The following is a 127,222-nucleotide window of genomic DNA, read 5'->3' on the forward strand; positions in this document are numbered from 1 at the left end:
GACAGGTAAATGAGAAGTGGGATAACCATGGCAGGAGCTGCTGGGAGCCGTGTGCCAGGTGGGGAAAACACCAATCACTCGTTTTTAGAATGTTAAAAGTTTAATAGTAATAAATGGTTATAAAAATAGAAATATAATTAGAGTCATAAAAATTTGGACAATCAGGACAACACGAGGCAATAAAAACAAAGGGTTACAGACAGTCCGGGTTCCTCCTTCTGGCCAAAATCAGCCCAGAAAGGCTCCACGTGCACAGAGGGTTAACCCTTAACAGCCACAGCCTGTTGCACACTCGCACAGCCCATCCCTGGTGCATCAGTTCCAGTCCCACCCAGGATTCTGTCTGGGCAGGGTCAGCTCCTGCCTCTGGATCCTGGCGGCGCCTCCAGGGCTGAGCAGGCAGGGAGAAGTTCGTTTGTTCTGATCGTGGGGCAATAAATTCTCTTTCTCTGAAAGATTCAGGTGTCCTGTGGCTGCTCTCTGTGCGAGTCCTCTCTTAAAAAAGCATCTTACACAGCATAGTTTCTATTTTAACATTTTGTTATAACCTAAAACTGTATTTAACACACTACTTAAGGAAATTAACACAGCATCACTTTCTAACATAACACATATAACATTATTTTAATATTTGCCAAAAGCCAATCATAAACAATGCATTTTTCACACCCAGAGGCGGTGCGGTCAGATCCGCTGTGCCCAGAGCCGGGTCCCGCTCGGCTTCCCAGGACTCTGGTTCCCGTTTCTCAGGACTCCGTTTCCCGGGACTCCATTTCCCAGCATTCCACTTCCCAGGACTCCATTTCTCATTTCCCAGGATTCCATTTCCCATTTCCCGGACTCCAGTTCCCGTTTCCCGGACTCCATTTCCCGGCATTCCCCTTCCCAGCACTCCATTTCCCGTTTCCCGGACTCCATTTCCCGGCATTCCCTTTCCCAGCACTCCATTTCCCGTTTCCCGGACTCCATTTCCCGGCATTCCCCTTCCCAGCACTCCATTTCCCGTTTCCCGGACTCCATTTCCCGGCATTCCCATTTCCCAGCACTCCATTTCCCGTTTCCCGGACTCCATTTCCCGGCATTCCCTTTCCCAGCACTCCATTTCCCGTTTCCCGGACTCCGTTTCCCAGGCGCACCCGCGGAGGGCGGCGCGGCCCGGGAGCGGCGGGGAGCGGCGGCAGGCCAGGGCGGAGGAGCGGAGCGGGGCGGGGGCGCTGCCGCAGCCGCAGCTGGAGCAGCCCTGCCCGGCCCGGCCCGGCCCGGCGCGGCCCCCGCACATCCGGGCGCTGCTGCAGGCCCGGCCCGTGCTGTGGCGGCGCGGCCCGGGCGCTCCCGGCCGGCCCGGCCCGGCGCGGCGCGGCGCGGCCCGGCGCGATGCTGCGCTGCATGCCGCCGCTCTGGCGCTGCAACCGGCACGTGGAGGCGCTGGACCGGCGGCACTGCTCGCTGCAGGCCGTGCCCGAGGAGATCTACCGCTACAGCCGCTCGCTCGAGGAGCTGCTGCTGGACGCCAACCAGCTCCGCGAGCTGCCCAAGGTGAGCCCCGCCGCGCCGGCCCCGCCGCGCCCGAGCGCTGCCCCGGCCTGCGCCGCCCCCTGAGCCCCGCTGGGCCCGGCCGAGCCCTGCCCGTGCTCCGCGGCCGGCGCCGAGCGCTTCGGGGGGCCTGGGGCTCCGTGTGGCCATTCCGGGCCGGGGAGGAGCCCCTCGGCGGGGAGCGGCACCGCGGCTGCCGGCCGGCGGGATAAAGGGGTCCCCTGCCCTCCGGGGGGCGATCCTGTACTCGGCTGATCGGGATAAAGGGGTCCCCTGCCCGCCGGGGGGCGATCCTGTACTCGGCTGATCGGGATAAAGGGGTCCCCTGCCCGCCGGGGGGAGATCCTGTACCCGGGTCACCGGGATAAAGGGGTCCCCTGCCTGCTGGGACATCCTGTACCCGTGTTATGGGGATAAAGGGTTCCCCTGCCTGCCAGGGAGATCCTGTACCCAGGGCACTGGGATAAAGGGGTCCCCTGCCCACCAAGGAGATCCTGTACCGGGGCACTGGGATAAAGGGATCCCCTGCCCGCCAGGGAGATCCTATACCTGGCTGATCGGGATAAAGGGGTCCCCTGCCCTCTGGGGAGATCCTGTACCCGGGTCATGGGGATAAAGGGGTCCCCTGCCTGCTGGGACATTCTGTACCCGGGGCACTGGGATAAAGGGTCCCCTGCTCGCCAGGGAGATCCTGTACCCGGGGCACTGGGATAAAGGGGTCCCTTGCTAGCCAGGGAGATCCTGTACCCGGGAGATCGGGATAAAGGGGTCCCCTGCTCGCCAGGAGATCGGGATAAAGGGGTCCCCTGCCCACCAGGAGGTCCTGTACCCGGGCCATCAGCCCTGTGACAGTCACAGCTGCTGCCAAGCCAAGCACAGCATTAATTAAAAAACCCTGGTCTGGGCAGTAAGTTAAGTTAGTGAAAAGCAATAGAATTGCGTTATAGTTCTGATCATAACTGTGATGCTGGAGCATCTCTGCCATGCTGACAGGCTGGGGGCGTTTGGCCTCAAGAAGAGAAGTTCTGGGGAGGCCTCAGAGTCCCTTGCAGTGCCCAAAGGCGCTCCAGGAGAGATGGAGGGGAACTTGGGACAAGGGGGAATGGTTTCCCACTGACAGAGGACAGGGTTAAAGGCGTTATTGGGAAAAGATTATTTCCTGGAGGGTGGTGAGGCCCTGGCACAGGCTGCCCAGAGCAGCTGTGCCTGCCCCGTTGTTGGCAGTGCCCAAGGCCAGGTTGGACAGGGCTTGGAGCAGCCTGGGACAGTGGAAGGTGGCCCTGCCCGTGGCCAGGAGCACCTGTCCATGTGCACTTCCCCCTGTGGAAAGGGGTGGGACTGGGTGGTCTTTCAGGTCCCTTCCATCCCAAACCATTTTGTGATCTGGGGCTGCAGCCTGCACTTACAGCTTCTGTTCTGTTCTGTTCAGCACAGAGCTCTGCCCACAGGAGCACCAGGATCAGCTCCCTGTGTGCTGCTCCATGCCTCCATGGTCCCTGCAGGGCACAGGATGGAGATCTGCCCTGCTGCCAGCATCTCGTGCCTCCCCAGGGTTTGCTCTGCAGGGCAGGGTGCTGGGACAGGGGAGCTCTCGTGGTTGGTCCTGGAGCACCATCCAGCAGGAGCCCAGCCGTGGTGTTCCCACTCTGCCTGGGATGCTGCAGGTGGGAATTTGAGCCTGCCTCTGGGGAAGGAAAAGGCCTCCAGACAGTAACTGGGCTGTGGGATACTCCAGGAAGTTTTATTGTGTATCCCCTTTGGAAGCTGAGTGATTTTTAAAAGTTATTGACGTTCTGCCTGTGCCAGAGAGAGAAGGTGTTTGGCTGCCCTGTGTTTGGAGAGATGCTCTCCAGGGAATACTGACTGAGTTGTGTGTTTATTAAAAAATTGAGAAGTGGGTCATTAGCTATCAAGGTTTTTGTTGAGTACTGTCATGTTATGGAATTTGCCATCAATTCTAGATAAAATAAACCCTTACAAAGCAGAAACTCAGTTTTGATTCAGGCCAGAGTGGTTTGGTTCAGTTTTGTTTAAACATACAAACATCCACACCTGAGCAGGTTCTCTTGTGTGGAAGCAGCAGTTCCTGCTCTGGTGTTTTTGGGTTCTGTTTGTCTTCCCTGCTTGTCTCTTCCTGGTGAGCTGGGCTGTCTGTGGGATGAGGTTGTTCAGGTGTGGGGACACCAGTGAGAGACTCTGAGCTCTTCTCTCAGCATCTCGTTGTACTTTAGGCAGGGAGATTTCCCAGACTGCTGGAAAATGTGTGTTGTGGGCAGGCTGGGGCTGGGCGTGGGTGTGAGTCTGTCTGCAGAGGAGGTGACTGTGACACACCCACGGAGCAGAACCTGCTGGGCCCTGTGCTCTCATCTCTGTGTGCCCTGCTGAGCAGCCACAGCCTGGCCTCGTGCTGCACTGGACCCCTGGAACTGGGACAGACGGGGGATCATGAGCTTGGAAGAGCATCTTTTGGATTGGAAAGGCAGAATTTATACTGGATTTTTGCTGAGCCTGTACTCGTGTGGGTGCAATCCTGCCTGTGATGGCAGGTGCTGTGTGCATGCCCTCAGTGCCCTCCTGAGCCACCCAGAAAGCTTCTGTGTCACTGAGCTGTGGCATCTGTTCAGCCTGGAGCATCAGAGCTCCTGCCATGGCCTGTCCTGGGCCCACGGGCTCCTCTCTGGCCTGTCAGTTCCCCTTCTGGAGCCTCCTGGCAAAGGATTGTGAGAGGAACAAATGGAACAGAGCAATGAGATCCTGGTCCCCTGGTCTCAGGAGAGGGACAGAGGATGGGGAGCAGCAAGGGGTGTGACCAGACCCAGTGCACAACAGCTTTGCACAAGGGAGCTGAAGGCTCTCAGGGTGCCTCCATCTGTCTGGGGAAGGTGGTGAAACGTGGAGCCATTCCCCCTCCCATGGCAGGGACCTGGAGGGTGAGTGATGGCCCAGAGGAGGGGACAGGGACTGCTGCTGCTGCTGCTTGCAGGAGAGCGCTGAGTGAGACCAAAGAGAGCTCAGTTCAGAGCTAGTGAAATCATTCTTCGTGCAAAGTGTAGTTTATCTGAGCTGCAGAACCACTTGGCATTACAGTGCTGTGGGTTTGAATGAGCTCAGGAGAGAGCTGGAGCAGTTCAGGAAGGAGAAAACAACCAAACATGAGGCTCTGCAGAGACACCACTGTGTGTTTGCACTCTCTCCTGGGAGAGGCTTGGAGGGAGTTTGGCTTTGCTGTACTCGCACTCTTCCTTCCCAGCCCCTGTCTGGAGCTGCCCAGGGCTCTCTGTGGCCATGCCAGGTGTCAGCCACCCCCAGCCAGGCCTAAGTGCCCTCACGAGGCAGGTGAGCATCAGGTGCCCTGAAGGGAGACAAGTAGAGCAGCCCCAAATGCTGCTGCTCCTGAGAGCAGCCAGGGAGGTTGGGGAGGCCAGAGGTTGGAGACACGCTGGGCAGGGAGAGCAGAGTCCCCCCTGTCCCTCCCCTTGCCAGCCCCTCCAGGTTCCCTGTGGCTGCTCCAGAGGCAGGTGAGGAGGAGATCTGCAGGTGGTGGAACTAGGAAGCAGGTTTGAGGTGTGACCCAGTGTGTGTCCTGAAGGTTCCCTGAGCTGTGCCAAGGTGCCTTTGGTCCCAGGCACACAGGTCACTGCAGGAAGGGTGTTTTTTGAGGATATTCCTGTTGGCAGGGACAGACACCTAAGGCAGGGGTAGGAATCTGTGTGGTATGAGGTGAATATGGCGATGAAAATTGAACATAAATTCCCCTTCCACCAGGAGGAGGAGGGAAGGTGGGAGCACTGGGTTTAGGCACACGCTGTCCCTGCAGGATGGTGGTGGGAGAGCTCTTTGGCTGGGTCAGGGGGATGATGTCCAGGTGAGGAGCCTTCATGGAAACAAGGCTTTTTTTGGGAAGGAGACCCTGGGAGGACGGTTTGTGCTTGTCATGAGGTGGAGAAAGGGCAGTGTGCTTGTTTCAAAGGAGGGGCTGCACATGCCCATTCCCTGGGAGAAGGTCTGAAGGACACAGGGATGTCCCTGTGAAGATCTGTCAGAAAAGTGGGAATGAGAGAGCAGGCACAGCCCTGGGCAGCAAGGTTGTGTTTGGGGGCTCAGGCAGGGCTTTTAGGGAAAGACTTCCCTGTGGAGGTGATTTTTGAGGTGAAAGGATTGGAGGGGTGGCTTTTGGGAAGGTGAAGCAGCTCTCTTGAAAATCCCTGAGTTTATGTGGTTTATCTGAGTTGAATGGTTCCTCTTCCGAGGGTTTCTTACCCAGCACCAGCTGGGTGCTTCAGACAGGCTTTTCTGTGTCCTTACTTCACCTGTTTCAGAAGCATCTCCTGCTCTTTCTGTGGCACTGGTTTCCTCTGCAGGATTTCCAGCGCCCTTTGTGCTGCTGCTCCAGATCCCATGGGATGCTCTGCCCATCTCCTGGGATTTCTCAGGCACTCCTGTGCCCTCCTCACTTCTCCCTTCCCAGCTGCAGGACTCAGCTTCTGTTTCTCTCCATGCTGCAGTGCCAAGTCCTCTCCTGGCTGCTCTTGCTTCTTTGCCACCTGTTCCTTGTGGAAACTTTGCCTGTTTTGAGCCTAAATTTCCCCTCAGGGTGGCTGTGCTTGGGCAGTTTGGAGGGATAGATTAAATCTGTGTGGGAGCATCTGCTGCCCCATTGCAGAGATTTGCTGCCAGGGCGATACCACATGATTTAATGGAAAATTATCAATTCCCTGTGATAAGTTGCCTGTGCTTTCCACGAGGGTGTCTCAATTCCAGAGGTGGAAACGACTGGCTCCGTGCTGACTTCTGCCGTGCCCTTCTTGCAGAGGGTGGTGTCTGCAGGGTCTCTGCAGGAGCAGGGTGGAGAGCAGTTTTGGTGGTGAGGGTTTTGGGAGTACAGCTGGCTAAATCCCTGCGTTGGAGCTGTGTAACACCTCAGTCATCCAGGCCACTCCTGAGCACTTGCAAAGCACAGGTCCCACTCACCAGGAAGGAATGAACACATTCCATGGAATTTGGAGCACTCGGGGGTGGCAAAGGGAGCTGGTCACAACCCAGAAGGATCCGGGGACTCTTGGTGTGCTCTTGGAGGAGTGCTCCAGTTTGGAGTGTGGGGAGGGAGGCTGGAGGAAGCCTGGGTGGAGCAGAGCTGGTTGGACCTGGTGTAGGACGAGAGGGTGGAGCTGAGTAGGAACTGAAATCCTGAACAAGTCTGTGCAGAGGGAGGAGACCAAGGAGCTCTGGTGTGTCAGCACGAGTGTGCCCAGGGACAGGCTGCTGGACACCTCCCGGGGGAGTGCTGGGCTGGAAGTGTCTGAGGCTGTGGGCTGTGCAGAGGGGGAACCCCAGGGCTGGCTGTGGCCCCAGGGCTTTCAGCAGTGCTGGTGCTGAAGAGGAAAGCCCCAGGCTTTTCTCATGTAGGGGCTGCAGTTCCCTGCTGCAGCTCCCATGCTGAGCTGAGCCCAGTGCAGAAAACACTCTTCTCACTGCCCAGTGGGCTGATAGCCACTTGCACTGGAAGCTGTGGGAGACACTGGGGAGAGGAGCCCATTTCTGTCCAGGGCAGGTCCTGCCCTGTTTGGGCTTGCTGCCCTTTGCATCCTGGCAAGGCCCTTTGAAGCTGGCCGGGTTTCAGCAGTTCCTCCTGTTTGGCTGCCGTGGCCTGGGGTGAGAGCATCCCTGTGCTGTGTCCACAGCCTGGATCCCACTGGGAGCTAGGATCTTCCTGGGACCCAGGATCCCACTGGGGGCTGGGATCCCACTGGGAATCAGGATCCCACCCAGGGCCAGGATCCCACTGCACCTGAGAGCTGGGATCCTACTGCCAGCCAGGATCCCACCAGAAATCAGGATCCCACTGCACCCAGGGTCCAGGATCCCACTGGGAACCAGGATCCCACTGCACCTGGGAGCTGGGATCCTACTGCCAGCCAGGATCCCACCAGGCATCAGGATCCCACTGCACCTGGGGTCCAGGATCCCGCTGGGAACCAGGATCCCACTGCACCTGGGACCTGGGATCCCACCGGGAATCAGGATCCCACTGCACCCAGGAGCCAGGATCCCATTGGGAGCAGGATCCCAGCAGGAATCAGGATCCCACTGCACCTGGGAGCCAGGATCCCATTGGGAGCAGGATCCCAGCAGGAATCGGGATCCCACTGCACCTGGGAGCCAGGATCCCATTGGGAGCAGGATCCCAGCAGGAATCAGGATCCCACTGCACCCGGGAGCCAGGATCCCATTGGGAGCAGGATCCCAGCAGGAATCAGGATCCCACTGCACCCGGGAGCCAGGATCCCATTGGGAGCAGGATCCCAGCAGGAATCAGGATCCCACTGCACCCGGGAGCCAGGATCCCATTGGGAGCAGGATCCCAGCAGGAATCAGGATCCCACTGCACCCGGGAGCCAGGATCCCATTGGGAGCAGGATCCCACCAGAAATCAGGATCCCACTGCACCCAGGAGCAGGATCCCAGCAGGAATCAGGATCCCACTGCACCTGGGAGCCAGGATCCCATTGGGAGCAGGATCCCAGCAGGAATCAGGATCCCACTGCACCCGGGAGAAGCTCGAGGCCACGCTTGCCACTCTCCCAAAGCAAAAAGGGGCCTCGCAGAGCTAATTAAGAGCAGCTTTTAATTTCCTGGCATGTGAAGGCTGTAAGGAGGATCTTGGGGTTTATTTACTTCCATGGAAGAGTAAAGCTTCTCCTTCTAATCTCTGTGTTAATAGCCCTTCCCTGAGAAAGTCAGGGAGCCAGGAATGCTCCGTGGAGCCAGCCTTGGTGCCTGCCAAGGCTTGATGTGGGGTGGGCACCTCCTCTTGCTCTGGATGTGGCTCTTTCCATCCCAGGCTGTGTCAGAGCTGCAGCTGCATTTGTTTAACAAAACCAGCCAACAAACTGGTTTCACTTGCTGGTTGTGAGACTGGTGTGTGGAGCCAGCACAGCTCTCAGTGCTTTGCAGGAGCTCAGGAGCCCTGTGGGTTCCTGGGACAGCTGGATGTGTGTTTGTCTCTCCAAAAGCCATGTATTCTGCATTGCTGCTGCAGAAGGTAGAGTAAGTGCAGGCCATCTCCCCTGCACCCTCCCCTGGTGACAGCAGAGGTGTAGGATCTGTGCTGGGGTGGCAGCAGCCAAACACCAGCTCAGTCATGGATAAAATAGCTGATAAAACTCTTGGACATGCACTTCTTGGGTATGCAAACAGGGAACAGGGAAGAGGCACACAGGTGGATTTTATGCTTGAGGTCTGTGAAGGGGAAGTGACTGTTAGCATTCAGTTCTCTGAGGTGTGTTCAGCTCTGTGGGACAGGTGTGGGTGTGCTGCCAGCCTGTGTCTCCCCACCAGCTCAGGCCTTGGAGGGGGTTCAGGTGTGTGGAATAGGAGGTGCAGAGGCAGCTGGGCAGTAGAGAGGTTTAGTGGAGTAAAAAATGATGAAAATTCAGTGGCCGTGGTTGGGATGGCTCTGCCTCTCACCAGCCCCTCCTTGGCACTGGTTTGGTACCTGCAGGGAGGCCAGAGGTGGAAGCACCTGCTCAGTCCTCCCTGGGTTGTTCTGAAGCTCCCTGTAGGTCTGTGCTGGGTGATTAACACCTGCCCCGTGTGTGTTGCTGCCAGCTGGGTTTGCTGTGCCCCTCTGGGGTTCCTGGGGCTCTGTCAGGTCCCCAGCCCCAGCTGCTGTTCCCAGGGCTGTCTCTGGGTGTGGCATTGCAGAGGCCCTGCCTGCTCCTCCCAGGTGTCTCGGGTTCCCTTTGCTCCTGCTGAGGATCTGCCAGGGAGAATTAGTTCATTGATGGCTGGAGGTAGGGGCAGGGCTGGGTTAACCTCTTCAGCTCTCCTCTGACCTGTTCTTTGTGTTTCCTGCATTTTGGGGCCCTGTTTTGGCATCTCCCTGGCAGGAGCTTGGCTGAGGCAGGGGTGGGAGCATGGTGGATGAAAGGATGGATGCTCAGCTGTGTGCTGAGCAGGGAGATGTGGCATCACAGCACCTCTGTGGGCTCTGGCTCCTCATTCCATTCAGGGCATTTACTGGTGTACCTGTGAGCTGTTCCCCTGGGAGCTCTCCAGCACCTTCTTCATTGTTCTCTTCCTGCTCAGGGGAGGGGTTTGGCTACTCTTAACTCTTCCTCAGGACTTCTCCAGTCCCCCAGATGTGCTTTCCTGCACCCCAAGGGTACAGGCTGCCGTTGAGTCCCCCACTTTGCACCAGTTACTGGGCTTGGATTCCTAGTTTCAGGGTTAGACCTGGTTTGTTGGGGGTTTTTTTGTGGTTTTAAGGTGCCTCACTGTGCTGGAAATGTATCTGTTGGATAAATCCACTTATGATTTCTGCCCCTGGAAAACACAATCTGATTGGAAACAATTGCAACAGGTTGTTGTATAATACAATTTCTGGCATTTTTCCTTCTGCCAGTAGCTGTGGCATTACAGATCAGTCAATTGCTTTTTGTAGTTGCAAGTTGACCCTTCTGTGCTGAGAGGGTGGTGTAGGAGTAGGTGGTGTCCCTTGGCTGAATGGAGGAGGTGATTCCTGAGGTGCAGGGGTGCCAGGGAGCGGCCTGGCTGGGAAAACCTAAATGCTCAGGCAAATCAGAAAGGGGCAGAGGTGCTTGGGTAGAAGCTGGGGTGTGCTGTGTTTGGCTGCTTCTTCCACACCCAGGATGCTCTCCCTGAAATGATCTCCACAGCTCTCTCCAGAGTAATGATTTGCAGTAGTGACAGAATCACTGAGGCTGCAAAGACCTTCAGGTCCTACCTTTGACTGAACACCGTTTTGTCAGCTAAACCACAGCACTAAGTGATTATTTCATATATTCCAGTGTATTTATATAAATACACTGGAATATGAAATATAGTCATATATTTACAGTATATTATTCCATATATTTCAATGGAAAGGGCCCCTGAGTGCCCTGTGCCTGCCACAGGCAGTTCTGGTCCTTCCTTTCTTGCCCCATCCCACTGCACAGACCAAGGTGGAGGCTGTGAGTGCTGGGCTTGTGCTCAGGGCCCCTCTTCACCCAGCCAGGCTCTGCTGCTGCCTTGTGTGGAAGATCAGCGTGGGAGCATCGATCACTCCCCAGCCTCTGCAGCAGTGGGGTGCTGATTGTGGTGTCTGGGTTTAATCCTGGCTCAGGACTGCCCTTTTGGGGTCGGTTTGTTGTTTCACCTGGAGCAGGGGCTGCTCCCAGCTCCTGGCTGTGTGCTCTGTGCCCAGCAGCTGCTGCCCTGGCCCCTCTGAAGGGGACAGCATTCCTCAGGCCTGCTGCAGTGCCTGAGCAGCAGCAGCTGCCGAGGCTTGGCTCCCAGACAGCTCGCTTTGTCTTTGCTGGAATGTATTCCCAGCCCTTGAGTACTTTTAGATATTCGAGTGCATTCCTCAGGGCCCGATAGGGGTTAAATAGTCGGAAATCCGCCGGGCTGCAGGGGAGGGCTGTGTGGGGCTGGCAGGGAGCAGCCTGCTGCGGCTGCCCTGCTCCTCTGCTGCCTCCAGTGTGGGCAGGAGCATGTGGGGCCACTCCTGTGGCTGCCCCCAGCGCCCCTGCCCCACCTCGCTGGCCCCTCCGTGCCTCTCCTGCTGGGGCACACAAGGAGTGTCCTCTGTCCTCTCCTGCATGCCCTCTGCAATGTCCCTGACTGCAGAGCTGAGCGTGGCTGGCATGCCAGCAGTGTCTCTTTGGGACTGAACTGCCTGAATTGCCACCTTTCAGGTGTTGGTGACCATGTGCCTGCAGCCAGAGAAGTTCACTGGCCTGGAGGTGGTTCAGGATCTGGCTGTAGATACTGTGAGGAGGGGAGAAGGAAGCACTGGTGGGGTGGGAGCACATGGGAGGATGTGGTGTTGGGGGGCAGGTGGTCTGTGTCCACTGCCTGAGGTGGCTCAGACCAAGTCCCCAGGTAAAGGACACCTGGATGGTGGCTGTGGTGCCCTCCCTGTGGCACCAGGGTGCCCCTGGGGCTGGGTAGTGGCTGCTCTGCTGGAGCTCCACGCTGATGTTCCCACCTCTCAGCAGTGTGATAGCTTGTTTGACCTCAGCTGGTGTTAACTCAGTTATCCTCCTCAGATTTCAGTGATTCTTCCTGAACTGAGCTATTCTGGGAATAACCATTTCCTTCCTGGTTTCTGTCTGTAGGGAGAGGTGTCTCTTGGGTTTGCTGCACTGCTGCTACCTGCAGGCACGGGGCTGTGCTGGAAGTGAGTCCTGCCCTGCTGAGGCAGCTGAGCAGCCTCTGGAGCTGGGCCTGGGCTGCCCTGCCATGGCACACAGGTCTGGCTGGTTCTGTGGCCTCACCTGTGCCATGCTGCCTTTGAGCACTGGGAAGTGCTGGGTTTAACCTGAGAGCTGATCAGCTCCTGGCTGTTTTGCTTTGCAGTTGCTGCTTCCAGCTCCTCCTGACTGTTCCAGGCTGGATTCCCCCAGAGACAAGCCACTGGCACAGGTGTGAGATCTCTCAGCACACCTGTGGAAGGAGGGGCCCCAGGTCTCTTCACACTTCACCTCTAGGTGTCTGAGGCAGGCTGGGTGTCCCGGTGGCCAGCTGTGGAGCATGCAGCAGCTCTGCTTCCTCCAGGGACAGGAGAAGATGTCAAGCCCTTGTTTAAGCAGGAAAATGGGAATGGAACTCCAGGCTCAGGTACATGAGCTGGTTTTGCTGCCAGCATTTGAGGGGCTGCTGTGTTGGACTGCTGACAGATGGATGGACAGACGCCTCCTGCCTGCAGTGCAGGGCCCCATGCATTCATCCAGCCTGGAGACAAACTCAGAGCTCATCTAGGAGCCCAGCCCTTGGTGGCATGGGAAGCAGGCCCTCCTGCTCGTGAATCACAAGGAGCATTGTAATTATTTTCCTGCTGCACAGTCTGATCCTGCCTTTAATTAAATATGTGCTGTCCTGCTGGAGGCAGGGACTGCTCTAGCAGGGCTGGACAGGTGGACTCGGAATTCTCTGAAGAGAAATGAGAGGTGAGGAGACTGAGGAGCACCTTAGCAGGGTACCTCCAGGGCTGGAAGGGCTGCACAACCTCTGCCTTGGAGCCCCTTAGCTCATGGTGGAGGAGTGGTCACACAACAGGCGCTGCTGGGGTGCGTGGTCCCTGAGGAAAATCACCTGCTACCAGCCCTGCTGGCCCAGGGCAGGTGTGTGGGGCAGCCTGGCTTGTCACAGGTTGTTTTTGAGGAAGAGGAGTGTGGGAGAGCAGGTAGTAAAAGAATAGAGATGGCGCTGAAGGCAATCTCACCCCTGTGAATTGCAGCTGTACTAATTACCAAGGAGTGGGAGCAGCCTTGCCCTTAAGAGGTCACAGCTGTGTCCAATAAGCATGGCTGTTATAAAAGAGGGGGTTAGCTGGTCGAGAGTCCTTCAGAGCCAGAGTTTGCTGGCTGTGCTGTGAGGAGGAAGGGTCAGGATGCGCTGTAAGGGACAGATGGGGTCAGGTGGCTGTGCAAGGGACAGGAAGGAGTTGGCTGGTCCTGCAGAGGGAAGAGGGAAGGAGAGGAGGAGGCAGTGTTGTGTGGAGCTGCCCAGGAAGTTTACAGAGAAGGTAGGAGAGTTTTTTTCACTCTAAGATAATAAACTGATGGTGCCAGTCAGTTTGAGTCCACTGTTGGTGCCAAGTACCAGCACTGATAAATGGTGCCCTGTGTGAGGAGAGAACACCTGCAAGAGAGGAGGTGTCTGAGCCCTGCTGTTTGGGCAGCAGAGCTGGGAGCACCATGGTGGTTTGGCTGCAGGAGCAGAGTCTCTGTCCCATTCCAGAGCTGAGACTGTGCTTGTGGTGTAGAGCCTGTTCCTGATTCCAGCTGTGTAAATTGTCACCACCTGGTTCCAGAGCCCTTGGCCTGAGTGTGACATTGTTGTGGCTCTGTGGTTAAGCTGTTGCTTGACTCCTCTTCCCCTGACACGTGTCCTGCTCTGCTCCAGTAGTGCTGCTGTTGGTTACCTGGAGAGGGTCTCAGGTGCTGCACTGGAACCTGCCTAAAGCCTGCTTGGCTGAAGGAGGGATGTGCCCACAGCTTGTGGGGGCACTGGGCAGCCCCCTCTTCCTGCCTGCTGTTGGCAGGAGGGTCCCAGGGCCAAGACAGCTCCAAGAGCTGTCTGTGCTGAGGACAGCATGGCTCCTTCTCCATGGAAACTGGTGGAGGAGCACAGGTGTCTGTCTGTCTGTCTGTCCTCCTCTCTTGGCAGATGGGGATGGCTCTGGTACACGGGGAGCACGAGGTGATGCTGGGGAACAAAGGCCCCCCCATGTCCTGGCTCCCCTCCCATGGCATTATGAGAGTAGGCACCAGGTGAAGGGAGAGCTGGAGCTTAGCCTGGGTTAGGCCACAAACCCTTTTTTTGTAGCCTCAGGAAAACAAAGGTTTGGGAAAGAGTGGTGGTGCTGACCTGGAGGGGGATCAGCCTGCATGCAGACACCTTTGGTGTTTTCCAGGTGCCAGGCTCAGCAGCCAGACACTTTCTCTGTTTCCCTGGCAGTGCAGATGCATCTCCTGCAGGGGTGCAGGAGCACCCAGGGCTGGTGTTGCCATTGTGTGCCCAGGGGATGGGCACAGGGCTCCGTGCTTGCTGCTGACCCCAGCAGGCTGCCAGGGGAGCTCAGTGGCTCTGTCCCTGACCCTGCCATGCTCCATCAGTCTGCCCAGGGTGATCCAGGGCTGCACCCCGTTCCCCCCACTGCCTGAGCAGCTACAGCAGCCCTCTGGGCCAGCGTGGGGGTGGCTGTGGTGGCCCAGCACTGTCACCCCAGAGCCAGGCTGCCTCTCTGTCCCTAATCCTCATGGCTGGCTTTCCAGGCCTGCCTTGGGATTTTGCTGTTTCTGGGAAACGGCATAGCTGAGTGGTGGCTCACAGGGTTTGTCCTGAGCCTTTTATCCATTGTCCTTTCTACTTTTTTCATGTTCCACCTCTTGGTCTGACTGAATGAGTGAGTGGGGGGCGGACCAGGCTCTGCCAAGCATCAGCTGCAGCAGGAGGGAGACGTGGGGGTGGTGTCTGAATTCCTGGCATCACTGGACACTGTGGTTCTCTTAGATCACCTAACAGCTCCAGCAGCCCTTTGTTCACGTCCTGGGGCTCTGCTGCAGCCTCAGCACTCTTGCTGGGAGCTTCACAGACATGTCACATCAGCTGGAGAAACACAACGTGAAGGCTTGGTCATGGCAGAGGGGATGGAACCTGCTCCAGATGGTTCCTGAAGGACAGAGAATGGGCTTAGAAGGCCCTTTGAGACTCTGCTCTGTGTGTGCATGTCACATGTGACTGCTGTGTGTCTCTGTGTGTGTGACTGCTGTGTGTGTGCATGCCACATGTGACTCTGCTGTGTGTCTGTGTGTGACTGCTGTGTGTGTGCATGTCACATGTGACCCTGCTCTGTGTGTGCATGTCACATGTGACTGCTGTGTGTGTGCATGTCACATGCGACTCTGCTCTGTGTGTGCATGTCACATGTGACCCTGCTGTGTGTCTCTGTGTGTGTGACTGCTGTGTGTGCATGTGACAAGGCATCGCTGTGTGTGCACATCCTGCCCCAGGTGCTGTAGCTGACCTTTTTCTGAACAGAGCTCGGACTACCTGGGACAGCAGGTCCCTTCCAGCCTCACCCCTGTGTGGGTCTGCATGGATCTGTGATGCAGGTTGCCTTTTGGAGTGAGCTGCTGTCCCTGACAGCCTGTCCCTCCACCTGCACCCGTGCAGTTCTGGAGCTGTTGGCTCTCCAGAACATCCCCTGCTGTCTGGACATGCCCTGCAGCTCTGTTCTGGAATCTGCAGGGCCTGGGACGCCTGCCTGCTGCTGCTCCAGGCTGTGAGGGCAGGTTCAGCCTCTGGGGCAGGGCAGGAGGTGGCTGGTGCAGGTTTGGAGCAGGACAGTTGTTTCCCCATGCAGGGAATGAGAAAGGGGCGCAGGGGTCCTGTTGTCCCTGCTCAGGAGTGGCTCATCTCACCCTGATGCTGGCCAGTGCCTCCTCCAGTGCCACCCATCCGTGCTGCTGCTGGCCCATTGTGCCACGCTGGGGTTGTGAGGGCACAGCATTGTTCCTGGCTCAGGTGGGCATCTCCTTCCTTCTGGGAGCACTCTGCTTCCCTGTGGACCTGGGGCCGTGCCCTGCCCTGGCTGAGGTACAGGCACACCTCGTGATTCCCCAGGGGCAGGGTCTCTGGTGCTTGTGCCTCCTGCTGGCTGCAGAGCTCTGCCAGTGGGTGTTGGGCATCCTGGTGTTGTCAGGGAGAGCCATGTGCAGGGTCAGCCTGGGGCTGCCCGGGTGTTCCCCTGCTCAGCAGGAGCCAAGGGTGAGTCTGCCAGGGGAGCCTGTGTGTGCTGCTACCAGTGTGTCTGGTTTCCCAAACCGGCTGAGCCTGTTCCTGTTTCTGTGGGTAACCCCAGTCCAGCCCAGTGTGGGGTGTGGGAATGTTCCTGGGGCAGGACTGGCCTCCCCACTGAGGGTGAGCTGGGCTGGCTCTGCTTCACAGAATCACAGAATAATGAGGTTGGAAGAGACCTCCAAGATCAGCAAGTCCAACCTGTGCCCTAACACCTCGACTGTAGCACCAAGTGCCATGTCCAGCCTTTTTTTAAACACATCCCGAGATGGTGATTCCACCACCTCCCTGGGAAGAGCATTCCAGTACTTTATTATTCTTTCAGTGACAAATTTCTTCCTAATGTCCAACCTGTACCCTCCCTGCCATAGCTGAAGACTGTGTCTTCTGGTTCTGTCAGTGCTGCCCGGTGGGAGAGACTGATTCCCACCTGGCTACAACCTCCCTGCAGGAAGGTGTAGAGAGCAATAAGAGCACCTCTGAGCCTCCTCTTCTCCAGGCTGAACAGCCCCAGCTCCTTCAAACATTCCTCACAGGGTTTGTGTTCCCAGCCCCTCTCCAGCCTTGTTGCCTCCTCTGGACACGCTCAAACATCTCAACAGCCTTCCCAACCTGAGGGCCCAGAACTGGACACAGGGCTTGGCTGCTGCAGGGCTGACCTGGAAGGGCTCATTTTGGGCACAGCTTTGGCTGTCACCATGTGACCCTGCTGTCACCACTGGGTATTCATAAACTCATCCTCTTTCATAAAGTGATCCAAATGCAGTGCTCTGGAGCAAGAGGCTCACTAATGATTGTGTGGGGCTTCATCCTGTCTCTCTCCTGCATAGATCAGCCAGTTGGAACGGGCCCAGGGGAGGCCACAGAGATGATTAGAGGGCTGGAGCACCTCTCCAGTCATGAAAGGCTGGGAGGCTTGGCATTGTTCAGCTGGGAGAAGAGAGGGCTCTGGGAGGCCTTAGTGCAGGCTTTCAGTACCTACAGGGGCTGCAGGAAAGCTGGAGAGGGACTTTGCACAAGGACTTGGAGGGACAGCGCAGGGGAATGGCTTCCCACTTCCCAGAGGGTAGGGCTGGATGGGATATTGGGCAGGAATTGCTCCCTGGGAGGGTGGGGAGGCCCTGGCACAGGGTGCCCAGAGCAGCTGTGGCTGCCCCATCCCTGGAAGTGTCCAAGGCCAGGTTGGATGGGGTTTGGAGCAGCCTGGGTTGGTGGAAGGTGTCCCTGCCCATGGCAGTGAGTGGCACTGGGTGGTCTTGAAGGTCCCTTTCTACCCAAACCTTTCTATGGGTTGGCACCCCAAAGCTGCCATCACATAACTTCCAGTCAAAACAGAGTTCAGCACTGAAAACCCAGCACCAGATGTCTCCATTCTCCAGTTAAGGGGGGAAAAACCCACCCTGTGACGAGGACAGGATGCAGAAAGGAAGAGGCAGGTCTGCAGAGGGGAGCTGTGGGTGTGTAGGGATTGTGGGGTGTCACTGGGCAGGGTTTGGCTCGTGAGGGGCCCCCCAAATTCTGCTGGTTCTGTCTCATGGGTGATGTTGACCACACTCAGTATGTGACTGGCAGCAGCAGCGAGGGATCTGAGGGGGTTTATTGCTTTCACAGAGGCCTGTGAACCACTGGAGCCAAGAGGCTGCCCTGGGAGGATCATTATTTGGTGAAGCTGGGGGCCCAGAGGAGTTTTGGGCCATCCCCCATGGCTGAAGGTTTGAGCAGCCTGCTCTGGCCTCATCCTGATCCTGTCCTGGCACTGGAGATCTCCTGGTACCTTCCAACACGAATTATTTCATGGGTCTGTGATCAGGGTCTGTCATATACAAAGGATTGGGAGGATATTGTGTCAGGTTATAGCTCAGTCCCTTTTGACTGAAAAATCCATCGGTCTAGGTTGCCTTTTTTTGTCTTTTTTAAAGATTGAAGTACCTGAATTTAGTTTCAGAACTCAGCGAAAACGCTTGGAAGTGTTTGCATACATTTGGCTCTCAAGGGGCTGTTGAGGGAGGATGCTACATCTGAAAACCTGCTGCAGAGCCTGGATTTCACAGTTTTCTGCCTTTTTTTGCAATGTTGTCATTTTGTGGAGCATTTCTTATCTTTTGGCATATGGTTCTTTACAAACTCTTTATACCTGTCCCATATTAATGACTTTTCAATATATTTCCAGCTGGCTGCACTGTGGCTGCTCTGGGCATTGTAAGAGCTTATGTCCCTGAATTTGAATTGTAGGACAGTTTTGTAGCTGTTTTCTGCCTTATCTACCCTGTGAATACTCCCATGCTGCAACAGAGAATATCTTTGTAATGCACCCTGCTTTGCAAAGGCTTTTCCCCCCAGTTACACCCAGCTGCTATTACGCTGGTACCCCCTAATCTTTAGCTTTTTTTTGTTAGTGATAACTTCCATGACACTCTGAGCTGCTGGAATATTCCTGTGCTGATTCTGGATTCCTGTGTGCTGGAATATTCCTGTGCTGGCCCTTGTGGGCTTTGGGCTGCCAGGAAACAGGGAGAGATTGGGCTTACCTTTTTTTATCTTCTTCAAACTTCTATTTTTAATCCACTCTGAGTCCAGTTTGGACATTGAGGGATCTGGTTGGGCAGATTTTTTGGTGTTTTATTTTATAAATCAGAGAATGTTGAAGCTGGGGGAGTTTCCCTTTATTGGAGATGTTAAGTGTGGTGCCAAGTCCAGGGGTTTGCTTTGTCAGCTCTGGGAATTGGGGTAAGCTTTGATTAGCAAAAGGGATAATTGCCAGTCTGCAGAGACGTGTAATCAAGGTTTCACTCTTAGCCCTAGTAAGAATTTTTAAATCAGTTTGTTCTCACTTTCAAGTGTCACAAGTGAATCTCCTGTGCAGCCTTTGCTTTGAGTTGTTGGGCTGAGCTGAAGTCTTCTGCTCCCAGAATACTGAGCTGGAATGACGTGGAAATTCCTGTCAGAGGCAGCCTTTGCAGCTCGTGGTCACATCCTCTTGCCATCTTTCTTTGGCAAATATAAAACCTGCATTCAGGCATGAAAACATGTAATTCTCACGTTTGTTTTTCTGGCTACCACTGATGGCTGTTGGCTGTTTTACTTTTTGTCACATCTAAGTGTTTTATTCAGGTCCAGTGTAAGTGATTCTGCCAAGTGGGACGCAGCTCCTGCAGCTCTGCACGTGGGCTGTGCCCAGCTCTGGCAGTGCCAGGGCTTTAGAAACCTTTTCATTTTCTTTCTAAGAAAAAAGAAGGAGCTGGGAGCTGCTGCACCACACACAGCCTGGGTTTATTTGTTTAATAAACCTAATGTCATTTAAAAGTGTGGACACGTGTTCTGAGGCTACCTGTGCCCTGGGCAGCAGTGCTGCAGCCTGGGCCGTGGGTGCTCAGCCCCTGTGGTTATTTTCCAGTGTGCAGACTCTGGCAGGCCAGCACCATGTCTTGTCTGGAATTTCCTTGCATTCTAAAATTAGGAGAAGGCTCTAGGAAACAATGGCAAATCAAGTCTCTAAGCTCCTGCTCTGCTGGACCTTTGTTGTCATTGAGACTTTCACCCACTTCCTTTTCACCACACTGGTCTGCAGCAGATAAACAGAGTTGAACAGGGCCACTGATGAGCTGGTGAGAGGGGTTCTTTCTAAATTTATTTACTCACTGCATCATTATTATGGCTCTTTAGGACATCAGAGGTGTGAATTTCCCATCAGTGCTGTTCATCCCTGATCACTTCCCCTGTGCAGAGTGGAAGCAGGACAGCAGCAGGGGCTGTGCTGGGGTTTGTGCCCCTCAGACACACACCTGTGGCCAGCAGTGTGTCCTGGCAGAGCCTTGGCTCTGTGCAGAGCTGCTCCAGGTACACCTGCAGAGCTCGTGGTTGTCACTGCAGGAGGGGGAGCAGCTCGCTTGTGCCCTGTGCATCTTCTCAGGGTTGTGTTTGCTCCTCCCTTGTCTGCCCTGTGCTCGTTTCCCGTGGTGTTGGGGGGTCCTGGGGGTGCCCCACACCTGAAGGTACCTGCAGGTGTTCCTGGGGAGGTGTGCCCAGCAGCTCTCGTGCAGGTGGGCACCTGGAAAGGCACCAGGAGTTCCTGGGGAGGTGTGCCCAGCAGCTCCTGTGCAGGTGGGCACCTGGAAAGGCACCAGGAGTTCCTGGGATGGTGTGCCCAGCAGCTCTCGTGCAGGTGGGCACCTGGAAAGGCACCAGGAGTTCCTGGGGAGGTGTGCCCAGCAGCTCTCGTGCAGGTGGGCACCTGGAAAGGCACCAGGAGTTCCTGGGGAGGTGTGCCCAGCAGCTCCTGTGCAGGTGGGCACCTGGAAAGGCACCAGGAGTTCCTGGGGAGGTGTGCCCAGCAGCTCCTGTGCAGGTGGGCACCTGGAAATGCACCAGGAGTTCCTGGGGAGGTGTGCCCAGCAGCTCTCGTGCAGGTGGGCACATGGAAAGGCACCAGGAGTTCCTGGGGAGGTGTGCCCAGCAGCTCCTGTGCAGGTGGGCACCTGGAAAGGCACCAGGAGTTCCTGGGGAAGTGTGCCCAGCAGCTCCTGTGCAGGTGGGCACCTGGAAAGGCACCAGGAGTTCCTGGGGAGGTGTGCCCAGCAGCTCCTGTGCAGGTGGGCACCTGGAAAGGCACCAGGAGTTCCTGGGGAGGTGTGCCCAGCAGCTCTCGTGCAGGTGGGCACCTGGAAAGGCACCAGGAGTTCCTGGGGAGGTGTGCCCAGCAGCTCCTGTGCAGGTGGGCACCTGGAAAGGCACCAGGAGTTCCTGGGGAGGTGTGCCCAGCAGCTCCTGTGCAGGTGGGCACCTGGAAAGGCACCAGGAGTTCCTGGGGAGGTGTGCCCAGCAGCTCCTGTGCAGGTGGGCACCTGGAAAGGCAGCTGAGGAGGGAGGCTCTGGTTTGGTCCCTGTCGTTGTGGGCTGCAGGAGGAGCCCCGACTCTGGCCGTGCTTTGGGACCTCGGGATGACCCCAGGGTTGCCTCTCCTGTGCTGCTGTGACCCCTCCCTGCCTCTGCTGAGGACAAACGGGGGTGATGTAATTTAGACATGGCCTGTGCATGTCCCTGCACAGACCTGAGTTCGTCCTCGGTCACTGCGAGCGTTTTCTGCAGTGGCCCCACGTTGTTGTTTGTTATTCCCAGTGCTCTGAAACAATCCAGGAAATGCAGCAAACACCCCAGCCCTGGTTCCCATCCTGTCCAGGAGCTGACCTCTGGCAGTGGTTACAATCAGCTGCAGCATGTGGTCGGTTGATAATTGCAGTACATTGTGTTTGCTGAACTCGCCGGGGCTGTGGTGACTTGGAGGAGTGGTTGGTGGATCCTGAAATTTGCCATTTGCAGCTGAAGGACTTCTGGGAGCCCCAAGGGGTGTGTGGAAAAGTCAGATGTTGTGAGGGCCCTTCCAGCCACCATTCCTATGGCCGTGGTGTTTCTAGAAAGGAGTTCTTGTGTCTTGTCCAGTTCAGTGTTGCCTGGGGCCATGCTGACAGCTCACCTGTGCCTTTTCCACCTGGCACAGGGGGCACAAGCCTGCCCCTGATGGTGTGGGGACCTGCCCCTGAGGTCCTGACCAGCGTGTGGCACAGCAGGGACAGCTCTCTGGGCTGCTGCTCTCCTTGTGTTTCTCCTTTGTTGGCCCTTCTGGACCTGCCTCACTAACCCGAGTGTCTGCTGCAAGCTGCTCTAGAGTGACTTCCCTGTGGTGCTGGGCTTCAGAGCCTGAGGGGAACTGTTCTTGTAGGAAAGTCTGGTCTGTGTCCTGTGCAGGAGGGAGGAGAGCAGTGGGGTACTAGATGCTAAATGAGTGATCAACCTAAACTCATTCATGCTTTTTTTCTTGTACCCTCATCCCTTGTCGCCATCACATTTTCTGAAAAATCCCCTTGCCCAGGATTCTTCTCCTGGGAAGCTGAGAAGTCTCAGAGAAAAATGAGAACAATAATTATCTGATTTGCTTCTGCTGTGTTTTGCTGCTTTGGAATGAGTTTGGACATGGTTTACCAGCAGGTGATTGTTTAGTTGGTTTCATGTGAATTGTTTTACCTTACTGGCCAATCAGGGCCAAGCTGTGTCCAGGCTCTGGAGAGAGTAACACTATCTTTTAGCCTTCTGTCTGTATCCTTTCTGTGTTCTTTCGTATAGTTTAGTATAGTATTCTTTAATATAATATAGAGCATAAAATAATAAATTAGCCTTCTGAGAAGATGGAGTCAGAGTCCTCATTACTCACCTTTGTCGGGGCACCCTGCAAATACAGGAATCCCTCGTAGCCCTTCGTGGGGGTTCTGATCCATGCAGTGACTGCCCCTGGCTGGGCTGGGGTGGTGGGAGCAGGCAGGGGTCTCAGGGGGATGCTCAGGCTTCTCCTGAGATGAGGAGCTCCCCAGAGCTGCTGCTGACCCCGTTGTGTCGCTTTGTCTCAGCCTTTCTTCAGGCTCCTGAACCTGCGCAAGCTGGGCCTGAGCGACAATGAGATCCAGAGGCTGCCCCCCGAGGTGGCCAACTTCATGCAGCTGGTGGAGCTGGACATCTCCCGCAACGGTGAGGCCAGAGCTGGGCAGGAGCAGTGCCCAGGCCCACAGCGCTCCCGTGCCCTCCTGCTGGGGAGGAGCTGTGCTTCCCTCGCCCTCGGCGCTCCTCAGCTCTGACGTGGGCCTGTGCTGCCATGTCTCAGGCTGCCACCACTGCCTGCTGTCCCATTGTCTCAAGCCTCTTTTGTTCTTTCACCTGTTTTTTGCAGACATTCCAGAAATTCCTGAAAGCATCAAATTCTGCAAATCCCTGGAAATCGCAGACTTCAGTGGGAATCCTCTCTCCAGGTAGGAAGGCACATGCAGCCCGTTAGTCCAGCTGAGAAGGAGATCTGGAATTGTGCCTGGCTTTCTCTGATCTTCATCTTGTAATTGTCTCCCCGTGAAGCCAAGGCCTGGGGTTGTCCTGCCTCTTCCAAAGCTGCAGTGTCTGCTCTCCTGGCACTGGAGAGGTTCCTGGCACTCTCCTGACTTGGTGCTGGAGGAGCTGGGCTGAGCTCCATCCTCGGGGCCTGGGGCTCTGGGTGATGAGCTGCTGTTGTACTGCTGTCAGCAGTGAGAGCTTCTGTCCTCTTGCAATGAGTTTATTGCTCCCTTTGCACTGCTCACAAACCTGAATAAATATGGGCTTTTGCTGCAGAGCAGAAAAAGTCTGCATGCCATCCTCTGCACCCCAGGGCCCCTTTTGGGCCTCGCTCTCAGCCCTTTTTGCCCCCTCTTAGCCACTTTTCCACCTTTCTGTTATTCAGAACTGAGGACAGCCATGCTTTGTACCCCATGTTTGGTTGTGTCCCTCTTACCTCAGTGCCCAGAGCTGTGCCCAAGCAGGAACCTCTGATTTGTCTTTCAGTGCTCTGTCTCTGGAGCTTTTAATACATAAAGTTGGTATTCAGTGGGGCTCCCCTGCCTTGGTGAGCCACGTTTCCAGGCACTGGTGTCTTGCTGCAGGGGTCTCTGCAGGTGCCAGTGTGGCCCCAGGTGTGCCTTTGTGCTCAGGGCAGGTGCTGCCCAGGTTTGAGGCACATTAATTGCTCCCTCTCCGGGTCCCAGGCCCTGCTGGAGTGGGACATTTCCCTGTTGGGGACAGTCCCTGTACCACAGGAGTGACCAGCACTTCGCACCAGGTGTCACTTGTCAGAGCTTTCTCTGCTCAGGGTGCAGATGAGTTGGGGGTGGGTGCTGAGGGGGCTCTACGAGCTGCCTGTGGAAGCAGAGGACTTTCCTCCAGGAATTTCCTTCCAGGGCTTTTCCCTGTTCTGTCACACCTTGGGTGTGTTGTGATGGTGCTTGGCCCTGGGGAATGCTGCAGTGTCATCTGCAGGGAGATCCTTTGTTTTGGGCACTTGGAGTGCTTGGGAGCCCTCCTTTCTTCCAGTGTAAATGCTCCCATGGCATGGTTTAGTCTGGGATTTGTGCTCAAGTACTGCAGGGCTGAGTTTGCCAGCCTGGACAGGTAATGTCTGGTGCAAGTGGGTTTTGTGGTCTGGGAAGCAGAACTTGTCCTGGATCAGCAGCCAGGGTTGGTGATGGTTCCTGTTCTTCTCCTTTCCACACGTTGATGCCAACTGGGATGAGATTGGCTTTGGGGGATCTAAGCACTTTGGGGGATTCTGTGCTGTGTACCCAGGATTAATGGAGTCTGTTGATGTTCTCACAGGCTGCCCGAGGGCTTCACCCAGCTCCGGAGCTTGGGCCACTTGGCCCTGAACGATGTGTCCCTGCAGAGCCTCCCCACTGACATTGGGAAGTGAGTATGGCCTGTTCTGGCAGCCCTGGGGAGGGGGCTGGGCTGGGGACACCTTGCTGCTGGCACGAGGGCAGTGGCAGGACCTGGAGGGACAAGCCAGGTGCAGCTTTGCCCTGGTGCTGACAGAGAGCACCTCTGAGCCTTGGGTTGTTAAAAGACCTTCCTACTGAGGTTCCTGTCCTGCTCCCTGCTGTGGTTTGTGGCACAGCAAGGATGGATCCAGTCTTCTCAGGTCCAGTTTTTCCCTGTGTTCTGAGTGCCCATTTGCCCCTTTCCAAGCAGGTGTGGGCTGCCTGATGGTGTTTGATTCAGATTTATGCTGCTGGCCACTGGCCTCCTGGGCTGCAGTGCCTCTCCCATGGGGTTTGCCTTTCCTCATGTGAGGGCTTTGACCTTTTTGGGCAGACAGTCCTGTGTGTTCCTTGTCCTGAGTGTGGGCACAGTGTTGTTCCTTGTGGCTGCAGCCAGCACCGTGTCCACCAGAGCCATTTCCATCGTGTTTCTGTTGCCCATCTCCATCCACGTGTGCACATCCATGCATTGCACAGGACACCAGGGGTGGTTCCAAGGGAAGGGAGATGAGCAGCCCCTTGTATCCCTGAGCCCTGTCCAGTGAACCTGGCTTTCTTGCTCCCTTTTCTCTTGCAGTTTGGCAAACCTGGTGACTTTGGAGCTGCGTGAGAACCTGCTAAAGACTCTCCCCACGTGAGTGTCTGTCTGGGGGCTGTAGGAGTCTCCTGTCTGGTCCTTCTTGCTGCTTCCTCAGGGACCAGTGCAGGCACCATCACTTGGCTTGGGAGGGCTCAGGCTGGGCACAAAGAGGCTGCCTCTTGCAGGATTTCCATAAACTTGGGGTCAGGAGGGAGAGGATGGTGCAGGGCTGGAGAGCAGCAAAGGATGTTCAGAGCCTGTACTCAGCCTGGGTAAGGATTGGTTTAGAATAGGCAGGGTTCCCAAAAACAGCTGCTGGAAATAGTGAGAACCCCATTTTTCCTGAAGAGGTGGAGCAGGCGATGGATTCTTTTGGAAAGAAAAAGAAAACTGTGGATGGGGGTGTAGGAGGAGCTCTGTGCACAGTGAGGTTCAGGATCTGAGGAGCAACAGGATACAGCTGAAGGGTCCATTTTGCTCATGACATCTGTTCTGTTGGATATCCCTCCTGGTTGTTCTGGAGGGGATAACTGCCTCCCTGCAGCAGACAAAGCTAAGCCAGCAAGGGAGGAGAGGTAAGTGTTGTTCCACGTGCTGGAGTCAGGGTAGGGATGAGTTCCTGGCAGGGAACGTGGAGAACTGCCTAGTTGCTACTTCAGTCTTTGCTCTGGCCCATCAGAGTTTATTGAGTTTTCTGCCCTCCAGCAGCTCTGTCAGCTCATTTCCTGCCTGCTTATGCATCCCACTGATGATTCCCCAGCTTTCCTTGGATGTCACTGAAAGGATTCTGCTGACTCCTTTTTGAGCAGCAGCTGTTTTGGGGCCACCTGAACTCCTCAGGGAAGGTGTGATGTGTGCTGCTGTTGTCACCTGTCCTCAGAGCTCCCTTACAGTTGCTGGCAGGAGCTCAGTTTGTCTGCTGGCACTTCCCCCTGTGGTTACAGCCCGTGGGAGCACAGGTCAGAATCACAGATGGCCTGGTCTGGTGCCAGTCAGCAGGTCCCTTGTGCCCAGCAGTGACCCTGTCACAGAAAGGTGACAGGAGGGGGCAGCTGAGATGGTCCCACATGGGGTATCACCACAGAGGACAATCTGGGTTAGAGCTCCTTATCCTGGAGCCCCAGGATGGTTTGGGTTGGAAGGGACCTCAAGGCCCAGCATGTTCCAGCCCATTGCCCTGGGCAGGGACACCTTCCACTAGAGCAGGGTGCTCCAAGCCTCGTCCAGCTGGCCTTGGACACTTATTCTGGGCTGAGAACTGGCAGGAAGAGGAGTTGGGGTCCTGGTGTGGGGCTGCTCTTCTGTCTGCTCCTGTCCTGGGTGCTCACACAGGCAGGTACCACAGCTGGCTTGCACCATGTCAGCAGAGAGGTGCAGCAGCTTCATCCAAGGCTGGGCTTCCAAACTGCAGTGTCACTGTGGTCTTTTCTGAAAAATCCCTTCGCCAGGATTTCTTCTGGGAAGTTGAGAAGCCTCGTAGAAAAATATAAATAATAATTATCTGATTGCTTCTCCTTGTGTTTTGCTGCTTTAGAATGTGGTAGGTAATTCTTTTATTGGTTCCATGTGAATTGTGTTTTCTTAATAACCAATCACAGCCAGCTCTGTCAGACTCTGAGGAGTCACGAGTTTTTATTATTCATTCTTGGCTAGCCTTCTGTCTGCATCCTTTCTCTTTATTTAGTATAGTTTTAGTATATCATTTCTTTTAATACAATATAATAAAATAATGAATCAACCTGCTGAGAACCTGGAGTCAAATTCTCATCTCTCACCTCGTCCTACAACCCATCAATGCCACAGCAGAGAAGTTAGTCCCAATAGCTTTTGGCCATTTCAGAGCCACCAAGTCTCTGGAGTCTTGAGAGTTCAGGCTGTGGCCACAGCCCTAGGGTTTTTGGGAGATCTCTCCTGCCCAGTGCTGCCCTTTGTCATTCTGGGTGCCATCCAGCAGGATGCTGGTAGTGTGCTGTGAGGTTTTGGTGGTTTTCACTGGAAGGTAAATCCAGGCTTGATACTCATTCTGTAATGCAAATTCAGCTTCTTTTCATCTTTCCCCACTTCCCCAAATTCTGTTTGGGGTGATTTCTGGAAGTAGAGCGTGGATCTTGAAGGCTGGGGTGGTTCTGATCAGAGGATGGCAGTCCATGGCCAGACCCATTTCAGTGATGCTCTGGGGTTCTCTGGCTGCACACTGTGCCTAAGAACAGCTCTAAATGAGATCAGGGGGCCTTGCCAAAAACGAGGATGACTTGAGCAAGAAATGGCTGGTGCTCTGTTCCCAGGGTTCCTGAGCCCCGTGGATAGATAGGTGAGCTTCAGTGCTGAGAGTTTGGGGCAGCATAATGCATCAGGGTCCTTTTGGTGTTTTGTTGTTGTAGAGCTTCTTGAAAGGTCCAGCTTGCAGTGACCTTTGCCAAAATTGGTCAGTGTTGTGATACTGAGTTCTGGAATGGTTCAGCTTGTGCAGCTGGTGATCACCCCTCATTTCTCCCATGCAGCTGGGGTGCAGCCAGAGACTTGGGAAGGGCAGCTCTCCTGGATCCTTGTGGAATAGTGGGGGTGGTCTGTACTGAGACCTCTTGCCAGATGTGATCAGTGTGGATTCCCCAGCTCACTCCTGTTTTGGGAATTCAGGCAGTGAAGGTGCAGAGGGACAGTCGGGGCTGCGTCACCTCCAGAGGAGCTAGAGCTGGTGTACGTTCACGGGGAAGGAGTGCTGTGCAGCAGGATCCTCTGGGTGAAACTGTTGATAAACCTTTGCTGGAGTTTATCTCAAAATCCACTCTGCATGCAGCAGGAAATTAATTTTCCTGCATAGCCCAGATGTTTTTACAGCCTGGCCCAGGCAAGACAGCTCCCTTTTATTGCACCCCCAACAGGCTTGGATTGGGTGGCCTTGAGAGGTGGGCCTGTTTCCAGAGAAATGTGGGGATTTCTCTATTGGAGCAGTTCCTGAAGAAGAGAATAAAGCTGTTCCCTGCTGGGGAGTGGGCAGGGCTGGCAGCTGCACCCTGGCACACAGTGAGGGGCAGCAGCCCTCTGGGGAGGTGGAGCTGGAGTGGATGGGTCAGACTCAGCTGTGAGGACAAATGAGCACCTGGACTGTGTCGTGAGAACCCCCCATGGGTTTGTGGGACTGCAGGGCTTGCCCACCCCAGGTGTGGTGTGTGGGGTGCTCAGGGCTGCTGCTGTGGGTGTGGACAGGTCCTGTGCAGTGCCTTCATCGTGAGCTTCTGTCTGTACACGCCCCCCTCACCCGAGACATCAGGCCGCTGCTGTCTTCCCTTCCTCTTCAGTGGCATGAGCATCCTGTTGGGGGAAGCTGAGGCTGTGGAAGTTGTCATTCCTCCCTGTCCCTGCAGCTGTGTGCTCCCCTGCCCCCCACACGTGTCCTGTCCTCTGCTGAGCACCTCCTGTTGCCTGTCAGTCCGTGCCCAGGTCCCTGTCCTTGCTGTGCAGCAGGCAGCCGTGGGAAGGTGTGGCTGCTCACCTGCTGGGCTTGTAATCAAAGGGTGTGTTGTGGTGGGAAGGGCAGAAGGCAAACCGGGACCAGTGGGGCTGCTGGAGCCTCTGACCCAGTTCCCTGGGGTGAATGGTCTGGCCTGGGGAAGGGAGCAGCTCCACGAAGTGCTGGGCTCAGAGGGACCGTGAGAAAGGCCAGGATTGCCCCACCTGCTGTAGGAGTCATGGAGATCATGTGATTTGTGCAATGTGTGTCCCAGATGCTAACCTTCCGCTCTTTATTTCTTGTTTTATCTCTCTGTCCCTGTGCCTCGCAGCTCCCTCTCCTTCCTTGTCAAGTTAGAGCAGTTGGATCTCGGTGGCAATGACCTGGAAGTGCTGGTAGGTGAGGGCTGCTGGGGAGGGGTTTGGGTGGTTGGCAGGGGTTTCCACCTGGCCTGCAAAGAGATAGGCCCTCAGGTTATTTGGGGAGATTGTGATCTGCCCAGCGTGGCCCAGTCACCATTCCCAGATGAATTTTCTCTTCATGTGTCAGCCCTTGTGTCTCGTGTCCTGCTGGCCTCACTCACGGCCTGCCCTGTCCTTTCCAGGCTCTGGGATGGTGATTCTTCCTGTCTGGCTGCCAAGGATCTTTCCTTGCCAGCAAGGCTCTGGTGCTTCCCTTCTCTGTCCTGCACTGCCCCCAGCTGTTTTTCTTCTCATCCAGCTTCCTGCCTCTCTGCTGTCTGATATGATTTCTGCCCCACAGAGTGCTGGGCCATTCCATGTGGTGCATGGCAGTGAGGGTAGCCCAGTGTGGGGGCTCTCTCCCTGGAGGGCTCAGCATGTGGAGAGCAAGGGCACAGCCTCAGAGTTGAGGTTATCTGGGCATTTGGGGCCACCCAGTGACATTCTGTAATTTGCAGCTGTGGATTAAGCTATGACTGGATCTTCCCCTTTGTGATCTGGAATGGGTTTTGGCACAAACCCTTCAAAGCTGGGAGGCAAAGGGGCTCGTGCAGCTTAGCTGTGCACAGGCTGAGCTCACCTGCAAGAACAGGTGTGTGACACTTGAGCCATGCTCCAGTGGGGCAGACGCCAAACTCTGATTGCTTGGGGGCTGTGGGATGTGAACACGTGTCTGTCACAGCTGATGGTGCCACTGGGTCATCTTGAGCTGGCCAGTGGTACCCAAATGTTCATTTTCATGTCTGAGAGGGGGAAGATGCATTTCTTCTGTAAGGCCAGAATTTCCAACCCCCTGGAATCATGGAATCATTTAGGTTGGAAAAACCTCTGAGACCACTGAGTTCAAGCACTCTCCCAGCATTGCCAAGGCCACCACTAACCCATGTCCCCAAGTGCCACATCCACACAGCTGTTAAGTCACCCCAGGGGTGAGGATTCCACCTCTGCCCTGGCAGCCTGTGCAAGGGCTGGACAGTCCTTTCCAGGAGGAATTTTCCCAATATCCAACCTGAACCTCCCCTGGCACAACTTGAGACCATTTGCCTTTGTCCTGTCCCTTGTTCCCTGGGAGCAGGGCCTGACCCCCACCTGGCTCCATCCTCCTGCCAGGGAGCTGCAGAAAGCAAGATCTCCCTGGAGCCCCTTGTGCCCCAGCTCCCTGAGCTGCTCTCCATCAGAGCTGTGCTGCAGGCTCAGTTCTGCCTTGGCTGCTGACACAGTCCTGCTGCTGCTGTCAGTGTTTGCCACTGGAGCTCCTGCAGCCATCCCAGACATTCCCAGACAGACATTCCCAGTGTGCTGCTCTCTTGTAACGATCCCTGGACGGTGCTGGGAGGGGTGCGAGGCAGGGCAGTGCCTGGCTTTGCAGAGTGGTGTATTTGCAGCCTCCCCTGTCCCTGGAAGGGGCTGGTGTCCTGGCTGATGTCCTCACTGTCCTGTCCCTGCAGCCGGACACTCTGGGCGCGCTCCCGAACCTGCGTGAGCTGTGGCTGGACCGGAACCAGCTCTCAGCCCTGCCACCGGTGAGTGTCTGCTCAGCACACGCCTCCCTTCCCAAACCAAACCTTCCTGAACCTTCCTGAACGCTCCCTTCCCTTTCCAGAACCTTCCCTGCGCTGCCCCTCCCTGAGCACACCCCTGCCCTGCCCTGCTGCTCCCTGAGCCACGGGCTCTCCTCTCTCTCCAGGAGCTGGGTAACCTGCGCCGCCTGGTGTGCCTGGACGTGTCTGAGAACAAGCTGGAGCAGCTGCCCAACGAGGTCAGCGGGCTGGTGGCACTGACGGACCTGCTGCTGTCACAGAACCTGCTGGAATGCATTCCCGACGGCATCGGTGAGTGCTGTCAGCTGGGGGTGCTGCAGGGCTTCCTTGGCCAGAGTCTGTGCCAGGGAATCAGGGATTTGGGGACACAGCCACGCAGGGCAGGAGCAGTGGGTGGGACAGGTGAGCAGAGCTCTGCAGGACAGAGCAGGTGCTTCACCTGTGACCAGGCCTGGTGGGAGGAAAAGCAGAGCCTGCCTGGTTGGGTTGTGTCATCCTGGATGGGATCACAGCCAGGTGGGCGTAGAGCAGCATCCTTCTCTCTGGCACAGCTCACACCTAACTTGTCGCCCTGGCCAGGTCAGCTGAAGCAGCTCTCCATCCTCAAGGTGGACCAGAACAGGCTGACAGACATGACAGAGTCGATTGGGGACTGTGAAAACCTGTCTGAGCTCATCCTGACTGAGAACATGCTGACGGTGAGTGCACAGAATCACTGTGGAAGAGACCTTCAAGATCAAGTCTAACCCAGCCCCACCACCTCAATTAAACCCTGGCACCCAGTGCCACATCCAGGCTTGTTTTAAACACATCCAGGGATGGTGATTCCCCCACCTACCTGGGCAGGCCATTCCAGAACTTTATCACCCTTTCCATAAAAAAGTTTTTCCCAATATCCAACCTGTATTTCCCTTGGTCTCAGCTTGGGACTGTGTGCTCTGGTTCTGTCAGTTCCTGGAGAGAGAGACCAACCCCTCCTGAGCACAGCCATCTTTCAGGAGCTGTAGAGAGTGATAAGCCTCTCCCATGCTGTTCTCTGCAGCCAGCTGCAGGGATCCCTTCCCATCTTCTGCCCTCTGAGCTGAATTCCTGAGCATGCTCCAGCTGCTTCTACAGTTTCACCAAATTCACACAAGTTTGGGAGCTGCTTTCTCTGGCTGATTTTTTCCCCCCAAGTCATTCTCTGGGTTGGCAGGGATGCTGGGATTGCCCATCCCAAAGACCATCCCAGGCTGCATTGCTGAGGGGTTTGGGATGATGTGATTGAGAATGGCCCTGCTCCAAACTGCCTGTGATTTGACTGGTAAAACATGAGGATTGGGAACGGGCAGATGAACAGAAGGGAAGCCTTGGCCAGCAGTGCTTTGTGTGTGCTGTGTTGAGGGGAAGAGTTGGCATGGATCAGGCAATGAGCTGGAGGGAAAACCCATTCCAAAGATGTCCCAAGAGCATTTTCTCAAATGTGTCTGTTGGGATGGAAGGCAGCTTGTTCCCCAGGCTGAGGGCTCTGTGCCTTTGCCTGTGTGCATTTACCCTTTCCTCTCCTGAGACAGTAGAAATTTTCCAGAGTAGAAACCTATTTTGATTTAGGTGAAATGTACATCTTTGAGTTAAGTCTGTAGCTTGCTGTTTAGTCTGACTGCCTGTTCTCACAAAAAACCTATGCTCAGAGAAACTGCTTCAGCCAAAAGACAAGAGATAAAGGAGGAGGAGAGGGGCAGACAGAGCAAGGCAATGTGACCCAGGAGTTCTTTCTGATAAAGAAAAATTAGCAGCAAATGTCACAGGAAATCAGTGGAATGAATATGTGTGAACCTATTGTGAAATTGCATGCATATGTGTTTGAGAGAGAGAAAAAAAAATCAGGAGTTCCCAAAGGTTCCCATGTCGTGTGAGGAGAACGGTTCCCACGTGCGTGCAGCGCTGTCACAAACACACCAGTGTTATTGTGTCCTCCTGAGCCAGGTCTAATGAGCTCCAGGAGGCCTACAATGCACACAAGATAGCTCAGCTACCCTTGGAGCCACAATAATCAGCAGGATGGCTTCTGTTGCAGTGTTGGAAACAAAAAGGCTTAATAAAAGGCAAAAAACAGAAAAAACGAGCCAAGTGCTAGACGCTCCTGCACCTGGTAAAAACACCTCGCAAAAGCAAGTGGTTTCTTTGTTCACATCCTTTTCTAGTGGGACTTTTTGGCTTCTGTCCAATTAGCTATCCTTAAGTTTGAGGTCAACCCCCTGGGTCCTATGAGGTCTCTTTTCACTTAATCTAGGAGAGAAACTTCTGGGCTTCTTTCCTTTTAAGGGGACAAAGGATAGTTTTGTCACTCCATCAACAGACAGCGCACTCCTACATACCAGCTTCACAGCTCCCACAAAATTTGTGGGGTTTGTTTGTTTGCAAGCACTGACTGGGCTCCTTCGCAGGCCTTGCCCAGGTCCCTGGGCAAGCTGGCCAAGCTGACCAACCTGAACGTGGACCGGAACCGGCTGACGGCGCTGCCCGCGGAGATCGGCGGCTGTGCCAACCTCAGCGTGCTGTCCCTGCGCGACAACCGCCTGGCACTGCTGCCCCCCGAGCTGGCCAACACCACCGAGCTCCACGTGCTCGACGTGGCTGGCAACAGGTGAGGCTGCTGCTTGCCTTTGGGGCTCTGCGTTTGGACAGACGGTGTCTGCTGAGGGAGGCGGGAGCCTCCCCTGAAAGGGAAACTGTAAAACCCCTCCCTCCTGGAAACTGTCAACACCCTCCCTCCGAATTGTCATAAATTTGAAATTAAAAGGGGCTCTCAGACAAAGATATGGGAGCGGGAATAACAGTTCATTACTGGGGAAGAAAATTAAAAGGCAAAATAAACAATGCAGTAAATCAAAACAACACTGACAGAATCAGAACACAGCCTGACACCCTGTGGGTCAGGGTGTTGGTGGCAGTCCAGTTGGAATTGTGGCTGCAGCCCTCCTGCAGTGTCAGGTGTGGTTCTGCTGGAGCAGGGATCCTGCAGCAGTCCCATTGGAATTGTGGCTCAGCCCTCCTGGAGAGGCAGGGGTGGTTCTGCTGGAGCAGGGATCCTGTAGAAATCCAGTTGGAATTGTGGCTGCAGCCCTCCTGGAGAGGCAGGTGTGGTTCTGCTGGAGCAGGGATCCTGCAGCAGTCCCATTGGAATTGTGGCTGCAGCCCTCCTGGAGAGGCAGGGGTGGTTCTGCTGGATCAGGGATCCTGTAGCAGTCCCAGTTGGAATTGTGGCTGCAGCCCTCCTGCAGTGGCAGGTGTGGTTCTGTAGGATCAGGGATCCTGCAGCAGTCCCAGTTGGAATTGTGGCTCAGCCCTCCTGGAGAGGCAGGTGTGGTTCTGTTGGAGCAGGGATCCTGTAGCAGTCCCATTGGAATTGTGGCTGCAGCCCTCCTGGAGAGGCAGGGGTGGTTCTGTTGGATCAGGGATCCTGCAGCAGTCCCATTGGAATTGTGGCTGCAGCCCTCCTGGAGAGGCAGGGGTGGTTCTGTAGGATCAGGGATCCTGTAGCAGTCCCATTGGAATTGTGGCTGCAGCCCTCCTACAGTGTCAGGTGTGGTTCTGTAGGATCAGGGATCCTGTATCAGTCCCATTGGAATTGTGGCTCAGCCCTCCTGCAGTGACAGGGGTGGTTATTAATTGTTGTTGTGGTGGTGTTGTGAGGGTCCCCAGGATGAGGTGAGACATGAGAATTGACTCTTAAGTTCTCAGAAGGCTGATTTATTATTTTATGATATTATATTATATTAAAAGAAAATTATATACTAAAGCTATACTAAAGAAAGAAAAAAAACTAGCAAAGAATGAATAATAAAAACTCGTGACAGTCTGATACAGCTAGCTGTAATTAGCCATTAATTAAAAATAATTCACATGCTAAGTAAACAATTTTCCAAATCACGTTCCAAAACAACAAAACGTGGAGAAGCTGAAGCTTCTCAAGAAAAAGAATCCTAGCAAAGGGATTTTTTATAAAATATCCCAGTGACAGGCAGGGGTGGTTCTGTTGGAGCAGGGATCCTGTAGAAATCCAGTTGGAATTGTGGCTGCAGCCCTCCTGGAGTGTCAGGAGTGGTTCTGCTGGAGCAGGGATCCTGTAGAAGGGTGGAGATTTCCTCTGAAGATCCAGTGGAGGAGGCAGCTGTTCCTCTGGGAATCCAGTGGCGATGCTGTTCTGCTGTCCCAGGATCTCAGGTTCTATCCAGTTGGGAATGCTTGGCCCCTCCCTCTGGGCAGAGCCCTCACAGTGGGATTATCAGTTATTTTTATCAGTCCTGCTGTGACACTCAGTGGCCCATGAACAGCAGGTGTCTCTTGGAGGGGGATTGGTTTGTGCAAGGGATAAAGAAAACTGCCCAATTAACATAAAATAGCTGCCACACCGCTGGCAGAGGGCAAAGAGAATACACATTGCCTCACAATCTAGGACATTGGGGGTTTTTAATTTCTCTTAAAGTCGGGATTGAAATGTTGGAGATCATATTTTGTGCTTAGGTTTAGATCTTTATTATTTTTATTTGTATTATAAATTGTGAGTTCTGTAGTATTTTACTAACAAGTTACAAAATGGTTAATTATTTTTCTATATAAGGTCTTTTAAGGTTAAATTATCTAATTAAGAAATTATATTTTAATAATTTTACTTTTAATAACTAATTACCTAAAGTTTGTAATGTGGGGTTTTTGTTTAATTATAAAATATTACTTAAACTCAGGAAGAAAAAGGTGAAGAAGGACTAGTTGCTGTTTTAAAACTTCTATTTTAGCTTTATATATATTACAATATTCTAAAATTTTTTTTAAATTTTAATAAAACTATCATATTTTTATTTTGAAATATATAATTATTATTAAATTATATATTTATATCTAAAATATATAAATTATAAAGTTTATATAATAAAAATAGTAAATAAGACTAAATTCTAAATTTTCTACTTTGTGATGTTATATACTTTAAATCAACTATATACTTGTAATCTCAGTGTTATCAATTAATTTTGGAAGTCTTTTCTATGGCCTCAGGTCAAATGTAGTGTTCTCTTGGGAGCTGGAGATTGTTGGTGTAGAAAGTTTAAACCCCTTGGTATTTAGGGCTCAGGGAGCTGCTGGAGCTGTGTGGATCCCGGGATCCACGGGGTGGGAGAGCCCAGGCTGGGGTCTGAGGGCTTGAGCTGTGAACCCCTGCTCTGAGTCACTAAATCCCAGGGTGGCACAAGTGGGAGGGCATTGTGCCCTGTGTGGAACAGAGACCAGGGGAGATCCCTCCTCTTTCTCCTTTCTCCTTTCTCCTCTCCTCCTTCCTCCCCTCCCCAGATTTTGTGGGTTTGTGTCATCAGTGCTCAGCTGGTCGGTGCCAGAGCCTCGTCCATGGCACGTGGGTGCCTGGAGCTGCTCTCAGGGGTCCTGTGGTTCTGTCTGTGGGCTCCGTGGTTTTGGGAGCAGCTGGATGCTGACCAGAGGTTCTGTGGGGAGCATTCTCTACACTGCTCTGTGAGAGCATTGCTTTTCTGGTGTTACACCCCAGCCCACTCCACAGCCAGGCACAAAACTGGGAACAGGACTGGGGCATCCACAGCAGCTTGGCTCTGTCCCTCTCTGCTCAGGTGAAGCTCCTTCCTGACCAGGGGAGTTTAACAAGCAGTTGCTCTTCTCTTTTGCAGGCTGCAGAACTTGCCCTTTGCCTTGACAAACCTTAATCTGAAAGCCCTGTGGCTGGCAGAAAACCAGTCCCAGCCCATGCTCAAGTTCCAGACCGAGGATGATGAGAAGACAGGAGAAAAGGTTCTCACTTGCTACCTGCTCCCCCAGCAGCCCTCTCCCAGCCTGGGTAAGAATCTGCAGCACAAGCCCTGCCTGCAGAGCCTTGTGCTCTGGAGGGTGCTTGAACCTTCTCTGCCTGGCTGGGCTGTCCTTGCTGTGATTCCTGTGGCAGATCCAGGCTCTTGGATGGATGGATGGATCTGGGGCACCTTTCCCAGGCACTGACTGTTAAAACTGAGGAATTGCTTTCTGACAGGTGACAAGGCCCTGTAGCCTCATCTTTGAGTGTTCTGCTTGGATCTGCTGACCAAGCAGTCAATTTTCATTGTCCTGTCAGCAGGGTATTCCTGCCTGAATTCTGCCTTTTCCTGCACTCCTTGGTAAGGAGTGCTAGAGCTGCAGCATCAGACATGGTATTCCTGCCTGAATTCTGCCTTCTCCTGCACTCCTTGGTAAGGAGTGCTAGAGCTGCAGCATCAGACATGGTATTCCTGCCTGAATTCTGCCTTTTCCTGCACTCCTTGGTAAGGAGTGCTAGAGCTGCAGCATCAGACATGGTATTCCTGCCTGAATTCTGCCTTTTCCTGCACTCCTTGGTAAGGAGTGCTAGAGCTGCAGCATCAGACGCTGCTGGAGGCTGCTGGAGGCCTGGTGGGAGATGTCCAGAGGGTGACAGGATGGTGAGGCCACAGCCTTTGTCCTCAAGGCCTCTGATGCCATGGGCAGATCCAGCAGAGTCCTAATGGGATAAGAACTGACCTCCATCCACATCTACAGCCCTGCTCTTCCCAAAAGGAGCTCCCACTGTGTTCTCTTCCTCCCCAGAGAACCTGCTGCAGAACAGCGTGGATGAGAGCTGGACAGACAGCAACTTGAACAGAGTCAGTGTGATCCAGTTCCTGGATGAGCCCAAAGGAGATGAGGATGAGGAGTCTGGAGCTGAGAGGCGGGTAAGGCATTCCTGGAGCTTGTTGGCTCCTGTGGGAGCTCAGGGACAAGCTGAGTTTCCAGAGATGGGGCCACTGTGGTGTCCATGTTTTACACTGCTGTAGGTGTGTGATTTCCACAGTCTGAAGGCTCTTTGGTGCCCTGAGGACCCAAGCAGGAGGGGAAGGGAAGGCATTCCCTGGGAGCCATGGTGCACAGTCATATTTTGAGGCTCTTCTATGGGAGTGGAGCACTCCAAATGTCCGGAGATCCCAGCAGAGCACTGTCAGGGTAGGGTTTCAGCTCACCCCACCATGGGGAAAGGCTGTCCAGCCAAACCCAGGCCATCCCCATCCTTCCAGCCATGCAGGCAGTGCAGCCCATTGTCAGGATTAAATGTGTGAGATGGGATTTCTTGTCGGGACTCCGATGTTTATTAGTTCTTATCCATGTTACAGTCTCACAAACCCTGAGTTCTACAGCACTTCACTCTAACAAACTAAACAATGGAGCTGTATCTCACTCTCTACAAGGCCTTTTAAGGATAAACTGTCCAATTAAGAAATGACACACAAATTATTTTTACTTTTCACCCACTAACCAACCACCCATGGCCCACAGTGTGGACTTTTTTATCCAGTTACACAAAACCACCCAAACCCATGGAGAAGGTGAAGAAGAAGGACCAGCCTCTGCCCTAAAACCTCCATCTTGCTCTCTGCATATTACTGTATTCTAAAACCTTAAACTCTGAGTTTTCCACCATGTGGTATTGCACACTTCTATTCAAACTCCACACCCACAATCCCAGTTCTGTCATTCAATTTTGGAAGCCCTCTCCACAGCCTCAGGTCAATGCAGTGTTCTCTTGGGGTCAGAGTCTGTCAGCACAGAAAGTCTGAAATTCCAGCAGCCCATGCTGTGGGGTGTCCTGTTAGTAAATACTAAACACTGCCTCAAAACCTGCAAGAGATGGTTGTGCTTCCAGGGCAGATGCAAAGGCCAGGGCAGCAGTTCTCAGCAAGTGCTCTGAGGGTTTCAGTCTCCTGCAGGACTTTATTCCCTTTTAGTTTCTGGGAAGCCATCCTTGAGGTCTGAAACCTCCTAATGAATGGTGTTGGCAGCTGTCCTGGCAGTGCGTGTGTGCTGCTGGCCTTGGGAGCTTTGGGCTTTCTTGGAGTTGTTCTCAGCATTGTGGCTAGTGTGAGGATGCTGGTTTTCTTGGCTCTCTGCCTCACTAAGCAGCACCAACTCTGCTGCCTTGGGCTGGGCAGACCTGTTAAGTCCAGAGGAGTTAGGAGGACATCCCCAGATTTCTCACCTGTGTTCTAGAGGAGTCTCTGTGTCAAGAGTTTTTCATTTACTAAGCCTGAAACACCACTTTAAACTTCCCAGCTCCATCATTCTTCCCAAAGCCCCTGTCAGCTGGAGAGCAGGATGATCGAGCTCTTGGGGCTCCCTGCCTCTGTTCTTTCCCCATTCCAGCTGCAGGCTGGGGAAGGCCTGGAGCAGGCCCTGCAGCAGGAGCTGTTGGTGGTGTCCCCTTGGGGCTCTGGCTCTGATAAAGGTGTTGGTCACCTGCCGAGGGTCACGGTCTGGTGTCTGGGTTTGAACAGACAGGTGTGTGCTAAGGAAGGCAGGAGCCTCCCCCGAAATGGAAAATGGAAACCCCCTCCCTCCCTATTATTGCAATTTTGAAATTAGGAGGCTCAGGCAAAGATACGGGAATAGGAATTACAGTTCTTTACTAGGAAAATTAAAAATGCAAATGCAATAGTACAAAAAAACCCAAACAAGTGCCAGAGTCAGAGCAGGCCCTGTCCCCCTGTGGGTCAGGGTGGTGGCACAGTCCCATCCCAGGGGGGCTCAGGGTGGTGGCACAGTCCCATCCCAGGGGGGCTCAGGGTGGTGGCACAGTCCCATCCCAAGGGGGCTCAGGGTGGTGGCACAGTCCCATCCCAGGGGGGCTCAGGGTGGTGGCACAGTCCCATCCCAGGGGGGCTCAGGGTGGTGGCACAGTCCCATCCCAAGGGGGCTCAGGGTGGTGGCACAGTCCCATCCCAGGGGGGCTCAGGGTGGTGGCACAGTCCCATCCCAAGGGGGCTCAGGGTGGTGGCACAGTCCCATCCCAGGGTGGCTCAGGGTGGTGGCACAGTCCCATCCCAGGGGGCTCAGGGTGGTGGCACAGTCCCATCCCAGGGGGGCTCAGGGTGGTGGCACAGTCCCATCCCAGGGGGCTCAGGGTGGTGGCACAGCCCCATCCCAGGGGGGCTCAGGGTGGTGGCACAGTCCCAGTCCAGGGGGGCTCAGGGTGGTGGCACAGTCCCAGTCCAGGGGGGCTCAGGGTGGTGGCACAGTCCCATCCCAGGGGGGCTCAGCCCTCCTGCAGTGCCAGCTGTGGTTCTGCTGGAGCAGGGATCCTGCACAAGGGGGGAGTTTTCCTCTGGAGCTCCAGGGCTGCTGGAGATGGGCCTGCTCTCCCTCTGGGAATGCAGGGCAGCAGAAAGCTGCTCCTCTGGGAATGCAGTGGGCAAAGGCTGCTGGGCTGTTCCCAGCACCTCAGATTGGATCCAGGTAGGAATGCTTGGCTCCTCCCCTGGGCGGAGCATCTCCCCATGGGATGGTGGAATTTGATCAGCACTGCAGGGACACTCAGTGGCCATGGACAGAAGATAATTAATAATTAATAGCCCATGAACAGAAGCTATCTCCTGGAAGGAGGGTTGGTTGTGGAAGAGATAAACTCCCCAATGAACAGCAGGTCACTGCCCCACCTCTGACAGGTGGGAAATACACACCCCCATTTCCAGCCTAAGACATGGTGACAGGAGCTGAGTGCCTGTTTAGCCCTAAGAGGGCCCCTGTGGTGCAGATTTCCCACTGCTCCTCTGGGAATGCAGTGGGCAAAGGCTGCTGTGCTGTTCTCAGGTCAGATTGGATCCAGGTAGGAATGCTTGGCTCCTCCCCTGGGCGGAGCATCTCCCCATGGGATGGTGGAATTTGATCAGCCCTGCAGGGACACTCACTGGCCATGGACAGAAGATAATTAATAAGGAATGGTCCATGAACAGGAGCTATCTCCTGGAGGGAGGATTGGTTGTGAAAGAGATAAAGAAAACTGCCCAATGAACAGCAGATACCTGCCCCACCTCTGACAGGTGGGAAATACACACCCCCATTTCCAGCCTAAGACATGGTGACAGGAGCTGAGTGCCTGTTTAGCCCTAAGAGGGTCCCTGTGGTGCACATTTCCCACTGTTCCTCTGGGAATGCAGGGGAGCAGAAAGCTGCTCCTCTGGGAATGCAGTGGGCAGAGGCTGCTGTGCTGTTCCCAGGTCAGATTGTATCCAGGTAGGAATGCTTGGCTCCTCCCCTGGGCAGAGCATCTCCCCATGGGATGGTGGAATTTGATCAGCCCTGCAGGGACACTCAGTGGCCATGGACAGAAGATAATTAATAATTAATAGCCCATGAACAGGAGCTATCTCCTGGAGGGAGGATTGGTTGTGGAAGAGATAAACTCCCCAATGAACAGCAGATACCTGCCCCACCTCTGACAGGTGGGAAATACACACCCCCATCTCAACCTAAGACATGGTGACAGGAGCTGAGTGCCTCTTTAGCCGTAAGAGGGCCCCTGTGGTGCACATTTCCCACTGCTCCTCTGGGAATGCAGGGGAGCAGAAAGCTGCTCCTCTGGGAATGCAGTGGGCAGAGGCTGCTGTGCTGTTCCCAGGGCAGATTGGATCCAGGTAGGAATGCTTGGCTCCTCCCCTGGGCAGAGCATCTCCCCATGGGATGGTGGAATTTGATCAGCCCTGCAGGGACACTCAGTGGCCATGGACAGAAGATAATTAATAATGAATGGTCCATGAACAGGAGCTATCTCCTGGAGGGAGGATTGGTTGTGGAAGAGATAAACTCCCAATGAACAGCAGATAGATAACAGCCCCACCTCTGGCAGACTGCGATAGAATACACACACATCTCACAAGCCAGGACCCTGGCAGTGCTGCCAGGCTGGAATCCCCTCCTGAGGGTTTCTCCTTGGCAGGGCCTGCAGCGCAGAGCCACCCCTCACCCCAGCGAGCTGAAGGTGATGAAGAAGGTGATCGAGGTGCGGCGCAGCGAGGTGAACGCTGCCAAGGCTGATGCCAACCCCAGCTCTCCCAACTCAGAGGTGAGTGCTGGTCCTGGGGAGTGGATAACAGAGAACGTTGGGTCATGGAGTGGTTTGGGTTGGGAGGAATCTTACACATCACCAGGGTCCACCTCTGTGCCATGGGCAGAGACACCTTCCACTGGGAACATCCAGCATATAAAAGGACTGACTTTTGGGAAAGATTGGGAATGGATTGCCTGGGAAGGTTGGGAATCTGCCTTGAGATGTCATGGGGGGCCTGTGAAACAGAGCAGGAGATAGAACCAGGAGGCAGAGAACAGTGGAAGGGGAGTTGTGTGTGTTGGTACACAATTTTACAGCACAGGGAGAGGAAGAGAAGGCTCTGATATTCCCAGTAAAGAGTGGTGGGAATGGAGCAGTTGCAGGAGGCACCTTGCTGCCACGGTGGGAGCTGGGAATAAATCCCCCCACAGGAGGTGGAGCAGGGTGCACCCAGTCACATGGAGGGAGCTCAGGAGGGGAAGCTGGTTCTGTTGGTGTGCATTCCCACCTCACACCAGTCCCACTGCACGGCTGCTCTGGTTCCATCCTGACCAGCACAACCCTCCCTTTTCCCAGGAGAAGAGGCTGAGTGCCACGTCCAACCGCAGCGAGGACTCTCACCTGTCCACCAGCACGGCCTCTGTGGAGGGCAGGGCAGAGGACAGGGAGCGGGGCTGGCCCAACGGGCAGCTGCCCGACCTGCACAGGGAGCTGCACAAGGAGGGCAAGCCCCGGGCCCAGGAGGAGCACAAGGAGGCTGCTGACCACGAGGAGGAGGATGTGGAAGTGGAATACAATGAGGTAGGAGCCTGGGAACTGCAGCAGGGTCATGAGAAAAGTGAAAGGAGCTGGAAGTTTCAGAGGAAGTGGGAAATAGAGGTGTACAGGGGAATGGATGTGGGATTTGGGCACCGTGGAGGCAGATCCAGGCCACGTAAGGCAGTGCAAGCAGAGGCTGAGGCTGCCTGTGGGAGCCTGGCAGGCTGTGGGAAAGCTGGGGTGACTGAGGAGTTTGAATGCCCTCTATCCCTGGAGCTGACAGAAGTGTGCCTGGGGAAGGGGTGGGTGTGGAAAAAGGCAAGGATTGGGAGATGGGAATACATTCCTGCCTTGTGCTGGGCACAGCAGCAGTGCCACCGGCCCTGCCTGTGTGGGACAGGGCTCCCAGGGACAGCAGGCTCTGTGCTGCCAGCCCTGTGTCCCCTGAGGCTCACGCTGTGTCCGGGCTTTGCTGTCACAGCCCACCGTGCACTTCGCCGAGGACACGCTGATCCGCAGCGAGGATGAGGATGAGGACGAAGAGCGGCCGTTCCCAGTGGAGAAGCAGAGGCTCATCCGCAAGGACACGCCCCATTATAAGAAACACTTCAAGATCACGAAGCTGCCCAAGCCAGAGGCAGTGGTGGCACTTCTGCAGGGGCTGAACAGCGACGGGGTCCCCAAAGAGGAAGAGGAGTTGGGAGGCTGCAATAATGACACGGAGCCCAGGGATCAGGAGGAAGCGTGGGATGAGGATGACAGAAAGAACGGAGCTCTGTCTGCTCAGCCATCCGTGAAGGTAAGGTCTTGTGGGGAGGGGGAGCTCACAGGGGTGCAGACCTGCCCCCTGCTCCTGTGGCCCAGCAGCCAGGTTGATGTGGTGCTGAGGAAAGCACTGGCAGGAGGCTGCAGCACTTGGGATGTGCTGAGGGCGGCAGAGCAGGAGGTCCCTGGGGCTCGTGGGACTGTCCTAGAGCTGTGCTGTGTGGCTGTGTCTGACACCTCCCCTGAATCCAGGTCCTGGCACCAGCCCCATGCACGTGCTGCAGGGACAGTTCTGTCTCATCACTGGTGGGTTCTGCTGTTCCTTCCAGCCCCCTCCTCACTGCTGCTCCACAGGAGGATGAGCTCTGTCCCTGTGTGGAGTCAGTCTTAGACTGGCACTTGTTGGCACAGTGCTTCCTGGAGCATGTCAGTGCAGCCAGGAGTGTGCCCTTCCCTGTGCTTGTACCCAGACACAGCCTGAAGGAGGCTGCACTGGGATTTAGGGCAGCTTGTGCTCTGAAGTTTTGGCCTTACTGGTTATACTGGGGCTTAAGAGATGGGGGAGCTGGGCTCTCTTCAGCTGAACCACCACGCTTGGTTAGGGACACACAGAGGCTCCTGCCTGAGGAGGTTCCTCACAGTGGAATGGGGGTAATGGGTGAGGGACACCTCAGGAGATCAGTTCTCCCAGTTCTCACCCAAGGGCTTGAGGATTCTGAGTTGTGTTTGGTGGGCAGAGGTCAGGACGTGGCCGAGTCTCCACCACAGTCTGACACCAGCAGATCTCAGGGGTGAGACGTGGGTCTCTGGGAGGTGCTGGAGTTACCTGCTTCTGCTGTAACTGCACATGCTCCAGGTGCTGGGCTCATTCCCATCCCTGCTGAAGCTCAGGTTGCCCAGGGAAAGGTCCTTTCCCTCACTGTCCCTCAGTGGGTGCTTGCCTTGCTCTGTTTGAGCCAATGCAGCTCATCTCATGCTCCCTAGAGGTGAGGCCACTTTTCCCACTGCTGGTGAAGTTCCTCAGAAGGAATGTTTAAACTGTCCCAGGTCCCCTTCATCCAAGACCTGTCATCCTTGGGAACAGCCTCACCTGAAAAGGTTATTTTAGCTGGGGGCTGAGCTGAGGAGGCACTGACCCACTGCAGAGCCTGTGGTGCCTGTCAGAAATTACCCTGGCTGCCAGCTAAGCCTCTGCCTGGGGCTCAGCTCTCCTCCCTGTGGGGTGGGATGGATGCCTGCTCCTGAGGACATTTATGGGCTGTGTGCCAGCAGTGGGCTGGATGCAGGGAGCAGTGTCCCTGGGCAGGGAGGCTTGTGCAGGAGGTGCACTAAGGAGGAGGCAGCACAGCTGTGCAGGAGGCTGAAGCCTAAGCCAGAGGGTTTTATTGCAAGGACAGTTGGTTTTCAGAAGAAATCCTGAGGTTTCCTACGCTTGAGAACAGGATCCCAGGTGCCTGTCAGGGTGTGCTTTTTCACCAGAGAAAGGGATTGGTGCAGTTGTGTTTGGGACTGCTTTTTGGATTTCCTGCAGTTGTGTTTGGGACTGCAGCTGTGTTTGGGACTGCTTTTTGGATTTTCTGCAGTTGTGTTTGGGACTGCAGCTGTGTTTGGGACTGCTTTTTGGATTTCCTGCAGTTGTGTTTGGGACTGCAGCTGTGTTTGGGACTGCTTTTTGGATTTCCTGCAGTTGTGTTTGGGACTGCAGCTGTGTTTGGGACTGCTTTTTGGATTTTCTGCAGTTGTGTTTGGGACTGCAGCTGTGTTTGGGACTGCTCGTTCCTGTGCAGCAGCTTGTGGCACCACAGGCTCCTTGGTGCTTCCTCCTGTGTTTAACCCTTCCTCTTCCCAGAGTGACCTGGTGTGGAGGGGCTGAGGTCAGCTAGTGGTGACCCTCAGGGTGCCATGGACACAGCCTGGCCTTAGGGGTGCTCCTTGGCAGGATGTGCTGGCACTTGGCACTCTGGGAGCCCATGAGCAGCCCTGCTGGGCGCTGAGCAGGGCTGGGGGCTGCTCTGGGGCTGAGGGGTCAGCCCTGGAGCTGTGCTGTGAGGGGGCTTGGCTGTGGAGCTCTGGAGCTCAGCAGTGCCCCCAGAGCTCTGGAGCTGAGCAGTGACTCTGGGAGCTGGATCAGCTCCCTAGCTGTGGAGCTGAGCAGTGACTCTGGGAGCTCTGGAGCTCAGCAGTGACCCCAGGAACCTGGTCAGCTCCAGAGCTCAGCCGTGCTGCCAGGAACTCTGGAGTAAGCAGTGACCCCAGGAGCTGGATCAGCTCATGGCTCTGGAGCTGAGCAGTGACCCCAGGAGCTCCTGAGCTCAGCAGTGCCCCCAGGAGCTGGATCAGCTCCATGGCTCTGGAGCTCAGCAGTGACCCCAGGAACTCTGGAGCTCAGCAGTGACCCCAGGAGCTGGATCAGCTCCATGGCTCTGGAGCTGAGCAGTGACCCCAGGAGCTCTGGAGCTGAGCAGTGACCCCAGGAGCTCTGGAGCTCAGCAGTGACCCCAGAGCTCTGGAGCTCAGCAGTGACCCCAGAGCTCTTCAGCTCAGCAGTGACCCCAGGAGCTGGATCAGCTCCATGGCTCTGGAGCTCAGCAGTCACCCCAGGAGCTGGATCAGCTCCCTAGCTCTGGAGCTCAGCAGTGCCCCCAGAGCTCTGGAGCTCAGCAGTGACCCCAGGAGCTCGATCAGCTCCATGGCTCTGGAGCTCAGCAGTGCCCCCAGAGCTCTGGAGCTCAGCAGTGACCCCAGGAGCTGGATCAGCTCCATGGCTCTGGAGCTCAGCAGTGACCCCAGGAGCTCTGGAGCTCAGCAGTGACCCCAGGAGCTGGATTAGCTCATGGCTCTGGAGCTCAGCAGTGACCCCAGGAGCTCTGGAGCTCAGCAGTGCCCCCAGAGCTCTGGAGCTCAGCAGTGCCCCCAGGAGCTGGATCAGCTCCCTAGCTCTGGAGCTCAGCAGTGACCCCAGGAGCTCTGGAGCTCAGCAGTGACCCCAGGAGCTGGATCAGCTCCATGGCTCTGGAGCTCAGCAGTCACCCCAGGAGCTGGATCAGCTCCATGGCTCTGGAGCTCAGCAGTGCCCCCCGAGCTCCTGAGCTCGGCAGCGCCTCGGGAGCCGGCCCAGCTCCGGCCCAGTGCGTGTGTTGGGTGGTGGTGGTGGTCGTGGTGGTGGGTTTGGTTGATGCTCCACTAATCCGCATGCCTCTTTGCTGGTTCCTGTCCTAACAGGGGGTGTCGTTTGATCAAGCCAATAATCTGCTGATTGAACCTGCTCGCATTGAGGAGGAAGAGGTCTGTACCACTCCTACTGTTCTCTCTCTGCCAAAAATCATCCGGCCTGCTTGATTTGCTTCCCAGCCTCACCCGTTGTTGTAGGGGGACTCTGATCTCTCTGGGTCAAGTGGCTTCTGGACCTGGCTGATCACAAACACGATGATTGTTTCCTCCTTGCTTTCCCCTTTTCCTCCTTTCCCGTCCTTGAGGTGAGAGTGGCTGCTGCAGAGCAGGAGTGAGCTGGAAATGATGTAAAAACCAAAGGGGCTGATGTGGGAAGTTCAGTTCCTATTTGCTGTGTGTTGGTGGAGAAGTGGGGTTGAACAAATGGATATTTCTGCACGTGTGGGTAACCCTGGTGGAGCACAGATACCAAGAGTCATCTGATTCTGCTGTGTCCTGACCCTTTGATAAAAGGAGGAGGATCTCACTCAGGGCACTGTGCCCCTGCCTGGGGAAAGGACTGGAGCCAATTTGTGCATCTCCTGCAGCCTCCCCCAAATCCTTTCAAGGCTTAGCATGCAGCACCTCGAGGTGTCAGGGGCAGGTGGGACCTGACGTGGGGATGGTGGGTGTGCTCAGGGTTAAAACCCTGTGGCTGCCTGCCTGCTCATCCTCTGGCTGTGTGTCCAGGTTTTCAGTGCCTGACCAGTGCCTGACCCATGGTCAGCACCTTTCTGCAGGCAGGTTTCCCAGGAGCTGCTGGAAGCAGAGTGCTGCTGCCACTGAGGAGAGGCAGGAACAGCATCCCTGCTGACAGCTTGCACGGGGATTTCTCCCCTAGGACAGGCAGTACAGGGCCCCAGAGCCGTGTGCTGCCTGGGAGTGCTGGCCAGGGTGTCTCTGAGAACTTGGCTCTGCTGTGTCCTCGGGTGTGAAGCAGGGATTTTTCTTGGTTTTGGAGTAAGGCTTTCCAGGAGCGAGGTGACAAATCCTTTCCACCACGCAGAACATGAGCTGGCTCAGGTGTGGTCCCCTCTTAGTGGAGCCTGAAGATTTCTCCATCTCTAGGTCCCTGAAAACCACACTAGTATTTCTTGCATTTCTCCTCTGCACAATCTTGTGATCCTGGAGGTCTTTTCCAGCCTCAGTGATTCTGTGATTCCGAGGTGTGGCTGGTGTGAGGCCCCAGGCTGGCTCTGGAGTCCCCTCAGCACAGTCCCCTTTGCACAGATGTGTTCCCACTCGGAGGAGAACGTGGCTGTGCAGCTCACAAGGAGCTGGAGGTCTCCCAGACTGGTGGTGGTAGCTGGAGTCACCCAGGAGCAGACCAGCTTTGGGAGGTTCATTGGGAATACTTGATTGTCCTGCAGCTCTGGGGAGGGCTCAGCAAGGAACTTTGCACGAGACCAAGTTGCTCCAAGCCTGACCAGCCTGTCCTTGAACACTTCCAAAGGGCATCTTCCTGCTGCTTCAGGGATGATTCCTTGAGGAGAATCATGGGATGATGGAGCTGAGCTGAGCAGAGAGCCTGGAGCTCTTGAGCAGCAGGGTTTGAAGTTCATGGTTCTGCAGTCACATTCCTCAGGTCATGTAATACAGCCCTGGGAGAAGATGGACTGCTGGTTCCTGACTGTGTTCCTTATCCCTGAACCGTGGTTGTGAGCTGGAGACTGATCTTGTTGGAGCAGAACTGGAGAGACACACCCAGCTTGTGCCAGCCCCAGCGTGGGTGGGGCACACCCAGAGCTGCTCTTGGTGCCAAGGGGGCTCTGCTGCAGCAGAGGAATAACTTTGTCAGAGTCTGGGATACCCTGTGCTGCAGCAGAGGAATAACTTTGTCAGAGTCTGGGATACCTGTGCTGCAGCAGAGAAATAACTTTGTCAGAGTGTGGGATACCTGTGCTGCAGCAGAGGAATAACTTTGTCAGAGTGTGGGATACCTGTGCTGCAGCAGAGGAATAACTTTGTCAGAGTGTGGGATACCCTCTGGAGCAGTGAAGAATAACTTTGGCAGAGTCTGGGATACCTGTGCTGCAGTGAAGAATAACTTGGTCAGAGTGTGGGATGCCCTGTGTTGGATGTCTGGGTTGCAGGGCTGGCTCTCCCAGGGTTTGGTCTCCATCCCCCCCTGCCTGGCAGAGTGGCTGTGCTGGGGTGTAGAGAGGCTCTGAGAGGAGGAAAGAAGCGTGTTGAGCACCTGTTTGAGGTTAGACCTGAGCTCTGTTTTCAGGTGGTTCTGATGGAATGGCCTGGAAAGCTGCTGGGCAGGTTGCAGAAGGGTGGAAGGGGGGTCCTGAGGTTGCAGAACAGTGGAAGGGGGGTCCCAAGGTTACAGAACAGTGGAAGGGGGGTCCCGAGGTTGCAGAAGGGTGGAAGGGGGGTCCCAAGGTTGCAGGAACAGTGGAAGGGGGGTCCCAAGGTTGCAGGAACAGTGGAAGGGGGGTCCCAAGGTTGCAGGAACAGTGGAAGGGGGGTCCCGAGGTTGCAGAACAGTGGAAGGGGGGTCCCGAGGTTGCAGAAGGGTGGAAGGGGGGGTCCCAAGGTTGCAGGAGCAGTGGAAGGGGGGTCCCAAACTGTGTTTCAGTGCCCGAGGCTGCTCTGCTGTAGCAAAGGCTGGTGCCATCCACATCCTTGGGTGTGCCCAGCCTTAACCCTGTCCTGCAGAGCCCCTGCAGGTGCAGGAGCTGCAGAGGGCTCTGTGCTGCCAGAGCTTCTGCTGCAGGGACAGGATTTTGTCTCTCCCTCTGCCCAGGGACAGAAGGAGCTGCCATTCCACTCCCTGGGAAGGAGAGGGGGTTTCCAAAGGTGCTGGATGTCCTCTTTGCTGCTGCTCAGGTGTCACATCCTTTTGCTCTGCAGGCAGGGAAGGAGCCTGATCCTGTGGAATCTGCTCAGGAATGTCACCACTTGTGTTGGAATGCCAGCCTAAAGCCTGGCACCAGCTAGGATTTGCCAGCAGCAGATGTGACAGCACAGCCTGGTCCTGGAGCATCCTGTGCTCAAAGGGTTCCGTTTTGGAAAGGCTCCACAGGGACTGGGACACACTGGGATGTGCTGGGAGCCATCCTGAGGGCAGGACTCAGCTGTGGGAAGGCCAGCACAGGGACTGGGGAGCACTGGGATGTGCTGGGAGCCATCCTGAGCTCAGGACTCAGCTGTGGGAAGGGCAGCACAGGGACTGGGGAGCACTGGGATGTGCTGGGAGCCATCCTGAGGGCAGGACTCAGCTGTGGGAAGGGCAGCACAGGGACTGGGACACGCTGGGATGTGCTGGGAGCCACCCTGAGCTCAGGACTCAGCTGTGGGAAGGGCAGCACAGGGACTGGGACACACTGGGATGTGCTGGGAGCCATCCTGAGGGCAGGACTCAGCTGTGGGAAGGGCAGCACAGGGACTGGGGAGCACTGGGATGTGCTGGGAGCCATCCTGAGCTCAGGACTCAGCTGTGGGAAGGCCAGCACAGGGACTGGGGAGCACTGGGATGTGCTGGGAGCCATCCTGAGGGCAGGACTCAGCTGTGGGAAGGGCAGCACAGGGACTGGGACACACTGGAATGTGCTGGGAGCCATCCTGAGGGCAGGACTCAGCTGTGGGAAGGGCAGCAAAGGGACTGGGACACACTGGGATGTGCTGGGAGCCATCCTGAGCTCAGGACTCAGCTGTGGGAAGGGCAGCACAGGGACTGGGGAGCACTGGGATGTACTGGGAGCCATCCTGAGCTCAGGACTCAGCTGTGGGAAGGCCAGCACAGGGACTGGGGAGCACTGGGATGTACTGGGAGCCATCCTGAGGGCAGGACTCAGCTGTGGAAAAGTTGAATAAACCTCTGTGTAGTGCAGGAGAGGTGACATCACCTGTGTTTGCTCACCTGGCTTTACTGGAATATTACAGTGGACAGACTCTTTTTGATCTTAAAAAAAAAAAAAAGACACAACACTCCCATTTCTCTTGTTTAGGATGATCAAAGTTCATGTTGAGCAGAGAAAAATGTGCCATATTTTCTCCTTTAATTTGTCTGGCTTTTAATTTATTGCCATCAAAAAGTTTTTGTGACCTTTTCCTACTGGGCTGAAGGGTCCTCAGTGTTTTTTATGGAATCATAGAATGGATTAGAAGGGACCTTTTAAATGCCACACAGTGCCACCCCCTGCCATGGCCTGGGGCACCTTCCACTATCCCAGCTTGGTCCCTGCCCTGTCCAACCTGGCCTTAAACAGGGATGGGGCAGCCACAGCTTCCCTGGGCACCTGGGGCAGGTGTGCCACCTCTCCAGGCTGTGGCCCCCTGGGTTGGAGGTGGGTTTGTGACATTGGGGTGGGTTTGTGACATTGGGGTGGGTGTGTGACCCTCAGGTGGGTGTGTGACCCTCAGGTGGCTTTGTGACCTGGGGTGGGTGTGTGACCCCCAGGGTGGGTTTGTGACCTCAGGGTGGCTTTGTGACCCTCAGGGTGGGTTTGTGACTCTCAGGGTGGGTTTGTGACCCTCAGGGTGGGTTTGTGACCTCAGGGTGGGTTTGTGACCTGAGGTTCCTTTGTGACCTCAGGGTGGCTTTGTGACCTGAGGTGCCTTTGTGACCTCAAGGTGGGTTTGTGACCCTCAGGGTGGGTTTGTGACCTCAGGGTTGGTTTGTGACCCTCAGGTGGGTTTGTGACCCTCAGGTGGGTTTGTGGTCTCTTCCTGTAAGTGTACAACCTCACCCATGGACCTGTGTCAAGGCACAGGTGGGACACGAGTCACCCACAGTGTCAGAGGCTGAGGACTGATTATGTGGCTGCTGCTTGTTCCTCATCACTGATCCCTGCTAGCTGCAGGTTTTGTCTGATGCAGAGTTCTCTGGGGACCAAAGTGAAGTGTGCAGTGATTCCCACACCAACCCTGCTCCCTTTGCCTGCTCAGGAGTGGGGCAGGATCATTTTGGTTCTGCTCTGCCACGCAATCCTCTCGTTGGCCTTCACAGAGGGAGCAGAGAGCAGCAGAAAGGCACTGGTGCAGTGAAAGTTGCACGTTCAAACACAGTGCTGCAGCAAATCCTGCTCCCCTTCTGCACTAGGCAGGTGCCTGTGTGTGACAGACAGCAGCTTTGCTGCTCGGGGCCAGGTTATGTACAAGACATCACAATAACCCCACAGAAATCACAGGGGCTGAGGCACTTCCCTGCCCCAAAACCGGGCCCTGCAGCGTGCTCTGAGTGTCCCTGGGGAGAGCAGGAGCTCCCAGCCAGGTCCGGGACCCCACTGTAGTGGGAAGCAGTCCCCAGCTGGGCACTGGGCAGACTGGGACAGGCTGGAAGAGAGAGTGTAGCTGGAGAAGGGCTGTGCTCAGCTCAGGAGCAGCACAGCTCAGTTTGCAGGGAAGAGAACAGGGTTTAGGAGGAAGTGCTGAAGTCAAATCTCCTCCCAGGACTGGCAACCCAACCCCTTGCCCTGGTTAATAAGTCAGTCAAACTTTTTATTAAATACAGCTTGTTTCATCCTGTTAGCAGTGTGTGCACACACACAGACCCCTCCTCCAGGGAGAGCCCCAAAACTTCTCCATATTCTGCTGCTGGAGGGATGTGAAAACTTACTTTACTCTGTCATTTGTTAGGGCATTGTTTTCTTTGTAGTTTATCTGGTGCAATCTCTTCCCTGCTGGCTGACCCGTTGCCTGCTTGTCTTTGGTGTAATTCTGTGGACCCCAGTCCTGACTTCTTCCAGCCTTCTTTTGCTGGATGAGAGGAACCACATTTCTCTGGTAAGAGGGATTTCCATTTATTCCCTGCCTTCTCTTTCACCTGATCTGCCTGAGCTCAGGTTTGGTGACTATAGACAACATGAGAGAGTGTATCCAGACCTTGGTCCACTGAATTCCATACTTCTTTTTCCATTTCAGACGTGGCAGTTCCTGCTCCTGCATGGGAATTTCTCCTTGTTCTTACCTTTATTACACCTTCAGCTTTTCTTCCTGTATCCTTCAGGACTCGGGGAGGCTTGGCCTCCAAACAAGGTGCACTCAGAGGTGTCTCTGTTTGTTCTGAGGCAGGTGATGCCAGGTTTAATGGAAGTTCTCCATGTATTCCACTGCTCCTTGGATAACTGCTCTCCTCCTGCAAGGCCTGCCCTTAGCAGCACAGTGTTGAAGGAGGTTTTAGGAGAGCTGTAAACTGTCCAGTCTTTATAGCCTTGGAATTGTGTATTAAATGATGGCTAAAAGGGCTTCAGAACAGTCTGAAACTGCTGGGCTGAGAAGAGTCTCCAGCTGAATTTTATAGGGGAAAATACAGTGGAGAAAAATGACTGCTCCAAGGATTTCCCCACCCAAGAAGGGTCAGTAAGAACAGAATAAAAATTCTGTGCTGCTAAAGAGATGAAATGGAATGTTGTTACCTGTTCCAGCTGAACTCGGGTGTAGGTTTTTGTCCTGTTTCTGGTTCTGAAATGGTTTGAGGATTGGTAGCTTTGGACAGTGCTTTTTGCTTCTCTTTAAGCATTTGAGTGTTTTCATTTCAGGGAGACCCTGTCCTGCTGCATTCCATAGTTTGGCCAGGCCAGATCCTTGCAGGATTCCCTTCTTTTTCTATCCCTGTGCCTGTGACAAAGCTGGCTCCCAACTGTGATGAGAAGGAAGTGCCAGCTTCCTAAGTCCTGCTCTGTGTAGTTCCTTAATGAAATAACTCATCCTGGAGTCCCACTCTGTGTAGTTCATTAATGAAATAGCTCATCCTGGAGTCCCACTCTGTGTAGTTCATAATGAAATAACTCATCCTGGAGTCCCTCTCTGTGTAGTTCATCAATGAAATAGCTCATCCTGGAGTCCCTCTCTGTGTAGTTCATCAATGAAATAGCTCATCCTGGAGTCCCTTTCTGTGTAGTTCATAATGAAATAGCTCATCCTGGAGTCCCTCTCTGTGTAGTTCATAATGAAATAGCTCATCCTGGAGTCCCATTTTGTGTAGTTCATTAATGAAATAGCTCATCCTGGAGTCCCATTTTGTGTAGTTCATAATGAAATAGCTCATCCTGGAGTCCCTCTCTGTGTAGTTCATAATGAAATAGCTCATCCTGGAGTCCCATTTTGTGTAGTTCATCAATGAAATAACTCATCCTGGAGTCCCTCTCTGTGTAGTTCATAATGAAATAGCTCATCCTGGAGTCCCACTCTGTGTAGTTCATCAATGAAATAGCTCATCCTGGAGTCCCTCTCTGTGTAGTTCATCAATGAAATAGCTCATCCTGGAGTCCCTCTCTGTGTAGTTCATCAATGAAATAGCTCATCCTGGAGTCCCTCTCTGTGTAGTTCATCAATGAAATAGCTCATCCTGGAGTCCCATTTTGTGTAGTTCATCAATGAAATAGCTCATCCTGGAATCACAGAGCAGCCCAGGGGCCTCGACAGGCCCAGGGCTTTGAGGGGAGGAGCCCTGGTGAGGCTCTCAGCCCCCAGCCTGTCCCAGCCAGGGCTGTGACTCAGCACCCCACTGTGGAGTTGGTCCCAGTGGAGGATTGTTGTCACTGCAGGCATTTCTTGCGTGCCCCAGGGTGAAATCAGACCCTTACATAGACACACAGCAGCACTCAGGTCTGGGTGTGTGTCTGCAGCCCTGGCACACAGCTGTCCCTGGGGGTCTCACATGCTCTGTGAGTGTTCACGTAGCTGCAGGAGCCCTGGGGTTCAGGATGCTGCAAAGGGGACCATGTTCCATGGTTTGGAAAGGCATGCTGGCTTCCTTCTCCCCTTGGGAAGCGTGCTCACTGTCCTCACGTGTCCTGGGGAAGGGATGTGCAGGAGCAGAGCAGCACCCTGAGAATGGCAGCTCCCTGTCCCTGTCCCCAGTGGGGCTGTGGCAGTCCCTGTCCCCAGTGGGGCTGTCCCCAGTGGGGCTGTGGCAGGTCCCTGTCCCCAGTGGGGCTGTGGCAGTCCCTGTCCCCAGTGGGGCTGTGGCAGGTCCCTGTCCCCAGTGCTGCTGTCACCAGTCCCATCTGTCCCCAGTGCTGCTGTCAAAGGTCTCATTTTGGGTTCTGTGCTTTGCACTGGTTTTGCTTTGCAGTGGTTTTGTGGAGGTGCTCAGTGGGAAGTCAGTGAAGTGCTCAAACTCCTCTGCCCTCCTGATAGCCTTTCCTTTGAGAACTGAGCCCACTGGAACAGAGGAAGGAATCATATCAGAGCCAGGAAACCTCCAGCCCATGTCCAGGGGCTGCTCTCCTGCCAGGGCTGCTTTTCCTTTGTGTTCCTTTCCCACTGTCTGGGGTTAATTTAGCTCTCAGCAGTCAATCCCATCTCCCTTTTGCTCACTGTTATTTTCAGCCTGTCTCCTTGTCCCCATGAGCTGTCACTGGCCAAAGCCAGACAGATTTAGCTCTTCTCATCTTTCCTGGCGAATCAGTGCTCCAGCTCCTGCTCTTCCCTGTCCCAGCTCTGTGCACCCAAGGTGAGCAGAATCCCAGACTTACTTCGGTTAGAAAAGACCTCCAAGACCATCAAGTTCAACCTCTGGCTGGTCCACACCTTGTCACCAGCCCAGAGCCCTGAGTGCCACATCCAGTCATTCCTTGAGCACCTCCAGGGATGGCATGGTTGGTGTCTGCCATGCCTCTGGCAGGCTGCAGGAGTCCTCAGTGATGAGGTGCACAGCAGCAAATTCAGAGTGCCCCAAATCTGCTGGGCAGCCCCCAGCTGTCCCTGGCTGCTGCCTGAAAGGGAGTCTGTGCAGGTGTGCAGCAGCTCTGGTGTGTGCAGCTGCAGCTGAAAGCTGGGAATTCTGGCAGGAGCACGGGAGTCTGTTAACAGAGAAGGGTGGGTGGGTGAGCTCAAGGTCCCTTCCACCCAAACCATTCCATGGTTCCATGGTAAAAGACAGTTCACCAAAAGCCATATGAGAGCTGGGTTGAGGTGGCCCTGGGTGGTGTTTGGTGTCCCCAAAGAGGCACAGCCAGGACTGAGGGGAAGGGTGGAACTGCTTCCCTGGGTGGTGTTTGGTGTGTCCCCAAAGAGGGACAGGCAGGAGTGAGGGCACAAGGTGGAACTGCTTCCCTGGGTGGTGTTTGGTGTCCCCAAAGAGGCACAGCCAGGACTGAGGGGAGGGGTGGAACTGCTTCCCTGGGTGGTGTTTGGTGTCCCCAAAGAGGCACAGGCAGGGCTGAGGGGAAGGGTGGAACTGCTTCCCTGGGTGGTGTTTGGTGTCCCCAAAGAGGCACAGGCAGGGCTGAGGGCACAAGGTGGAACTGCTTCCCTGGGTGGTGTTTGGTGTCCCCAAAGAGGCACAGGCAGGGCTGAGGGCACAAGGTGGAACTGCTTCCCTGGGTGGTGTTTGGTGTCCCCAAAGAGGCACAGGCAGGACTGAGGGGAAGGGGTGGAACTGCTTCCCTGGGTGGTGTTTGGTGTCCCCAAAGAGGCACAGGCAGGACTGAGGGCACAAGGTGGAACTGCTTCCCTGGGTGGTGTTTGGTGTCCCCAAAGAGACACAGGCAGGACTGAGGGCACAAGGTGGAACTGCTTCCCTGGGTGGTGTTTGGTGTGTCCCCAAAGAGGCACAGCCAGGACTCAGGGCACAAGGTGGAACTGCTTCCCTGGGTGGTGTTTGGGGTGTCCCCAAAGAGGCACAGCCAGGACTGAGGGCACAAGGTGGAACTGCTTCCCTGGGTGGTGTTTGGTGCCCCTGATGGTGAATGGGTTCCCAGTGGGATCCCAGGGGGAAGGATGGCAGCTCCAAGTGTGGCAGCTTTTCCAGTTCCCCACTTTCCCCTGGCACTGCAGCACTTTTCCTGCAGGGCTGTTCCCTGCTGAGGAACTGGGAGCTTGGTATGCTCTCTGTGAAGGTTTGTGCTTTGTGCAGAGGGAGAAGCAGCCCAGATCATCTGAGAGGGGCCCTGGGTGGATCCCTGCCTTTGGGGAAAATACACAAAGGGTAAAATACCCAGTGAAGCCCATGGCAGGAGCAGTGGCAAGGAGGGAGCTGAGCTGTCCCTGCTGGGGCAGCTCTGTGCTCTGGTTTCAGTGCTTTCAGTGTGGTTTTGTGGCAGTCCAGGCAGCCCAAGAGCAGCCTTAGGAAGGAGGAGCTTGGGGGAACAAACAGCTTCAGGGTTTAGTGCCAGAAACAGCCTGAGCTGCAATGTGAAGGGCCATTCCAGGCTGCTGGATCCAGATCCTTCTTCTTGAGGTTCCTGTTTGGTTACTGTTCACACAGACCTCAAACAGACATCCACCAATCTCACCACACTGGTCTTTGTGTGATTTTCTTGGGAGTTTGAAATCTTTTCAGCCTACGTGTAATTATACCTAATTCAAACTCCTTTGCTGCAGTTGTCTCAGTATTTTTAATCTGGCCTGTTTTCTCCTTGGTGTTTTGCTTTTCACATTGATGGACAGAAGGTTCCTCCCCCTCAGGCCAGTTGGCTTTTCTGGCAGGTTTCCCCACATTTTTAGACTGGTTTGCTGAATTTGTGAAATCCAGGGGGCTTGTGGCATACCTTTCTGTTCTGTTAGCATCAGCTGCCCATGTAGCTGGAAGTGACTTTCTGTGACCAGTGACATCAGACAGTCCTCAGTTGTTGTCCAAAATCATAACCCTGTCCAATGGATCTGGGCACTGAGCAGACCTGGGAAACACCAGGATCCTGCTCTTAGACCAGTCTGTAATCCCTGCCTGAAGCCCTGGTTTGCTGTCATTCCTGCAATCCCTGCCTGGAGCCCTGGTTTGCTGTCATTCCTGCAATCCCTGGTTTGCTGTCATTCCTGCAATCCCTGCCTGAAGCCCTGGTTTGCTATAATTCCTGTAATCTTTGCCTGGAGCCCTGGTTTGCTATAATTCCTGTAATCCTTGCCTGGAGCCCTGGTTTGCTATAATTCCTGCAATCCCTGGTTTGCTATAATTCCTGCAATCCCTGCCTGAAGCCCTGGTTTGCTATAATTCCTGCAATCCCTGGTTTGCTGTCATTCCTGCAATCCCTGGTTTGCTGTCATTCCTGCAATCCCTGCCTGGAGCTCTGGTTTGCTATAATTCCTGCAATCCCAGGTTTGCTATAATTCCTGCAATCCCTGCCTGGAGCTCTGGTTTGCTATAATTCCTGTAATCCCTGGTTTGCTATAATTCCTGTAATCCTTGCCTGAAGCCCTGGTTTGCTATAATTCCTGCAATCCCTGCCTGAAGCCCTGGTTTGCTGTCATTCCTGCAATCCCTGGTTTGCTATAATTCCTGTAACCCCTGGTTTGCTATAATTCCTGCAATCCCTGCCTGGAGCCCTGGTTTGCTATAATTCCTGCAATCCCTGGTTTGCTATAATTCCTGCAATCCCTGGTTTGCTATAATTCCTGCAATCCCTGCCTGGAGCCCTGGTTTGCTGTCATTCCTGCAATCCCTGCCTGGAGCCCTGGTTTGCTATAATTCCTGTAATCCCTGCCTGGAGCCCTGGTTTGCTATAATTCCTGCAATCCCTGCCTGGAGCCCTGGTTTGCTATAATTCCTGCAATCCCTGCCTGGAGCCCTGGTTTGCTGTCATTCCTGCAATCCCTGGTTTGCTGTCATTCCTGCAATCCCTGCCTGGAGCCCTGGTTTGCTATAATTCCTGCAATCCCTGCCTGGAGCCCTGGTTTGCTGTCATTCTTAGAAACTTCTGTGTTGAACGTAGAATTACACAATTTCCTGATCACCAGGATCATCAAGTCCAGCTTCTGGCCCTGCACAGAGCAGCCCCAAAAATCCTCCCTAGTGCCTGAGAGCGTGGTCTGAGCACTCCTTGGACAGTGAGATGAGAGTCTTCAGAGCACTTCTGGAGTGCAGTGAGTCTGGATGGGAAAACCTGGGGTTTGTAGTTAGTTCCTAATAGACATGGCCATGCAGGAAGCGTTGTCTGGTCAGGAGCTGGTTTGAGTTGGGCTGTCTACCCCATTTCTGTCTTACTTGGGTATTCATAACTTGGAATTTTACTCAGTTTCTGGCTCCTGCCCCAGAGACAGTGAGCTGATGGCAGGTCTGGAAGCAGGGATTTCCCTGGGGAGATCCCTGAGCGTTCTGCTGTGCTGTTAGCTGGGCACCAGAGGAACTGGCAGAGCACAGCACCTCAGCTGGTTCCACATCTCCTGCAGGGGGTTTTTGGCTTGGTTTTGTTTGAACTTTAGCAGAATATGGAGCTCCATGAGACATTGGTTCTGTCATTGCAGAAGTGAATGAGGGTTGGAAGTGTTAAGGAAGGTGATCTCCTGCTTCCTTTGCTGCCCATGCTGTGGCCATGTGCAGCTGACACACCTGAGATCTCTGCAGCAGCCTCTCTCCATCCTGGGCTTTGTTTCCAAAGAGGTGACATGGAGGACAGCCAGTTTGGTTCTCTAGAGGAGTCTGTGCTCATTTCTGTCACTTAACTCCTTGGTCCTTGGCCCTGAGAGAGTCCTGTCTGTCCTGTTCCTCTCCCTGTGTCCTACCACGTGCTCCCTGTCTTCCTTCTCCTGACTGTGGCATTGGGAAGGGCTCGTGCCGGTGTCCCTAAAAGAAACAGCTTCAGCCTGAGTCACATCAGCTGGTGGCAGTGGGCACGGCTGGGTGTGTGGAGGTGGGAGGTAGGAAGGAGAAGACTTGTGGATTGCTCAGCTGTGATCCTGAGCAGCTGGGGCGGAGGGGAGCAGAGCATCTGGGCAGAGCAGACGGGGGTTTTGGAGTTGTGTGTTGATTTCCATCAATACAACAAAGCCAAGTGTCCATCCAGAGTCTTCTGGACAAGGTGCCATCCTTGCCACTGCACACTGCTCTGGGGTGACCTGGAATGCCCCAGGGGCTGCTGCCATTACACTCAGAGGGAGCCCCATGGCAGAGCCAGGCTGTGGTGGGAGCGCTGTCCCTGTCCTGTGATCCAGTTCCAGTCCAAACTGGCTGCCCAGGTTGCCTTGTGGTGCAATCCCCTCTGCTGGCTCCACCGTGGGCAAGCTGACTGTTGGGTCAGGGCTCACTGTGGGAAGGGATCGGTGTGTTCCCTGCACTGGGGGGGTGCTGCCTCTGAGGCATGAGTGCCACAGCCCCCCACAGGTGCCACGGCTCCCCCACAGGTGCCACAGCTCCTCCACAGGTGGCACAGCCCCCCACAGGTGCCACAGCCCCCCACAGGTGCCACAGCCCCCCCACAGGTGCCACGGCTCCCCCACAGGTGCCACAGCCCCCCACAGGTGCCACAGCCCCCCCACAGGTGCCACGGCTCCCCCACAGGTGCCACAGCCCCCCCAGTGCCCAGAGATGACCCAGAGTTGCTGTTTTTCACGAGAAGAGCCGTCCCTTGCTCTGGGTGCCCTGACCCATGCCCTGTCCCTGCCATGGCTCCCCCAGTGTGTCCTACAGGTGCCATGGCTCCCCCACAGGTGTCACAGGTCCCTCAGTGTGTCCCACAGGTGCCACAGCCCCCCCAGAGGTGGCACAGCCCCCCCAGTGCCAGGAGGTGACCCAGAGGTGCTGTTTTCCCTGAAAAGGAGCCGTGCCTGACTCTGGGTGCCCTGACCCACGCCCCGTCCCTGCCACAGCCCCCCAGTGTGTCCCACAGGTGCCATGGCTTGCCCACAGGTGGCACAGCCCCCCACAGGTGTCACAGCCCCCCCAGTGCCAGGAGGTGACCCAGAGTTGCTGTTTTCCCTGAAAAGGAGCCGTGCCTGGCTCTGGGGGCCCTGACCCCTGTCCCTTCTGTTGCAGCTGACCCTGACCATCGTGCGGCAGACGGGGGGGCTGGGCATCAGCATCGCGGGGGGCAAGGGCTCCACACCCTACAAGGGGGACGACGAGGTAAGGCCTGTCCCTGTCCCTGTCCCTGCTGAGCCAGCTCCTGCTGGGGACGGGGTGTCCCTCGTGGGAGCTTTGGGGTGGGTGGGAGCAGCCCTGGATGCCCCCAAGGGGGGTGGTGGGGTGGAGCAGACCCCACCAGGATGGGGATGAGCCATGGTGGTGGGGTGGAGCAGACCCCACCAGGATGGGGATGAGCCATGGTGGTGGGGTGGAGCAGACCCCACCAGGATGGGGATGAGCCATGGTGGTGGGGTGGAGCAGACCCCACCAGGATGGGGATGAGCCATGGTGGTGGGGTGGAGCAGAATCCTGCCCCTGAGCCCGTTGGGTCTGAGCTGGAGCCATGGGAGCAGGGGGTTCCTCCCCAGCTGTGGGGCCCAGGGTGTGGGGTGTTCCCCACCTGGTGGCATCAGCTGTGTCATGTGATGCCAGTTCCACTGGAAGAGGGTTAAGGTGTCATTCCCTGGTCTTGTGGCTCACCTGGGGCAGCCCTGCCGTGGGGCTCCTGTCCCCCTCTTGTCACCCTGGGGTGGCCCTGCAATGGGGTTCCTGTCCCTCTTGTCACCTTGGGTGGCCCTGCAATGGGGTTCTTGTCCCTCTTGTCACCCTGGGGTGGCCCTGCAATGGGGTTCTTGTCCCTCTTGTCACCTGGGGTGGCCCTGCAATGGGGTTCCTGTCCCTCTTGTCACCTTGGGTGGCCCTGCAATGGGGTTCTTGTCCCTCTTGTCACCTTGGGTGGCCCTGCAATGGGGTTCCTGTCCCTCTTGTCACCTTGGGTGGCCCTGCAGTGGGGTTCTTGTCCCTCTTGTCACCCTGGGGTGGCCCTGCAATGGGGTTCTTGTCCCTCTTGTCACCTTTGGTGGCCCTGCAATGGGGTTTCTGTTCCCTCTTCCCAGCTCCTGAGCTGCCATGTCCCCTCATTGTGGTTCAGGACTGGCCAGGGGCTGGGGCTGAGGGGTCTCTGCACTCTGGAGGGGTAAGGAATGGGCTCTCCAGAGAACAGAGGGTTTTGTTTCCAGGGCATCTTCATTTCCCGCGTGTCCGAGGAGGGTCCTGCAGCTCGGGCAGGGGTCCGTGTTGGTGACAAGCTCCTGGAGGTAAGGACTGACTCCTGACAAAGCAAATGCTTCTGATAGCTTGGAGGGGAGGTGTGAGGTGATTGGAAATGGATTTGCATCACACGTGTTTTAGACCAAGATGTTAAGAGCTAAACAAAATCCCTTTGGCTCGGAGATGGTTCTTTAATTTACGTTACCATGAATCTTTTGTTGCTTTAGAAGCTCCTGCATTTGCTCTGGCCCAGGTGGGAATAAATACAATACAAGAATACTGGGCAGAGCAAAAGTGAACCCTGTAAAATAACTTCCTACCTAGGGAGCCAGCCATGGGGATTGTTTGGGTGGGAAGGGCCCTTAAAGCTCCTCTCATTTCACCCCTGCCATGGGCAGGAGCACCTTCCACCAGCCCAGGCTGCTCCAAGCCCCATCCAGCCCAGGCTGCCTGGGCTGAGGCCCTGGTTCTCCCTGTCTTGCCCCCCTCGGGATGATCTGCTCTGTGACATCCCCCACACCCAGGGACTGTCCCACTGACAGCTCCAGGTGCTCCAGGGATGTGGGCAGCTGCATGTCCCTCCTGGAAGATGAACAGGGGTCCCCTGAGTTGTGTTGGATTGTGCTGAATTTTGTCGGTGGAGATGGTTCTCCGTGGGGGGATTACCTGTCTGGGATGTTACCTGTAGGGGTGATACAGGTGTAGGGAACTCCCTATGGGGAAGGAATTCCTCTGAAAGGGCCTTTCCTTGCTTGGCCTGGCCTGGGACAGGTAGCAGGTGCTGTGGGAAGGCAGGAAAACTTCACAGCGGTCTGGGCACACCTGTGGGAACAGGGCCCAGGTGTGGGTGTGAGGGGCTGAGCCAGTTCCCACAGGCAGCAGTGGCTGGGGTTGGGATTGGGATGTGAGATTGGGGCTGGTGTGAGGGAGCAATGGGTGTGAGATGGGGCTGGGTGTGAGAGGACACTGGGTGTGAGGCTGGGCTCTGTGTTTGTTGGGCTCTGTTTGCTGGGCCCTGTCTCACAGCAGGCTGTCACTGTCCCTGCCCAGGTGAACAGTGTGTCCCTGCTCTGTGTGTGAGGTCAGGGCTCTGTCTCATGGCACACTGTCTCTCTCCCTGCCCAGGTGAACAGCGTGTCCCTGCTCTGTGTGTGAGGTCAGGGCTCTGTCTCATGGCACACTGTCTCTCCCTGCCCAGGTGAACAGTGTGTCCCTGCTCTGTGTGTGAGGTCAGGGCTCTGTCTCAAAGCACACTGTCTCTCTCCCTGCCCAGGTGAACAGTGTGTCCCTGCTCTGTGTGCCAGGTCAGGGCTCTGTCTCATGGCACACTGTCTCTCTCCCTGCCCAGGTGAACAGTGTGTCCCTGCTCTGTGTGCCAGGTCAGGGCTCTGTCTCATGGCACACTGTCTCTCCCTGCCCAGGTGAACGGCGTGTCCCTGCTCTGTGTGCCAGGTCAGGGCTCTGTGTCATGGCACGCTGTCTCTCCCTGCCCAGGTGAACAGTGTGTCCCTGCTCTGTGTGCCAGGTCAGGGCTCTGTGTCATGGCACACTGTCTCTCCCTGCCCAGGTGAACAGTGTGTCCCTGCTCTGTGTGCCAGGTCAGGGCTCTGTCTCATGGCACACTGTCTCTCCCTGCCCAGGTGAACAGCGTGTCCCTGCTCTGTGTGCCAGGTCAGGGCTCTGTGTCATGGCACACTGTCTCTCTCCCTGCCCAGGTGGACAGTGTGTCCCTGCACTGTGTGTGAGGTCAGGGCTCTGTCTCATGGCACGCTGTCTCTCCCTGCCCAGGTGAACGGCGTGTCCCTGCTCTGTGTGCCAGGTCAGGGCTCTGTGTCATGGCACACTGTCTCTCCCTGCCCAGGTGAACGGCGTGTCCCTGCACTGTGCCGAGCACCACGTGGCCGTGGAGGCGCTGCGGGGCTCGGGCAGCTCGGTGTCCATGACGGTGCTGCGGGAGCGGATGGTGGAGCCCGAGAACGCCATCACCGTCACCCCGCTGCGGCCCGAGGACGACTACAGCCCCCGGGAGCGGCGCGGGGGGCTGCGCTTCCCCGAGGGCCCCGAGGCAGCCCCGGCCACCGAGCGCTTCTCCACCTGCCTCATGCGCAACGAGAAGGGGCTGGGCTTCAGCATCGCCGGGGGCAAGGGCTCCACTCCCTACCGGGCTGGGGACACGGTCAGTCTGACCCCTGGCACTCATCCTCCTCATCCCCGGGCGTGCAGCAGGGCAGCCTGGCCCTGGGCTGGCAGGCAGGGTGCTCTAAAGTCAGGGAATCACGGAGTTCTAGGATGGTTTGTGTTTGGAGGGACCTTAAACCTCACCTTGTGCTGGGCAGGTTCCACCGTCCCAGGTTGCTCCAAGTCCTGCCCACTGTGGCCTTCAACGCTTGCAGGGATCCAGGGGCAGCCACAGCTGCTCGGGCACCCTGTGCCAGGGCCAAACCACCCTTAGAGGGAACAGGTCCTGCCCAATGTCCCATCCATCCCTGCCCTCTGGCACTGGGAAGCCATTCCCCCTTGTGCTGTCACTCCAGGCCCCTGTCCAAGTCCCTCTCCTTATTTTTTTATAGGAGGGTGGCTGGGGCTCCCGATCCCTGCCAGTGACATCTAATCCCACCGCTGCCCTCTTGGCACAGCTTCCAGGCTCTGGGCCACCGGAGGACTCTGCTGCCAGGGGCTCTGGGAGCACAGGGAGGGGCAGGGCAGGGGAGAGGACCGAGACCTGCCTGGGTTTGGGGAGCCAGGCTCGGGTGGGGACAGCCCGGGCTGCTCTGACCCTCCTGCCTGTGCTGCAGGGCATCTTCATCTCGCGGATTGCAGAGGGTGGGGCAGCCCACCGGGACGGGATCCTGCGCGTGGGAGACAGAGTCATCTCGGTGAGTGCAGGGGAGGGGCTGGCTGAGCCCCCTGCCCCCTCTTGCAGGGGCTGCTTCTCTGCTACTGGAGCTGCATTTTGGGGGTCCTTTCTTCGGCTCCTGAGCCTTCTGGGGGAGTGTTTAATTTGGGTGGTTCTCCCCTGTCTGGGGTGGGTGCAGGTACACCTGCCCTTTCCCCAAATGCTTTATGTAAGGAACAGCATGGAGGGAGGGGACACGGCAGCACTGCCCAGGCTGGGGTCCCTCTGGAGCCTGGGGGGCTCAGCCACGGGGAGAGGGAGCCCCTTGGGGCACAGTGGGGTGGGCTGCAGCAGAGGGAGCTGCCCAGGGGTGCTGTGGAGCAGGGCAGGGGTACCCCAGTGCTTCCCTGCTTCACGTGGAGCTCTGGCCTCAGCCTGCCGTGCTGTCCCTGCGGATCTCGCTGCTCTCACCTGTGTCTCTGCCTCCTGGTCCTCACTCCCCTCCTGTGGAAGCCTCTCCTCAGCCTCCTGACCCTCCTCCCACGCTGCATGCTGCCTCTGGGAACCTCCAGCTCCTGGTGCTGGTGGTGGGTTTCTGCCCAGCTGCTGTGGTGAGAGCACGTGTTACCACGGCGCTGGCGTGAGTAAGCACTGATACAGCCTCGTCAGTGCTGGCTTCTGTCTGCTCTATCCCTGGGCTGGGGCTGGCTTGGATTTGCTCAGGCACAACACTTTAGTGCAGCTTGGGCCCAGGTCTGACACTGGGCAGGAAGCTTGAACTGGTCTGGCATCTCTCACTCCCTTCTAGTGCTCCCCGCTGCCCAAAGTCGAGCCCTGACCCTGATTAATGCCAGACAGACTGGATTGGTTTGGATTTGCTCAGGTTTTGGTGCTCCATGGTACAGAGGCAGTACTGAGGGCCATCATTTGGGGTTGGTTTCCTCAACCTGTGGAAAAAGGAGACACAAAACCTTAGAACAGATTCAAAAGTCAAACCTGCCTCCACCCTGCTTCAGCAGCTCTATTTATATCCATGGGCAGCTTTGTAGGAAAAGCAGATCTAAGTCCCTAGTAATAGCTTGCAGTGGATACCTTATGGGATGTGTGAGCTCAGGGCTTACAGAGCTGGGGCCTCTGCTGGATTTTGATGTGGCTGAGGCGTTGCTGTCATTATTCCTGACACCCCCAGCAGGGTCCTCTCAGTTCCCTGTGTGAGGGGAAGGTGGTTATATAGGAATGAGGTTTGGTCACTGTTCTGACACCCCTCAGTGCCCTGTGTGAGCTGTGTGTGACCATGGAGGTTTGGTCACTGTTCCTGACACCCCTCAGTGCCCTGTGTGAGCTGTGTGTGACTGTCACAGAGGTTTGGTCACTGTTCTGACACCCCTCAGTGCCCTGTGTGAGCTGTGTGTGTGACCATGGAGGTTTGGTCACTGTTCCTGACACCCCTCAGTGCCCTGTGTGAGCTGTGTGTGACCATGGAGGTTTGGTCACTGTTCCTGACACCCCTCAGTGCCCTGTGTGAGCTGTGTGTGTGACCATGGAGGTTTGGTCACTGTTCCTGACACCCCTCAGTGCCCTGTGTGAGCTGTGTGTGACCATGGAGGTTTGGTCACTGTTCTGACACCCCTCAGTTCCCTGTGTGAGCTGTGTGTGACTGTCACAGAGGTTTGGTCACTGTTCCTGACACCCCTCAGTGCTGGGGTGTGTGTGACTGTCACAGGTTTGGTGCTGAGCACCAGCTGAAGCTCAGATCCCATGCTCACCTCTGAGGAGGGCAGGAGCATGTCACCTTTCAGGAGAACATTTCCAGGATTACTGCCAGGACTTGCAAGCCTGCTTCCCACGCTCTTTGGAAGCAGCCATTGCCCATTTTTACTGGAAGTCCTCCACGATGCCGTGGTTTCTGGGGTGTGGGTGCAGGTTGCCTGTATCTGCATGGGAAGGGGAGGACCCTGCTGGGGACAGGGCCCATTGCCAAAGCTGTGCTCTCCTGGTCATGCTCAGCTCTCACTTTGCCAGAGAATTCTGTTTTCTTAACAAATACAGCACAGCTTCCTGCTCTTCCCCTGTGCTCTAAATCCTCCTGGACTTCTCCTCAGGAGAAGAACTGGGATTGCTCCTTTGATTTTCTTAGGGAGCTTTGAGCACAGGGATTGAAGAGCCCAGCTGGGTCTCCCTGAGCTAACATCCCTCAACATGCCCCAGGGACTGTCACTCATTCCCTGTGTTCCTGTGTCTCTTGGGACATTCTGGGGGGGAAGACATTGGACAGGGACCTGCTGGGGGGGTGCTGGAGCTCTGGAGCTGTGGGGTGGGATCCCAGCAGGGAGGGGAGGGTGCAGGTCTGGGAGCAGTTGCTAAGGGCAGCTGATTTTTATGGGATGGGATTGGGAAGAAAACTGACTGTGGGGAGATGTGGGATAGTGGTGGGTGACACGTGGAGTCCTGGTGATGCAGTGTGACTGCTTAGGGATTGGCCAGGATGAGATAATTCCCTGGCACACAGAGAGACATGTGGAGCAGGGAAAGGGCAGGCACTGTCCCTTCCCCATGGCACTCGGAGAGCCGTGCTGCATGGCTGGCCTTGCTCTCTAGCTAGAAAATGGAAAATTAGCTGCCCCAAAAGCTGGGTACCCACCAGGTTCCAGGCAGGGGAGAGTTACTGGTGACATGCTCCAGGGGCTGTTACAGTTGAGACAGCCCTGACTCCTGGAGTCCTGTGCCCTTCTGGTCTGACCCTGTCTGAGCACTCTCCTCCTCTCAGGGGCAGGAAAACAGCAGAGGGGATGTGAGGAATGAGAGTGCTGCAGCAGCTCTGTGTGTGCAGTGTCCTACAGTCAGATCAAGCCTTGGCTTGGAAGGGACCTCAAAGATCACCTTGTTCCCTCTCAAAGAGCGTGTTTGGCCTTGATGTGGTGATAGCACCACAGAGCCAAGTCTCTCCTGGCTGTTGCCTTTGTCAACCATCAGAGGACCCCAGGAATCCTCCCCTCCCAGTCCCCTGCACACACAGCTGCTGCTTTCCCTGCTCCAGCTGCAGCCATCAGCAGGGAAAGTGCAGGCTCCAGCTGTGGAGCACGGTGCAGACACAGCTGGTCCCAGACCAGGGGGCAGGACAGGGCAGTACCCTACAGGTGCACACCTGAGCACAGGTGGTGCTTGCAGGGCAGCAGCACAGCCTGGTGCTGCCCTCTGGCCCCTCAGGGCTCAGCTTGCTGGGGGATGGCACACGTCCTCCCTCCCTCCTGCCTGCAGCTCTCCAGCTCCAGCAGCCAGGGCTTCCAGGCTCCTTGGTCGGACCCAAGCCTTTCATCCAGCCTCTGGGCCACCTCTTGAGTCTTCCCACGTTTTGGATTCCTACTTGCTGGCTAGTCCAGCTTGAGTTTGACCAGCAGCTCTCCACATGTACCCAGAGCAGAGTGAGCTGGCCCAGTAAATACAGAGTGTGGGGAGAAGGCAGAGCAGATGTGCCCTCAGGGCTTGGCCAGACCAGCACTGACCAGCAGCCTCTTGCTCTCCCCTGTATTTCCCCGTGCTTGTTCCTCACCTCCAGTCCTCTTTCTGTTCTGCTAAACGTCCCATAACAAGTGCTGCATATTCCACAACACCTCCTTCAAGCTTCCTGCAGCCACTTGGCCTTTTCCTACGAGGGATGTGCTGAGACAGCCCCTCCCAATCTCCATTCCTTCTGCAGACTGGTTGCCAGGTTTGGTCACGCTCCTCCACTGTGATTGCTTTGTGTGATTGCTTTGGGTGACTTTGAGGATCCCTCTGGGTGTCTGAGCTGTGTGTCTGTTACCTTGGGGATGTGCACCTGTGTGGTTAATTTGTCACCTTTCCTGCTTGGTGCCCTGTCCTGTGCTCAGCAGGCACTGCCCAGGTCCCTCTCATCCTTCCTCTTCCTGTGGGCACGTGCCAGCTGCTGCCCTGGCATCCTCCTGGTCTGTGCCAGGGGTGTCCTCTGGGGACAGTGCTCTCGGCAGAGGTGACACTGGGCAGTTCCCAGACAGCACAGGGCTGTCCTAAGGAGAGCAGGGTGGGACAGGGCAGGTGGGGGCTGGGAGGGCCAGGGGGGGTGTGGACAAAGCCCTGAACGCCAGCTTAGTGCAGAAACTGTTCTCTGGGAAGGAGCTGGGGAGTTAGAAGAATATTTCTGGGAATCAGGCCCTGGGGAGTTGGCCTGCAAAGCCCTGTTGCTGTGACTGTTACAGTCATGTTGTGATCTCATGAGCTGATCAAAGCCCATCTTGGCAGCTCCTTTTTTCATGTCCTCTGTGTTCATTTTGGAAGGCTTTTCCAGAACCTAATGACTAGAAACCTTTTAATTTTCAGCTTCACCTTTTTCCAGTCTAGTTTTGTTGTTCTGGCTGTGTTCTCTCAGCTCAGCTCTCCTCAGGTTTCTGCCCCTTGTACATCCATGGAAAGCAGTCATGTCCTTTGGGTTTATAGGGAGGCAGTTTTAAATCTTAGTTTTGCAGGAAAGGCTCTCTGTTCTTTCACATCTCCCTGTACCTGGGGTCACTTCTAATGCCTTAGAGCTGGCTACCATGGCCTTGCCCAGCACGGGCAGCCAGTGGGGCAGTGACCAGCGCCAGGTCCTGTCAGCCACCAGGTCCTGTCAGCCACCAGGTCCTGCCAGCCACCAGGTCCTGTCAGCCACCAGGTCCTGTCAGCCACCAGGTCCTGTCAGCCACCAGGTCCTGCCCTCAGGGTCTGTCTGGGGGCTCTGGGTGTCTGCTGAGGGCACGTGGCTCAGTGACACGGCAGCAGCTGCTTCTGCCGTGCCTGGGTCGTGGCCCTGCTGCTGGAAATTACTGTTTTGCTTCTCCCACGTGGAGGAATTTGGCTGTGGGAGGTGGAACATCACCCCTGGCCCGCGTGGTCCCCTGGAGCACCGTGTCCGCTGTGCAGGGAACGGGGAAAGGGGCAGGAGAGCTGAGTAGGAAGGGAGCTGGGATCAGTGGGAATTCCCAGGGGCCTGTGCCCCTCTGGCAGGTCGGAGGGAGCTGGGAGCCCTCGAGGTGCTTTGGGGCACAGGGGCCAGCAGGACAGGGCTCGCCAGGGCTCGGCCGAGCGCCGCTCTGACGCCGCCTTTGTTCTAGATCAATGGGGTAGACATGACAGAAGCCAGGCATGATCAGGCCGTAGCGCTGCTTACCGCGGCCTCCCCCACCATCGTGCTGCTGGTGGAGAGAGAGGGCAGGGCAGAGGAGCAGCCCGGCGAGGGAGGCTCGCCCCGCGCCCGCATGCACTCCCCGCCGCCGGGCCCCGGGGCCAGCCCGCCCGAGGAGACACCGGCAGCGCCCCGGAACCACCTGTCCCCAGGGCTGGAGGATCAGTACCCTGTCGAGGTGAGCTTGGCCTGGGGGCACCGTGCAGTCCTGAAAGATGGGTCTTGGCATGGGGACCGGCCTGCGGGTTATTGGGGGCTGGAGGTGTCATCGTAGAAAGGCTCGGGGTGCAGGGACCTGGAAGCCAGACCCACCCCCTGCCATGGGCAGGGGCACCTTCCACTGGCCCAGCTTGCTTCAAGCCCTGTCTAACCTGGCCTTGAAAATTTCCAGGGATGGGGCAGCCACACCTTCTCGGGGCACCCTGTGCCAGGCCTCCCCACCCGCACAGGGAAGGATTTCTCCCCAGGATCCCATCTAACCCTGCCCACTCTCAGGGAGAACCTGTTCCCCCTCGGGTCACTCCAGGCCCTTGTCCAGAGCCCCTCTCCAGCTCTCTTGGAGCCCCATTTTAGCTCTTCTCCAGGTTGTAGAGTCCCACGTGGGGAGCCCCCATGTCCCATGAGTGTTCACCTTGTTCTTACCCATCCCTGCAGAACACTCCTGACTCCGTGTTTGTCAGCATTTGGGGTCTGTAGGTGATATCCTTCATTGCCTTTGACACTGCTTCTTGTTCCCTTAAGGAAATCCACCTGGTGAAAGCAGGGGGTCCCCTGGGCCTCAGCATCGTCGGGGGCAGTGACCACTCCAGCCATCCCTTTGGCATTCATGAGCCAGGTGTCTTCATCTCCAAGGTAGAGTCCCAGCAGAGCTGCTCTGGGTGTGCTGAGCTGGTGGTTATTGGCATTAAAGGGAAGGATTTTGATGTGAGTCCAGCTGTACAGGATGGGTCTGTGAAATAAGGGACAGGGATGTGTGAAGTTTGTACTGCCTGTGCTGCAGCTGGAGCCATCTGAGAGCATGTAAAAGCCTCAGACCTTTATAATCCATGCTGGACCCTTTGGAGGGATCCCAGTCAGCTCTTGAGACTGCTGGGTTCCTGTGGGCTTTAGTGAGTCCTGGCAAGATGCTGGCATTGCCTGAAGGCAGCCATTACTGGGAAGGTGCTGGTGGGACAGTGTGTGGCTGCTGGGGCACCCAGGGCTGCTCTGCTGCCCTCAGGCCAGTGTCCTTTGATCCCACGTTCCCATCCCAGTGGTGATGCCATGCAGGGGTAGCACACACCTGGCCACTGGCTGCAGCCCATTCCCTCACAGTCCTGCACATCCACACTCATGGGAGTAGGATGCTGGAGAGGACATCCCTGTGGAGCCCCTTCTGCTTCCTGACTGCTCTTATCACTTGGAGGTGCTGAACCTGACTCCTCTGACACCTGTGGCTGGGTTCACACCTTGTTAAGGGCTGTTTGGAGTTCCAGGAGTGATGCCTGCCAGGCCTCCTCCTTGGTGTGCCCATGGTTTTCCTTTCAGTGCACCAGCAGGTCACTGAGGCAGGATCTGCTCTTCTCAAAGCCTAACTGCCTCTTTCCCACCATCCCTGCTTCCCATGTGCTGACAGATTTCCCTGCTGACTCCTCTGTTTCCCCAGGAGCACAGGCTTGGTGGAATGCCCAGCTCTCAGGAGCCCCTGCAGAGCACTGGGTGAGGCCTGGAGCAGTACTGGTGCTGTCAGTCCTGCTTACACTCACAGGCAAAGTAACAGCAGCACTGGCACAGGACTGGTTCAGATTAAATGGGGAGCATGAGAATAACGTGTGGAATAGCACTTGAAAGCACACCCCACTTGGTTCTTTGCCAGTGCTCCCAGATGTGTGTGGGGGGAGGTTTGTCTGCAGAGAGAGGGGTCAGAACAGGCCTGCAGGGTGCTGGAGGGTGCCTGGGGCCACAATCACATCTCCAAGGAGAGAGAGGGACTGTTGTGGTGGAGATGGAGACAATACAAAGCAACACACTCCATTCTCAGAAGGCTTCAAACTGTTTTTATTACAGCATCCATGCTTTTTATACATTCTGTCAGGGTCCCAGCTGTGGGTTTCTCTGGGTCTGGACTGAAGGCGCTTGAGACAGGAATTCATGTTCAGACTCAGGTGTTAATTATTTCCTAGCAGTAAAACAGTCTCACTGCTGTCAGTTGGGCAGCCTTTCATTAGAAGGCACAAAATGGCCAACAATCTCTTGGTACAGGGTGTTTTAAGGCTAAACTATCCCATTAAGAGCTGACACCTGGATTATTTTCCCTTTTAACCCAATGACTGATCCCACAGAGCTGCAATGGGGACTTTTCTGCCCAATTACAAAATGCCACCCAAACCCAAGGAGAAGGAGGAAGAAGAAGGTGAAGAAGAAACCCAGGACAACACCCTGTGCTCTCCATCTCCTTCCATCCACAACACACTAAAAACCCCAAACCCTCAATTTCTCACCCAGTGACACACCCACACTGCTCTCTATAATCTATTGCACACTTTTGTGGGTTCCAGTCTGTCTGGAAGTCTGGGAAACTTTCTCCAGGAGTGAGGGTCAGAGTCAGAGCTGCCCTGGGATCAGGGCACCCCAGAGCAGACAGAATGTGCTGTGGTGCACTGGGTGTTCAGGGTTTCAACAGCATTCTTACAAAACTCATAAATTCACACTTTACTCACTGATCACAAGAGGCAGACAGAGTGCTCATTGGAATAGGCAGTTGCAGGTTTCTTTATTTATCCTTCTTTCCTTCGTGCTCTCTGTGTCAGCGACCTTGGCAGGAAATTCTCCCAGGGGTACCCATGGGTGCTGTTATCAGACTTCTCTCTGGCTCACAGAAGTGGCTGTAAAGCCCCTCCCGAGAGGACTGCCCTTCTCTGGAGGTGCTGGTGTGCCCGCAGGTGATCCCGCGGGGGCTGGCGTCGCGCAGCGGGCTCCGCGTCGGGGACAGGATCCTGGAGGTGAACGGCACCGACCTGCGCCACGCCACGCACCAGGAGGCCGTCAGCGCCCTGCTCTGCAACGCCCAGGAGCTCAGCATGCTGGTCCGCAGAGACCCCCCTCCTCCTGGCATGCAGGTGGGCTCTGGGGCAGGGGCTGGGGCTGGGGAGGGCTGGGATAGGATACAGCCAGAGTCCTGGCTGGGATATCCTGCTCCTGATGCCTTAGGCAGGGCACTGGGGCAGTCACAGCCAGGCTCTGGGGCAGTTCTTACCTGGGGAGGGCTGGGATAGGATACAGCCAGTCCTGGCTGGGATTTCCTGCTCCTGACGCCTTAGGCAGGGCACTGGGGCAGTCACAGCGGGGCTCTGGGGCAGTTCTTACCTGGGGAGGGCTGGGATAGGATACAGCCAGTCCTGGCTGGGATTTCCTGCTCCTGACGCCTTAGGCAGAGCACTGGGGCAGTCACAGCCAGGCTCTGGGGCAGTTCTTACCTGGGGAGGGCTGGGATAGGATACAGCCAGTCCTGGCTGGGATTTCCTGCTCCTTACGCCTTAGGCAGGGCACTGGGGCAGTCCCAGCCAGGCTCTGGGGCAGTTCTTACCTGGGGAGGGCTGGGATAGGATACAGCCAGAGTCCTGGCTGGGATTTCCTGATCCTGACGCCTTAGGCAGGGCGCTGGGGCAGTCCCAGTGGGGCTCTGGGGCAGGGGCTGGGGCTGGGGAGGGCTGGGATAGGATACAGCCAGAGTCCTGGCTGGGATTTCCTGCTCCTGACGCCTTAGGCAGGGCACTGGGGCAGTCCCAGTGGGGCTCTGGGGCAGTTCTTACCTGGGGAGGGCTGGGATAGGATACAGCCAGAGTCCTGGCTGGGATTTCCTGCTCCTGATGCCTTAGGCAGGGCACTGGGGCAGTCCCAGCGGGGCTCTGGGGCAGTTCTTACCTGGGGAGGGCTGGGATAGGATACAGCCAGTCCTGGCTGGGATTTCCTGCTCCTGACGCCTTAGGCAGGGCTCTGGGGCAGTTCTTACCTGGGGAGGGCTGGGATAGGATACAGCCAGTCCTGGCTGGGATTTCCTGCTCCTGACGCCTTAGGCAGGGCTCTGGGGCAGTCACAGCCAGGCTCTGGGGCAGTTCTTACCTGGGGAGGGCTGGGATAGGATACAGCCAGTCCTGGCTGGGATTTCCTGCTCCTGACGCCTTAGGCAGGGCACTGGGGCAGTCACAGCGGGGCTCTGGGGCAGTTCTTACCTGGGGAGGGCTGGGATAGGATACAGCCAGTCCTGGCTGGGATTTCCTGCTCCTGATGCCTTAGGCAGGGCACTGGGGCAGTCCCAGTGGGGCTCTGGGGCAGTTCTTACCTGGGGAGGGCTGGGATAGGATACAGCCAGTCCTGGCTGGGATTTCCTGCTCCTGATGCCTTAGGCAGGGCACTGGGGCAGTTCTTACCTGGGGAGGGCTGGGATAGGATACAGCCAGAGTCCTGGCTGGGATTTCCTGCTCCTGACGCCTTAGGCAGGGCACTGGGGCAGTTCTTACCTGGGGAGGGCTGGGATAGGATACAGCCAGAGTCCTGGCTGGGATTTCCTGCTCCTGACGCCTTGGAAAGGCTGACCAAAACAGAGGCTGGATGGAGCTGAAGAATAAAGTGGGGATTTATTAGGAGACCTCAGCAGATCCACCTTGGGCAGCACAGGAGCCCAGCCAGGGCTACACCCAAAATGGTTACAAAAAATGAATGACAGGTCGTCACACTTCTATAAGTTTTGGTCTATTTGCATATTGGATCTAGTTGTCCAATTCCAGCTTTAGCCCATGCAGTCCCATCCTGCTTGTTTTCCTCTCTTCATTCCACATTGTTTGTGCTCTTGGGCTGAGATTTGGATCAGTTGTCCTTGGTTCCCAGCTGGAGCAGGAATTGTTCTGTCTCCCTGCTCTGTGCAGAGAGCTCACCATCCCCTCCTATGAGGCCCAGACCCACACACTAAAGCAGCACAGAATGTGAAAAACACAAAATCTAAAACCTGAGACACCGCTCCTTTGGCAGAATCCAGTCACTTCAGGTGTGTCTCCATCTGGGGCATGCTGAGGATCCCTTGCCGTGCCTGTGGTGACTCTGTCATCAGGGAACAGAAAAGGGCAGGTCCTCCCCAACAGGAATAAACTGCCAGATGAGGGAGGGGGCTAATTCAGGCCCTTTTCAGGGCATTTAGGGCTGTGGTCACTCCAAGGAGTGTTCCCTCAGCTGAACTTGGCCCAAAACTAGGAGACTCTTCTGTGTTTCCAGGAAATATGCATTGAAAAGGCTCCGGGGGAGAAGCTGGGCATCAGCATCCGGGGTGGAGCCAAGGGCCACGCTGGCAATCCGTTTGATCCCACTGATGAAGGCATCTTCATCTCCAAGGTACCCGGGCACCACCTCTGCAGGCTCTGCCAGGGAGGAGGGTGAACCCTGGGGGAGCTGCTGGAATGTGCTCCCAGTTCTGGAGAGTCTCCCTCCAGCAAAGGAGACAAGTCCTTGTCCTTGCAGCAGCTTCACAGTTTCTCGTTCTATCTCCTGCTTGCCTTTATTTTGCTTTGTGTTTCTTCTCTCTTGTTTTTTCCTATAATGCAAACCCACACATCTTTCCTTGTACCCACATTTCCGTTGGTCCCCCGTGCCTGTCCCTTCCTGCCCACTTAAACATGCAACCTCTTTCCTCCTTCCATGGAAAGCACCAGGAATTCCTAACCTTTTCTCCTGTGCCATGCACCGTTTGTGTGACTTTGTTCCTTTTTTAGGTGACTGCTTGTGTCACACAAAATTCTCACCTCAGTTTTCCTCCAGAAATTACACTTTTTCTTGTTTAACTTATACTTATCATTTTATGCTCCTCCCAACCCTTTCCAAAAAGTTTTATTGCTTCTTCTTTGCTGGCAGCAGAGCACAGCAATGAGTGGTGTCATTTTAGTCTGGCTGCTGACAAAGAGGACTCTAGGCGTTGAATTCATTGTCACTGTTTCCCTCTTGAGCTGTTTTTTTGGGGGTAGAAACTGGTGTGAGTTATCCTCATTGCTGAAGACACTCCATAATTGGCAGTCAGCCCTGATAATTGATGACTGGTTGCTGCTAAGGCAAGGGAACATTCAGCATTTGTTGTTATGTGGCTGTGACTGTTTTATCTGAGTTCTACAGATAAAAGAATAAATTCCCTCTTTCAGAGTGACAGTTGCACGTTCACCTGGGACATTTGTAACAGCAGGAAAAGAAAATGATCCCTGCCTCCTTCCTCCTTAGTTTGTCTTGATTTTAATTTCCATTGTGTCTCTCTCCCACCACAAAATTATTTCTCTTTTTGTGATGTGACAGCTTTTCCTTCTCACCCGCTTCTTTCCTTGGTTACATGGAACCAAGAAGAAGGCTTCTTCAGAAGGCTTCAAACTGCTTTTATTACAGCATCCATGATTTTATACATTCTGTTGGGGCACCAGCTGTGGGTTTCTCTGGGTCTGGGCTGAAGGCACTTGAGACAGTAGTTCATGTTCGGACAACAAATTTCAAAATCACCTTCTTTTATCTCACACAAAAGATTCCTCCCCACCTGTTCCCTCCACCAGCCTGTTCTTCCTGTTCTGCCCTCTCCATAGTTCTTGCAGATCCTCCCCCTGCCTTGCAGCTGCAGGCTGTTGTCCCCACTCCCTGCGTGTGCTGTCACCCCTCCGTGTCCCCTCGGAGCTGCTCCAGTGGCCCCTGGTGTGTTGCAGGTGAGCTCCTCGGGGGCCGCTGCCCGGGACGGCCGCCTGCAGGTGGGGATGAGGATCCTGGAGGTGAACCACCAGAGCCTGCTGGGCATGACGCACACCGAGGCCGTGCAGGTGCTGCGCGCCGTGGGCGACGCGCTGCTCGTGCTGGTCTGCGACGGCTTCGACCCCAGGGCTGCAGCTGCCATCGAGGTGAGGCTGCAGGGCAGGGCACGGGCCACCACGGTCCCCCAGGGGGATCCCAGCAGGGTGGGTGCCAGCTGTAGCAGTGTGGATCCCAGCGGGATTGGTGCCAGCTGTACCAGTGTGGGTGCCAGCTGTAGCAGTGTGGATCCCAGTGAAGCTGGGTGCCAGCTGTAGCAGTGTGGATCCCAGCAGGGTTGGGTGCCAGCTGTAGCAGTGTGGGTGCCAGCTGTAGCAGTGTGGATCCCAGCAGGGTTGGTGCCAGCTGTAGCAGCGTGGATCCCAGCAGTGTGGGTGCCAGCTGTAGCAGTGTGGATCCCAGCAGGGTTGGGTGCCAGCTGTAGCAGTGTGGATCCCAGCAGGGTTGGTGCCAGCTGTAGCAGTGTAGGTGCCAGCTGTAGCAGTGTGGATCCCAGCAGGGTTGGTGCCAGCTGTAGCAGTGTGGATCCCAGCAGGGTTGGTGCCAGCTGTAGCAGTGTGGATCCCAGCGGGGTTGGTGCCAGCTGTAGCAGTGTGGATCCCAGTGAAGCTGGGTGCCAGCTGTAGCAGTGTGGGTGCCAGTGAGGTTAGGTGCCAGCTGTAGCAGATGGTGGGTGCTGGTACTTATTTATAGTGAAACAAGGTGACTCCCTCTCAGGTTTCTGTGCTTGAGATCACCCCTAGGTATTAGAAAGTCTTTTTTCTCCCAGCGCCACGACCAAAGAAGAAGTTGAGATTTGTCAGTTCTGCCTTTCAAGGTTGTTTATTTTCTCTTATCTGTTACATTCTTTCTCTGACCTGCAGAGATCTGTCCAGCAGGTCGGGTTGTGGCACACTGAACGCCCTCGGGGTGGTGTTGGCTTTTTGTACTAAGAACTACGTGTACTTTATTTGCAATAATTTTCCAATACCTATCACCTATGCTAGACAGTCTGTCTCTACTGTAAACCAATCCAAAAGTGTCACCATCACAGCAGAGGATGGAGGACAAGAAGAAGGACAGGGCATGACCAAATTCCTCCATCTTGCCTCTTGAACCCCCATTCTAAACCCCCAAAATTCTACTTTTTCACCCTGTGACAAATTCACTGTCATTCTACTCAAACCCCTGTGGTTTGTAACTCCTCACACAAAGTTGGTGATTGTTTCCATGGGCTAAAATCGAAGGCACAGGTGGTTTTGACTCCGTGCCAAGGTCTCTGAGCCCTCTGCCAGGGTCTCGAGTCATCCAGGGCAGCCAGAGGAATGTGCTGGGTCCCAACAGCTGACCAGGGAATGATTGGATCTGACTCCAAGGCTTTGGAATGCTGAACACTCACTTTATTAAATCTATACTGCATTACATTATACTAGATTAGAGAGATGCTATAATATGTCATACTTATACTAACTACTGAAAAAGTCACAACTGTGCCGACAGCCAGGACACAGCTTTGACCCAACTGGCCAATTAATATAAACAGTCATCACCAGAATCCAATTACCAAATTCCTTCAGGTAAACAGCCCTCCCAACACATTCCCCATGTGCAAAACACCAGGAGCAGCAAGCAGAGATAAAAACAGCTTTCCCTCTGTGCCTCTCCAGGAAAAAGCCTGAGAGGGAGAATTATCTCTCTCTGTTCAGAGAATGTGAATGCCTCACCTACTCCCCAGAAAGCATCTCCTGTGGAAAAGCTGGTTGGGTAAACGTTCAGACAAGGCAGTCAGGTGCACACACCACACTCAGCAGAGAGGCAGAAGGGCCTGTTGTAGGGTCAGTTCCAGCACAGGTTTATTGCAGCACACAGAAGGGAAATCAGAGGCAAAGCACAGGGCCGTGTGCTCTGCACAAGGTTTGTGTCACTGTTGTGTTAGGGACAGCTGAATGAAGTGACACAACTCCTGTGTTCTCAGAAGGCAAATGCCCAGTTTATTAGACACCACACATTCTTTTACAGACAGTTCTGACAACGCTGGACCTGGTTGGTCCCCAGTTAACACCCTCACCTCATTGGCTAATTAGGAACAACACCCTTCTTGTAACACTTCTTACCTGTAAACAGCACGTTCAAAACTCCAGCTGCAAAGATTAAGGATTGTTTTAGTTCTTTCTCTGAGCTTTCTCTGAACTTCCCAGAGCAATTCCTGGGAAAGTTGTCTGACTTTCCCTCTGAGCAGACTGTCAGCATCCTCAGGTTTAGGTGGAGGCAGGTACAGGGGCAGGGCAAAGGGCATTGGCCTGCCAGGGGGACAGGGCTGGCCACCAGGGATACCACAGCCAGTGAGGGAGCTGGGAGAGGAGAAACCACGAGAATTTGGGACATGTGGGGACAGGAACTGGGGTGGATGCAAGGCTCCGTGGGGGAGTCCTTTCTGCCCACCTAGGTGGGGAGGACTCTGTGGTGGGTCTTTCCAGGCAATGCCCTGGGGATTTCCCTGAGGGGGAAGGATTGAGGGGATTCCACACTCCACGGAATGCTGATTTTCCCAACCTTCTGCTGTAGATTTGTTTGGTTTTTTGAGGTCCCAGGTTTCAAAGTCTGATCTGTGATATGAACTGGAGGGGGTCTCCAATCCAGAAAAGCAGTGGTTCCTCAGGACTGTCTTTCTCCTGCTGGTTCTAGAACTGTTCCACAGTAGCTCTGCACTGAAAAAAATAAGTTTTCAAGCTCATTTTCACCAAACCATTTATGCCCATTTTTTCTTGGGCAGTGTTGCATTTAACATAAACAGTCTGGCTCTTTATTGGTGTTCATCTTTCCCCACAGGATAGAACTTCCCTGGAGCAATCCCATGCCCTCTCAGGTTCCTGCTTCCAAGGCTTAGCTAGTGAGCTTTTGTAATCTCCAGTAGAACATGAAGCCAGTCCCTGCTCACCTTCTCCCCTTCTTGCACCTGGATCAATTTGAATTCAGCTTCCTTAGGCCTTGGGTTCCTCGAAGAGTTGTCAGCCTGAACGGCAGGGATGGAGCTGGGTGCTCTTCAGGTCCCTCCCCACCCAAACCAGTCTGGGCTTCTGTGGAATTCGGGTTGTTGGGAGAGTTCTGTGTCTGACTTGCTTGGGGTTGTCCTGGTGCTCTGTGTGTGGGAGGCTGGAATAGGGAGAATTCTGTGGCTCCCCCAGGTGTGATGTGCTGTTTGCTCTGCAGATGTCCCCAGGGATCATTGCCAACCCTTTCGCTGCTGGCATCGGGCGCAAGAACAGCCTGGAGAGCATCTCCTCCATCGACCGGGACCTGAGCCCCGAGGAGCTGGAGATCCTGCAGAAGGTGGGTGTGTCTGAGCACTTTCTGGAAGTCTCTGGTGTCTCCCTTGGTGCCTGCAGCCTGCAGTGGGCCTGGCCTGGCATCAGCAGGGCCCAGCACATGGATCAGGAACATGCTAGGATGGGACTGTGACACCTTGGTGAGGTTCTAGGTGCTGCAGGTGTGGAGAGAGCACGGGCTGAGGTGGCTCTAACTCTGCTCTCTCCTAGGAGATGGAAATGGTGAGAGAAGCCACTCAGTGGGAGAGAGAAGAAATGGAGAAAGTGGTGAGAGCTCATTTGTGTAGCAGAATGTGTTTGTGGCAGTGGCTCTGCCGAGCCCATGGGTCCCAAGGAAGGTGTCACAGGTTTTCTCTGCCCTGGTGTCAGTGCCATGGCAGCTCTGGAGCTCTGCCAGGTGTCAGTGCCATGGGGAGCTCTGGGTCTCTGCCCTGGTGTCAGTGCCATGGGGAGCTCTGGAGCTCTGCCCAGGTGTCAGTGCCATGGCAGCTCTGGAGCTCTGCCAGGTGTCAGTGCCATGGGCAGCTCGGGAGCTCTGCCCAGGTGTCAGTGCCATGGGCAGCTCTGGGTCTCTGCCCAGGTGTCAGTGCCATGGCATCTCTGGGTCTCTGCCAGGTGTCAGTGCCATGGCAGCTCGGGAGCTCTGCCCAGGTGTCAATGCCATGGGGAGCTCTGGGTCTCTGCCCCCTTGGCAGTGCCATGGCAGCTCTGGAGCTCTGCCAGGTGTCAGTGCCATGGGGAGCTCTGGGTCTCTGCCCAGGTGTCAGTGCCATGGGGAGCTCTGGGTCTCTGCCCCCTTGGCAGTGCCATGGCAGCTCTGGAGCTCTGCCAGGTGTCAGTGCCATGGCAGCTCTGGGTCTCTGCCCAGGTGTCAGTGCCATGGCAGCTCTGGGTCTCTGCCCTGGTGTCAGTGCCATGGCAGCTCTGGGTCTCTGCCCAGGTGTCAGTGCCATGGGCAGCTCTGGAGCTCTGCCCAGGTGTCAGTGCCATGGGGAGCTCTGGAGCTCTGCCCAGGTGTCAGTGCCATGGCCTGGAGCTCTGGGTCTCTGCCCCCTTGGCAGTGCCATGGCAGCTCTGGGTCTCTGCCCCCTTGGCAGTGCCATGGCAGCTCTGGATCTCTGCCCCCTTGGCAGTGCCATGGCAGCTCTGGGTCTCTGCCCCCTTGGCAGTGCCATGGCCTGGAGCTCTGGCCATTCCCTGTCTGTAGTGCACTTCTCTGGCTCTCTTAGGCTGTGCTGCACCTCCCTGTGCTCCTCTCTGGTGATGTTACCCTTGTTACTTACTGGTACCTCCTGTCCACACTGCAGCTTCCAGAAAAATGGCCAGTGAGCTTGGAAGTCCCAAATTAAATGAGTTTTCTCTGTCCAGCACCCTGTGTCTGACAGAGAATTTGTGAGCAAAGATGAGAACACGCAGCTCTGAGCTGCCCTGGGTGGAGAAGTGCTGCTGTTGGTCAGTCACAGCTTTGTGCTCCTCAGTTCACATGGTCATTTCTCTGCTTTGCTGTGAGAGTTTCGTGTCTCTGCCACTGGCTCAGCCTGCACAGAAAGAGAATTTCACAGAAATGGATCAGCAGACTCAAGCCTCTTGAGGACTTAGAGTTTCCAGTCATCCCTCTTAAACCAGAAATTTATCCAGTCAGAGTCACTGGAAGAAGTGGGAAAACAGAATTCTTCAGTGCTGTCAGTGGGGAATCTGCTCTCCTGGCAGAGGTGTGTGTGCATTTTGAGGTGTTTTGTCAGGTTTCAGGTTCAGATACACCTGAAGGTTCCCTGGGCTCTCTCTGCAGCTGCAGTTCCTGAGCTGGTTCACATTTGCTGCCCCACAGGAGCAGGGTGAGGCTGGCAGCTCTGGGTGGAAGTGGCATGACCTCACAGAGTGATCTTCAGCCTGATCCAGCTGAGGATGTCCCTCATTGCAGGGGTTGGGCAGGCTGGCCCTGGAAGGTCTCTTCCCACCCAAACATCCTGACTGGTTTGGGTAGGAGGGGCCTCAGTAATTCTCCTGGTTCAGCCCAGATCAGATTTAGGTTTTTCCTGTAAGATGTCTCATTCCTTGTCTGGGAAGGAACTCAGTGTGGTTTCAGCAAACCTGATTTCATTGTGTTTCTGTCTGAGCAAAGGAGATTCCTGCCAGTTTTAATGTGGGCAGTATGTGGATTTGAATATGGATGTATGGATTGAAATACATTCCAGGAGAGTTCAGGTGCTGTTGGGTCAGGATCAGCATTCCTAACACCTGTGAATATAGCAAGTGTGGCCCCAAATTGTGCTGCTGGGGCTGAGCAGGGGCCATTTGTCCAGGCTCAGGTAGAGAAAGACTTTGCCAAAATTTATATTGAGATTACTTAAAAGTACTTGGGCCAGAAAAAGCCCAGAGAAACCTTTATGATTGGTGAAGTAGCCTTGGCCATACCTCGTTTTAAAAAAGCTGATGTATTTTGGTGCCCCTTCCCTCGGGGTGCCAGGAGGAGGCAGCAATGGTGCTCCAGGTCCCTGGACCTCCTGGGATCCTCAGGCCCCTGAGCAAAGACATGTTTTTCTGCTGGGCCTCTTCAACCTTGAAGCTGGGATTGTGTCTCTAGAACTGGTTTTAATGATGAAATTTGTCCCAGGGGTGGAGCCAGCACTCCGTGGTGGCTGTTGGAATACTGAGGTTCCTGTCCCAGTGGCAGATCCCTGGTAACTTCTGTCACCATTTTTGGACCATTTTTCTTACCCTTCAATGTTTCATGTTCGCTCTTGCACAAGAGCAATGGAGACCAAATGTGTCTCCAGCCCACAGCAAGCTGTGAACTGAGAAACTGGGAGGAATTATGCCTTTGCTCTACTCGTGGTGGAAGTTCTCAAACCCATTCACTGCTGGCACCTCCTGCCTCCAGTTCTCTGACAATCCAGTTTCTAGTAGAAGTGTCAGTAACTCTGAGTCCCTGTGGACTGATTCCTGCTGCTCCCTCCTGCCTCTGTGGCTGGAGTTATTTTTCTAGTCTTAATCCAGATCCCCCCCAGCTATTGTCAGAGATGGATTTGGAGCAGGATTTGGAGCCACAGCTCCATCTGGGCTGACTGGTGCTCCTGTCACTCCTCAGAATGTGACCTCAGAGAAGAGTCACACACCACATTAGTGTCACCTGGAACCCTCACCCTACAGAGGACTCCTGGTCAAAGCAAGCATAACCAGGTCCAGAATGAACTTTACCTTGAATATCCCTCAATATCCTTTGGGGAGTTTGATCCTCCAGAGCATTAGTGACTTCTCAGGCTGCTCATCCTTGCTTGGAGCTCACAGGGTGATGTGGAGCAGTGGGAATCTGCACTGCATGGAATCTGTTAAAAACAGGGCCCAGGTGCTCAGCAGAATTTCTGGTTGGTCCCTCTGAGCTGCCTTCCACCTCCCAGGGTCAGGACTTCTGGACCATCTGGTCCCTGCTTGGGGAGGGCAGCTGGGAGGGCTCCATGGACAAGAGAAGGATGCTGCTGTGCTGTCCCCAGGCCTGGCTCTGCCCAGAGCTGCCAGGTGACAAGTCACAGAAATATCAGTGCCCAGAATCAGTCCTTAGGACAAGCCCTGCCCCATTCCTTCCTCTTGCAGCCTGGAGCAGTCCGTGGCTGGGGCTTTTGGGATCAGTCACTGGTCACTCTCTAGTGCCCCTGCAGTGCTGAGTTTTTGGCAGCTGGTGCTTTCTGTCCCTTTGGGTGTGTTTGCATCGTTGTGTCTGTGGTGCTGTAAGGCAGCAAGGCCTGTGCTCTGTGGATTTGCTTTTCCATTCCCTCCCAGCCTGTCCTGTCTGTGCTCCATCAGGGTGTCTCTTCCAGCAGTGAGCAAACTCCTCCTCTGCCTTGGTGTGGTTATGCTTGGGGGCACAGTAGCTCTCTCACTTTCCCAGGACTGTCCCTGCTGAGGATCTTGGGGACACCTGCTCTCCTCACCTGTGGCACCCAGATGTTCTTGTTCTGTCCCTGTCCTCTCCTCTGGCAGTAACAGTGCCCAGTTCCAGCTCCTCCCTACCCAGTGCCAGTGTTGGTGCTGGGTTCTGCTGCCCCTCTCCTGCTGCTGGCACTGCCCCTGTGTCCCCTCAGCAGTCCTGCCCAGCTGTGTGACCTCTGTGCCTCTCTCTTCTCTCTGCTCTGGCTCTGTCTGTCCCACGGAAGGAGCGGATGCGTAGGGAGCGGGAGGCAGCCACGCAGCAGCTTGAGGAGGAAGCAGAGGTGAGCAGCACAGGGGAAGGGCTGGAGAGGCCCAGAAAAGGGCTGCAGCTAGGCTGGAAGGCTGGAGAAGTCCCCAGAAAGAGTTTGTTGCCCAAAGCTTGTGTTCTGCACTCCCTCCCCTAAGAGGATGTGGCTTTGGGGATTAGAGATCAGAACTGAAGAAATGTGTGAGGGATTGAGGAGAATGGGCTGGGTTAGAAACCTTGGCTTCTCTTTGGGGTCAGAAAGGCAATATGTGGGAAGCAGCATGGAGCAAAGTTGTACGGGGAGTGTGAGTTAAGGCTGGGAAAAGGAGCTGTAGAGGAATTGCAGACTTGCATTCTTACTCGTGTCCAGGTCCATCATTCCAGGTGCTGTTGGAGCAAACAGGTGGGGATGGCACATTCTCTGCCCCATCAGGAGGTGGAAGTGGGGCAGGAGGAGTGCAGGGATCTGAGCAGCAGTGGGTGGCCAGGGGTGCACAGTGGCACGTTCTCTCTGGGGTTTCTCAAGCCTGGCTCCTGCCACGAGTTCACGTGGTTGTGCTTTGAGCAACTCCTGCTCTTTTTCCAGGTAGTGGGGGCTCTGGTGAGTTTGGAGATAAGACCTGGGTTATTCCCGGGGGGGTTCCCTTTTCATTGCCCTTTCTCATTGATTCAGTTGACTTTGGGCCTGACCTGTTCCTGGTTTTTCACCCTCTCCAGAACGTCCCCAGTGAGCCCCTGCGCCTGGACTACCGGACCCTGGCAGCGCTGCCCAGCAGTGGCCTGCAGAGAGGCAACCGTGCTGTGAGTGGGGGTCCTGGGGGGCTGTGGAGGGGGGTCCCTGCAGGGGAGGCACTGAGGGGCTCTGGAGGTGTGATTCCCTGCAGGGGAGGCCACGGTCCTACCATCACCTGCCCTCCACCTGTGCCGTGGTGTGGGAGGTGACAAAGGAAAACTGGGCAGCAGAGCTCTGGGGGGCTCAGGCACTGAACCAGGAGCTGCAAAAGAAAGAAGGGAATAAGAAAATGAGGAGAGCAAGAGCCAGGCAGCTTTGCCTTTTGGGAAATGGCAAAGTTTGAGAAGCTGCAAAAAGCAGAGTTGGGAGCAAGGCAGAAAGAACAGCCTGGTGGGAGAGAAGGGGATGTGAGGGGGGAGTGCAGGGATTTGTTATGGGAGGAAGAGGCTCCAAAAGCTGCCAAGGAGGGAGAGAAAGATCCTTCCCAACACAGTGATGGCAGTGTTGTGTGCACAGCTCCGTTGTGGGATGGTGTTTAGGAAAGGGGAAGGATGAGGGTCCTGAAACTGAAAATATTAAAACTAGAAAATGTTTAAGGCCAGGTTGGACAGTGCTTGGAGCCATCTGTTCAGTGGAGGTGTCTGCCCCTGGTGCTCCAGGGGAAAGGTCTCTGACCATGGCAGGGTGGGACTGGCTGCTCTCAGGGTCTTCCAGCCCAGGCTGCCCTGAGGTTCTGTTGCAGCCAAGCTTCCCCCAGGCTGCAGAAGGGAGTGGCTGTGTGTCCTGGCTGAGCCCTGTGGCTCCTGTATCCTGCTGTGCATCGTGACTCCTGCCCTGCACATTCCTGTCCTGTGCCCTGCCTGGCAGTCTCTCACTGGTTGTGGCCAGGAGAAGTTCCAGATTTCACAAACTTCACCGATTACAGACTTACCTCTCTCTTGTGTTGTTTGAAATCTCACCTCTCCATCTTTTCTTTCTTTTATCTGTCCTGCATCACACCCATTCTCCTGGGTTTCTGCCTGCTCCTTCACACATCCTCAGCCTTCCTCCTTTCCCCCTGTTGCAGCAAGATCTCCCTTTGCTGTCATCATCCCATTCTGCATTCCCATCCTGGTGTTTCAGGATCATCTCTTTTACCCTTCCTGTCTCCATCTCCTTCCATGCAGACAGGTCTCCTCTCCTGTTCTCTTTCCCCTGTTACTCCAGTGACAGCTCTGCTTTGGCTCCAGCTCTGCCTCCTTTTCTTCCCACCCTTCCCAGCTTTGGGTTTTTCCCCCTTGCTGTTCACACAGCAAAGCAGTATCAGGAAAAGGTTTATTTTTAGCATCTCTGAGTGCAGCTAGGAGCTGGAAGAGGGGAGAGTCAGCCCCAGGCAGCAGCTGGCTGCGTGCAGGGCAGCTCAGGGTGGTGCAGAGCAGAGCAGCTTTGGGGCTGTGCCTGGCAGGGGGGTCAGCCTGGGAACGCCAGGCACGGGAATGTGGGGCCGGGCACGGGGCTGTGGGTGCTTCTAAAAATGTCCCATTGCAGGGAGGGCCCCAGCCAAGGGGGCCTGGGTCAGTCCAGCTGTCAGCAGCTCTGTCTGTGCTCTGGTTGGAAAAGGACATCTGCCTGGGTCCTGGGTTCAGGGAGGTGCTGGTGCTCCTTCAGGAGCTGCCCTGGCCTGTTGGTTGGCACTGGAAGACTCAGCCAGGGTCAGTCCAGCCAGTGGAAGGGCAGGCGGGTCAGTGGCAGGCTGTCTGTCTCTGGGCAGCCTCCTCCAGCTGACTGGTGCTCTTTCCCTGTTCCCATCGTGGTGTTCTCCTCCTTCCTGTCTCCAGGCCAGTTCTCACCACAGGTGTTCTCCTCTGAGCAGTGGCTGGGTGCCTTTTACTGCTGCCCAGCTCCCTGTGAGGGAGCTGCAGGGAGCTGTTCCTGTCCTCCCTGTGCCACAGGGGGATCTGTAGGGAGCTGTTCTCGCTGTGGAGCAGGAGGAGGTGCAGGTCCATCTGTCCCTGTGGAGCAGGAGGTGTAGATCTCTCCACTGACCACGGCAGCCATGGGTGGAGTTGGTCAGGAGGCTTCCTCCAGAGAAGTGAGCAGCAGTTGTCTGTCTTGGATCCATCTGTGCTGCTGCACCTGGGGCCCTTTGTGAGCAGGATTTAACAAAGGCTGAGGAGATGCCCTTTCTCTTTGTCCACTGTTACAAACCAAACTGAAGATTCCCGTTGGAAGCAGCCTGGGAATGCTTGTCTGGGGGATGCTCTTTGGCCACACAGTGCACTGCAGCCTCTGGAGAGCAGCTGTGGCTGCCCCTGGATCCCTGGCAGTGCCCAAGGCCAGGCTGGATGGGACTTGGAGCAGCCTGGTCAGTGGAAGGTGTCCCTGCCCATGGCAGGGGTGGAACAAAATGAGCTTTCAGGTCCCTTCCCACCCAAACCATCCTGGGATTCTGTGACTCTGACATTCCCTTACAGAAATGAAAGAGCTGCTGCAGTCTCTGTCTTCTGCATTGAACAGGAATGAAAGCCAGACCCCTGCGGGGCTGATCTCAGCAAAACCATCAAAGTCTAGTTTTGCTTTCTGGGCTATGAGAGATGGAGAAGACTTGGCATGTCTCAGTACCAGGTCACCATGATTAGTTAATTAGCAAGCTGTACTTTCTGTTCTGAATCTATTTCTCTTCAGTTTCTTGCCACTGATTCCTTTTTGTCACTTGTTCATGGATTTAAGACTGGATTTCTTTCAGTGCCAGGGAGGATGCAGGGTAGCACGGGTCTGTTCTGTCTGCAGGCTGGGAAAGCTCGCTGCATTGCCCAAATTCTTACTTACCCAAAATAGAAATTGTGGCTTGTCTGACAGGAATAGCCCTGGTGAGGCCGGGGAGTGAGGAATCCCTCACCAGGACGTGCTGCAGCAGGAGCTGGAGCTTCCAGGGAGACACAGACCCAGCCCAGGTCCAGCTGGGCCCAAGAACCAAACAGGGACTGAGGCTGCCCACTGAGCATCAGGCATGGTGGCACTGGGGAAAAGGGGCTAAAGGGAGGGGTTTGCACTGAAAAATCACACACAGCAGAGTGTCCCAGGGTAGCACAGGCTTCACTGGTGAGGAAACACGATATGAGCCAGGGCTCAGCCAGCCACAGAGGTTGGGCTGGGGGTTAGGGGAGGGCCCCCGGAATTCCTGAGCCTCCCAGCTGCCATTGTAGTCAGCAGCCCACCCCTGAGAGCTATTTTGGTGACCACTGCCATGACACAGGAGCTGAAGAATTTGCTCTGAGCAGGAGAGGTCTTTCTGCTCCCTGGAGGCACTTGGATGGAAGCTTTGGTCTTTGCTCTCTGGCTGTTCCTGCTCCCCTGAGGAAGGCTCTGGCTGGGGTAACAAACTCTCTGCTGTGGCACTGAGGGGAAGGGTCAGGGCTTCACTGGGGCTGTGGGAATTGGGCCCAGACAGAGCTGGGGCTGCCTCAGTCCTGCCACCAGCAAGAGCCACCCAAAGGGTCTGTGCTCACTGAGCTCTGGTGCTCGGGGTGTGCTGTGAGCACTGGGGCCCTTAAAGCATGCTCACCTGGGCAGGTGTGGGGGGGTGGTGTGACTCTGGCAGCACTGGGGTGACAGCAGAGGCTGGGCCATAGCTGGTGGGGCTCAGTGAAGTGGGGGTTGAACTGCAGGATCTCCAGAGGTGCCTTCCAGCCCCAGCTGGGGGATCTCCAGAGGTGCCTTCCAGCCTCAGCTGGGGGATCTCCAGAGGTGCCTTCCAGCCCCAGCTGGGGCATCTCCAGAGGTGCCTTCCAGCCCCAGCTGGGGCATCTCCAGAGGTGCCTTCCAGCCCCAGCTGGGGGATCTCCAGAGGTGCCTTCCAGCCCCAGCAGCGCTGTGGTTCTGTGTGCTGAGGTGAGGGGGGAGCATGTGCTTGTACAGGTGTTGGAGGTGGGTTTGGCTGGGGAGCAGCTGCAGGAAGGTGTGTGAGTGGGAGCAGTGCAGCCTGCCAGCTCCCTGGGCTGTGTGCACAGCAGGGTCCTCTCCCAGGAGTGACACTGAGGGTCACAGGTTGGTGGCAGAGCCGGAGAGAGGGTCGGGATGCTGTGCGGGCGTTAGCACTGGAATTCCCTCCCCTGTCCTTCAGCAGCCGCTCTGTATTTTCTCCCTCATCCTCTTTGCTGTGTTCTGCTCATTTCTCTCTGACCCTTGTGTTTCCTCTCAGCCTGTTGAGTGCTCTAAGCCCAGCTGCAGCATGGAGGGTGACTGCGCCGTGCTGTCCCCGCGGGCCTGGCACGGCCGGGCAGCGTCCCCGGAGCCGGCGGCGGGCACGGCCGGGCCCCCCCGGCTCCCCACGCCTCCCCAGCAGGACCCCGAGGGGTGCCCCTTGTCCCAGGAGCAGCTGCCAGAGACGCCAGAGTGTCTGATCGACTCGCAGCCCATCCCCTTCAGTGAGAACCCCTTTGTGGTGGCCAACCGCAGGGGCAAGGCCACGGGCACGGCTGGCCTGGGGGGGCCCCCGCTGGGCTACGGCAGGGGGGGCGTGCTGAAGACCAGCCTGTACTCCAAGGCAAGCAGTGTGTGGTGTGTGGCATGCACTGACACAGCCCGGGCCAGCACTCCCTACTAAACCTGGCACCGGGCAGCACGGCGCCCGAGGGCCGGTCCCCACCCCGTGTGCCCCACCCTGTGCCACCACCCCAGGGTCACCACGGCGTCCCCCGGCCACTAACACACCCTGGTGGTGGGGATGTGGGGACAGGACGGCATCTGTGACCTCCCTGCTGTCCCTCGGGGTCTGGCTGGGAGCAGAGGTGTCCCTGCCCAGGAGCTGGCAGCGCTGCTGGGGACCAGTGCTGGTGCCACACGTGTGGCCCTGGGCCTGAGCTCAGCCCTTCTCAGACATCTGGAAACCAGAGCAGATCCGCAGCCCAGGAGCTGCTCCTCCCAAGTGACACCATTCACTAGATCAAGACTTGGGAATTCCAAGGGAGAACTTTGCTTTCTGTTCTGGGAAATCTGTATTTGACATTCCTGTGGTGGAGCAGGCACTGGACCCAAAGGTACCACCCTCCAGATGAGCACCACTTTGCTCTCCCCTTCTTCCTTTTTAAGCCTTTTGGGAGGTCTGAAAATCAAAGCAGCCCCAGATAAACAGCCCCATACACAGCAGATCAACCAACCAATCAACAAACCCAGTCCTCAGCTCTAGTGATCCTGGAGGTGGTTTAGTTCCTTGCTAGGAATTTCTCAGGTGTGTAGCCAGGTGAGCTTAGAGCAAGGTGTCTGGAATCTGTGCTCCAGTATAAACTTCAGGTCACTTCAGGCTTGGTGTGTCAAAATACTGACTTGATTCAGCTGGGCGTGGCTGTGGTATTAGTGACTGGGAGCTGTAGGTTTGTCTGAATAGTTCCCTAAATCCCAAAAGACCTGCCTCTACCTTAAGGCATGAGAAATACTTATGAAATGTGCTGCTGGTGCTGTGGTGGGAGTGCAGGTTGTTTCTGGGATGCTGCTCTCTGCAGTGCAGGGGGTTCCTGGAGTGCTGCTCCCTGGGATGCTGCTCTCTGCAGTGCAGGGGGTTCCTGGAGTGCTGCTCCCTGGGATGCTGCTCTCTGCAGTGCAGGGGGTTCCTGGAGTGCTGCTCCCTGGGATGCTGCTCCCTGGAGTGCAGGGGGTTCCTGGTCACTGCTCTCTGCAGTGCAGGGGGTTCCTGGTCACTGCTCTCTTTTCAGCTGCTGGCAGCTGAGCCTCGGTGCCAGAGGTAGCTCTGGGAGCCAGGAGAGCCCTGTGTCCCTGAATCCAGGAGAGCCCTGTGACCCTGCAGCCAGGAGAGCTCTGTGTCCCTGCAGCCAGGAGAGCCCTGTGTCCCTGCAGCCAGGAGAGCCCTGTGTCCCTGAATCCAGGAGAGCCCTGTGTCCCTGCAGCCAGGAGAGCCCTGTGTCCCTGCAGCCAGGAGAGCCCTGTGTCCCTGAATCCAGGAGAGCCCTGTGTCCCTGCAGCCAGGAGAGCCCTGTGTCCCTGAATCCAGGAGAGCCCCGTGTCCCTGCAGCCAGGAGAGCCCTGTGTCCCTGCAGCTGGGCTTTCTTTGCTGTGTCTGTGCCCAGGAGGTTTCCCTGGATCCTGACCCTGCCTGTGAGGGCTGGGGGGTCCGGGAGGAGGATTCCCGGGGTGCCGAGGCTGTAACCTGATCCAGCCGGCCTCGCTGGGTGTGATCCCGGTGTTTAACTCGTTCCCTGGCTGTTCCTGGCGCTTTTTGGCGTGTGCCAGCTGCTGCTGGCCCTGTTAGCCTTGCTGCCTGGATGTGCAGGGTGCCCCGTGCCCTGGGCTGCACAGACCCCCTCCTGCTGTGCGGTGACTCTCCAGCTTTGTCCTGAGCTTTGTCTTCTCTCTTTCAGGCTCCTGTGGGCGAGTCTGGCACAGGAAATTCCAGGCGTGAATCCCCCTATTCTCCCAGTAATCCTCAGGTGAGACTGCCCCCAGGACAGGTGATGTGGGAAGGGCAGGGAGGCGCTTCCAGGGCTGAAGGACAGAGGGAGCTGAGGGCAGTTTCCATCCTGGAGTGACCCTGTCGGGGTGGAGGGATCCATCACAGCAGGCACCCAGAGAGCAGGAGAACAACTCCCTCCTTCAGAGTGTCCCAGAGAGCCAGAAGGGTAATTAGCTGGTCTAAATGAGCTCTGAGGGGTGGCTTAATTGCAGGGTGATGAGGAGGGGGCTGCAACATGTAGTTGTGAGTTTTTTGGGAATGGTCTTTTTGGACCAGTGCCTTGTACAGAGATTCTTTGATTCTGGCAACTGGTGTGTGGTAAGAAATGGAGGAGTCAGGGTTTGGTCTGTAAGCCAGAGCTGCCCAGGCTTGCAGGGGGTGGCTGGCTCTCTGTGTGAGCCTGGAGAGCTGCTGGGCAGGAGGTGGAGGGATCCTGCTGCTGCCTGTTCTGGGTGACTCTGCCCCCAGGGAGGGATTTGCTGCAGCTCCTTGCTAGAGGCCTTCCCTCTGCAATGGGAAGTATCTTTGCTTTTGTAACTTCTGATGATTTTTTTCTTTAATACTCCTTATTTATCTCTGAACTTTTCAATATCTGAGTCTTTGATCCCCCTGTCCATCCCACGGCAGGAGGTATCCCAGCTCAGTTGAGCCTTTTGAAGTTAAATGAACTTAAAGAGATTTTTAAATTTTCCCTTTACAGTCATTGCCCATTACTGGGTTTTAGACTGGGGGCTGGAGTGAATTGCCAGTTCTTTTTTCTCTGTCATTTTGGGTCTCTTGGTTTCTTTTGGAGTCCAGCTGCTCTCCCCACAGCTCTGGCACTTCCCTGCTCCTCAGTGAACCATTTCAGCTCTTGGGCTGGACAGGAGCTCTGCAGGTGGACAGAGTCACCTGGGGGTGAGGTGGCTGCTGAGACAGGCTGACAGCAGGGTCAGGAGCTGCAGGAAGCAGGAGGAGCAGCACCCCAGTCCAGCCTCTGTTCCTTCTCAGGCTGTCCCACATTCCCTCAGTTTTGGATCATTTAGAATTGAGTGTTCATCAGGAGCCCAGCACAATTAGAAGGTGGTGTTACAGCTGAGCTATTCCAATGCACTTTGTTCCAGCTGTGTTTCCCTGTTCACATTTCTGATAGCAGCTGTGCTTTTTGTAAGTTTTCCTTATCACAAGTGCCAATTTTCTTTATTTCTTTGAGATCAGTTTTCACAGATTCCCAGGATGGTTTGGGTGGGAAGGGACCTTCAAGACAATTTCATGCCAGCCTCCTGCACGGGCAGGGACACCTTCCACTGTCCCAGGCTGCTCCAAGCCCTGTCCAGCCTGGCCTGGAACACTACCAGGGATCCCAGGGCAGCCACAGCTTCTCTGGGCACCCTGTGCCAGGGCCTGCCCACCCTTGAATGGAAGAAGTTCTTCCCAAAATCTCATCTATCCCTGCCTCTGTCAGTGGGAAGCCATTCCCCCCTGTCCTGTCCCTCCAGGCCCTTCCCCAGCTCTCCTGGAGCCCTTTAGGGCAGTAGAAGGGGCTCTGAGGTCTTCTCCAGGCTGAGCAGTCCCAGATCTCTCCTGTTCCAGGGATTCAGGAGTCTTGGCTTTCAGGCTCTTGCTCCAGAGCAGAAGTTCCGAGGAATTTTGTCTCTTACTCTCTGGCTCCATGTATTTTTAACATTAATTCTTTGGTTTCAACTTCTTGTACTCCAGCCAGAATTGACTGGCTGATTTTAGAGAATTCCTTGAGGGAAATGGAATCCTTTGTCCCCAGTAGGCATTGTGGGGGTCCTGCCTGGCCTGAGCTCTGCACGGGGGTGGGGGAGGCAGGAGGTGTCTGTGCTGGGTCTGCGTGGGCCAGGCAGGGCAGGGGGCTTCCCCCAGGCTCTCTGCAGCCTCTCTGCTCCTCTCCCCTGGAAAACCCAGTCTCTCCTTTTCTCTCCCATTCTCTCTGTGCTGCTGGCCCTCCCCGCAGGTGCCCACAGCCCCCCGGGCCCCTCACCTGGCCGGCAGGGAGACGCGCTTTGTAAGTGCTGCTCGTGGTGTGCTGCTCCTTGTAGGGGCTGCTCAGGGTGTGCTGCTCCTTGTAGGGGCTGCTCAAGGTGTGCAGTGCTGTGTAAGTGCTGCTCCTTGTAGGGGCTGCTCGTGGTGTGCAGTGCTGTGTAAGTGCTGCTCGTGGTGTGCTGCTCCTTGTAGGGGCTGCTCAGGGTGTGTAGTGCTGTGTAAGTGCTGCTCCTTGTAGGGGCTGCTCAGGGTGTGCAGTGCTTTGTAAGTGCTGCTCGTGGTGTGCTGCTCCTTGTAGGGGCTGCTCAGGGTGTGCTGCTCCTTGTAGGGGCTGCTCAGGGTGTGCAGTGCTTTGTAAGTGCTGCTCCTTGTAGGGGCTGCTCAGGGTGTGCAGTGCTGTGTAAGTGCTGCTCAAGGTGTGCAGTGCTTTGTAAGTGCTGCTCGTGGTGTGCTGCTCCTTGTAGGGGCTGCTCAGGGTGTGCAGTGCTTTGTAAGTGCTGCTCTTTGTAAGGGCTGCTCGTGGTGTGCTGCTCCTTGTAGGGGCTGCTCGTGGTGTGCAGTGCTTTGTAAGTGCTGCTCAGGGTGTGCAGTGCTTTGTAAGGGCTGCTCAGGGTGTGCAGTGCTGTGTAAGTGCTGCTCTTTGTGAGTGCTGCCCATGGTGTGCAGTGTGTGCTCTGCTGGCTGCTGTGCTGCCACCCACTGCGCTGCACGGCTGCTGTACTGCACAGCTGCTGTGCTGCTCCCCAGTGTGCTGCACGGCTGCTGCGCTGCACGGCTGCTGCGCTGCACAGCTGCTGCGCTGCCCACCCGGCTGCTGCACTGCCCTGCACCGGCCCCACAGCCCACAGGGGCCCATGGGGGGCCTGGCCATCCCCACAGGGACCCCACGGGATCTTGGCATCCCTGCGGGGTCTTGGCATCCCCACGGGGCCCCACAGGATCCTGGCATCTCCACAGGGACCCAGGATCCCCGCGGGGGTCTTGGTATCCCCACGGGGGCCCCACAGGATCCTGGCATCCCCACAGGGACCCGGGATCCCCTGGGGCCCCCCCAGGGAGCAGCACCCTGGTGGCACCCAAGGCACGAGGGGCTGCTCCCTGTCAGCTGCTGCTGTGGTGGCACCCGCAGGTGCTTGGGAAGGAGCTGGGGGAGACGGCTTTGCTCGGGCTGGGGCAAGTGTGCAGGGTGGGGATGTGCCCAGGGAATGTACCCAGGGAATGGCCAGGAGCAGGGAATGTGCCCAGGGACCAGGAGCAGGGGATGTGCCCAGGGAATGGCCAGGAGCAGGGGGTGTGCCCAGGGACCAGGAGTAGGGGATGTGCCCAGGGAATGCCCAGGAGCAGGGAATGTACCCAGGGAATGGCCAGGAGCAGGGGATGTGCCCAGGGACCAGGAGCAGGGGATGTGCCCAGGAGCAGGGGATGTGCCCAGGGACCAGGAGCAGGGGATGTGCCCAGGAGCAGGGAGTGTGCCCAGGGAATGTGCCAGGGACCAGCAGCAGGGGATGTGCTCAGGGGATGTGCCCAGGGAGTGTGCCCAGGGAATGCCCAGGAGCAGGGGATGTGCCCAGGGAATGTGCCATGGGCCAGCAGCAGGGGATGTGCCCAGGAGCAGGGGATGTGCCCAGGGAATGTGCCCAGGGACCAGGAGCAGGGGATGTGCCCAGGGACCAGGACCTGGGGGTGTGAGCAGGAGATGGGAGCAGGGACTGTGAGCACGGGCCAGGACCTGGTGATGTGCCCAGGGAGCAGGAGCAGGGACTGCCCACGGGCCAGGACTGTCCCAGAGTTGGGGTCGGAGTTTGGAGATGTGCAGGGAGCTGTGAGGGCCTCCTCACACAGCACAGGGGCTGGGAGAGGCTCGTGCAGGTGGGCTGTCCTCACCTGAAGAGGCAGGTGCTGGGGGCAGGGGTTCTGTGGGCTGGAGCTCCCCACACAGGGTGGGCAGTGGGGCAGGGGTGAACAAAGGCTTCCAGACTCCAGATTTACCCCTGTATTTCTGTTTGCAGGCTTCCATTAACTTCATTACATCGCAGGATGACAGTAAATCAGTGAGTACAGCTGAGACCTGACTGTGCTGTCCCTGTGCATCCCCCAGCACATGGAGCTTGTTTCTTCCTCCTCTTGGCTCCTATTCTGTCTCCTCCAGTCCTCCACTAGGCCTCTAGTTTCTACAGATGCATCAGGTCTCAAATGTGGTCCATCTGAAAACCCAACCTGTTTTTGTAGCTTTTGTTGCTGTTTCCCCTCGCAGCTTCCCCTCCTGCGGGTTTTGCTGGCTTACCCAGTTCCTGCTGCCACTCTCTCCAGTTGCAGGTGCTTTGCTCACTTTCACACAACATCCAGCAGTGATGGAGACATCTAGGAGAAGTTTTAGCCTCTCACCTCTGCTCCAGTAACTGCATTTCCCTTCAGAGCTCTGACTCAGTCGGGTTCACTTCCATCCACAGCTCCTGCCAATTCCCATTCCTGGCTGATGTTTCCCTGCTTCCAGCCCTGGTGCTCACATTTTCTGAGCTTGGTCACACTGACCATACCCTGCCAACCTTTCTATCTGCTGCTGGCATGGCAGGTGCTTCCTTTAGGCCTGGCCTTCTGTGCAGTCCAGTGGTGCTGTGTAACCCTTTCTTGGCTGAGTCTCCCTTGGTGTTGGCTCCAGGAGCTGGAGCAGGCAGCGCGGCCGAGGGGAGAAGTGGGAGTGCATGGATTTGCATGGATTTGTTTATTCACCTGCATGGCAGACACCTCACTGCCCTAACTGCTCGTTTCTCTTCTCTTTCTCCCCCCCTGTCTCCTCTGCCCTGCCCACGCTGTCCTGGGCCCTGGCACGAGCAGACCAAGCCTGGCGTCATTCAGCCTCTCTCCCGCGTGCGACCGAGCGCTGCTGTGGCACTCAGGGCCGAGGAGGGGGACAGCCCCAACCCCTTCCAGCAGCCCCAGCCCTGCTTCAGGACCCACAGCTCCGTAAGTGGCCTGGCCTCCCTCCCCAGAGCCCTGTGAATGCCCCGGCTGGCTGCAGGGCCTGTCGTGGGGCAGGAGCCCTCCCTGAGGTGGCTCTGCTTGGTGCCCACGTGCCTGGTCCCTCTGCTTGGTGCCCACGTGCCTGGTCACTCTGCTTGGTGCCCACGTGCCTGGTCACCCTGGTGTGGTGCCCACGTGCCTGGTCACCCTGGTGTGGTGACCACGTGCCTGGTCCCTCTGGCTTGGTGCCCACGTGCCTCGTCACTCTGGTGTGGTGCCCACGTGCCTGGTCACTCTGGCTTGGTGCCCACGTGCCTCGTCACTCTGGTGTGGTGCCCACGTGCCTGGTCACTCTGCTTGGTGCCCACGTGCCTGGTCCCTCTGGTTGGTGCCCACGTGCCTGGTCACTCTGCTTGGTGCCCACGTGCCTGGTCACTCTGCTTGGTGCCCATGTGCCTGGTCACCCTGGTGTGGTGCCCACGTGCCTGGTGCTGTCCATGCAGCAGCCTGGGCTCCCTGAGAGGCAGCCACACTCCACAGGCAGGGCTATTCCTCCCCAGCTGCCCCGTGTCTCCATGGCCCTGTCCAGGAGTCAGCACTGCTGAAGCTCTTGTGGCCAAAATCCCCGGAGCAGATGCAGGTTTAGAGCTGTATTTGTGAGGTGTTGAGTTCTGTGGAGACATAAATCTTACAGAACTGGGTTGAGGTCTGGCACCTTGGGACAAAAGCTGATACCATCCTGCTGATGGGTTTTATGGTTAGCACATGATTGCTTTTGAAAGATTTGTGTTCCTGGGGCTGTGTTTGATGGGGGAGAAAAGTTCAGGTATTTTTGTCTTTGTCATGAGGTAAGACCTGTGTCCCTTCAGTATAAAAGTGGAAGGAATAGTGGAAGGTGCCCCTGCCCATGACTGGCAAGGGGCTTTCAGTCCCTTGCCACACAAACCATGCTGGGTGAGATTCCCTGAATCCAGCCTCCCTCTCCCTGCTGGAGCTGGTACAGTGGGATACCAGAGCAGAGACCTGATTTGCAGGCTGTACAGAACCCGTGGAGCTGGGCATGGTTCACAGTCACAGCCTCTCCTGATCTCACTGTGCTGTCCTTTAGCCCATGCAGGAGCATCATCAGACAGCATTGTGTAGCCCCAGTCCAGGACTAAGAAAAACCAGAAGGCCTGGGACTGGATTAGTGCAGCTGGAGGGATGAGCAGCTGGAGGGGGTTTACTTTCCAGGAGAAGGAAGTCGTGGTGCCATTGCCCCCACCCCTTCCATTTCTGTGGTGCTTTGAGCAGGTCCCCCCAGTGCTGCAGGAGGGCTCACAGGGAAGCTGGGTGAGGAAGGAACCAGCAAAGACAGTGACAAGCACTAGGAAGGTCCCTTCAGACTGTGCCAGATGTTCCCCAGTAAGTGCAATTCTGCAAAGGAAAACTTTGAGGTCAAAGGCAGATCTCCACATCACAGATCCCTGGGTCAGATCCTGGAATCACAGGGTGCTTGGGTTGGGAGGGACATTAAAGACCTTAAACACCTTCCACTAGAGGGACTCCTGTTCAGCCCTAAATAGAAGTCAATGTGGAGCTGTCCTGTTCTAGCCCAAAAAACCCTGATTCAGGTAGGCACTTGCTGGTTGAATTGAGTGGAAATCCTCAAGGACTGGGACAGCAATGTGCCCTTGGCCAGAGGATGTGTCACAGCATTCCCATCAGGTCAGTGAAGATCTGTGCCACCAAGAGTGCCATTCCTTCACTGTCCATGGAACAGAGTGGGCTGTGACCCTCGTGCTGCTGTCCAGTGTGTGTGCAGTGCTCTGCTCCTGGTGGTCCTGCCCTGGGCTCAGCAGCAGGGCTGCTGCTTGCCAAGGCTTACAGATCCCTTAGGTGTTCCTGACCTAGTCCTTTCCATATCCCCCTCACCAGGCTCTGCAGGCCAGGAGTCAGGCTGTGTTCCCCCACCTGTGCTCACCTTTGCCTCCTGTCTGTCTGTCCCCACAGCCAAAGCTGTCGCCGCCGTCGCCACCCTCCCCTGACGAGGTGCCCATCAACGTCAAGCAGGCCTACAAGACCTTTGCAGCAGTGCCCCTGTCCCAGCCCCTGCTGGGGACACAGGTAACCCAGCTGCTGGTGGCACCAGCCCAGGGCTCAGCAGGCCAGGGCGGGGGTGTGTGCCCTCCAGGGACAGCTGCTGCACAGCAGGGACACGGCGAGGTCCTGGGGAGCTGGAGGGGGTTGGGGATGGGATGGTCACCCTGGCAGGGTCCTGTGTTGGTGAGGACATGGTCACCCTGGCAGGGTCCTGTGTTGGTGAGGACATGGTCACCCTGGCAGGGTCCTGTGTTGGTGAGGACATGGTCACCTTGGCAGGGTCCTGTGTGGGTGAGGACATGGTCACCCTGGCAGGGTCCTGTGTTGGTGAGGAGCTGGTCACCCTGGCAGGGTCCTGTGTTGGGGATGGGATGGTCACCCTGGCAGGGTCCTGTCTGTCTCAGGTCCTGAAGCTGATGGAATCTCAAGCATTGTTGTTCTCCCCAGACATTGGGATACTGATGTGCAACCATGCAAAAGAAGTCTGAAATTCCAGACTCCAGGGCCAGGCTAAACCTGTGCTGAGGCATTTTTTAATAGATTTTGATCTTCCTTGGGACTCTTCCTTTTCCCTGCCATCTAGTTGAATCCTGGAACACTCCAGGCTAGCTGAGGCCTTGGAGATTGTTGTCTCAGTTCCCCCTGCAAAACAGGGCAGCCTTGGGTGCTAGAATCCTGGAATCCTGGGATGTCCTGAGTTGGAAGGGACCCACAAGGATGATCAGGTCCTGCTCAGAACACCCCCAGGAACCCCACCACGGGCCTAAGAGTATTGGTCAAACATCTCCAGAGTTGTAGGAGGTTGCTCGGGCAGATCCACTCAAGTTTTGAATTCTGGATTAGTTTTTGGAGTGTTTGGATAGAGCCAGAGATCATCTCCTTGCTCTCTTTTTGTGGGTCGTTTCAGTTTGTCTAATGGTAAAACTTCCCTCTTTTCTCTAACAAGTTTGCAGTTCTCAGTTTGCCCCATGGATTCCTGGTTAACAGATGGATTTTGTGGATCAGTTTCCTCCCCCTGTAGTTCTGTTCATCCAATATTCTGTTCTGCATCCCAGTAAATACAGATTTCGTTTTTCTGATGGCATCTCTGCTTCTTTAAATAAATTTTGGGTGGTTTTGTCTTTGATGTAAGCAAAGTGTGAGTGAGCTCCTCCCAGCTCCTGTGAACCCCTGCAGCCCTAGCTCAGCCCCTCCTCCTGTCTGGGGCCTGTTTCCCCTGACTTTCTGTTTCTGCCTTTCAGGAGTTGTCACACCTGGTTCTGTTTAACCCCCAGTTTAAGATAAATCCTCATTCCTGACCATTGCTAAGCCTTGTTACATCTGTGTGAATTCTGGGACAGTTTGGGCACCTGTGTCAGCTGTCTGGCCTTGGGGCACACGGCTGGAAAGTTTCCTTTTAGAACATGCTTGTTTCTCTCTGTCCTTAGGAATTGTCTGGTCAGAGCAGCACAGAAAACACCAAACTGGCCTTGGAGGTGAGTGCTGGGGCTGGGAAGGGTGGGAGTCATGGGGGTGTGGGTGGGGACGTGGGGTCATGGTGTGGGAGGGCTGGGGCGAGGAGGAGGAGGAGAGGATGGGGCAGCTGGCACAGCAAGGGATGGAATGGCATGGGGAGGGTGCCCTTGGGCACTGCTGTGCCTGGGTGGGCAGTGGTGGGGCTGGGTGGGCTCTGCTGTGCCTGGGTGGGCAGCGCCGTGCCTGGGTGGGCTCTGCTGTGCCTGGGTGGGCAGTGCCGTGCCTGGGTGGGCAGTGCCGTGCCTGGGTGGGCTCTGCTGTGCCTGGGTGGGCACTGCCGTGCCTGGGTGGGCACTGCTGTTCCTGGGTGGGCTCTGCCGTGCCTGGGTGGGCTCTGCTGTGCCTGGGTGGGCTCTGCTGTGCCTGGGTGGGCTCTGCTGTGCCTGGGTGGGCAGCGCCGTGCCTGGGTGGGCAGTGGTGGGGCTGGGTGGGCTCTGCTGTGCCTGGGTGGGCACTGCTGTGCCTGGGTGGGCAGTGCCATACCTGGGTGGGCAGTGGTGGGGCTGGGTGGGCACTGCTGTGCCTGGGTGGGCACTGCCGTGCCTGGGTGGGCAGCGCTGTGCCTGGGTGGGCTCTGCTGTGCCTGGGTGGGCACTGCCGTGCCTGGGTGGGCTCTGCTGTGCCTGGGTGGGCTCTGCTGTGCCTGGGTGGGCAGCGCTGTGCCTGGGTGGGCTCTGCTGTGCCTGGGTGGGCTCTGCTGTGCCTGGGTGGGCAGCGCTGTGCCTGGGTGGGCACTGCTGTGCCTGGGTGGGCTCTGCTGTGCCTGGGTGGGCAGTGGTGGGGCTGGGTGGGCTCTGCTGTGCCTGGGTGGGCACTGCTGTGCCTGGGTGGGCTCTGCTGTGCCTGGGTGGGCAGCGCTGTGCCTGGGTGGGCTCTGCTGTGTCTGGGTGGGCTCTGCTGTGCCTGGGTGGCCCGTGTGCCTGGGTGGCCCATGGGCAGCACTGTGGCTCTTGCAGGTGGCCGCACACAGCCCCGGGGGACAGCACAGCCCTGAGCAGAGGTCCTTCCGTGAGAGGCAGAAGTATTTTGAGATCGAGGTGAAGCAGCAGCACCTGGACAAGCCTCCCAAGCGCGTGTCCTTGGTGGGGGAGGACGACCTGAAGAAAATGAAAGAGGAGGAGGGTACGTAGGAATGTGTGCACAGAGGGTTTGTCCTGCTAAGTGATTCGTTTCCTGTGGAAATGCAGCACTTCCAGAAGTCCCTGGGTGCTTATTGTAAGGCCTGGGAATGATTTGAAGTAAATGCTGAAGAATTCTGTGGATGCTGAACTGATACTGGTGAAGTGCTGTAGTTTCAGGTGTCCTGTATCATGGAATCACAGAATGGTTTGGGTTGGAGGGACTTGTAACCAGGCAGTGCCATCCCTGCCATGGGCAAGGACACCTTGCCTCAGACCAGTGGCTCCAAAACCCATCCAGTCTGGCCTGGAACACTTCCAGGGCTGGGGCAGCCACAGCTGCTCTGGGTGAGCCATGCCTCTCCTTCCTTGGGCAGGGTTCCTGCCCAAATCCCACCCATCCCTGAAGCCATCCACCCTCCAGCCCCGTGTCCAGAGCCCCTCTGCAGTTCCCTGGAGCCCCTCTGGGTAGTTCTGCCTGCAGCCTTCTCCTCTCCAGGCTGAGCAGTTCAGCTCTCACAGAGCTTTCCCTGCAGGGCAGAGGGGCTTCAGCCCCCAGAGCACTCCAGGGTCCCTGCTCTGGGCTGTGCCTGCAGCTGGCAGTAAACACTTCAGGGACATTTGTAAAGCCCCTGCACACAGTGGCTGTGCCAGCTGCAGGTGAGTGGCACCCTCACACAGGACTGGCAGCAGAGCTCAGAGCTCCCTGTGCTGCTCCAGGGTTGCACCAGGAGCTACACTGCTGCTCTCCTTTTTGATGTCATTTCCTCTTGTTTGAGAGTTCACAGAATTCACAGAATGACTTGGTTGGAAGAGACCTCAGAGATCATTGACTCCAACCCATAGTTGCTTCAGGACGTGATAAGGAGCAGTGTGAAGTGGGAAAAAGCATTTTTACTGCAGCCACTCCTCTCCAGAGCACAGCTGCACCTGGCGTTTGCTCTGCTTCAGTTTCATGCCAGTAATGGTTGCCCAGTGCTCCTGCCTGTCTGGACCCTCCTGAAAGGCTTCATGGTCCTTGAGAGAGTCACCAGCAGCCCCCAGTTTGGCATCAGCAGCAGAGTGTTCCTGCTGCATTCAGCTCCTGCAGAATGCAGATAAAATTATTAGTGAAAGTCTTGCCCAGAGCTGGCCTGAGCCCTGAGGAACACCCCTGGGTGACCTGCAGGACACCTGCCCCACAGAGCTGCCTGCTCCTGTCCCCTCTGTCCCTGACCCTCTGGTGACGAGTGTCTCACTGCAGAGCTGTCCCTGACCCTCTGGTGACGTGTGTCTCACCTGCAGAGCTGTCCCTGACCCTCTGGTGACGTGTGTCTCACCTGCAGAGCTGTCCCTGACCCTCTGGTGACGTGTGTCTCACCTGCAGAGCTGTCCCTGACCCTCTGGTGACGTGTGTCTCACCTGCAGAGCTGTCCCTGACCCTCTGGTGACATGTGTCTCACCTGCAGAGCTGTCCCTGACCCTCTGGTGACATGTGTCTCACTGCAGAGCTGTCCCTGACCCTCTGGTGACATGTGTCTCACCTGCAGAGCTGTCCCTGACCCTCTGGTGACGTGTGTCTCACCTGCAGAGCTGTCCCTGACCCTCTGGTGACATGTTTGCTCACCTGCAGAGCTGTCCCTGACCCTCTGGTGACGTGTGTCTCACCTGCAGAGCTGTCCCCACGCGTGGGGCCAGCACCAGCACCCAGGCCTTGGCTCCTGCAGGAGGCCAGGGGGAAGGTGCAGACTGCCAGGGCTCTTCCTTCCCTCTGGGAAAAGGGCAGGAGAGGCTGTGCCCAATTTCCAGTGTGAGCAGGAGAGCCCTGGGAAATCTGCCCTGGGTGTCCAGGGATGGAAGTCTGCTGGATAAGGAAGGGGGGCTGAGGAAACGATGCAGAGTTTGTTTCATCATTGGTGGAAGGGAGGGGAACAAAGGTGTTCAGGGGAGGGGATGGCCTGAAACCAGCCCAGACCTGCAGGGATGAGAAGGACCTGCCAGAGGTCCCAGCCTGGGGGTTCAGTGTCAGGACTGAATCTCCTGGGGGTTCAGTGCCAGGACCCCCCACAGTCCCATCCTGGGGGTTCAGTGCCAGGACCCCCCACAGTCCCATCCCTTGGGTTCAGTGCCAGGATCCCCCACAGTCCCATCCTGGGGGTTCAGTTCCAGGACCCCCACAGTCCCATCCCTTGGGGTCAGTGCCAGGACCCCCCACAGTCCCATCCTGGGGGTTCAGTGCCAGGACCCCCCACAGTCCCATCCTGGTTCAGTGCCAGGATCCCCCACAGTCCCATCCCTTGGGTTCAGTGCCAGGATCCCCCCCAGTCCCATCCTGGGGGTTCAGTGCCAGGATCCCCCACAGTCCCATCCCTTGGGGTCAGTGCCAGGATCCCCCCCAGTCCCATCCTGGGGGTTCAGTGCCAGGATCCCCCACAGTCCCATCCTGGGGGTTCAGTGCCAGGACCCCCCACAGTCCCATCCTGGGGGTTCAGTGCCAGGATCCCCCACAGTCCCATCCCTTGGGTTCAGTGCCAGGACCCCCCACAGTCCCATCCTGGTTCAGTGCCAGGACCCCCCCAGAGTCCCATCCTGGGGGTTCAGTGCCAGGATCCCCCACAGTCCCATCCTGGTTCAGTGCCAGGATCCCCCACAGTCCCATCCCTTGGGTTCAGTGCCAGGACCCCCCACAGTCCCATCCTGGGGGTTCAGTGCCAGGATCCCCCCACAGTCCCATCCTGGGGGTTCAGTGCCAGGATCCCCCACAGTCCCATCCCTTGGGGTCAGTGCCAGGACCCCCCACAGTCCCAGCCTGGGGGTTCAGTGCCAGGACCCCCCACAGTCCCATCCTGGGGGTTCAGTGCCAGGACCCCCCACAGTCCCATCCCTTGGGTTCAGTGCCAGGATGCCCCACAGTCCCATCCTGGTTCAGTGCCAGGATCCCCCCACAGTCCCATCCCTTGGGGTCAGTGCCAGGATCCCCCCACAGTCCCATCCTGGGGGTTCAGTGCCAGGATCCCCCACAGTCCCATCCTGGTTCAGTGCCAGGACCCCCCACAGTCCCATCCTGGGGGTTCAGTGCCAGGATCCCCCACAGTCCCATCCTGGGGGTTCAGTGCCAGGACCCCCCACAGTCCCATCCTGGGGGTTCAGTGCCAGGATCCCCCACAGTCCCATCCCTTGGGTTCAGTGCCAGGATCCCCCCACAGTCCCATCCCTTGGGTTCAGTGCCAGGATCCCCCCACAGTCCCATCCCTTGGGTTCAGTGCCAGGATCCCCCCACAGTCCCATCCTGGTTCAGTGCCAGGATCCCCCACAGTCCCATCCTGGTTCAGTGCCAGGACCCCCCACAGTCCCATCCCTTGGGTTCAGTGCCAGGATCCCCCACAGTCCCATCCTGGGGGTTCAGTGCCAGGATCCCCCCACAGTCCCATCCTGGGGATTCAGTGCCAGGATCCCCCACAGTCCCATCCCTTGGGTTCAGTGCCAGGATCCCCCACAGTCCCATCCTGGGGGTTCAGTGCCAGGATCCCCCCACAGTCCCATCCTGGTTCAGTGCCAGGACCCCCCACAGTCCCATCCTGGGGGTTCAGTGCCAGGACCCCCCACAGTCCCATCCCTTGGGTTCAGTGCCAGGACCCCCCACAGTCCCATCCTGGTTCAGTGCCAGGATCCCCCACAGTCCCATCCCTTGGGTTCAGTGCCAGGATCCCCCACAGTCCCATCCCTTGGGGTCAGTGCCAGGATCCCCCACAGTCCCATCCTGATTCAGTGCCAGGATTCCCCCACAGTCCCATCCCTTGGGTTCAGTGCCAGGACCCCCCACAGTCCCAGCCTGGGGGTTCAGTGCCAGGACCCCCCACAGTCCCATCCTGGTTCAGTGCCAGGATCCCCCACAGTCCCATCCTGGGGGTTCAGTGCCAGGATCCCCCACAGTCCCATCCTGGGGTTCAGTGCCAGGATCCCCCACAGTCCCATCCTGGTTCAGTGCCAGGATCCCCCCACAGTCCCATCCTGGTTCAGTGCCAGGATCCCCCACAGTCCCATCCTGGGGGTTCAGTGCCAGGATCCCCCACAGTCCCATCCTGGGGGTTCAGTGCCAGGACCCCCCACAGTCCCAGCCTGGGGGTTCAGTGCCAGGACCCCCCACAGTCCCATCCTGGTTCAGTGCCAGGATCCCCCACAGTCCCATCCTGGTTCAGTGCCAGGACCCCCCACAGTCCCATCCCTTGGGTTCAGTGCCAGGATCCCCCCACAGTCCCATCCTGGGGGTTCAGTGCCAGGATCCCCCCACAGTCCCATCCTGGTTCAGTGCCAGGACCCCCCACAGTCCCATCCCTTGGGGTCAGTGCCAGGATCCCCCACAGTCCCATCCTGGTTCAGTGCCAGGATCCCCCACAGTCCCATCCTGGTTCAGTGCCAGGATCCCCCACAGTCCCATCCCTTGGGTTCAGTGCCAGGACCCCCCACAGTCCCATCCCTTGGGGTCAGTGCCAGGATCCCCCACAGTCCCATCCTGGTTCAGTGCCAGGATCCCCCACAGTCCCATCCTGGTTCAGTGCCAGGATCCCCCACAGTCCCATCCTGGTTCAGTGCCAGGATCCCCCCACAGTCCCATCCTGGTTCAGTGCCAGGATCCCCCACAGTCCCATCCTGGTTCAGTGCCAGGACCCCCCACAGTCCCATCCCTTGGGTTCAGTGCCAGGATCCCCCACAGTCCCATCCCTTGGGTTCAGTGCCAGGACCCCCCACAGTCCCATCCTGGGGTTCAGCCAGTGCTCTCTGGTCTGAGCTGCCTCTGTCTCCCTGCAGCCCGCAAGCTGCAGCAGCAGCGAGCCCTTCTGCTGGAGGAGGAGGCTGAGGAGGAGGAGGAGGGGAGGCAGGTGCCCGAGGCCGTGCAGTCCAGCGTCATCATCGAGGGCGTGGAGTACAAGGTGGAGAGGCTGAATGGAAGGAGCAGCCAGGCTCCAGCAGCTCGGTAAGACAGCAGCCTGGGCAGGCAGCCCTGCACCTCCCGCGGGGCAGAGTGTCCCAGGAGCTCTCAGGGGACAGGGCTGGCTGAGATCTCTTCTTCAGCACAGAAAAGGCCAAGTTTTACTTCTCACTCTTTCCAGGGAGCAGCTCCTTCAGCTGTGCCCCGGGGTGTGGAGAGGTTGATTTTTAGAAACGATGCTTCAAGACAAGCTGAATGATAAAGTGATGCTAAAACAGATTTGGGGTTTTTTTAGGCTTTTGTTTCCCCATTCTCTGGGACCTGGCCTCCAGGTTACCTTGATGGTTTTTTCCTAATTCTTGGGCATAGAACAGAGGAATGAGAACAGGGTTCTCAAAGGCTCCAGATAAATTCAGAATGCACTGGAGTAAAGCTGAAGTTCTCTGTATCTGCCTTTGAGGTCTCTGGGACAGGCAGCCTCCTCTCCACAAGCACTTCTCAGTCACAGTGGCAGAACACACCCTGGCACGTGCAGTCTCATTTCTCCCTGTTGTTTCTGCCCAGTCTCAGTGGAGGAGCTTCTCACTTCATGATGCCCTGAGACTTCCCCTGCCCCTCTGAGCTGAGGCAGCTCCAAGGAGGAAGGCAGTCTCACACAGCTCCTTGGTTCTCTGGGAAGCCCCACTGATCCCTCCTGTTCTCATCCTGAAACCTGGGATGCTGAGGAACAGGAAGCCTGGATCCATCAGATGACTTTCAGTTGCTTATTATTTATGCTTGAATGCAGGGGAGGCAGTGGAAGAGACTGTGTTTCTTCATAAAGAAATAATCTTCCTCATGCTGGAAGAGAAGCTGAAATTCAGTTAAAATAGCAAAAATGGGAGCTGAGTGTCACTATAACTGTACACCCCCAGCTCTCCCAGCCAGGTTGCAGCCCTCAGAGCAGCTCCATAGCCCATCTCGTGTAACAACTTATGAAAATCAAAATAATCTGTTAATGAAGGTACAAAATCAGGATCAGGGGACAAGTGTTTCCAAAGGGAATCTTTCTTGGGCTCCTCTGTTTGAAATCCCTTTGTGCCACATCTGACAAAGCCAAGTGTGAGGCCCTGGTTCCCGGGACTGAAGGGAAGGAGGAAAGGAAAGCCCAACAAGTATTTTTATTAGAAAAACTGAGGAAGAGCTTTTGTGTGTGTGTGTGTGTGTGGCTGGGGGACGTGCAGCTGCAGGAAATGAGCTCTGACATTCATGTGGCTGTTAAGGAGCTCCCCACAGGAGTGCTCACAGCAGAGGTGAGGAGGGCTCTGACCTCACCCTGGAGCAGCTGTTTTGTTCCTGGGGTGGAGCTGTGCCACCCTTGGCTGGCTGTGCAGCCCGTGGTGCTGCAGCTCACAGGGGTTTTTTCCAGGCCCTTGGAGCTCAGTGAGAGCAACAGCTCCCAGAGGAATTCCCTGGAGGAGGGGATCAAGCCTGAGCACAGAACCAACTCCATGTCAGGGTGAGTGGGGCAGGGGCTGCAAAGGAAGGATCTGGGGGAGGAGGGGAACTGAGCAGAATCAACTTCATAGAGCCCAGCATGGGCTGGGTTGGAGGGACCTGCAAGACCTCTGGTTTCAACCCGCTGCCCTCTGGGGATTGCTGCAAGGACAGTCCAAGCCCTGTCCAGCCAGAAACTTCTTAAGAGGAGCTTTCCTGTGTCCTGTGTCCTCCCCATCCACAGCAGCCCGTGCCATGGGCACAGGGCAGGTGAGCAGAGCTCCCAGGGGCACAGGGCAGGTGAGCAGAGCTCCCAGGGGCACAGGGCAGGTGAGCAGAGCTGCCATGGGCACCGGGCAGGTGAGCAGAGCTGCCATGGGCACGGGGCAGGTGAGCAGAGCTGCCATGGGCACTGGGCAGGTGAGCAGAGCTGCCATGGGCACGGGGCAGGTGAGCAGAGCTGCCATGGGCACGGGGCAGGTGAGCAGAGCTGCCATGGGGCACGGGGCAGGTGAGCAGAGCTCCCAGGGGCACGGGGCAGGTGAGCAGAGCTGCCAGGGGCACGGGGCAGGTGAGCAGAGCTGCCATGGGCACGGGGCAGGTGAGCAGAGCTGCCATGGGCACGGGGCAGGTGAGCAGAGCTGCCAGGGGCACGGGGCAGGTGAGCAGAGCTCCCAGGGGCACGGGCCAGGTGAGCAGAGGTGCCAGGGGCACGGGGCAGGTGAGCAGAGCTGCCATGGGCACCGGGCAGGTGAGCAGAGCTGCCATGGGCACGGGGCAGGTGAGCAGAGCTGCCATGGGCACGGGGCAGGTGAGCAGAGCTCCCAGGGGCACGGGGCAGGTGAGCAGAGCTGCCATGGGCACGGGGCAGGTGAGCAGAGCTGCCATGGGCACGGGGCAGGTGAGCAGAGCTCCCAGGGGCACCGGGCAGGTGAGCAGAGCTCCCAGGGGCACAGGGCAGGTGAGCAGAGCTCCCAGGGGCACGGGGCAGGTGAGCAGAGCTCCCAGGGGCACGGGGCAGGTGAGCAGAGCTGCCATGGGCACGGGGCAGGTGAGCAGAGCTCCCAGGGGCACGGGGCAGGTGAGCAGAGCTGCCATGGGCACGGGGCAGGTGAGCAGAGCTCCCAGAGGCACCGGGCAGGCGAGCAGAGCTCCCAGGGGCCCCGGGCAGGTGGCCCCAGCTGCCCCTGCCCGCCGGTGAGCCCTGCAGCCCCCAGCCCCCCGTGCCCTCTCTGCCCCCCAGGCTGAGCCCCGCGGACCCCGGCGCTCCCGTGCGCACGGCCAAGGCGGAGCGGCGGCACCAGGAGCGCCTGCGGATGCAGAGCCCCGAGCTGCTGGCCCAGCAGGACAAGGAGCTGTCCCCCGCCGAACGCCGGGCCCTGGAGGCGGAGAAACGGGCCATGTGGAGGGCAGCACGGTGAGCCTGGGCTTCCCTGCCCTCCCGGGATGGAGCAGGGCAGCTCCTGTGGGTGGGGGCTAATGGGGAGGAACCAGGGGATGGGGATCCTTTCACACAGCAGGGCAGCTCCTAAAGGGATAAAACCAGGGAGTGGGGATCCTTTCACACAGCAGGGCAGCTCCTAAAGGGATAGAACCAGGGGATGGGGATCCTTTCACACAGCAGGGCAGCTCCTAAAGGGATAGAACCAGGGGATGGGGATCCTTTCACACAGCAGGGCAGCTCCTAAAGGGATAAAACCAGGGGATGGGGATCCTTTCACACAGCAGGGCAGCTCCTAAAGGGATAGAACCAGGGGATGGGGATCCTTTCACACAGCAGGACAGTTCCTAAAGGGATAAAACCAGGGAGTGGGGATCCTTTCAAGGGCAGATGTTGAGGGAGGCTGTGCAGGATCTGTTCAAGCAGTGCCCAGCACTGGTGGCCTGGCTGAGCCTGTCCCCTTCTGTCAGCACAGGGCAGGGCTCCAGATTCCCCCGGTGCCTGCCCAGCCCTGGACACAGGGAGCCCAGCTGAGTGCTGTGGTGGCTGTGTCCTTCCCTCACACACCTTCCCACCTTATCTGTAACCCTTTTGGAATGATGTCACTGAAGCTGCAAGGTCACACATCTGAAAGGAAAAATGGAATTCCAGTATTGCTGGGCTGGAAATCCTGCTGCAGCCAGAAATGACAGGATCTGGCCATTCCCATTCTTACCCACATCAGCCATGAAAGAGTGACTACAAGTTGTTCTGGAAAAGAGAGAACTTCCTAATCCAGAACTTAAGACTTGAAGCTAGTCCAGACATTTACTGCATCATAGAATTCCTTCCAGGAATTCAGGCTGCTCCTCTTGATGGTGTTTCTTCTCCTGGTATTTCTGTAGGAGACATTCAAAGGACAGTCTGAGCTGTCCCTTTTGGGGTTTGGATGAGGCCTGGAGAGAGCAGGGTTTTAGAAAAGACTGGAGGGATCACTGGGAGCAGTTCCAGTGCTGGTGCTCGACATGGGTGATCCCGGGGCTGTTGCTCCCAGGGAGGCTCCGAGAGTGGAGAACTGCAAAGCAGATCCTCACTGAGAGCTGGACCAATGTTCTGGGGCTTTGAGCACATTTTCTCTGAGATTGGTTTTCAGAGAATCCCAGGGTGGTTCAGGGGACAAGGACCATCAAGGCCATCCATCCCACCCCATGGCAGGGACACCTTCCACTGTCCCAGGCTGCTCCAAGCCCTGCCCAGCCTGGCCTTGGGCACTGCCAGGGATCCAGGGGCAGCCACAGCTGCTCTGGGCACCCAGTGCCAGGGCCTCCCAGGAAAGGATTTTCCAAGATCCCCTCTAACCCTGCCCTCTGGCAGTGGGAAGCCATTCCCCCTTGTCCTGGCACTTCAGGTCTTTGTCCAAAGTCTCCCTCCAGCTGTCTTGGAGCCTCTTTAGGGACTGCCTTGCTCTGCAATATCCTTCCTTATGAGGTTGAAGAGACCACCAAGCTCCTTGTGCTGCAGGTGCTTGGAGAGGGCTGGAATCACATCTGTGTCTCAGGAGGAGCTGTCAGTGTGAAATTCTGCCAAAAGCAGCTCTCAGTGTGGCACTGTGCAAGCACCAGTGTCACCCATCCTGCACAGACCCACTCTTGGTCCTTGGACCTCCTGCCAGCCTCTCCTGGAGTGCCCATCCCTGCGCTGGGGGAGGGGCACTGCCCACTCTGCCATCCCTTCCCAGGAGACATGCAGGGGTCACTCCCTGGTGCCCCCACCTCCCCTTCATTCCTCACTCGTGGGGAGGGCTCTCTGAGGTCTGTCAGCTCTGGTTCATGCCCAGGCATGACTGAGTCCAGGGAATGCTGTGGTAGAAGCTTTGTTTGAGGTGGGTGTCAGAAGGAGAAGCAGGATGTTGCCCATGCAGACTTTGGGGAGCAGAGCCCGTGCTGCTGTCCCAGCTGTGCAGCTCCTGTCTGGGCACTCTGCTCCTCCAGGAGCTTGGTGTTGCCAGCAGGTAAACCTGAAGATGCTGGGAGGAGAGAGGGTGCTGTTAGGTGATGTGGTGATGTGATTTGCTCCTGTAATGTTGCTGTTTGTCTGCCCATGGTCTTGGGCCAGGTGGGATGTGGCTAGAGCTGCTCAGGGCACAGTAAAGTTTCACATGACACTTCAGGAGGGTTAGTGAGTGTGGAGCACCAGGGGTTTGTCCACTGTGGGCACAAGAGAGATCTCTCATCCCAAACCTTCACTCTTTTCATTGTGTTCTGTCCATGGAAAATGAGGCTGGCAAAAGAAGACCCTTCCTGAGGAGGGAGTGCCTGTCAAGGAGAAGCTGCCTGAGCTGTCAGATCCAGCCCTGCTGGGTTTAACTGTGGCAGACCAGGGCTTCAGCTGCCTGAGCTGTCAGATCCAGCCCTGCTGGGTTTGACTGTGGCAGACCAGGGCTTCAGCCCCACTTTGCTTCCAGTGCCAAGGCCCAGCTTTCTGTGCAGGTCCTGGAGAAAGAAGGGCCTGGCTGTGCTCTGGGCAGGAATCAGTCAGGCACTGAATGCTCTTTTCTGTGAGACAAGGAGGGGCTGTTCCCTGCTGCCACAGATCCCCAGGAGGGTCAGTGCTCTCAGGACCCCTTTTCCAGCTCTGGAATGGGCACATGCTGTGGTCTGGTCCTGTCTGCAGAGGCCCCCGTGCTGCAGGGGAAGTTCTGCACTGCCCCACTCGGGGGGCTCAGCCCCACCAACCCACTGGGTTTGTTCCTCCCTTTCTGATCTCCTGTCTTCTGCTTCTTTCCAGTTCTCTGCTCTGTGCTGTCGCTCATGACCCCTCAGTTTGCCCCTCCTTGGGCTTTCCTTGCTCTCCCTGTGCCATCAGACCTGCCAGGATGTGTGATGCCCCCTTCCCCAGCACCCCCTGCTCTGTGCAGACACACAGACACCCACCTAACACGCAGGTTCTGGGCTCACACAGCCCCTGGCACAGAGTCAAGGAATCATGGAACAGTGTGGGGTGGAAGGGACCTTAGGGCTTGTCTGGTTCCACCCCTGCCGTGGCAGGGACACCTTCCTCCATCCCAGGGTGCTCCAAGCCCCATCCTTGGGCACTGCCAGGGATCCAGGGGCAGCCACAGCTGCTCTGGGCACTGTCACCACCCTCATTAGGAAGGATTTTTTCTGGATATCCCATCTAACCCTGCCCCTGGCAGTGGGAAGCCATTCCCTGTGTCCTGTGGGAGGAGGGAGGTTCAGAGGCTGTGGTGCACACCCTGGGGCAGGTGCCCAGCCAGGCCCATGAGCATTTTGGCACGTGTCCCAGGACAGAAGGTGTGTCCTGTGCTTGGCCACTGTGTTCCCCTTTGCCATGGTCCAGCTGAGGTGCAGGGAGCACGTGGTCAGTGTAGCTGAGGGGCTGTCCCAGGTGTGCCCACAGCCCCCAGCCTGGCCCACGCTCACACCCTCTGATCCCCCATGGCCTTTCCCGTGGGGCTGGAGCTGTTCCCGGTCCCTCCCAGTGCAGGGAAGGCAGCCCTGGATGCAGGGACTGATGGAGGCTGGTGTTCCTGGGCACAGTCCCAGTCTGCCCCAGGGCTCCTGCTGCCTCAGCAGTGGCCAGGGTTGGGTGGGATCAGATGTGGGACCAGCCAGCCCAGGCTGCCCCGTGTCAGACCCGTATTTCCCCTCCCCAGGGTACGTTCCTGTATCTGTTTCTTTCTTTTCCTGTTCTTGTCTGCTGCAATGTTCATCACCATCATCTCTTCCTCTCCCTCCTCCTCCTCCTCCTCCTCCTGTTGCTCCTGCTGCTGCTCCTCAGATGCTCAGCCCTTGAAGACAGTGTTAAGCAGTACGAGCAGGACCTGGCCAGGAGGCTGTACCAGTCCCGGCAGTGGGCTGCTGCTCCCGGGGCCAGGCCAGCTCCCGTGGCCAGCCCAGTGCAGAGCCACACCTCGAGAACCCCGGGGTCAGGAGGCCAATCCAGGTGTGCACTGCCCCTCCCCACAGCTGCATGCTCCTGTCGGTGTCCCCGTGCCCCTCTGGGGCCTCCTGGGGCAGGAGGACGTGGGCTGGGCCCTGTGTCCACTGCCAGAGATCAGGGGGGCTGCTGGGGCTGTCTGATGGGGAGGAAGGAACAGACACCCCTGATGTTTCACAGCTGTGTCACACAGTCCCAGTGGGGTTGGAAGGAACCTTAGAGGTCACCCAGTTTCACCCCCTGCCAAGGGACACCTTCCACTGCAGCAGGGTGCTCAGGGCCCCATCCAGCCTGGCCTTCCACGATCTCCTGCTGGCTGAGGAGGGTTAAGGTGCAGCACACTGAGCACAGAGGAGGGAAAAGCCCCCAGGACTGATCCTGCTCGTGTGATCCTTGCAGTTTTGTCCCCAGCTCAGGTCACCGTCCTGTTGTGTGGCACTCCGGGCTGCCCGCAGCCTCTCAGTGTGTTGATCCATAGCTTCAGGCTCTGTGTGTTTGGCACATGTGGTCCCACGCGTGTTTTGGGATGGCAGCCAGCCCAGCTGTCCCCCTGCCTGCCTCGGGGACCCCGGGGGGCTTTGTTCCACCAGCTGTGCTGGCCCAGGGCTCTGTCCCTGCCCCGCCGCACACGGGTGGCGCCGTCCCCTCAGCAGCACTGACGGCTTCTCCCCACCCGTTCCTGGCAGGATGAAATCCCTGGAGCAGGATGCCCTCAAGGCCCAGATGGTCATTGCCAAGTCCAAGGAGGGGAAGAAGCGCAGCACTCTGGAGCAGCTGGCAGAGTCGCCCTCGCCCGCGCCCACGCCGTCACCGACGCCGCTGGAAGGTACAGAGGGGGACACAGGGCTGGGGGCAGTTCCCTGCTTCTGGGGGCAATTCCCTGCTTCTGGGGGGGAGTTCCCTCCTTCTGGGGGGAGTTCCCTCCTTCTGGGGGCAATGCCCTCCTTCTGGGGGGGAGTTCCCTGCTTCTGGGGGGAGTTCCCTCCTTCTAGGGGCAGTTCCCTGCTTCTGGGGGGAGTTCCCTGCTTCTGGGGGGAGTTCCCTGCTTCTGGGGGGAGTTCCCTGCTCTGGGGGGGAGTTCCCTCCTTCTGGGGGGAGTTCCCTGCTTCTGGGGGGGAGTTCCCTCCTTCTGGGGGGAGTTCCCTCCTTCTGGGGGGGAGTTCCTTCCTTCTGGGGGGAGTTCCTTGCTTCTGGGGGGGAGTTCCCTGCTTCTGGGGGGCAGTTCTCTCCTTCTGGGGGGAGTTCCCTGCTTCTGGGGGCAATTCACTCCTTCTGGGGGCAATTCCCTCCTCCTTCCTGGCTGGAAGGTACAGAGTGGGGAGACAGGGCTGGGGGCGATGCCCTGCTTCTTGGGGGGGAGTTCCCTCCTTCTGGGGGGCAGTTCCCTCCTTCTGGGGGGCAGTTCCCTCCTTCTGGGGGCAGTTCCCTCCTTCTGGGGGCAGTTCCCTCCTTCTGGGGGGCAATTCCCTCCTTCCACCCTGCTGGAAGGTACAGAGCAGGGGACACAGGCAGGGCTCCTGGAGCTCAGCCTGCTCACAGCACAGCTCTGGGCAGCAGCTCCCTCCTTCCACCCGGCTGGAGATCCTTGGGGGCACGTGGGACAGCCCAGGGGTGGGCCTCTGCTGCAGGGCATGTGACAGCACCTGGGGCAGAGCCGAGCTCCCAGGGAGCAGGGAGGGAGCACAGCCAGCATCCTGACTTCCTGAAAAAGCAGTGTGGAGGTGTTGTTTGGGAGGGCAGGGGCAGGGCCTGCCCTCAGCCCCCTTGTCACCACTCTGATGCTGCTGAAGGAGCTGCCAGGGGAGACTGTCACTAACTGTGCTCTTCTGTCCCCTCCTGCAGACTGCAGCCCCAGGAACGTCACCTCCCCAGGAAGGCTGGTATGGTCTTCTCCTGCTTGCTTTTGTCACCTTTCCTAAATCTTGGCATTCCTGGTTGCTCAGCTGTGCTGGGAGCTGTGGGCCCCACTTGGTCCTTGGGCCAGGCCTGGCTGCATGGTGCAGGGAAGGGTGGGGGGTCTGTGGATGGAACTTGGCCAAACTCCTGGCTAGAGGCACCCCCCTTTATTGCAGCTCCCAGGGGACATCTGCTCTCTGTTCCCTATTTTATGATGCCATCCTTTCTGTGGTGCTTCACCTCCTTGTTCAGAAAGTTTTCCAACAGGTCCAGAAAGCCTTTCCCCAGGTTCAGAAGGCTTTCCCCAGGTTCAGAAGGCTTTTCCCTAGTTCAGAAGGCTTTTCCCTAGTTCAGAAGGCTTTTCCCTAGTTCAGAAGGCCTTTCCCTGCTTCAGAAAGCCTTTCCCAGGTTCAGAAGGCTTTTCCCTAGTTCAGAAAGCCTTTGCCTGAGTTCTGAAAGCCTTTGCCTAGGTTCAGAAAGCCTTTCACTTCACTTCAGGGACTTTGCCCTGTGTTTCCCCAAGAGACAAGGCAGACCTGCAGCTGCAATCAGCACTTTCCTTTTCCTAGCCCTGAGTAAAAGCCATGGCCACTGCTGCACAGCACTGTAAGAACCTGTGCCACAGAGCAGGGACAGCAGGGGAGCAGCTGCAGAGAGGGAGCCTCGTCCTGCCAGGTCACCCCATAACACAGCCCTGGCTTGGAATTCTGACTCTGCTCTGGCTGTCAGAAATCTTGCCATGAGCTTCCCCCAGAACCAGCTTTCCTGCCTGCCCTGGTGTGCAGTAGCATTTCAGTGCAGCAGTGATGTTTCCTCTGTGGCTCAAACCCCTCCTGCCACCAGCAGAGCTCCAGGGCAGTGTCCCAGGGCTGTCCCAGCTCTGTCCAGGCACGGCTGCCTCTCCCTGAGCATGTCCCTCTGCCTCTGCTGGGATCTCTGCTTGCTGCTGCCTCTCCAGCCCTTCCTCTCCCTCACTCTCTCTTCTCTGTTTCTTCCCTTCTGCTGTCCCTTCTAGTCAATGTCTGAAAAGAAGTTTGACTACCGGGAATTTGCTGCTATTCCTTCCTCCAAACCTGTTTACGAAATCCAGGTATAAACTGCATGCTGAGCCACCTCTGCACAGCCCAGGCCTTGGTTTGGTTCAGGAGCTGAGGCTGAGGGGTTTGGGGGAGCCCTCTGCAGAGGCCTTGCCTGTGCAGGGGCAGGGACACCAGTCCTGCTGAAAACTGAGGCTCCAGCCAAGAGGAATTAGGAAAAGGTTGGTCCAGGTGGTTTTAAAATGAATGACAAAAGCTTTGCAGATACAAAACATCTGCATCTTCACCAGAATGGCTCCTGAAATAGTTGTAAGTGAAAGATGAGAACTAAAAGGGAAGAAAAAGTGACAGAAATGATGGCAGGCAAATGCCAGATTGGAGCAGATGTGAACTTGCAGCTGGGCCGTGCCTGGGGTCCTGTTCTCAGGCTGTGGTTCTGCTGGCAGTGAGCTGTGGAGTCAGCACCTGGTTCTGAAAGCCGTGGTGAGGTGCTTCTCCTTCCTCAAATGGGCTGTTTTGGGCTGTTTTGTCCTGGATTGCCAGCTCTGGAGGTGATCCTGACCTCCTGCTCTGGGGGCCACTGGAACCAATCTTGTGGGGCTGGGAGCTGTAACTGCCTGGGTCAGTCAGTCCCTGATGGCATTTGTGACAGCTGAACTGAGCAGATTCCCTGTGTCTGAAGGGTTGAGGTGTGTTTTTTAGTTCTGCATACAGACCATGAAGCAGATTCAGTGTGTGGAGAGCCAGCAAGCACTGCCACACTGGGCTTCACCTCCCTGTGGGGACACAAAGGTGTCCCTGCAGACAGGCTGGCTGTGGCAGAGTGCAGTGGGAGCATTCTCAGGCACTTCTGCTTTATTTGGTGTTTGTTCTTCACTGACACCTGTCCCTTCTGGTGTTGCTCTGCTCCTGGGGGTGATTCCTCATTTTCCTGGGGTGCCTTCCTTTGGGACGTGCCCCTCTCCAGCTCTGTCCCAGGCCAGTTGGGGACTGGCTGCTCGAGCCCTGTGGCAGCTCCAGAGCACCCAGATTTCCCAGGTACAGCACTGGCTCTGCATGCAGCTAAGGTACCTCCAAAGGAGGCTGCTCCTCCAAATCCTCTGGCAGTGTCTGTGGGTGCAGTAGTTCACAGAATCCTGGGATGGTTTGGGTGGGAAGGGACCTTAAATCCCATCCCATCCCACCCCTGCCGTGGCAGGGACACCTTCCCCTGCCCCAGGTGCTCCCAGCCCCATCCAGCCTGCCTTGGGATCCAGGGGCAGCCACAGCTCCCTGGGCACCCTGTGCAGGGCTGCCCCCCCTCCTAGGGAAGGATTTCTCTTTCATCTCCAACACAAATCTCCTCTCTTTCAGCTCACAGCCTTTTTCTTTCTTCTCTACACTTTGTGCCTTTTGTGTTTCTTCCTCTCCTTCCTGCACCCAGGAAGTGTGGGGCCTGGCAGGAGGGGGTGCCTGACCCAGGCACGAGGGATTCCTGCTGGAGTCTCGGTGGCAGTGTCCCCTCTGGGCAGTGTCCCCACTGTGTCAGTGCCAGTCCCTGACAGTCCCCTCAGTGGCAGTGTCCCCTCTGTGTCAGTGCCAGTCCCTGACAGTCCCCTCTGTGGCAGTGTCCCCTCTGGGCAGTGTCCCCACTGTGTCAGTGCCAGTCCCTGCCAGTCCCCTCTGTGTCAGTGTCCCCTCTGTGTCAGTGCCAGTCCCTGCCAGTCCCCTCTGTGGCCGTGTCCCCTCTGGGCAGTGTCCCCTCGGTGGGTGGGCACCCCTGGGCACAGCTGTTCCAGGTGTCAGTGATCCCATTTCTCTTGCAGTCCCCTGATGCAGCTGATGACCTCAGATACGTGGATGACCGGAGTAACTCAGGTAAGCCCAGGCAGTCCTGGCTGTCCTGCTCGTGCCCTGCTCTGGGTCTGGAGGGTTCCCCTGCCTTGTGGAACCCCCCTGAGCACCTCACCTTCTGCTGCTTGAAGCAATGCCATGTTCTGTCTGTTCTAGAATGACAACTCCACGCTCACCACGTTCATTTTGGGTAGGATATTTGCATATTTGCATCATTTTCAGTGATGACTAATTTCCCAGTGTGCTGTGTTGCAAGCATGCCTGGTTGTCTTGTTTTGTCCTGGAGTGGCAGTAGGGTGTGGCAGGGAGGTTTTGGGCTCTGTCACCTGCTGCAGGTGCACGGTGTCCCTCATGCAGGGGCTGCCTGGTGCCCCTTCTGCTGGAACAGGGAATGGTGCAGGTAAATTCATCCAAGGTGCACCTGTGGGCCGTGGCCACCTCAGTCAGCAGGAGTTGCAGGTGTGCAGCTGGAGCTCTGGGCTGTCCAGCTGGGCTGTGTCTGCCTGTCCCACCTGTAGCACACAGCTGAGCCTCACCCAGCTGCTTCCAGGGCCTGCAGCAGCACCGTGGAGCTGGGCAGAGCCTGCCTGCTGTGTAGCCTCCTGTTGCCTCTAACAGTTGGTGCTGGTTTGCTCCTACCCTTTTTGCATGTTTCACCCCTTTATTAAAAAAGAAAAAAAACAACAGTTCCTTTTATCTTGACAAATTCCTCTGAGGCCAGGCTGCATCCCAGACAGCTGACCCGTGGCTGAGCTGTTTCCAGAAGGAGGTTCTGCTGCAGGACTCAACACAAACTTACTTTCCTGAGAACAGGATCTGTTCTTCATCCCTCAGCGTCTTCCTCCAAGCTCTGGGTTATTCTCTTGAGGTTGTTTGTTCAGGCAGTGCAGGGATGAGAGCTCAGGGAAGGTCTGGGGAAGAGCAGCTGCTGCTCAGGGCATCCAGAGCTCACTGTTGCCTGTCCCTGCTCTGTGGGGCCCTCAGATGGGATGAAAGCCAGAAAGAAAATGTGGTGTCCATTGGGAGACCCAGCCCTCAGGCCTGAAGGAATGCTTAAATCATGTCTGATGTGTGTGAGGCACACAAACAAGAAGCAGGTTTTGCCCAGTGATCTGGAAAGGACGCAGGTGATGATGCCAGTCAGCTCTCCTGGCATGGGACCAGGCTCTCCTGGCTTTTTCAGAGCCCCCCATCCCATCTCACTCTCCCAGGCAGTGCAGCATTCCAGCCAGCATAATCAGAATTGTCCTGGATTATGGAATTATGGCTTTTTGACTCACGGCAATTCTGAAACTTCGTGCTAGCAAACCATTACATCAGGAACTCTGAGGAAATCCAACGCAGGAAAGTGCTGGCATCTCACTCCTCCCAGCACACCCATGTGCTCTTGCCCATGCAGAAACAGTTCCTTCCATTCTCTGGTCTGACTTCGTGGTCATCATCTCTTAAAGGGATTTAAAAATCTTTATTCCAAGGTTTCCATGAGCCATGGAGTTACTGAACTGCAGAGCAGCATTTTCAGGGTGGAACCAAGCAGTGTTCCCTTTGCTGTAGCATGACTTGTCCAGATCACCTGGAGACTTTTGCTTCCCAGTCCTGTAACCCTCAGGCTGCAGAAACTCCCCTGCTGACTGTGTGCTGCTCCTGTTACTGGAAACCTGCCTGTGGGATGTGAGGAGCTGCTTCTTCCCTGTGCTCCTGGCACACCTGGGCTGTCTGCTGTTGGCAGCAGCAGCCTTAGGAACGGTGCCTCCCCACCCTGCACCTGCCCTCATTGCTGTTGGCTAATGAACTCTGCAGCTCTGACACTCAGGAACCACACGTGTTCTCTCTGCCCTCTTGTGGCTCTAATTTAAGTCTCTCTGCCCTCCTGTGGCTTTCTTTTATCCCTGTGCAGCCTTTTTAGCCACATCACTACTCCGAGGTAGTGCATCCATCCTGTTTTTCTCCAGACTTGCATTTCACAGGCTCTTTCCCACCAAAATGCCAACACAAAACTGGAATCTCTGGATTCATACCAGTGGCAATGCCTGTGCTTTCCTCCAGTAGTTCATCCTCAGGATGTCAGCTGTCCCTGGTCAGGAGTGTCACCTGTCTCTGCAGTCCTGACCTGTGAGCTCTGGTCAGCTCAGAGCAGCTCCCTGCATCCACCTGGGCATGACACAGGGCATGACCTCACCTCATTGCCCCTGTCCTTCCCTAAGGGTCTGGATCCTCCCATTCCATCACCTGAGGCACAGCAGCCTCACCACCTGAGGCACACCAGGTGTGTGGTGCCCCTGAGTTTAAAGCCCTCCTGGGCCAGCTGGGCCAGCCTGTGACCCAGACTCTCCTCCTGCTCTGTGACAGAGGGACCCTTCAGCCCCTGCAGACCCGGGCCAGGGTGGATCCCTGCTCTGGAGAGCAGAAGCATTTCAGGACACTCGATGTTCCATGCAGCTTGGCACTTCAGTCACATTCAGTGAACCAGGGGTGTTACAGGCAGGTGTCTTCTCACCCATGGCTCTTCCTACCCAGCACCCACAGTGCTCCCTGCATGAGCTGTGGGTCACCAGGGGGTTACTGTGAGTGACTGAGACCAGTGCTGTCCCAAATCCAGCACCTGGGAATACCCTGGAACACTCCCTGAAAGTGTTCCAGGCCAAGTGGGACAGGGCTTGGAGCAGCCTGGGACAGTGGAAGGTGTCCCTGCCTGTGGCAGGGGTGAGATGGATGAGCTTTAAGGTTCTTTCCTACACAAACCATTCTGTCATCCTGTGATAGCCTTGACATCTGCATTAACTGTGCCAGCTGTGCCAGTGTGCTGCCAGAATCACAGCGTGGTTTGGCTGGGAAGGGACTTTTCAGACCGCCCAGTCCCACCCTGCCCTGAGCAGGGACACCTTCCATCAGACCAGGTTGCTGTGAGCCACAGCTCCCCTGGCAGCCTGTGCCTCACCACCTCACAGGGAAGGATTTCTTCTCAGGATCTCCCTGACTTAACCCAGGGCTCTGTCTTCAGATCAGAACACCTCTTGTCGTTGCAGTTCCCCGGGAGCAGGATGGGCAGCCGGAGGAGGAGGAGGAGGCACTGGGAGCAGGGGATCCCTCAGCAGCAGCTCCCTCAGCCCTGGAGGACATGGCCCTGTACAGCAGCAAGCGGAAGCTCCGGCACAGCCGGCGCAGCCTGGAGACCGCTGTCCCCACATAGGTGACCCTGGGCAGTGGACTGGCCTGGCACAGCCTGGCAATGGACTGGCCTGGCACAGCCCTTTGGGAGCTCCAGGGACAGCAGCAGGCTGCCCCCCTGCCTACAGACTCTGGATGGGACTGAGCTCCCCGCGAGCTCTGTGGCCAACCGACTCCTCTGGGGCTGTGAAGCGCCCTCGTCTCTCACCCAACAGTGCACTGGGGCACATCCCAAAACTGGGACAACACTGGACTGACTGCTGGCAGATGGAGAGGAAGGGTGGCCAGGACAGTGGGCAGCTTTTTAGCCTGTAAATATTGTGTGGGGAAGAGTAGGACAGGGAGAATGTAGGAGTGTGAGAGTGTGTTGGGCTCCAGCTGTTACTGCCTCAGCTTGGGTTTTGTAGTGGTTAAAAAGAGCTTCTCCTCTGGTGGGAATCAGGAGGAAGGTCCAGCCTGCCTTTACTCCTATTCCAGTCTTTTGCCAAAAAGCATCTCCTCCCAGCTCCTGCACTGTGTCACCTCACTTCCCTTTGGGAGTGTTTGGGAATGGGAAGCTTGGAGGCAAAAAGAAGGAAAAAAAAAGAGAAAAACCCACCAGAATTCCAGCAAAGTGCCTCCCTCTGCCACTGGCACTCTGTGCTCAAGGAAAACCGAGCCAGCTCTCTGCCACCTGCCTCTGTCCTGGTGGGACACTGCTCTTGCTGGGGCTTTGTGCTGGGCTGGAACAGCTCCCTCCCTAGGTGGGCACGTCCCCCTTTGCCACCACGGCGGGAGCCACTCCAGAGCACACGAGTGGAGGAGTCTCTCCTGTGGCACTGGGGCTGAACTGGTCAGCTGGGGCAGGAATGGGACAGGGCTGACAGCCAGAGCAGGGGTGTAGGGGTGTGTGGCAGCAGTGGGGGCAGGACAGGGGGCAGAGGTGGGAGGTGTGACAGCAGGTACCTTAGTGGATAGAGTTCAGGAACTGGGGATGGGTAGAATGTGGAGTTGCTGGGGTCAGGTTGGGAGTTACAGGATCCTACACATGGAGATGCTGGTGGGGAGTCCACAGTGCCCACGCTGGCTGTCGGGTGGGGTGGGATGTCACGGGTGCCTGGTGTGGTGTGGGCTGGCAGGGAGCACCAGGAGCAGGATGGGGCTGGCCTGTGCCTTGCAATAACCACACAGTTCCACTTTGCCAGCTCATTGGCTTCAGGCCCCTTCCCATGGAGGACAGGGAAAATGCACGTTTGCCCACACAAGAGGGAAAAAGGAAAATGAGAAATGAGTGGGGGTGTGAGCCTTGGTTTCCACACGTGGAACAAGGGCTGTGAGCAGGTTCTGAATCATGTGAGCTCTGCAGATGTGGAGGTCACAGCTGCTGCTCCCAACTCTGCCATCAGCCTCTGCTGCCACTAGTGAGGGGAAACAACCCTTTTCTTTTTATCACTGCCTCTCACCGTGAGGAAGGTCCGAGCTCGGCACAATCCCGGTCCCTGTCCATTGGTGCTCTCCGACTCCCCAGTAAGACCAGGGTTGGACCTTGAGCCTCACAGTGGCTGGGCACTGACAGGCACATCTGCTTGTACATTTGCTGAAGGAAAGAGCTGGATGCAGTTTTTTGGGTGCAGTTTTTTAGTTGAGCCTCTCCTTTCATGCCAAAATCCAGCGGATCATTTTAACTGACTCTGTACGTTTTGATTTTACAGACTTGTGAAGGGGAACTCTGATAATCTCACGCTGCAGCTGCAGCTGCCTCCATCATCAGCAGTTTGAGCTTTTCCTTTTTAAATCTAATTTTAGCATTTGCTTTTTAACAAGAGCAGTTTTGGAAACAATCCTGGCTGGGTTTTGGTGACTAACTTGTGATTCTTCTCTCCTTTCCCTGTGCGGTACCTGGTGCCAGGCTCTGGATTCTTCCCGTTCTCTCCCAAGAGACTCCGAGGGAAAATTAGCGCATCAAGACTGTAACTAGTGAAATTTGTACAACCAAAGAAATCTATTTTGTGGTTCAAGGATAATAAAGTTTACTTTACATTTTAGAGCCTTTAGTCACAGTGGTTTGCCTGGTGTCAAGTCTGCAGTTTCAGTATCAGCGCTCTGCTGGTGGTTGTTACTCACTGCATAATCCAGCAGAGATGCTCCTGGTGTCCCTGCTTTGGGGAGCAGGAATTGATGCACACCCCAGTTACTGCCAGCTGAGAATATCAATATTCAGGGATGGGAAAAAAAACACAATGTGAAAACACAGTGATACCAGCAAGATCTTCAGTCTCTTGGCTTTCCTTATTTGCCTGTGTTTAAAAAAGTAACCAAAAAAAAAAAAGCTCCAACACTATTTTGTTTATATTATTAAAGCTTTAAAAATAGTTTGACTGGTAAAAACCAACCCCATTTCCTGTACTGAGTCTGGTTCAGTGGCTGGGCACCATGCTGTGCCACCCAGGGAAGGAGGACAGTCTCAGAAGAGGGTGGATTTCCTTTTCCTAGAGCCAGGGTGCTGCCAGACCTCAGCCTCAGTGTTCCACCTGTGTGGCAGGTACAGCTGGAAAAGGGGCCTTGGCCATGGTACGTGAGGCACAGCCTGCTGCTTGGTCAGTGAGGGCTCAGAGCTGCAGTTGCCAGCCTCACACAGGCTCTGCGCTCGGGTCCTGGGCTGTGTTTGATTTATTTGTTTATTTATCTGCTCTCTCCCTTGGGCCAGGCTTACTGCCAGGCTCCTCTCTTAGTGTGTATCATCTGTCCCCCAAAACTGGACCCTCATTAGGTAATGGGAAATAGTTTACCCCTTCAGACAAAAGTAAACCCAGAAACATCATCAGTGGGAATTGTTTATTTAGGGATATTTATTTAGGCATTATTCATGTAGGGTTGGAACTAGATGGTCTGTAAGACCCCCTCCAAGCCCAACCATGCTATGATTCTATTATTTATGTATAAAAAAGAACAGAAATAACCCAGTTCAATACATGGGGAGAATGATCTGCAAGGTGGCACAGGCAAAGACCATCCCCAGCTGGCTGGGCTGCAGGGTTTGCAAAGAACTCTTGCAGCTGACTGCCTTGAGCAGCAGCAGCAATTGACAGCCAGGCTCTGGGAGATGGAGGGAGGAAAATGTAACATCTGGACACAACCCCAGCTGTGTACCTGCACTGCCTTCCCCTCTGATCCTGCCAAACACCAGTTCTCCTGGTTCCAGGAGTCAGTCCTGCCTGGCCTTGGTGTGTGAGCTGAGGGATGGAATTGTTGGTCCTTCCCTGCATTTCCCCCATACAGAACAGTCTGGAATAACGGTGGGATTCTGCTCAAGGACTGCCTGCCCTCCGACAGGAGGGGCTGTCCTGGAAGCTGCAAACCACAACAAACTCACCTGTTGGTCAGTCTGGCCCTTGGAACACCCGGGACAACGGGAGGTTGGGGAATGCTGATCTCCAGCCTTGCCCACGGGCCACCAGCTGCCTCTGGAGAGCAGCAGCTGCAGGAGTTGAGCTCTGTTTGTAGCTCAGTGTCGCTCTGGTCCCGCTAGGTGTACTTTTTGTTGATTCTGTACTTTCAGCCACCGTCAGTGACAGCCGGAGCACCAGAGAGCCCGGAGCCGCAGCCCTGCCGGCTCTCCCACGGCGCAGCTCCCACCGCCGCCACCGTGAGCTCCGCATCTCCGGGCCCTGGGCAAGGCCACTCCCGGGTTCGGGAGCTCCTGTCCCGGTGCCTCCCGTCTCCGTGTGCACCACCCGTGAGCCGCAGCTCCCCGGGGGGCAGAGAGGCACCGGCAGTACCGGCGGGGATGAGCCGGGCCGGTCCCGCCGGGGATGGGCCAGGCCGGGAGCAGAGGCGGTACCGGCGGGGATGGGCCGGGCCGGGCCGGGAGCAGAGGCGGTGCCGGCAGGGATGGGCCGGGCCGGGAGTAGCGGCGGTGCCGGCGGGGATGGGATGGGCCGGGCCGGGCCGGGAGCAGCGGCGGTACCGGCAGGATGGGATGGGCCGGGCCGGGCCGGGAGCAGCGGCGGTACCGGCAGGATGGGCCGGGCCGGGCCGGGCCGGGAGCAGCGGCGGTGCCGGCGGGGATGGGATGGGCCGGGCCGGGCCGGGAACAGCGGCGGTACCGGCAGGATGGGATGGGCCGGGCCGGGCCGGGAGCAGCGGAGGCGCGGCCCTGCCCGGTGACGCCGTCACGTGACGCTGCGCGCTGACGCTCCCCGGTGACGCCGCAGTGACGCGACAGCGGCGGGCCCAGGCCGAGCCCAGGCCGAGCCCGGGCCGAGCCCGGTGAGGGCCGAGCGGAGCCCGGGAGAAGATTCTGGAGCGGGGAATGGAAACGTCTCCGGGAGCGGCTCCAGGGCCCGTGCTGCGCACCGCCCATGAAAAGGTGCAGTTCTGTGCCTGCAGAAACCTGCAGTTGTGGTGACTCCTCATTTATTTAATAACCCTAAACCAGCATTTAAATCACTTAAATCAAGAGCCGCTGTGCAGCGAGGCTGTTTTCTCCTCAGGGAGGACGGAGCAGGCACACAGTGCCCCTGACTGCCAGGCCGTGTGCCCTCCCTGCGCTCCAGCAGCAGTGTGGGTGAGTCACGGAGTCCCAGAGAGCTGAGCTGAGCTGACGGGACCCACGGGCGCCACCAGCCCCCGGCCCTGCACAGGGCCCCCAGGGCACACACCACCGGATTGTATTTTCCACCACCTCTTGGGGCTGTCTGTCACCGCTGCTCTGGGGAGCCCATCTCAGCGTTCATCCACTCTCTGCGGCCAGAACTTTTTTCTGGTATCAAACCTAACCCTCTCCTGACACAACTCCAGCCATTCCCTCTGGTGCTGTCCCTGGTGACCACAGAGATCAGTGTCTGCACCTCGTCCCCTCATAAGGAAGGTTCAGATTGCGACCAGTCTGGGCTAGGAATTGAAATGTTTCGTCTCCTATGACTACTGAAGACAGAGGCCCTGCCAATGCAGGGTGAGCTCTGCTCTGGATATCCTTGTTCCTGAGGGGGAGTGGGGGCTGGCCCAGCCAAGCAGGTCTGGATTTTCTCTTACTCAGGTCATACTGGATGTTCTGAATCCCCCTGTCTGCACAGGGGACTCTCCAGTGGGACATGGTTAAGGCCAGGTGACCAGATCCCAGGGACCTTCCTTCCTTAGGTCAAGGACCCTTCCTGGGTTTTCCCCAGAAGGAAAGGACAGCCATCAGGGCTGAGCACTGGTAAACAAAAAACCAGCAAACCCTCACAACAGCTTCCTGCCCTGGTACCCAAACACTGCTGCTGTATAAATACAACACTGATTCTTGCAGATTATTCCTCATCAGCCCCTTTAATTGAAGGCAGTTTTCTTTAAAAAAGCAAACAACTTCCAACAGTGAAACTGTGCAAGACCACATTTCTGTTCCCACACCCAGAGTTCCATGCAGATGTTGGTTCTGCTTGTAAGAGTAATGTGGGATTTCTCCACATTAAAAAAGTCACTGTGAAGAGCTAGAGGGGGATGACTCGTGCAACCACTGAAGAGACTTTTCCAATTCTGTCAGCACAGCAGGGGTGGGAATTGCATTAGGGACCTGTGAGATGACTGACCAAGCCTGCGGTCACTGCAGAAAAATCAGCTCAGTGCCAGTCAGTGCCTGGGCCTCCTGAAACTGAGCTGGCATAAAAACAGGCAGATCATGTTAAACAGCTTCAGAGCAGACAGATAAAGGGCAAAAGCAAAGCTGCACTTAACCCAGATAATCTGATATGTACACATGCAGAGCCTGAGCAGATCAAACCCAGAGTGGCAGCTGGGATGAGTCACCCGTGTGGAGTCAAGGGGAAGATTCACCACCTTCTCCACTACCAAACAGCCCGTGGATCTGCACTGGTGGAGAAGCAGCTCTGGAATAAATTCCTGCTCTCCAGATTACCTTGTCTGTGCTTGTGGTGCCTCTGGGGCAGGTAATGTGTCTATTCCTCACATGCTGTCAGTGGTCACAGCGGGCCAGGGGCCGTGTGGTAATCACAGAATCATGGGATGTTTTGGGTGGGAAGGGCCCTCAAAGCCCATCTAATCCCACCCCTGCCCTGGCAGGGACACCTTCCACTGTCCCAGGTGCTCCCAGCCCTGTCCAGCCTGGTTTTGGGCACTGCCAGGGACCCAGGAACAGACACAGCTGCTCTGGGCACCCTGTGCCAGGGCCTCACCACCCTCACAGGGGAGAACTTCCTCCCAGGATCCCATCTAAACCTACCAGAAGCCGAGCTCCTATCAGGTCAGATTTCCAGGATTTCAATTTTAAAATCATGGAATCACAGAATCATTATGGGCACAATAGACCTGTGAGAGCACCAAGACCAAGCACCAGCCCAGCACCACCACCATGTTCACCACTAAACCACGTGCTTGAGTGCCATATCCCCATGTGCTCTGAATTCTGCGGCACTTGAGGACACAAACTTGTGCAATCCCCTCTTGATCAGTGCTGAGACCCCTCACAGTGCTCCTGTGCAGGCTTTTGCCAAAAGTGAGGGCTGGAGCAGTACCCCCAGCATGACCTGTCCAACACACCTGGGCTGTGTTGGTTCCTGGGGAGAACAGTGCAGTAGAGCTCTCCCTGCTGCTGCCTCCTGCTCAGGGTGTTCTCGCTGCTGCTGCCCCCTGCTCAAGGTGTTTTCCCAGCTGCTGCCCCCTGCTCAAGGTGTTTTCCCAGCTGCTGCCCCCTGCTCAGGGTGTTTCCCATCTGTGCAGCATATTCTCCCACCTGCTCAGGGTGTTTCCCATCTGTGCAGCATGTTCTCCCACCTGCTCAAGGTGTCTCCCAGCTGTTCAGGTATTCTCCCACCTGCTCAGGGTGTTCCCTGCCTGCTCTGCTGCCTCTGAGAGCTGCAGTCCCAGCGGAAGCAGCTACCACAATCTGAAATTAGGTCTCGCCTCATTCGACACACTTTGTTTTACCCTGTGTGGTTAATCCAGACATCATCAATCTGGGACACGAGTGTCCCTTGTTTGAAGGCTGTTGGCAGAGGGAGCCTGGTGAGACACTGGTGACAAACAGTAATTACCCAGTTTGGATTACTGCACTAATCCAGTGTAACAATGCAAACACATTGTAATTCATGAAAACCAAACAAACACCACTTACACACGTACATTGCATTTACAAGGAAGGAAGATTCTCTTAAATAACCAATATTATCTTGGAAATAATACAAGAAAATAAACACAACCAACATTCAGAATAGAAAAGCAGCAAAACTTTATTACTAATTCCCAGGTGGAAGGATGAGGCCTTTTTATTCCATTAGGAATAGTTTTAAAATCAGCAATTCCAGGTAATATTCACTCAGGAGTGCAAAATAAATTGGCTCAGGAGAAGTCAGACCTACTCCAATAAAATGTTGGTGATGTGTTTGTGTATACAGCAGTAGTGAAACTGAAAGTAAAAGCATCCTGTTTGATATTCCAATTTGAAAGTTAGTTTTGAAAAGCTGGAACAGAAAAGGTCCACCAATACAATTTAATTGATGAGGAAAAGAGAAATTGAGAGGTTTAAAATGTTTTCTATTTAATAGTGAGACGACTGAGAGATGATAATTGTATTTACATTACTGAGAAGTACTTTACCCAAATAAAGGTTATGAGACTTAATCAAGTAGAGTAAACTGGTGTGAGATAAAGGCTGAAACAAGAGCACAGGGGGTAGTTCTGACCACAAGCTCTGGGAAGGCCAGTGTGTTTTCACTGGGATTTAATAACATCTCAGAATAACTCACACAGGTCCTTGCTGGCTGATAGAATCTAAAAGCCAAAGTTCACAACGATTTTAAGTTCCTTTACAGATAATTCTAGACTCT

At 56.3% G+C, this 127,222-nt stretch overlaps 1 protein-coding gene and 1 long non-coding RNA gene across 19 annotated transcripts; one reads left to right on the forward strand and one right to left on the reverse strand.

Moving 5' to 3' along the window:
- The first annotated feature begins 1,357 nt into the window (after nt 1-1,357).
- On the forward strand, nt 1,358-121,444 carry SCRIB (scribble planar cell polarity protein). 18 transcript variants are annotated; one of them, XM_059869171.1, is made up of 44 exons: nt 1,358-1,536; nt 22,242-22,359; nt 22,559-22,637; nt 24,007-24,096; nt 24,745-24,801; nt 28,530-28,593; nt 30,108-30,182; nt 30,347-30,491; nt 30,780-30,898; nt 32,627-32,826; nt 35,876-36,042; nt 36,801-36,925; nt 40,957-41,082; nt 41,644-41,868; nt 42,308-42,625; nt 45,814-45,876; nt 59,444-59,533; nt 60,553-60,630; nt 62,445-62,759; nt 63,379-63,459; nt 68,525-68,773; nt 69,337-69,447; nt 71,517-71,693; nt 73,843-73,959; nt 75,300-75,488; nt 78,589-78,708; nt 78,915-78,971; nt 82,856-82,912; nt 83,596-83,679; nt 89,965-90,033; nt 92,017-92,067; nt 94,055-94,096; nt 94,881-95,009; nt 96,999-97,112; nt 98,516-98,563; nt 99,560-99,725; nt 104,510-104,675; nt 106,039-106,128; nt 107,350-107,523; nt 112,173-112,312; nt 113,329-113,366; nt 114,398-114,472; nt 116,225-116,276; nt 119,279-121,444. In XM_059869171.1, the coding sequence occupies exons 1-44, from the start codon at nt 1,375-1,377 to the stop codon at nt 119,440-119,442; spliced, it is 5,376 nt and encodes a 1,791-aa protein (XP_059725154.1). In that variant the 5' UTR covers nt 1,358-1,374; the 3' UTR covers nt 119,443-121,444. The 18 variants fall into 18 exon arrangements, with proteins under 18 accessions (XP_059725154.1, XP_059725222.1, XP_059725282.1 ...); XM_059869239.1 differs by lacking the exon at nt 94,881-95,009; XM_059869217.1 differs by lacking the exon at nt 114,398-114,472 and having other exon boundaries at nt 1,359-1,536.
- On the reverse strand, nt 70,615-73,846 carry LOC132339210 (uncharacterized). Its single transcript, XR_009489618.1, has 2 exons — nt 73,580-73,846; nt 70,615-73,191 (listed from the first exon to the last, which is right to left on the reverse strand). It is a non-coding gene; the product is annotated as an uncharacterized LOC132339210 (long non-coding RNA).
- Nucleotides 121,445-127,222: the final 5,778 nt, after the last annotated feature.

Source organism: Haemorhous mexicanus, chromosome 1, assembly GCF_027477595.1.
Source record: "Haemorhous mexicanus isolate bHaeMex1 chromosome 1, bHaeMex1.pri, whole genome shotgun sequence".
NCBI lineage: Eukaryota > Metazoa > Chordata > Aves > Passeriformes > Fringillidae > Haemorhous > Haemorhous mexicanus.

What these genes read in the sequence shown, in the direction of transcription:
- SCRIB (XM_059869171.1), top strand. Translation starts at nt 1,375, where the DNA reads ATGCTGCGCTGCATGCCGCCGCTCTGGCGCTGCAACCGGCACGTGGAG. An exon ending in ATGCATTCCCGACGGCATCG is followed by an intron (nt 30,492 to 30,779) that starts GTGAGTGCTGTC and finishes CGCCCTGGCCAG; the next exon opens with GTCAGCTGAAGCAGCTCTCC. An exon ending in GGATGACCGGAGTAACTCAG is followed by an intron (nt 116,277 to 119,278) that starts GTAAGCCCAGGC and finishes TTGTCGTTGCAG; the next exon opens with TTCCCCGGGAGCAGGATGGG.